The sequence below is a fragment of the Macaca nemestrina genome, chromosome 3, assembly GCF_043159975.1.
Source record: "Macaca nemestrina isolate mMacNem1 chromosome 3, mMacNem.hap1, whole genome shotgun sequence".
Lineage (NCBI taxonomy): Eukaryota > Metazoa > Chordata > Mammalia > Primates > Cercopithecidae > Macaca > Macaca nemestrina.
The window spans coordinates 37,493,615-37,637,793 of NC_092127.1; the positions used below are offsets into that span (position 1 = coordinate 37,493,615).

The window sequence follows — 144,179 nt, forward strand, 5'->3', positions numbered from 1 at the left end:
GAGTGTGTTTATGACTGTGTGTGTGTACAAGTGCACATGGAGACTCAGTTTTAGTTCTTGACCGTCTCTGGCCTACAGCCTGGGGTGAATGGAAAGCATCTGCCCTCCCCTGTTCCTGCACAGGCTTCTTACACAGAAGATCTGATAGAAATGAGACTAGGATTCCAAGCCCAAGACCAGGGTTCACAAAGGCGACTTGATGTCAGAAACAAGAGAGCACCCAGGTGTCACAACTGGGCCCTGAAGTCTATCTTGGCTCAGCAGCTCTGCTGTTTGATGTCTCGTCCCAGAGTGCTGAGTTCCAGCTCCCCAAATCCCACTTGGCTGAGGTCATCATTAGTCCTAGAGCCTGGGCCAGGACTCAGCTCAGGGTGGGAGCCTCAGCGAGAGTCAATTGGTTGCAGGATTGAAAGGACAAAGGGTTCTGGGACGGAGAGGAAGGCTGTTCTTAACAAGAACAGGTTTTAGAAATTATAATCCATTTTCCTGCTCAGTGCAAGAGTCTCTTCTGTAAATCTCCTGGCAGAAGACCATGTAGCATCTACTTGGAGACACCCAGTGACAAGTGGCACGTGCACTCATTCACCACTGGGGCTCTCGGAATGATAAGGAAAGTCTTCCATATTTAGCTGAAATGCACTTCTTGCGAGCATCATCCTGGCAGTAGCCCAGAGCAGACCCGTGCTGGTGCCCTATGGACAGCTGTGCAGATAGTGCAGTGAGCTGTCATTCTCCTTTTCGGCCAAGGGCAAGTTTTCCATCTGCTGCTGAGTAGCCCCCTGGCAGAGAGATGGAGGCAGAGTAGTGAGGCCACGATAGATCTGACTCACAGTCTCCTCTTGCTGGGAGCCCAGGGATGGTGTGTTACCAACTCTGGCCACAGTGGAGTTGAGGGGTTTGCTTTACAGAGAGCAGAGGCAGATGTGGGATAAAGCCCTGACTCAGGAGCCAGGCAGGCCCAGAGAGACAGAACACATTCACCCCTCTGGGTTCTCTGCAGCTCTAATGATTAGACTCCTGCACAAACCAGGAGTGACTTCCTTCTCTGAGTCAGGTCTAGTAGTTGGTTCTTTTTCTAATACCATAATTAAGGAATTTCAGGGCCTGAAGGTCTGTAAGGACCAGGCTTTCTGCCTCTTTATTTTCTAAAGGGGCAGATATCTAAATGATGAAATTATCTGGAGATTCTTGCTTCTGCCTTCTGCTTATGAGTTAATCTTTTTTTCAGAAGTCTCAGCAAATTTTAACCACTGTCTTTTCTGGGGGAAGGTAAATGCATAGGTTTTGGTCACAGTGGGACATCAGCTTCAAGGCATCTGAACTCCGTTTCGCCTTTAAGGCAAAAATAACTGTGAGATGTGGCATTCAGTTAAAACCCATTACCTCGATTAAAGGTTTTGTGGGCAGATCGCTTTCTGTGGTTTTGTACCAACGTTAAACAGAAAACAATTTAGAACTGCAATTTCTCATATCAATGTCATAAGCACTATATATGCCATTTATTGTAATAACATAAAATTTAGCCTTCAGTGATAGGTGCATGCTTCCAAACAATCGTTAAAAGTTTCAGTTGGTTATTTCCATCACATTCCATCATCTCCCAAGAAAGAATTAAAACATGCAGTGTCAAGGGAGTTTCAGGACCACACAGAGTAATTTTACTAAAGACCTCCTGGAACTCTACCAAAATCTGACTGGGGATGGGATCATGTTGGAAACCATCATGCCAGCATAAGAAAGGATAATTCTCAGCTAAGAGAAGAAAGAGGCAATGCTATTAAAGCTTGGGTAGGTTCATTTTAATGAGAAGAGCCATCAGGAAGACTTATAGTCCTTTAACAAAAATGCAAAATACCTAACTTGGCAGTTAAGGAAGATCTACTTGAAGAAATATCAGGGGATTAGAAGCAGAAAGATCATTTGGGAGGTGTACTAGTTGGGTTACAGATGAAGCAGTTATAACAAAGAAATCCCAACAGACAATGGCTTAGGTAACATAGATGCAGTGTTCTATATCTTGTTTGGTGTGATGGTTGTAAAACTGTAAGGTGTACACCTGTCAAACAGCAGTGAAGGGGACATCAAGCTCTGTGCAGTTTTTGAGTGTTCATTGTGCCTCAATTAAAAAAACACACACACCTTCTTCTCATTTCTTTCTTTCTCACATACTAGTTCAAAGATGGTGGGTAGGTAGCATTTCTGTCTTGTGACTGATCGGCTCTGCTGTCCTTATCATGTAACTCCATCACTGCTGCTTAATAAAGGGGCGAGGGAGGAGGAAGTCCAGGGCAAGGGGCTGGTCTTTAGGTTGAGGCTAACTTGGAATTTGACGCATCCTTCCATTCATGTGCCACAGGCCCAGAGTGAATCACAAAGCCACAGAGAAGATTGAGAAATACAGACTTGAGCTGAGAAGCCATGTGGCCAGCTGACACTCCAGAGGGCCTGGGTCTCCTAGGGGAGGGAGTCATGGAAGAATGAGGCTGGAGAGGGTAGGGAGGTCTCCACCCTCTGCGGTGATCCTGGCAGCCCACCATCCATGACAGCCATAGAAGAGAAAGGCCAACCCGCAGAGTTATTCACGGACAGAATGGACACAGTCGTGTTACTGTTTGTACCTAGGGACAGAGTTAAAGTGAATTACAAGGTTGGAGCATGGTGGCTTAGGAAACGGTGAGATCATGAAGGAAATGGGGAAACCAGGAGGGACAGCTGGTGTGCTGGGGTGGGGCAGAGGGAAGAGATGGCCAAGGAAGACTCAGAGTCTCTATCCTAGGAGATGTTTAATAATAGAGGAGGCAGCTGTCCCTGCTGTTTAGGGTGTGGCTCTGTCTGAAACCAGGGAGCTAAATGAAACAGTTTTTCTTAAACAGAAGGTTGGATGTTTCGAAGGTAAAATGAAGCAGGAGTTGGTGTCTGAGAGGCAATGGCTGGAATCTCTCTCATCATGCACATTTCAGACAAGATTCCCCCATCTCCATTCTCCCCCCGGCCAATGACATCTGCAGTGCCCACCGTGGGCTATCGCCACCTCCTCTTTACCACAACTCACACTTTCCCCATTTCTAGATCTGAGCTGCTCAACCTGTTACTGCCTTTTATCCTGTATTTGGAAACAAGGTTCCAGGCAGAACGAAAGATCAGGAACATGGGTTCGACTCTTAGGCACTGCAGTGAGTTGAGGGAGTTTGGGGGTGGGGAGAGCTGAGGGTTCCCAGTGTTTACCAAAGTGATCAGAGGAAAACACACATCAAATGCATGTTGCTTTCTCTGCGTAGGCAACAATCCCTCTGTGGTTTCAACTGGGAGCAGTAAGCTGCTTCCTTGTGAAGATAAGAAACTCTTTCAGGGTAGTGACCACACCTTCTACTTCCGTGCTTCCACAGCTGCTGCTAATGGTGCTGGAGAGGTAGGTATTTGTTAAATTAATAACCACCTGGACCTAATGCAGTCTCAAGAGGTTACATATGGATCCCTCCAGCAAAGGGTGACATTCTTTAACCAACTCCTTAAACCTCCCCCTATATACCCACTGCCAGATGCAGGCATTCTTTCTCTAAGAATTCATAAGGTTTAAGCCAAGTATAGGAAAATATGATGCATCAAGGTATGGGAACTTGGACGAGTCTTTTAATTTTTCTAGGCCTTGGTTTTCTCATCAGAAAATGAGAGTAGGGACTGGATCAGGTGATATCTAACAACATTTTGCAGCATTGGTATTCCAAATTTTCTCTTAGATCAAGCTGCTTGTTTTCCAGGTATTTTTGAGACATTTGAGTTTGCAACTTCCCTCCTCCACCTTTTTTCTTTCTTTTTTTCTTTTGGAAGTAGAGTGTCTTAGTCCATTCAGGCTACTATAACAAAATACCATAAAGGGGGTGACTTATAAATAGCAGAAGTTTATTTCTCAGTTCTAGAGACTGGAAAGTTCAAGATCAAGGTACCAGCAGATTTGGTGTTTGGCAAAAGCCTGATTTCTGGTTCACAGACGGTTCCCTCTTGCTGTGTCCTCTCATGGTAAAAGTGGCCAACAAGCTCCCTTGGGCCTCTTTATAAGGACACTACTCCCATTCCTAGGGGCTGCCCTTGTGACCTAATCACCTTCTCAAATCCTGCCTCCTAATACCATCACCTTGGGGGTTAGGATTCCAACACAGGAATTTGGGAGGGACACAAACATTCAGATACAACATAGAATATTCTCTACAGCATGTTTTCTGGTCTTAGGTGAAAGCTGTTCACATGATTCTGGTTGTGAGGGGATATGAGTACAGGCATGAAAGCAAATGATCAAATAGATAAGCTATTGTATTAGTATTCAATTGCGGCATAATAAATTGCCACAAAGATAGTGTCTTGCAACAACACAAATTTATTATCTCCCAGTTGTTGTGGGTTAGGAGTCCAGGACAGACTAGCTGGGTCCTCTGCTCAGGGTCTCACCAGACTGAAGTCCAGGTGTTGGCTGGAGCTGTGATCTCATCTGCTATGTCCTGAATGTTTGTGGCCCCCCGATTTCATACATTGAAACTTAATGTGGTCGTATTAGGAGGTGAGGCCTTTGGGAGGTAGTTAGGTTAGGAGGGCTCTGCCCTCATGAATGGGATTAGTGACCTGATACAAGGCCGAAAGGAACTTTTTGGACCCCTCCACCCTGTAAGGATGCATAGAAGGCGCTTTCTTTGAAGTGGAGAGTGAGGCCTCACCAGACGCTGAATCTGCTGGTGACTTGGTCTTGGACTTCACAGCTTCCACTGCTGTGAGCAATAAATTTCTGTTGTTTACAGATTACCCAGTCTAAGATGTTAAAATTTATGGGAGGCTGTTTCATACTGAACTCCTTCACTAGGACCCAGCAGACCAGACAAAAGCAGAATGGAGGCACTCATGTTAAGTGCAACATAGGGGAAATCCCCAAGCAGGCAAGTTAAAAAAAAAAGAAAAAGAAAAAAAAAAAGAAAGGGATTCACAGCAACCAATCAGAAGGGACTGAGTCACCCTGAGCCAGCATGGTAAGGAAGTTCTCTCTACTTCAGCCCACACAAGAAAGGTAATTTTGAAATGACCAATGTGCTCTTTGTTCTTTTTTTTTTTTTTTTTTTTTCCTTTCCTCGGCATTTTGCTGCCTGTAAAGCCCAGCCCCTCTGCTCAGCTCAGCCAGCAGAGCTCCTTTTATTTCATAGACAGGATGTTGCCCAATTCACGAATCACTAATAAAAGCCAATTAGATCTTTAAAACTCAATGTGCTGACATTTTGTTCTTTGACAAAGGCATTTTGTTACAGCAGCAGGAGTGGACTGAGATGTCATTGGAAGCTTGGCACCTCCTCTAAATTCATTCAGGTGGTTGACAGGATTCAGTTCCCTGTGATTAGAAGACTGTGGGCCGGGTGCAGTGGCTCACACCTGTAATCCAAGCACTTTGGGAGGCCGAGGCGGGTGGATCACGAGGTCGGGAGATCGAGACCCTCCTGGCTAGCATGGTGAAACCCCGTCTCTACTAAAAATACAAAAAGAAATTAGCTGGGCGAGGTGGTGGTTGCCTGTAGTCCCAGCTACTAGGGAGGCTGAGGCAGGAGAATGGCGTGAACCCCGGAGGCAGAGCTTGCAGTGAGACGAGATCGTGCCACTGCACTCCAGCCTGGCGACAGAGACCCCGTCTCAAAAAAAAAAAAAGAAAAAAAAAAGACTGTGGTCTCCGTTTTACTTGCTGGATCTCAGCTGGGATCACTCTCCTGGGGTTTGGCCTCAGGTCCTACCTAGCCTGTGGCCCTTTTGTAGCATGGCAGCTCACTTCTTCAAGGCCAGCAGGAGAACATCTGCAGCTGCTTCTGGTCTCTTTTAAGGGCTCACCTGCTTAGGTCAGGCTCACCTGGAATCATCTTGCTTTTAATAATCTCAAAGTCAACTGATTATAGACCTTGATTACATCTTCAGAATCCCTTTGCCATGTATCAGAGAGGGATATTCCACTGTATTCATAGGTCATAGCCACCCTCAAGGGAAGGGGATTCTACGTGGTGTGTATACCAGGTAGAGGGGATGTGGGGAAACAGGGCTTCCCAAAGGTAGCCAGAGCTGCCTTCCTGATCCACTAACAGGGGAGGCCTAGACGATTCCAAGATATCCTGACCAAGGTCCTTTGCTGACAGAGAAGGAAATTCACCAAAACTAGTTTGAGGAAAGAGAGAAATTAAATGGAGGGACAGAGGTGATTTCATAGTCTTTGCCCACCACAGCTATGAAAGCAGGGGTCATAGCCTCAATATCTACAAGGTAGACAGGCAGATGACTCAGTAAAGACCCCAGAGTTGGCCAGGCACAGTGGCTCATGCCTGTAGTCCCAGCACTTTGGGAGGCTGAGCTGGGCGGATCATGAGGTCAGGAATTTGAGACCAGCCTGGCCAACATGGTGAAACCCCATCTCTACTAAAAATACAAAAAATTAGCCAGGCGTGTTGGCGGGCGCCTGTAATCCCAGCTGCTCAGGAGGCTGAGGCGGAGAATCGTTTGAGCCCAGGAAGTAGAGGTTGCAGTGAACTGAGATTGTGCCACTGCACTTCAGGCTGGGCAATAGGGCAAGACTCTGTCTTAGAAAACAAAAAGGCTCCAGAGTTTAGTCAGTAGGGGAGTAATGGAGTCTGTGGTGAATTGGGGAGGACCAGACTTCCCTAGTGGGGAGAACCTCGACTTAGTGCCATAGTGCGGCCAAGCTTTGGCATTGCCAAAACAATCTACAAGTCCTGATTTTCATGTGAAAAAAAACTCCTGAGTTTTAAATTTGGACAACCATTTAAAAAATGATTTTAAATTTTCAAAAAAAAATTGAGAACAGAGGATTTGGGGGGCATTAAAACAGCTCTGTATGATACTCTGATAGTTAGATATATGTCACTAGACATGTGTCCAAACCCATGGAAGGTATAGCACGAAGAGTGAACCCAGTGTAAACTATTGACTTTGGGTGATAATGATGTGTCAATTTAGGTTCATCCATTGTAACAATTGTACCACTCCAGTGGGGGTGGTAGGGGCTGGGGGGTAGGGGAGGTGCTGATAATGGGGGAGGCTTTGCATGTGTGGGTGCAGGGGGATATGGGGACTCTCTGCACCTTTACTAGGTCTTGCTGTGAACCTAAAACTGTTCTAAAAATAGTGGGTTATAGTTAGGATTTAATTTTTTAAAAATCATTTAAAACCCCACAGTTGTGGGTCAGAGATGACCTATTGACCACCAGTGTATGATTTCTGTGTTAGAGAAAGCCATATCCAGTTGAGGGAAGTGACAAACTTGACCTAGCCAGGGAGAAATCCAACTCTAAGGACAAAATAGCTTCAGGAAGAATGTGATCTCATGTCAGCCAGGGCCCTGTATGTGGCAACGCATCCTGGGCACCAGAAGCTGGATTTGTAAGTCAGATCCCTGAGGTGAAGTGAGGCCGACTGAGGGAGGGAAGGCGGGAGGCGTGAGTCCCACTGGGATCACTGGGCTAAAACAGTGTTTACTATGAAAAAAGGTTCTCGGCCTTGTAATGTGGTTTCATGAACAGAGTGGCACATCACCTCACACTTGGGATGCAACACCTTCAATGGTTTGCTAGAAAATTGCTCCCCAAATTATCCTTCTGCAGAGTCCACGATAATAATGCATCACAAGGGCAGAGAAAAATGGATTGCAATTGGATACATTGAATAATGTAATATTTCAACAATACTACAAAGAATGTCCTATTATTAAAATACCACAGCAGTTTTAAAGAGCAGCATTAAAATCACCACAAGCAGGCATTAAGATCTGAGAATAACAAATACTGAGTTTTCCTCAGAGCTATGGTAGGGAAAAATCCCTCAATCTGCTTAAACTTTCAGAGAATATCCAGGCATTTACAGGAAAGGATAACTAGAGTGAAAAAGAAATTGCTCTGGCTCTCATTCAATATGGGAGTGGCAAAATTATGGAGGTGTTAACATCTCTTTAAGCAAACCACACAGGTATAGTGAAGCGGGGAGCTGTGCAATTATCCAGGGAATATGATTAACACTGAAAGCCCGGTCTAGAGAATTCAGGCTCTAAAATGTCTACCTTTTCTGGAATTGTCAGGCTCTCAGGGTAAACTGAAGGTGCTTTCAGTTCCCTTAATGATGGTCATTTCCTGTTGTAGCCCCAGCTGGTATCCAGGTGTGTTATGAATTACAGAAAGTTTAACTTGAGTGCTGTCTCTGAACCTCACATGGTCTCTTCCTCCCATGGTCCCCCTCACTCCAGATCCCTTCTCTCTGGCTTCCAATTTCTCCCTGGGCCTTAGGCTACCTTACTATAAGTCTACCTGTAGCTTATGCTTATTTAAGGTGTCAGCTAATCAATTTGCTGCCTTCCTGATCCACTAACAGGGGAGGCCTAGAAAATTCCAAGATGTCCTGGCCAAGGTCCTTTGCTGACAGAGAAGGAAATTCACCAAAACTCGTTTGAGGACAGAGAGAAATTAAATGGAGGGACAGAGGTGATTTCGCAGTCTCTGTGAGCAGAAGCATAGCTGGGCCTCATGGGACCTGGAACCAGAACAGAAATACTTGCAAATGAAGCTCCACTCTCATTCTCTTACCAGGGGCTGTTCCTGCATCTGCACCCAAGGACGTTGCTTCTAGTCTGTAAGAAATTTGTGGGGTACTGACTTCTGCTTCGCCATATGTCTGCTTTAGTTTCTTCTTTCTGCCAAGGTGGAAAGTGGCCACCCCAACTGTACCTTTGCAGGACCCCTCAGCAATAAGATCCAACGCTGACCATTGAGAGACTCTGGGTCGACTCCAAGCTGGAATGAGAAAGAGTTGAATTTGACCTATCCTCAAGCCCAACCAGAATCCCTCCATTCAGGTTTTCCTTCCCTGTCAATCTCTCTCTTATTCATTAATTTTCATTGCTTCAATGTGGAAACCCAAACTGGTGGAAAGGGGACAGAAAATGGCACAATCAGAAGCTGAAACCCCAAAGACCTAACATCCCATGGACGAGATTAGCCATCTGCTGGAGAGATGACTTGAAGTGTACAGCAGATAAGCTTAGAAAACCTCTCCAGACCCATCACAAAGATGCCGTCTGAATGCAGTTTAAGATAAATAGTAATCATGGAGACATTATCATATTAATAGCAGAAATAAATGCAGTACATGGGCTCTACATTTGTGGATTCAATCAGCTGGAAACTGAAAATATCCAGAAAAGAAAAATGGATGGTTCTGTCTGGACCGAACATGTACAGACATTTTTTCTTGTCATGATTCCCTAAATAGTACAGTATAGCAACTATTTACATAGCATTTACAGTATATTAGGTATTATAAGTAGCCTAGAGATGATTTAACATACATGAGAGGATGTGCGTAGATTATATGCAAATATTACCCTACTTTATATCAGGACTTGAGCATCCATGGATTTTGGTGTCTGCAGGGGGTCCTGGAACCAATCCCCCATTGATACTTGAATGATGACTGTAGTTGCTCTGCTTGGGATATTAAAAATAAAAATAACAAATGAATTGAAGAGTTACCATTTTTCTCTGGTCCTGTCCAGTGGAGCTGGGTACCTTGCTAAGCTCTAGGGATCTTCTGGCTCCTTTGGTAGGTGCCACTTTATTAGGGCAGAGGATTGTTATAGCTTGATGACACCAACCATTAAAAATCCCCACGCTCTGCTCTATGACCTTGCCTTGAGTTAGTAATTCGGTTTTTCAAAAATGCTTTTCATTTTAGAAAAAAATTTACTCAGCAGCTGCCAGCCAGTCTCATGAGTTTGATTAGCCTGAACCAATCATCCAGAACTTCAATGAATTCACAGAATTGAGCTCCTGAACCCTCAGATCTGAAGACCTTGGTGACCTTGTCAAGGTGCCAGCCAACCAGCTCCTTCCTGACTTGAATTATGCCAAAGAAAAGTCCTTGTAGCTGAAGAGAAGCACAATAAGAAGTCCTATAACAAGGAAGAGGGTCACCCATCCCGGGGCCTTTCTTTCTCTACAGCTATCAGCAAGTTCAATGGAGAGAATTCCGAGCCAGGGGAGGGGCAAGACAGCAGAGGCACATGGAGCAGGTGGGCCTCTCAGAGCTCTGTAAATCACCTGATAAAGGCAGCTGCTTCCTCTGCCTGTACCAGTGGCAGGTCTTGCCTGAAGGTGTATTTTGGGAAGACGGGGATGAACCGAACTATGCCTTCTCCAGAGCAGGCTGGATGTGTGGACGAGTGCTGACTACTGGGTTTCCTCTACTTCTATTGCTTCTGTCTCAGTCTCCTGGGGTGGCCATACCAAAATATCATAGACTGAGTGGCTTCAACAACAGAAATTCATTTCCTCACAGCTTTATGGACTGGGAAGCCCAACTTCAAGATGCCAGCAGATTGAGTTCCTGGTGAGGACCCTCTTCTTGGCTTGCAGACAGCTTTCTTCTCACTGTGTCTTCACATGGTGGAGGGAGAGTCGGCTAGCTCTGTGATGTCTCTTCTCATAAGGGCACTGATCCCCTCAGACCAGGATCCTTTCCTCGTGACCTAAGGACCTCCCGAACCCATTTCTAAACAGCATCACACTGGGGGCTAGGGCTTCAATATCTGACTTCAGGGGTATCCCGGGGTGGGGCACACAAACATTCAGTCCACACATTCCCTTCCTCCTCCTCCTTATTGCTGGCTTCTACCCAGGGTCAAGAGTCCATTGCTGGGGTCCCAGGAGCTGGGGAGGAACAGAGCTGGGGGGAGTCACAAAGTGGAGGCCCCGAGTCCTTTCAGAGAAGATGCACTGGGAAAGAAGGGCGGTTCATGTGGCTGCACTGCGGGGAGCTGGTCCCTGTTTTCTTATGAACATGCCTAAAATGAAGGTGCTACAGCTCAGGGACCAGCCAAAGGTGGTGCAAAGGGGTGTGTTGAGAAGGGGCTGCAGCTGATTTGCCGCCATGCACAATCTTAGGTCCCTGTTGGTAGATGATAATGGATCTGAGAGGGTGGGGTTCACGGTCTGCACAGCCTCACTGCATTTATCATCAACTGGGCATAAAACAGATCGTACAACTTTTTTTCTGAGAACTAAATGACATCTGAAGAATTGTCCCCTTAAGTGCTTCAGCCGACACCTTTGATGATAATTCATTTGAATGGATGTGACAATCACCTGGAAGCAGGATGCTATCATTTCTGTCACTGGCTCAGACAACCCCTCAATGGCAGTCATGGGCTATTTATGTACCCCGCCTTGGGTGCCACCTCCAAGATAACAGCCACAGATCTCACTGGATTTTTATACCCTTTTCACACAAGGGCGAGGAATGACTCTCAAATATTTTGACAAATCAGCATGCTTCTCTGACCTTGGCACTCAGGCCTTTCTCTCTGACTGGATTTAACATTCGGCCCTGGGTTCTACATAGTTGCTGCTACATTTGAGAGTCTCTTACTATCCCGGCCCGCGGGATAGTCAGAGCAGGCCCTGGAGGAGGGAGTGGGAATTTGGGGGACAAGAGACACGAGAAATGGAGACAAGACAGTGCTCTGATCAAGTCTCGTTTAATGGCCGTAATGCAGTGCCTTATATACACTTGGAGGGGAAGGGGTTGGGCCAGAGGCGGAGATGATCTCATCGCAGAGGGCGTGACCAAGTAGGTATTGGTTTCTCTGGTCAAACGTCATGTTGCACCTGCGCTGTCAGTTTTTAATTTTCCCGGGCACGGGATGGTGCCTGTGCTACAAAGTAACAATTTTCGCAGCCGCGGGGGGAAAAACAAGTGAAGAAGAAGCAGGAACAGCGCCATCTATTATGAGGTATTGATACAAAAGAGAAACAACAAATCTAGGGAGGAGGTAGAAGGTGGAAAGGAATAGAGCTCTGCACGCTATGGCCGGGGCGTGCAGCTCCGGACATCTTACTGCCCAGCCTAGTTCCTTAACATCCAAACTAACCCAGCCAATTGTGCCAATTCTCCCTGCCCTGAAGTGAGGTGAAGAGATGCCTTCGGCAGGGCACAGTGGCTCATGCCTGTCATCTCAGTGCTTTGAGAGGCAAGGTGAGATTATTGCTTGAGGTCAGGAGTTAGAGGCCAGCCTGGGCAACATAGCAAGACCCCATCTCTACCAAAAAACAAATTAGCTGAGTGTTGTGGTGCAAACCTGTACTCCAAGCTACTCAGGAGGTTGAGGCAGGAGGATGGCTTGAGCCCAGAAGTTTGAGCCTGCAGTGAGTCGTAATTGCATCACTGTACTCCAACCTGGGTGACAGAGAGCAAGACCCTGTCTCTAAAGGCTAAAAAAAGAAGGAGAAAGAAAGGAAAGAAAGGAAAGGAAAGGAAGGAAGAAAGAAAGAAAGAAGGAAAAAAGAGAAAGAAAGAAAAGAAAGAAAGAAGGAAAAGAAAGAAAAAGAAAGAAAAGAAAAGAAAAAAGAAAAGAAAGGCAGGTATTGGATCATGATCAAACAGATGTAGGAGGCAAGAGTAACATGAACATGATTTTGAATGTGGGACTTGAATCCTGATAGACCCGTGCTCAAATTCCAGCTCCATACTACTTGCTATGTGACTTAAGACAAGGCACTTTTCTGAGCCTGTTTTCTCAATTCTCCAATTGTGTGAAGATGAACAGTAATTTTGCAAAATTCCTGTCACACAGAAATAAACACTGGCTATTATTATTGTTGGACTCAATAGGTGAACAAAATGCAGTGGTGGGGACCCATACTGGACAGGCACAAGTTTGTTTTTAGGGAAACTGATCATCTGGAAGCCAGATCTCAGCTCTTAGACTAAGTTCAGATGGGATGTGAGTCTCAGAAAGAGGGGTGTGCAGAGCCAGAGCAGAAGACCCTATTTTGTGATGAAAAATGATAAACTGAGCAGGCAGCTAGTAAGAATCTAAGAAAAATTAGACACAGGCAGAAATCCATTTGAAAACTGAGACTCCAGGACTCTGGGTCTCAGCACAGCAGAAGCCCAGTGACTTACATGGAAGGCACTGCCAGGCCCTGCTGGTAGCAAAGGTGAACCTGAATCCTGCAGTGTGCATTTACCCTTTATGGTCAGGATTTATCCTGGGGAGCAAGAGTGTGGAGGAGCTTGAGATGAATTCTAACCAGATTCTCTCAGCATGAAAAGCCTGAAGGGGGTGTGGGTTGTATCTGGGTTGAATTTCCCTTGGCGAAATGCTGAGCAAACACCCTTGGCTCTGTCCCTGAGAAAAAATTCTGACTAAAACCCAAATTGCTTGTTTATTAGCAAATGTGAATAATGTACAAATCAAACCACCTGCTCCTGGTGAATTAATTTAGGTTATACTGCAGCTGGGATGGAGTGGCTGACGGTTAGTTAACACAATCATGCAAATTAACACACGCCTGACTTCTAGGCAGATCCCCACCGTCCACAGTAGGGGCCCTAAGGGAAATCAGGCAACAGACCTTAAAGAAAGCAATAATCTCTGCTTTATCTGTTCTGACAGTTTTCAGCTACTTTCTACAAGAGTCTTTTGGGGAGAATATTCAGTACCTTTTTTCTTAGCCCAATGATGCAGGAAGCAGAATATAAAATGTCAAAAGGGCTGGGCATGGCGGCTTACATTTATAATCCCAGCACTTTGGGAGGCTGAGGCAGGTGGATCACCTGAGGTCAGGAGTTCGAGACCAGCCTGGCCAACATGGAGAAACCCCCTTCTCTACTAAAAATACAAAAAATATTAGCCACGGGTGGTGGCAGGCACCGTAATCCCGGTTACTCAGGAGCCTGAGGCAGAGAGAATTGCTTGAGCCCAGGTGGCGGAGGTTGCAGTGAGCTGAGATCACACCACTGCCCTCCAGCCTGGGTGACAGAACTCTGTCTCTAAATAAACAAATAAATAAATAAGTAAAATAAAATGTGGAAAGAAGAGTTTAACAGTGGGTTTCTGGGACCTGGGTCCCTCACATGAGCTGGTGATGTTATTCTTGTGTGTCTCACTTTTCTCTTTGGGCTCCTGGGACTTCCTGTAAGTGACCAGAATCGTTCTTGCTCTGTTGGGTTATTTCAGATTGCTAAGGAAAGACTGACCCAGACTTCCTTTGGTGATAGGCCTTACTTCTAGGACACAAGGGAAAGGGGCAGCATTAGGGCATCTTTCTTCATTAGCCACAGACACTCTGGGTCTCAACACAGTCAGGACTGGTGAATGGAGAACCCGAGTCATTTGCCTGAGCCCATACACATGTTCGTATGTGCCAGGAGAGACATTGGATGGGGTCAGCTTGTCACTCTGCAATATAGAGCACCTCTAGTGGGGTGAGTTGGTGCCAAGCCACCTCAGAGGTGGTTGGTCCCCTTGGCGAGCAGCCTGCATTGGTTGGGCACTCATCCTGGGTACCATCAGTTGTGGCCCAGGTAGCATGAATGGTCCACTAAATAAAAGTATTAATCCAAAGCTGGAGACAGAGAATGCTGTGCTTTAGGAAAATGTTCCTTAAAAGGCGGTTGAGGGCATGGCAGTTCCTCACCACATCATGTATTCTGCTCTAGAATATTCCTGTGTAGGGTAGGTGAGCTTTGGGCAAGACACATAATTGCGAACTCCAGATGGCCTAGGCCGGCAGAAAGGACGGCAGGGGATGCAGAGAAGGAAGTTCATCTCAGCTGTTCCCACCTTTGCCTTTTTGTTGTTACCTCTGGGTTCTGGCAGCCCCTTCCTCATTGTAAGTCCCTGAGCCCTGGCCCCACCTCATTCATAAGAAGGTCAGTGACCAGATGAGGTGGAAGCACACTTGGGGACTATTTTCATAGTGGGCAAGCCCTGGACTCTGCAGGTTGCCATTGCAGTCTCACCCTGCGTGTCCTGGTGGGGACATCTGTCTACCTTTGCAGGGTTGTCTCAGGCAAGAGAAGCACCGCTATCAACAGCACCAATGAAGGGAAGGGCAAGAGGGCAGCTTTACAGAGAAGCACCTTTTTAACATTCTTTTGTGAGAAGTTGGCTATAGCTTGTGATACATCCTTGGTGGAAGGAGTAGGGCATTTGGAGACATTGGGAAAGACTGCTGGAAGCTCAGGTTTAAATTTTTGCTTGGCTCTCTCTTGGCTGGCTGTGAAAGTTTTGGAGAATCACTTTACTTTTTTCTCTTCTTTCCTTCTCTTCTCTTTTCTTCCCTTCCCTTCCCTTCCCTTCCCTTCCCTTCCCTTCCCTTCCCTTCCCTTCCCTTCCCTTCCCTTCCCTTCCCTTCCCTTCTCTTCTCTTCTTTCTTTCTTTCTTTTTTTTGAGACAATGTCTTATTCTGTCACCCAGGCTGGAATGCAGTGGCACTATCTTGGTTCACCGCAACCTCTGCCTCCCAGGTTCAAGTGATCCTCCCGCCTGAGCCTCCCGAGTAGTTGGAATTATAGGCACACACCACCACGCCTGGTTAATTTTTGTATTTTTAGTAGAGACAGAGTTTTACCATGTTGGCCAGGCTGGTCCCAAACTCTTGACCTCAAGTGATCCACCCGCCTCAGCCTCCCAAAGTGCTAGGATTACCCGAGTGAGCCATTGTGCCCGGCCCACTTTACCTTTCTGATACTTAGTTTCCCCATCTATAAAACAGGAATAATAACCTAATCTTTAAAAAATGTGGTAAACATAAAATGAAAATTCGTCAGAAAAGCATTTTGTAATCCTAAAATGCCATCCTCATATTTTGTTTCCAGTTGTTACTTTAATTATGCTGCTTTTGCTCAATATGGCAGAAAGGTTTTTTTTTTTTTTAATGCAATATTGCAATGCCTCCAGGAAAAATAGGAAAAAAGATAAAGGTTAGAATATCTATTACAAATAAAAGCTAAGATATCAAGATAACTAACCGAATAATATTAACCCTTTCTCTTAACTAGTTATTTGAATCTCCATTTGGTAGTTAATTCCCCCAGGAATCCCATCAAACAGAAAATAATCGAATTAGAGCTTCACTTTGTTTTAAAGTTTGCATCACATCCTCTGCAGGTTGTTGCATGTTACAGTGAACATATGGGAGGTTGCATGTAGCATTAGTTAATTTTTGTTAAACACCTTGAAGAGAAGCAACTATGTGAACAGCTGCTAAATCCATATATCATACATGTGTATGACTCTACTCAATGTGTATAAACAAACAAACTGATCTAATTTAGAGTTGACATATAAAAATTGGTAAGGGATGTCACAGCCTAACATCAGTGAAGGCAACATGATTTTTTAAACACTCTTTTAAAACGTTCTGCCCTTTCTCATGGGTAATTTGTCTGTTGCGTCCTGATGTTCCAGTTGCTCCATTGGCTCTGTAAGCGGCATCAAAGCCTGAATTTCCCTGCAGGCGAAGGCACAGAACAATAATCCTCTGTGCAAACAGCTGCTTTGTTATGCTTGAGGTTAAAAATTGTGATGATGGCAATGTAAACTCAAAAAATCTCCAGCTTGATTTGAAAAATCTTGACAGGCTGTGTTGAGGAGGTCTCTGGTTTGCTGTACGGAGAATCTGCGTGCTGGGTCTCTGTTTGTTGGGGCTGCCATAATGAAGTGCCACAGGCTGGGTGACTTGAACCACAGAATTTTTTTTTTTCTCATAGTTCTGGCAAATAGCTGTCCAAGGTCTGAGTGTCAGCAAGGTTGGTTTCTTCTAAGGCCTCTCCTTGGCTTATAGAAGGCTGTCATATTAGTCCGTTCTCATGCTGCTAATAAGGACCTACCCAAGACTGGGTAATTTATAAAGGAAAGAGGTTTAATGGACTTACAGTTCCACATGACTGGGAGGCCGTACAGTCATGGCAGAAGGCAAATGAGGAGCAAAGTCACATCGTACATGGCAGCAGGCAAGAGAGCTTGTGCAGGCGAGCTCCTATTTAGAAAGCCATCAGATCTCATGAGATGTATTCACTACCAAGAGAACAGTATGGGGGAAACGGTCCCCATGATTCAATTATCTCCATCTGGCTTGCCCCTGCCATGTGGGGATTATTACAACTCAAGGTGAGATCTGGGTGAGGACACAGCCAAACCATATTAGCTGTCATGTCCCTGTGTCTTCACATGGTCTTTTCCCTGTATATATCTGTGTCCTAATCTTCTCTTCTTCTTCTTTTTTTTTTTTCTTTTTTTTTTTGAGACGGAGTCTTGCTCTGTCTCCCAGGCTGGAGTGCAGTGGCGCGATCTCCGCTTACTGCAAGCTCCGCCTCCCAGGTTCACGCCATTCTCCTGCCTCAGTCTCCCAAGTAGCTGGGACTACAGGCGCCCGTCACCACGCCTGGCTAATTTTTTTTGTATTTTTAGTAGACGCGGGGTTTCACCATGTTAGCCAAGATGGTCTCGATCTCCTGACCTCGTGATCCACCTGCCTTGGCCTTCCAACGTGCTTGGATTACAAGCGTGAGCCACCGTGCCCAGCCTAATCTTCTCCTCTTATAAAGGTACTAGTCGTGTTAGATTAGGGGCCACCATAATGGCCCCAATTTACTTTAATTACCTCTTTAGAGATCCTATCTCCAAATACAGTCCCATTCTAAGGTATTGGAGGGTAGGTCTTCAACATGTGAAGTTGGGGTGAGAGATAGACAGTTCCACCCATCACAGTGGGGGAATTTGTTCTTGGTACAGGGCATCATTCAGCCTGATAAAAACTTTTTTTCCCCAGTTTCCCAAATACTTGCTTTGTCCTTTAGCATACATTTTTAAATTTCCAAAACCATTTCCAAATTGTCTTTGGGGCTGGTTCTGATAGGATGGAAGAGGGTTTCTCTGTCATCTAAAGACTGTAAAGAGGTTATGTTTGGCCTCAGTGCACACTGGCGAGAGAATATCTGAAAAATGAGGACACTTGGGAGTTGATGGGAAATGACTTCAGCCTGAACTGAACTCTCAGGCCCCTGTAATCACCACCAAGTCCCGTCCCTAGAGCTGAATGGCTACTTGCATGGCCACCCAGCAACATCCAACAGAACAGTGTGCAATAGTGGGAATGTTCTAGATCTGTGCTGTCCAATACAGTAGCCACTCACCACATGTGGCTACTAAGCACTGCAAATGTGATTAGTGCACCTGAAGAACTGAATTTTAAATTTTACGTGATTTTAAGTAATCTAAATCTAAATGGCTACATGTGGATAATTGCTGCCATATTGGACAGCACAGTCCTAGACCACAGATAAATAAGAGAAGCTCTGATATTTGTGAGATCCAGTAGGACTGGTCTACCATACCATTCCCCCACCTACCACATACACTCCACACGCTCTGCTATCAATTCGAACTGACTTTTGGAGAAGGAAGCTATCGCAAAGGTTGGCTTGGGGATTCACTCCCTGACACTAGCTTCAAGTTGGGGGCCCCATAAAAGTGAGCCTGGTTTATTGCTTTGCATACAAAAGTATCCAACAGACCAGATGAGCATAGATAGGAATGTTCCTTAGCCACAGTGGAACAGTTTCTTACTAAGAAATATAACTCTCTGGAAATATTAAACTGGCAGATCAGTTTAAAGCAATTTGCATCCTTTGCAACTACTACTCTGAGAACTCAAGCTAAGGGGCTCCGTCAGAATAGGGCTTTGGTCAAAATAGGAGGTATCCATAATGCCTGGTATTTTATAGCATGGGCTAGTCATACCCCATACTGTAAGCAGTTCAGATGTTTGGAAAATTAAGTTGCTTTTGCTCACTCTTATCATGCCTCTGACTCAAAGTACCAATTTGGAGCCCTACCATTTTTATTTGTTATTTCACTGAGGTAAGCAGGGTGGGAGCTGCCCAAGACAATGAAGGCAGTCATTACCCTTCATTGGGCTAAGTATATAATTTCCCCAGTGATGCGCTGGGTAATAACAAAAACTCATGTGAGGTACATGTAGTGTTATATTCCCTGGGGCTTAATAGGGCTCTCAGTAAAATTGATTTTCTGAAATCTTGCAATATACCTCATCAAACTAAATGAAACCTGCACTGGTTTTTATAAGAAGTGATTGGATTCCATGTGATAAATTAACCCTCACCGTCAGAGAGGTGCTGGGTAATAGGCTGGTTCATTTCAGCCCTTGCAGCTGCCATCCAGGATTTGAATTTCTCCCCAGATCCTTATCTAATCCCCTCTGGGACCCGGAGGAGCTTCCACCCAACTGAGAGCCTTGAAGGGCTTCGCTGGTCTGGCTGAAAATCATTTCTCCCGAAATGGAGATTTATCCCTGTTTCCACCGGAAGGGAGATTGCTGGTGATAGAGGGAGGGCCTTGGAGGTCAGAGAGCAAAGGTGAAGGCACACAGGAGTGCTGCGGCTCTGGGATAGTGGGTTTTGTGAATGGTCAGAATGGGGCTGTGTCTGAGAGGAAGACCACCTCTGCTCCTCTGCGATTCTCCCTTTAGCAGCATCAGTGGGTTATGTTAGGAGGTGTGAGGGCCCCACCTGACCTGCATTTTTACCTTCACGCATTGTGTGTTTGTTTATAACACTCAGGTGGCTGAAATTAGCTTTGCCTCTCCAAGAGAAAACGACTGGCCCCTGAAACAGAGGCTTCCTCCGTAAATAAACATGTGAATCAGGCCTCAGCAACCTAAAGGGGGCGTCTTCCTTTGGAAGGGAAAGTAAGTTTGACTGGGCTTTGATTCAGCTCATCCCTAGGAGACCAGTTCCTGAGGTAATAATAGCTTGAGGGAAATTACTCTGCGCAAATCCTAGGGGAGAAAGTTGGCTTCCTCTGTGAGGGTAACCAACATCCATTAAGCAGGGATACCTACACAAGCATTTCCAAAAGACCACAGAGTTTCACAACAATATCGAAATCCAGCTAACATTATGCACCAAGTGCCTGGGGGAATCAATGGCAAGATTGCTTACCTTGCAGAAAGATACCCTAGATGCGAGCATTGTATTGCTAGAAATCCAACTCTGTTTAGCATGGTTAATTTGGCAAGAGGAGGCAGAGCCCCTGAGAGGTGAAAATAGCAGGAGTTTAAACGAACAAGTGGTAGGGCCCCTTTCTAGACCCACCACAGCTCAGAGTAGATTAATTCTTGGCCCCACTCCCTTCTTCCTTTTCCTAAGGTCCTGCCCAAATTAATAAGTCTTGGGAAAAGCAAAGAACTGACAAGCTCCCCCCAAGCGGCCTGTGCAGTGTCTTGTTTTGCTGGAGGGTAATCTTTTCAGGGAGGAGAACCAAAGTCTGAGAGAGAGCTTTGGGGTTTGTTAACCATTTGGGGGAGGGAATAAGAAAAATAGGAGAGATGTTTTCTGTTTAGGAGTATAAGGAAGGCCAGTGTTTCCCAGCCCAAAGGAGTAAACTATTTCAGAGCCTGTAGGTGTCACAGAGGACAATTTTTCAATGGCAGAAAATAATGGGTCATATTTTACTTTCAGTAATTAACATTACCACATGATATGAGTTTGTTTTTGTTTTTTTTCCGAGTCAGGGTCTTGCTCTGTTGCCCAGGCTGGAGTGCAATGGCATAATCTCAGCTCACTGCAACTTCCGCCTCCCAGGTTCTGGCAATTCTCCTCCCTCAGCCTCCCAAGTAGCTGGGATTACAGGCGTGCACCACCACTCCTGGATAATTTTTGTATTTTTAGTAGAGACAGGGTTTTGCCATGTTGGCCAGGCTGGTCTCGAACTCCTGACCTCAGGTGATCCGCCCGCCTCGGCCTCCCAAAGTGCTGGGATTACAGGCGTGAGCCACCATACCCGGCCATGATATGGGTTTTGTTTGTAAAAAATGTTTTTAGTTTTGCTATTCAAGTTTATGTTTTCTCTATTAAAAAAATAAAAAAGATAGTGGCATGCAGTTGCTCCTGTATGACTCCTTTCCTAGGTAGCTGCATTCTGATTTATTGCTGTAACCTGGGTGCTGTGCAGATGTCCTTGTGTATATTAAAAGCTCTGTGACTGTTGGTTGAGAGAACACAGTGCCAGGATTGCAGAGCTCTTCACTGTGATGCTGTCCAAGAAGCAAATGGTAACCCTGGGCAGGTTCAGGTGGAAGTCTATACCCAGCCAGTGGGGGAAGCCCCTGGGTCAGGTTGCTGGGCTGCTATTAGTGCCTCTTCCTCTCTTTAGTGTCTCCAAATGAGCAATGCTACTGTGCAGTGACTACTTGCTGTTTGGCTTTGTCTCACCCTGTCAAGACCTAGAACATGACCCTTGGCACCTGGATGCCTTGTTAGGTTTGATGCAGGTTTTAGACTTACTTGAAATTCTCCATCTTTCATCTCACTTTTAAAATGGAGACAATGCATGTAAGAATCTGGGGTTAGCTAGGACCTGCTATCCCTTTATCTTTCTCTTTGACGTCAGTATTCTAAATATACTGAGGTATATGGTTGTGTGTGTGTGTGTGTGTGTGTGTATGCAAGAGAAAGAGAGACAGAGAGAGAGAGAGAGAGAGAGAGAGAGAGAGAGAGAGAGAAAATCAGGAGAAGAATAATCTCTCCATGCTGTAACCTCTTTCTGTTTGCAAAGGACACCTTCAAAAAGAGCCCTAGCCCTTTGATAGCATGCTAAAATGTTCATTTTTAATTAGTTTCTACTTTCTTCATATTGCAGCAATAATCCTGCTTCCTAACTTTCATTTCTATAAATAAAGGTATTTAACAGAATTGTGAGGTATTTATATCCTCTGTACCTTCTGTTCTATCTTGCAAAAGCACATTATTCCAGGAGATGTGTGTGCTCTGACCTTAATCCAGAAGGTGCAAAAAGAAGCAAGTTTTCTACTACTTATGGCTTCTTGAGAGTTGAATATCTAGTTTCAAGACACTGGTGGGCCCAGAAATGGACAGAATGGTTGTTTGTCTGGTTCTTATGCCTCAGACTGAGCTTCTTTCAAAGGTCATGATGATCTCACAGACACACTAAGGTGGTGCGGAGCCAACCCACACATGGGAGAACCAAGGAGAGCTTGTAAGTTGTATTGTGGCTGTAGGGCTCGGACAAGAGTACTCAGCCCTCTGTTTTCCCAAATCTGCAATTGCCATCTTCAGGTCTAAGGCCACTTGGGAGACTTACCCAAGGAAGTAGGGAAGAAACACTGAGTTTTACAGGTCCCATTCCTCAATATGTATTTATTGAGCGGTAAAAAGTGGACATTGGTGGAAAAAGCACTGTTTCTTATACTGTAATTAAGCCCTATTTTGGTTTCTAATTTGAACAACATGGTCCACACTCCTCTGCTCATAGATGTAATGTGGCTAAAATGTTAGGGAGTGGGCAAAGAAAGGGGGCTGGGAGCAGTGGCTAAGCTAGCGCGGGGGTCACTGTCCTTGGTCCTGAACACAAACGTCATCGCATGTTGTAACATAGTCACATCTCATAACCCAGAGACACTAATGTCTCCTGTTCAACCTCTTGGAGAAATCCTGAGTGAGGTAAAGGAAAAGGCAGTGGTAGCAGAGAATGCAGGAGGGTGTCAAAGAGATACAACTACTGACGGAAAAAGAGTATTTTTATTTATAAGGATAAAAAGAGATTTTATTTGGGCAAAAGTGCTCATAGTTTCTCTTTTTAAAAATTATCTTTAAGGCGACAAAATGCGGTTTCTGTCCTGCTAGTGAAGAAATGTGGCTGTACCTTATGCTTTACGAAGTGGTTTATGTTGTAGAATGTCTAGCTGGCTTTGTGTAAATTTGACAGTTACACATAGTTTTTCTTCTAGGGTGTGCATGTGAGGGTGCCACATGCCCCTGTGCCCCGCCACTCCCTGTCCTGTTCCCCCAGGATTCATCAGCCTGACACAGTCGCAGTAGAGTAACTCCCTTGCTGGGATGTGCTCTGCCATGATCACTGTTCATTGCCCACAATCGATTCTTAGTTTATATTAAGGATTCATGTAAAAGCCTAGCCATGCTGTCAGCCTCCTCTCAGATATGCATTCTCTGCTCTCCTGTACACTTTTCTCCTAAGCTCTCAGAAGCATCTTTCATCTTACCACAATTCAACCCACAATTTCTTGGCCTTGGAAAGGGTTCAGTACAGAGAAGAGAAACCAAGAATAGCTTTTGGAAGTCTCATGCCATGGCTGACAACGTGAGTAGATTTCTAAGGACTATGTCTTTTCAGATGGAAACCAAACTCAAGATGTTTTCAATTCCTTGGCAGTCTATCTTCCACCTTGACTTCCACATGTAAGGAAGTGTTTAAAAGTCTATTTACAACTCTTCTATAATGTAAGCGCAAATTATTTTGTTGCTGTGTTCATTCCTGGTTAATTGAGAAAATCATTCCGTTTAGCCAAGAGTAAAACCTCTGAGATTTTTCTTCTCATTTCTCTGCATGTCTGGGGAAACAGGCAGCAGTAAACAATCATGCCCTATTTTATTCCTAGTTAAATGAATTATCATAATACTAATTACTAGTAAAAACATCTGGTTTTGGCACAGCCTGACACAAGGATTTCTCAGTGCAAATCCTAAGATTGCCCTGAAATCTTAACCTTTGCTGGGCTTCCCAGCTCCTTAGGCTTACCCCTCTACTATTTGAACTCAAGACCTTCCAAAGCTGATAGTACTTTCAAATTTAGATGAGCTATCCTATAAGAGACTTTTTCTGGTTACTGATATACACAATACCTTTTTGTATGTCTCTATTGCTTGTTTAATTTTCCATGGAAACCATTTGCATGAAAACAAAGTTTGGTTCCTTACATCAGTTCCTGTTGCTTCTCCCAGTGTGACCACCTGAGATGATCATCCAGTCGCTGTGGAATTTAGCAGGATGCCACTGTGAGAGTAAGACACCATCTGGAGGATAATGCTCTGAATCTGGCGGGGGAGGGGCGGTGGTGGTGGTGGCTAAAGCTCTTGTCAGATTGCAAGCTTGTTTAAAAGCATGCAGTTCCTGAAGTCTGAGCCAACTTCAGTTCTTCCAGGGGAAGGTTTTAATGACAAAGAACAATTAAAGCTGTGTATCTCAAAGTGTGGTCTGGGGACCACTTCATCAGATCCACCTGGGATCATTATTAAAACACAGATTCCTGGGTTATGCCCTAGACCTACTGAATCAGAACTTCTGGCATTTGTATTTTTATCAAATGCCCCCAGTAATCATAAAGGGGATACTAAAGTTGGAGAACCACTAGATCTGAATATATGGATATTTTTTCAAGGCAAATAACCTTTACCCCAAGGTTGTTCGTCTGGTATCTGGAAATCTGCCTAAGAATTCTGGGCATTGAAGAGATCTGCTTAATGTACTGATGCTGATGTGTCTCAGCACACAAGCCTGCTCCTGGTGGTGAAAGCTGCAGAACTGGTTAGGCAGTAAAGCTGTTCTGGGGCCCAACTTGTCACACAAAACAAAGTCAATGTGACCAACAGTGTGATGCAGACAAAGTTTATGGACCACAGATCAGGAGATTTGGGCTCCAGACCTGGCTATGCCATTATAAAATGCTCAGCCTTGGCCATGATGATGTTTCCCATTTGGGCCTTGGTTTGCAAACCTGTAAAATGAATGGAAATAGGTCTGTGGTTTTTGTTCTGGTTTTTTTGTTTGTTTGTTTTTTGTTTTGTTTTCATTTTTTTTACAGCCCTCAGATCTCAGGAAATTCAAGGGACAATGAGGAGGCTGAATGGGCAGTTCATACCTACTTCAATCAGAGAAGCTCAGATCTCTTCTATATCAAACTTCCACAATAATTTTGAAAAGAGAGATCTGTTGCTAAAAAAGGAAAAAAGAAAAAAAGAGAGAAAGAAAAAGAAAGGAAGGAAGGAAGGAAAAGAAAGAAAGAGAAAAAAGGAAAGAAAGAAAGAAGGAAAGAAAGAAAGGAAGAAAATAACTATATGATTCATTAGAGGTCTTCTAGCATTATGATTCTGAGATAATTTTTTAGTGGGTTCTAGTTGGTTTACCTGGGAAAATACATTATTCCTCTCTTTAAAACACAGGATTATGAAAGATTACACCAACTATTTTGCATGCCATGTTACAAAATGTTAAATTAACATTTGCAATTTAAAAATAAGTCAGGGATATAAAAGTTCCATTTCTCCCCTAAGAATACACTTTAGAACATTCTATCGAAGAAGAGTTGGGGCTTTCCCAACTGCATGATATTTTATGGATATTTAAAGGTAATAGATAAATTCATAACACTGCTAGGCTTTTCCTCAAAGGAAAACAGCAGGGGTTGATGAAGTCTGAAGTGTTTGAGCATGTTGACATTAATGGCTAATACTGGGGTTTGGAATGTATGTGGATTTTAATTTTCCGTGCAGGCTCTGGTCCACATTAATAATGGATAATCAAGAGTTGATTGTTCTTTGAAAATACGTGCTTAATACTGGTTTTCCCACCCTATCAGTCAGGCTGGAGAACAGAGCTGTGGTGAACGGAGAAGGGAGAGGGTCGGACCAAATCCCCTCCATCCATGGTTGAGCTGAGAGATGCTGGCAAAGTTCGCCAATCTTTTCCTGCTTCATTTTTACCCAGCTGAAAAGCAGAGAAAAGATTCGTAGGTAAGTAGATTTTCCATGTTAGAAACTATTCTGAAAGTTCATGGGTGGCCGGGCGCGGTGGCTCATGCCTGTAATCCCAGCATTTTGGGAAGTTGAGGTGGGCAGATCACTTGAGGTCAGGAGTTTGAGACCAGCCTGGCCAACATGATAAAACCCTGACTCTACTAACAATACAAAAAATTAGCTGGGGATAGTGGTGCACACCTGTAGTACCAGCTACTCTGGAGGCTGAGGCAGGAAGGCAGGAGAATCGCTTGAACCTGGGAGGAGGAGTTGCAGTGAGCCGAGATCATGCCACTGCACTCTAGCATGGGAGACAGAGTGAGACTCTGTATAAAAAAAAAAAAAGTATTAGTTTGTTAGTATTGCCATAGCAAACGAAATACCACTTAGTCATAGGAAACACTGAGTAGCTTACACAACAGCTCACAGTTTTAGAGTCAAGAACAAGATTAAGGCATAGACATGGTTGCTTCCTTCTAAGACCTTTCTCCTGGGCTTGCAGATGGCTGTCTTCTGATGATCTGGTATCTTCACATAGTGCCTCTGTGTGTGTGCCCCTGTCTGATCTCTTCCTCTCCCTCTCCCCCGCTCCCTCCTCTCTTTACCTCCCCTTTCCCCTTTCTCCTCTTCCTTATCCTCTATTTCCTCTCCCTTTCCCTCTATCCTCATAAAGGACATCAGTCAGATTGCATTAGGGTACACCCAAACAGCCTCATTTTAACTTAATTACCTATTTGAAGACCCTATCTCCAAATGCAGTCACATTCTGAGGAACTGGCGGTGAGGGTTTTCACATATGAATTTGGTCACGGGGGATGGGAAACAATTTAGTTCTTAACAGTGAGTTCGTATGAACAGGGAATTTTGAGCTGTACTGAATAATTACTAAGTATTATTACTATTATTACTAAGTTGCCATTACTTAGGATGCATTTTACCCTAAATAATTACTTTTGAATCAGCTCATCTGGAATGCTGGTCTCCAAGTTACTGCACAGAACAAGCCAATTCTGGCCACTGCCTGGTATGAAGAGTGGCTCAGTGCCTTCCTTCTAAGGAACATCTGGATAATGGGGATGTGGCTGACCAGGCCTTTTAAGTTGCTGTTTTTATAAATTGTCCACATATTGATGTCATTTACTTTTGTCCATTCAGCATAAGGTATTTAATGATGAGATTATTTAAATTTTATTTTGAGATGAGGGTTCAAGCCACAAAAGTTTTTTGAAAGATACCAAACAAATAAATAATAATGGTTTTGCCAGAATAAGGATTTTAACAGTGGGACAGTAAGTCATACTCTGATTCGTACGGGAAGGATAAAAATAGCCTGACAACAATGGGGAGTTATGAAAAGTGCCTATTGAGCGGTGACTGAAAGCCCAGAAGGGCTGTAAAGGGAAATGAATGCTTATCTAGCGGGTGCCTTCCACGCTCATTTGCAAGTGCATCTCTTTCTGGGACGGGCATCTACTGGTGCTCAATAAATACTGGGTGATTGATTAACAGAAAAAAAGATAAGCTGAATATGCAGCTGCAATCTCAGACTTCTGCTTTTAATATTTAAAGAAGTCTGAATTTAAGCCTTCCTGTGTCATAATAGCTTAACTTTGGAGCACGGAAGAGAAGCTGTCCCCTGCTTCTCAGAGATGCCTGTGGTTTCAGTGTAAATGACAATCAAGGCTGATCTGTGTGTCCAGTTCCAGGAGGACTTAGGCATTAGGCATGTGTCCAGAACAATTAAATGCTCGCTAGCACCCTTTTGACTCTAATTTTGAAATTATTTTCTTGGGCATGTATATTGGAGAATAAACCCTGTCTATATCATCTAATGGCCGCTTTTCTAGGGCCCAGGTTGTCATGGAGGGGATGGAGATTCTGAAACCTTTTCACTGTCATGACACACATAGAAAATGATGTTTTTATGGCATACTGAGATGACCAGATATGTTAATCAGAGTCCAGTTCAGGACATCAGAAACCACTGTAGTTATAGTAGCAGACAGAGCTGAATATGGGGAATTGGTTGAAAAAGCATTAGGACTGAGAAAGTACAGAAGACAGAAGTAATCCAAATGGAGGAATTGCAGCTGCCTCCTTAAGGCTGGGGAAAAGAGGAGAGAAGTTTGGATTATCAGACCTTGGAGCTTGGAAAAGGGTCCCAGGGAGCTAGGACCAGTCCTCTGAGCAGGGGTTGCTGCTTGGGGACCACTGGTACCTTAGGAGCTTGGAGGATGGAGCCCAGGGACCCGGGAACCTGCTTCTGGGGAGGGGCACTGCCTGGATGCTGCTGGTACCTCCGAGGGACATAATAAGGCTGGTTCTGGGAGGATAGGGAAAAGTTGGAAACTGGAATCCACTGCTGCTGTGGGGCTAAAGAGCCAATGCCAGGTTACCACTGCCAGGAACAGCCAGCATGTGGGAAGGAGCAAGTCTTCTCTGCCACCTCCTGCCTCCTAGTCTCCCTTCAATGCCTCACTTGAGGACCATCTGGGGAGTCATCTGTAAAAGGAGAAATGTATTTGCAGCCCCCCAGCCCCAGCATCACAGATCCAAGTACAGAGGGTAAGTTTGGAGCTGGGAGGCAGTAGCTTCATGGTTAGCACCCAGGGTTACCAGCCCAAGATGTGGCCACCCCAGGTCCTACACTCCTGCCCCTTGGATTGGTAGGGGAGCATCATATCTCAGCCTACCAGTAGCCTATTAGGTAAGTTCTGGTTTAGAGACCTAACTGTCAGGAAAAACACATGGGATCGTGTTGTGGGGAGAGGATGCTGCATGGGGACGTAGCGAATGTGATGAGATGGGGGGAACCTCAGTGGGCCTGATGCAGGGATGGAAAGAGCCAATGGTTAAGCGTGGGCTCTGGAGACTGACTGCAGAGCTGAATGCCGGTTCTATCCCTGACCTGGGCCAAGCTGCTTAACCTTCTTGAGCTTCATGGAGCTGCTGTGAGGATTAAATGAGATAATCCAGGTAAAGTGCTTAGCCCGGCACTTGTCACAGGGTGAGCATTCAACAAGCGTTAGTCCCTATTACCGGAAAATTTGTGGAACTTGTTCACCCACTTCTCTGTGATGGTGATTACTGTGCATGCACACGATGACTTATTTTCTCATCCTGACAGGTCTGTGCTACCCGAGTCCTGCGTGGAACACAATGTGATCTGTACTGGCTAGTTAGATAATTCATCTTCCATTGCAAATCTAATAGGGAGAATGGGTCTATATTGTGTCATTTTACCCCAGGCGGCCACTTCTTACCCTAATTAACAGAGTCAGTGCCCATTTAATCTAGAATCTTAATTTTCTCTATCCTTTGAGTTAGTACCATAGCCCCTTAGTTATGAATGCTGACATTAGAGCAGGCCATAGTCTCAGTTCCTTATTACTATTCTTGGCGACTGTGAGCATTTAACCAAATGCATGATTATTTACAAGGCTGGCTTTCTGGTATGCTTCGGGGAAGTACCAGTCTGTAAGATCGTGTGGTGTCTTTAAGACACCCCCATGCCAGAGAGACCACTTATGGGACTGGTACAATAAAACCCACTTCAGTCTGAGCTTATCTCATGCTCTTGTCCCATGCCTGTTCCTGTCCCCCAATGGCCAGCAGCTGTCCTTGGGCTTCAGGTTTTAGCCTTGGCCTGAACAGTCAACAGCTCTCTGATGTTACTTTTGGTTGGCACCCAGATATGCTCTTATCCCTAACCTGGGCCTTTCCTGGATTCTAAATCTATCCAGTGGCCTTGCCTGGGTCAAAGAAGGGGGTTGGGAGAGGAGGGGATACCCAGATGGGGATGATACTGCTTGTTTTTTGGAAGGTACCTAAAATCTCAGTGTTAAAGATACATTGCTTTAGACTTTAGGCTGTGGTGCAGAATTTGGGATGTTAATAGTTTTTACTTGGAGATGGGAAAGGGTTTTGTGATGGAAGCATTTGGGAAACAATGGTTTAAACGAAGTTAAAAAGGCCTTTTTAACCCAAGTCTTCTCCCAGCTGTTAAAGTGTTGATGTTAATTGGTGAACCTCCAAGAAAGATAGTATGCGGCAGTTTTCCAAAATTTGTGTAACGGTCAACTCATGTTTTGAAGGAGTAGTGCTTGGGACTGGAAAGTATTGCCTTTAGGCTAGGCATTGACTTTCTGTTATGATCTCTTTCTCTTTCTTAGTGTCTTCCTTCTAAATAAAAGTACTTCTGGAAGGAAATATCTACAAAGTCACTATCACTTTAGTGAGAATTAGCCTGACTAGTTTCCAGGCATTTTAGGTTCTTCCTTTACAGAGACTCTCACATTAGCTCTTCCTTTCCATCTCATCCCTACTGTCTGCCCAGGCTTGGCCTGGCAGGTTGTGTGAAAGAGGTGGATCAGAAGGGACAGATGTGGGACACCTGACTCCTCATTTTCCTTGGGCTTCCACCTGATCTCCTGTTGCTTATCCCTTTGCTTCTCAGGTCAGTTTAGTGGCTTGGATTTAAACCATCTAAAGCACTTGCTTGGCTTAGGTTAAGATGACAAACTGTTAGTGCTGCAGAGACTTTTCAGTAGAAAGGATGGGAGGTTAAATGCCAGCGGCTCCTGACTCCCAAGCCAGGGCTCCTCTGCCCTGCACTGAGCTGCCCCATAGTACTTCCATGTCCTTGATCCCACAGAACCACCTGTACTTTAGAAGGATACAGAGGCCTCCTGGGTTTGGCAGATGAAGGCCCTGGGGTAGGCTCTGGTGGAGGTTGACAGTTTCCATCTTTGGAGATGGGCTCCTGAGTGGCCTTCAACACTCTCAAGCCCAAGGGACCTCTCTTTCTTGGGTGCAACACAGACAAAGCCCAAATCCCTTTCCGTGTTCCCCATCACACAACCCAGACACATGGAATTTTCAAAGGGAAATTGACTTCAAAATGAAGGGAAATCAAAGGGAAATACACCATGAAAACAAAAAAAACAAAACAAAAACACACGTGTATACACGAATGACAACAAAAGAAGCAAGAAAAAAAAAAGAAAGAAAAAGAAGAAGAAAAGAGAAAAAGGAGAAACCTAAGAACAGTTGACTTCAAAGCTCTGGGCTGCAGCCACCCTGGCCAAGCTCCAGTGAGATTCTTTGAGTCTGTGCGAGATGAACTGTTTCTTGGTGACAGTGAAACCTCCCCTTCCGCAAGGACCTCGTGCTCCAGCCCTCCTCCTCTGCATTATTGATTTTTAAAAAACACACACCAAAAACCCAGCCTCATTATGGGGTCCATTTGGCAGTAACTTCTTTGGACTGAGTTCAAGACAAGCCAATGCTGCACTCAAATATTTCTCTGGAATAAATCTATTTCCATCCAGTGTGCATCCGGACTTAGCTCTCTGTGGTCCCCAGACCCCAGAGTCCTCCAGGCTTCATCTACCTGCAGCTGTTCCCCCTGTTCCCAGCTCCCTGCAAACAACAAATAAACAAAATAGCTGCACCTTTAATTTATGGAGCACTCAAGGTGGTGCCAGGCACCACGTTCAAATCTTCACAGCAGCTTTCAGAGAACGATTCCATCGTTATAACCTGAATTTTAAGAAGTGAGGAAGCTGAGGCTCAGAAAAGCTAAGATGAATGCCCTAAGACAGCTAATAAGCCAAGAGGGCTGGGGCAGCAGCCCTGTCACTCTGACTCTGCAGTCAGAGCTCACAACTACCCCCTTGCGCCTTGGGGTAGAGATAGCTGGGCTTGCTTCTTGCTGAACTGCCTAGAATTCTGCCTGCGGTCACTTGGGAGGTCACGCAACAGAGAACGAGGCCTGAGCTGAGAATGGAGCCCAGCCATAGATCTCTTGTAGCTGTCTATGCACTGTGGCATTTCACCCCTGGCTTCACTCAATTGAAATCTTTCTCATTAACATATGACACACTGCAGTTCAAAGTTCATATTTGTAAGATCAAGCCTATAAAACTGGCACGTTGTGAAGGAACTAATTAAAGCCAAGCATGTCAACATCACTTAATAAAACCCCTCTTCAAACCCAGGGGTTGGTAGAGTTAAGCCCCTATGGGAGACATACACCCAACACCCCAGTCACCGTCAGAACAAGAGGAGGCCTGTGTCTCAGGCCTCTTGGCAGAGAGCCCTCCTGGGCACCCCAGAAAGAACAACAGATCATAAATCTCGAAGGCACCTCTCAGAGATGAATAGTACCCCAGCATCCACATCAGGCATCCTGAACTGGTCAGGGCCTAAAACACAGTCCGCTCAGCAACATGTGGCTCCCAGGAGCCATTTGTGCAAGCCTGTGAAGTGTGCCTGTGGGCAGGAGGTAGCGGAATCGATGCAAAGGGTTAGGACAAAAATAATGACAGTTCTACTGGGAAAGGTGCGTCTAAAGGGCTGGGACAAACTCAAAGAGCTTAATTTTTGGCCTTCTTTGGTGGGCTGCCCTGTGACCAAGGGCTTTTGGGTAGCCACAAGGGCAAAAACTCTAAAACTCAGTTACTATTTAAAGCCCCTATGTACCACATTGCAGGCAAGAGGGAGGGGTTGGGAAGAGCAGGAGAAACCCTAATCCATGCCCCATCAGGCTTAGGCAAGACTCTTGCCCCAGCCATTCAAACAACAGAAGGTGGACTTCTCTGATGGAGAAGGGCAGAGTTTCCTTCTCAGGAACTGAGGCTGAAGGAGAGGGCACTGCCTGGCATCCTCTTGGCAGCCATTCACCCAGGCTACTGCAGCAGATTCTGCTTTTGGACTCTAAGGGAACTGCAGGATGCTTCTGCAGAAGTTTCCATGGACTGTGTGCCCTTTACTTTCACCCAGGGCTTTATTCCAAGTGCACTCTCTTTCCCTGAGGGACAGGGCAATGCTTTGGGTTTTGGTGATGAAGCACTACTCAGCAACAGGACAGAAGGACAGACACCAGGTTTGCATGGAGGAGGGTGAGACAGACAAAGCTGGAATGCTGTCATGTCTGGCTGGTGTGTGGGCAGCTTCTGTCTACACAGACACAATTCTTATATCTACACCACCCTGAAAAATGGATCAAACATGGATCAAACGAATATTTTATTTGCATCTGTGATTTTCAGAGGCAGAGAGGAGGTCAGTGAGGATTTTGGAGGCAAAAAGTAAGGCTGAAAAAAGTTGGATTCCTGGAGATGGTTAAAAGACAGCACAGGGGGCCGGGCATGGTGGCTCACACCTGTAATCCCAACACTTTGGGAGGTAAAGTGGGCAGATCCCTTGGGGTCAGGAGTTTGAGACCAGCCTGGTCAACATTGTGAAACCCCTGTCTCTACTAAAAAGAGAAAAATCAGACAGGCATGGTGGTGGGTGCCTGTGGTTCCAGCTACTTGGGAGGCTGAGGCAGGAGAATCACTTGAACTCGGGAGGCAGAGCTTGCAGTGAGCCGAGATCATGCCACTGCACTCCAGCCTGGGTGACAGAGCGAGACCCTGTCAAAAAAACACAAAAACAACAAACAAACAAACAAACAAGCAAACAAAACAGCACAGGGAAACAGGGAACAGCCTGAAGGGGGATGCTGTTTGGGGGAGGGAGAGGGAGTGGAGACGGCCAGTGAGTTGGTGACTGTGACCACAGATGTTGCCTGAACTGAACTGAAGAATCACTGGGGTGGGGAGGGATGCCCCTACTTGCAAAAATTTGTTAGAACGCAGTAAGACTAGTTCCTTCAGAATACACAATACTTAAACGATCCATTCCTTTATTAAGCATTTTTGTTTCACAGTGATCCACCAGGAATAGAGATGAAAACAATCTGGTTTTTGTCTCTGAGGAGTTTGCAGTTGAGAGCCTTGCTGTGGGAGGCATCTTTCTGAGGTGTTGGAGTTGTTCTGTAATTCTGCATTGCCCAATAGTGTAGCCACTGACCACATGTGGTTACTGAGTACTGGATTACTGGATCTGTGGCTAGTGTGACTAAGGAACTAAATCTTAAATTACATAAATTATAATAAAATGAAATTAATTACAATTTAAACAGCCACACGTGATGAGTGGCTATTGTATTGCACGACATAGGTTGAGAGGATTTACCAATCGGGATGCTTTTGGCTGTGAGTTGTAGAAGACACAACTCAAAATGGACAAGAAGTCCAGGGATGGCGTGGTCTCTGGGTTGGTTCAATGACATCATCAATGATCCAGGTCCTTTCCATCTTTGGGTTCTGCCTTCCTCAGTGTGTGGCTTTTGTCCACAAGGTGATTGCAGCACCTCTGTGTGCTCATGTTCCCACAAAGCAACATCTGTATATGTACGCTCTTCCCTTTTGTGTCTTGCTAGGAGTAAACATTTCTTAGAAGTCCCCTTGCCCCTTCCCCAACAGCATGAGACCACATCACATGCTGTGAAGCACCGGACATGTGACTGAATCGCCATGCCTGGAGACAGCAAGTGAGCTCACATGCCTGGGAGAGGAATGACCCAGCCCCTCTGACACACCTGACTGCCAATACTCAGCCAAGTTGTGTTGTGCTGCCAAGGAAGAAGGCTTGTGAGAGATGCTGGGTATACAATGGCTGGGACTGGCCCAGTGGAGATTTCAACATGTATACAATCCTAACACACACAAAATAGAAGGGCTCTAAATGAGAGATGAAAAAAGAGCTGTGGTAGCACAGAGGAGAAAGTGATGAAGTCTTCCTGGGAGAGTTAGAGAAAGTGTCACAGAAAAGGTAACTTTGAACTGGGCCTTCAAGAAGAGGATTAGAAGCAGTCACTTGACACAAGTCTGGAAGCTAAACTTTGCCCTAGGTGAGCACATTTTCCCACTTCTCTAGTGGATGTGAAGTTCTTCAGGTTGACTTTCTTTTGAGAGATGATTGTACCATCTGCTTGGCACAGTCCTTCCTCTCTCTCTCTCTTTCTCTTTAGAAAACGTATGGAGAGATCTGTTGAGTCAGCAATGAAACACATCCCCATTGTTTTGCTATATACAGCCACCATCTATCCATCTATTCATCCACCTACCCACACACTCAACCCTTCTCTGACTCGACTTCCTTTTCTTAGAAGGGCAGAGGGAGGAATATCTGCAAGTGAGAGGCAGAGTACAGAATAAGCATGAGAGCAGAGACACATGGACACACACCATTCAAGACTATGAAAGTACTGTCATGGTGTCATACTGCCGTAGGCCTACAGGACTCCTGCCCATGCTGCCTTCTAGGGGACATCCTTTCCTACTGACGCCTTCAGGAGGTCCCTGGAAAATGACATCTCATTTGCTGCTAGTGGGTATGATTAGGCCTAGGGCTCAATTAAGCTGATGACTGAGTGAATCCTTCAAAAGTCAGGCAGGTGGTAGTAAATGAAAACCTTTAGCAATAACAACAAAGATGGCTATCTGCCCCAAGACACTCTCATCATTTTCTTCCTGAGCATCCCCCGTTCCTGTCTTGAAGGTGGCTCAGTTTCATCACCAGCCAGGGACTGAGCTGTCTCTGCTGGCCAGGTCTGGGGCTCAGCCTCCAGCTCTGTGAGCATCTACATCCTCTTCAGGGAAACCAGCCAGGGAAACAGTCATGTCCTTGCCTCAGCTGTGGCATCTCATGAGTTCCATCATAGCCCTGGCCAGCAGCAAGGAATTTTTCCATTGATTTAGTGAGACATTTGAGAGCAAAAGGGATCCAGAAAAGTCATCTACATAATTTAAGACATTTTCCCACATAAGTACATGCATGTGCACACATTTACTCATGCAGGCACACACAGAGCTTGAGTGCTATGGGCTGTTGAAGGGTTAATTCTTTCAGCTATTGCTTTTTCTCCCCCCATTCACTAAATTTTGCTGTGAAAATGTGGATGACTGAACAAGAAGAGTTAAGTGGTCTGATGTTGGGAAATAGAGTGTGAGGGAAGTTATTATGCCAACAAAATGTTGAGAGTCTTCTAATTTTTAGCCAATTGTTTAAAAGACGACAGACGGTAATGTTTATGAGATGTATAATTCAAGGCAAATCTGTCCAGATAGAGAGGAGAAAGCATCTTTAACTTGGCTAACAAATGTTGAGCTGCATTCAGATAAATAAAATCAACAAAACCCAAGGCACATAATTCCAACATTGCAGAGATGGAAAATAATTTTTCTTAAGAAGAAGAAAAAGAACTGCAAGAACTATATGTACTTGAATAAGAAATTTTGATTCTTCCATCCTTCCATGCTATAGTTACATTTTTGGTCTCAGGTGAAGACAGGGTAGACCTCAAATCTTGAATAGTTGAGATTTTTCGACAAGGTCATGTTGCATGCCAGTTTTTCAGTTTCCCCCAATTTTTGTTTTGAGCCAAATAACATGATCTTTGTTTCATTAATATTTAAGAGTAAGTTAGATTGTGCCAGATGATCTTAAAGCTCATTTAAATCAGCTTGAAGATAATATTAAGCTTTCTCCCAGCATAATCTACTACCATAAGTGATAGTGTCATCAGCATATAGATGATGGGCTGGATATGATAATGAATAGCCAAGATTATCGATATAGAATGACAACTGCATTTGATTTCAGATAAATCTTTCAAGGATCCATTATTGTGTTTCCAGAGTTAAACATGCATTGTTTTTGTCCAAATCTTCTAAAAAAAAACACAAAATGTTTTTATGAAATGAATCCTTTGTTGTGTTAGAAAGAGAGGGGGAAAGTCCACAAATTATACACATATTGTTTTGCAAATACAATAATTAGAGTTTGCACAGATCATTACTTTATTGGATTGAACAACTGTCTCTTGGCAATTGCTGCTTCTCCTTCTTTTTCTCTCCTTTTCCTCTTCCTTTTCCTTTAGATAGTAATGAACAATCTAAACTATCCTTCATTTGAGAGTGGCTTGAACACATTTAAATTGCCATAGGCCTTTGGAATTCCTCCCCATGATATCTTCTAGGTTACACCTTTTCATACTCTGAAAACATTTGATCTTAATAAATCACATCTTTCCTTTTCACTAACCTAAAACTTACTGATATCTCTCATTTGAATAAAGTAAAGCCTCTGGATAACTGTGCGTTAGATAAGATTTGTAAGAGTTAAATTAAGGACATCCTTTTCTCTCCTAAAAGAAGAGACTATTTTTAAAGTCAAAAGGAAAAAAATGAAAAAAATTGACAAAAAGAAGAGTCAATGCCAATAAACACATATTGATCTGTGTGTGGTTGATGGTACAAGCCTCTGGCTGCAAATACAGCCATTTTTATTTTCTTAGCAGATGCTGGGCAGCTATACAGGATAGTGGTCATTCTTCCTCTTCTCCTCTCTCTCCCTTTCTCCTTTTATCTCTAGTGCTCCATCCTGCCTCTTCCAAACACAGTGGAATCTCTATACCACATTCAGGAGTTTTCGGAGGTGGTCTTGAAGTCTTAAAGCTGGCAAAGAGGGTGAAAAGTGCTGTTGGGCAGGAAAAAGATGTTTTTCCGCTTTTCCAGTTCAGCAGAGTCAGTCACTGCTCTGGGTCCAGGCAACTGGACCCTTGGGGAAACACACCATGAAACACACCAGTAAGGACCACACGGGCAACTATGTGTTTGATTTCTCTGTACATCTCCTTGCACAGCTGCTGGGATATAAGAGATACCCAATGTTTGTTAATTGAATGAGTAAATGGGAATATCATGAACTTAGAGGAATTCTGGTGTAGGAGATAAGGACTTACTGCTCATCTATACACCATGGGATATGTTCAGGCAAGCAAACATCCTTCCTCTTCTGGGACCCCCAGCTTTGCACACACTTGAGGAATCTCTCTCTCTCTCTCTCTCTCTCCCTCTCTCTTTTTGATGGAGTCTCACTCTTGTTGCCCAGGCTGGAGTGCAATGGCGCAATCTCGGCTCAGTGCGGCACCTCTGCCTTTCGGGTTCAAGCGATTCTCCTGCCTCAGCCCCCCAAGTAGCTGGGATTACAGGCACCCACTACCATGCTGGGCTAATGTTTGTATTTTTAGTAGAGATGGGATTTTGCCATGTTAGCCAGACTCCTGTTAGGTGATCTGCCTAACTCCTGACCTCAGGTGATCTGCCCACCTCAGCCTCCCAAAATGCTGGGATTACAGGTGTGAGCCACCGCTTCGAGCCGAGGAATCGCTTCTTTGACTTTTCAGTCCTTTGAGACAAAGGAGAGCCTGGGGCAGAGTTACCTAAAACTGTTGTGAGGCAAGAGGAACTAAGGGGACTCCAGGTATGGTGAGGAGATCTAGAGTAGAAGTCAAACCAAATTGCTCTGCAAAAATCACCCAACCTCACGTCTCCATGCCTTGGCCCAGTAGCTTTTGCCTAGAATATTCTTGTCTATATAGGGAATTCCTACTCTTTTTCCTTAAAGATTCTGCCCCAAATTTCACCCTCCTTTGGAAGTTTTCTGATCCTTCTTGGCAACATTACATCTTCCTTCTCTGCTGATATAGTATTTTGTGTATGACTTTTTTTTTTTTAACATTGGATATTTATTTTCAGGTGGCTGTTTTCCGCACTAGACTGTGTCTTCTGGAGGGTATATTTTATTTATCTTGATTTGTTCTATGCTTAGCATAGTGCCTGAAACATGGTAGACATTTTAAAGAGATTTGCTGAGTAGGAATGACATTACAAAGCACTGAGAATGCACAACGGAGAAAGCACCGGCAGGGCCGCCCTGGACAATTGTGTAAGTTGTGAACTGCACATCTGGATGCAGTGGTTCTCACCTCTGGATCCCCAACATCTGGGTGGAGAGATGAGGAGCTTTGGGCTCAAAAAGATGTTACCTTAGGGCCCTTCTGTCCCTTTCCTCCTGGTCCCCAGGGCTCTGAAATGGTTTAAGTTCTTGAGGAGACCATGCCTTCCAGGACCAAATGAAGACCGTTTTCCCCCAAATCCCCCCGTCTGTACCTAGTGTCTCGGGTTTTCCCAATAGATCGCAGTCTTGATCTTTCATTTCTTCAGTAAACAAATAGCTTGGAGGATTTTTATGTGTTTTAGTTAAAGAATAATATTGAGAACAGATTTTTCCTGTTAGGATTATTTGAAGAGACTAGAAAGTAGAAAATCACTATGCCCAGTCAGGTGGAAGGTGGGAGTTGGGTGGAGGGGAAAAGGTTGCAGAGAGAATATGTTAAAGACCAAGAAGACATCCCTCAATGCCAGGGGCCTGCCCTGTTAGCTCTTTCTGGGTAGGAAATAAGCAAATGTGCACACATGAACTTGAAAAACAGCTAGGTTTTAACCACCGTGGAAGGGAGGCTGGGGTTGGGAGAGGTGGTCTTAGAGGGCAAGGCTGTTCAGGGAGCTGGCTCCTGTCTTTACTGGCTGAATGTCTGTGTCCCCCTAACATTCATATGTTGAAACCTTACTGCCCAAGGTGATGGTGTTGGGAGATGGGGCCTGTGGGAGGTAATTAGAATTGGATGAGGTCATTAGGGGAGCCCTCATGAATGGGATTAGTGCCCCTTAAGAGCCAGGAGATTTACTCCCTCTCTCTGCCCTCCACCACATGAGGAGACAACCAGAAGCTGGCAGCTACCAGAACCTGACCCTGCTGGCACCCCAATCCTGGACAGCCACACTCTAGAATTGTGAAAAATAAGTTCCTGTTGTTTATAAGTCATCCAGTCTGTGGTACTTTGTTATAGCAGCCAAAACCAAGACACCTGCTTTCTCTTGTCTGGCCTCAGCGTGCATTGCCAGTCTCTCTCAGGGTTGTTCTGCAGCTGGGGGTGGGCGTGGGCATGAGGAGTGCTTTGGAGCCTGGGGGAAGAGGAAGTGAGAAGAGGCCATCAGTGTGGTCTGGACCCACAGTCAGCCCTTCCCCACTCTGAAACACCACCTCTTTTGAGTGTATTTTCTATGAAGCTAAAGAAATATTTGTCTTATCGCCAGACCTGAATGACGTTAAACAGGGTCCAGCTTTGAGTCTTGGAAACTGGAGTTATAGAAGGAGGAAAGGATCTTGTCTACCACATTTGAAACTTGGATTTTAGATGCATTGTATGTAATTAACACAAGCTAGGACAGAGGATTTGAAAGTGTATTCTGAGGAACCTAAGATCCCTGTGAATATTTTTGAGATCGTTTGAGTATTTTGCAAATACTTGACTTGAAATTTTATTTAATTTTATTTTGAGACAGAGCCTCACTCTGTTGCCCAGGCTGGAGGGCAGTGGAGCAATCTCCACTCGCTACAACCTCCGACTCCTGGGTTCAGCCCTCCTCAGCCTCCCAAAGTGCTGGGATTACAGGTGTGAGCCACTGCACCCAGCTGAAATTTAAAAATACCATATATTTTAATGTAAACAAACAATATATTACATATCAACTTTTAACAATCAGCACATTAACTTGTGCCTGCCAACCTAATTTTGTGTGTGTGAGCCCAGATATCAGAATAAAGCTGTCCTGATATCACTGTTAAGTGAAGAGTGTCTTGAGTTTGCAAAGCAAATTTTAAAAAAACCCAAAAAACTGGCACCCTATTTGCAGCTACTCATCTGTGGAAATTAGACTTCCCTCACTATTACACATTCAAAACAAAATGCTAAAATAAATTGAATGCTAAGACTGATATGACTTCAATTTATATCCGTAACTCCCCATTTTAAGTTTTGTGTCTCAGCAATTCTTCATTATCTTCTTATAATAAAAGTTACAAATTAAAGCCTATAAAATAAATGTTTAAAAATAATTTGTCAATTTTAATCTGTTTTATACATTAGTGTATAAGAATTATTGCTGTTGCAAAGTACAGACACCCAACTAAAAATGGCTTCAGCAAAAAGAGGATTTATTATCTCATGTAAAAAGAAATTCTGGGGTTGGTTAATTTGATGGCACAGAAACATCCTTGAGGACCTAGTTTCCTCCTGTTTTCTATTTTGCCTTCCTCAGGATGTGATCTTTGTGCTAACCCTTCTTAAGATGGCAGGAGGGCTTCCATAGTTCCAAGCACCCTGCACTGACATGGAAATATCCAATAGAGGAAACGGGCAAAATGTCTCTTCTTAGGAAAAAGTAATTTCTTCAAGAAGCTCCTGTGCAGGCCTCCTCTGCCATGTCCCAACCCTGTCTAAACCAGTTGTGGCAAGAAGGCCTTCCATAATTGGGCTTTCCTGAACCATGAATGGGAGATGTAGACCCTGAACAGGATCAGGGCTCAGCCAGCAAGAACAGAGAGGAGGAATGCTGCTGGTACTCTACTAACAGTGTCTGTGAGAATTTGGGTTCCTTACATGAATCATTTGATTAAACAATTTGGCGAGTTTAAAAATTGGTTGAAAAATCTTCTGGGAGTACTATGAACTTTTCCTGGGTTGGGCTGTGGGGCTGTGTTTACTGCTGATCAGATTTTTTGGGAGGGGAGAATTCGCACCTGTGTTAGCCTTGGCACCATCCACCAGCTCTTCAGTGCATTTCCTTTCTTGGTAGCACTGGCTGCCATCTGTGTGGAAACTGACAGTTTACAAGGTATTGTTATGTATATTCACCTATTTAATTCTCAAACTAGGAAGTAATCTCCAGGCTAGATGACCATTAAATCACCTGGGAGCATCCTGAAAAGAAGAGATCCATGATCCTCACGCTGGATCCACTGATCCAGAACCTCCTGAGGTAGAGCCTGGGAATTTATTTTTCAAAAAAGTACTCTAGGTATTTCTGCAATTATAGGAAACTGCAAGAGGTTTGGCATGGCTAGGGAATTGACGTCACTGAGGATGAGGCTACAGATGTGAGCAGGGGTCAGGTTTTGCAGGGACTCCAAGTTTAGGACTTGGACTTTATCCTGCAAGGCCAAATCAGATGAGCACCTTTGCAATGGCTCTCTGGTGGAACACAGTTGATTGACAGGTGATGGGAATTAAACCAAAGCAGTGGGAGTAGAAGAAAGGAAAGAGCAGAAGAGAGGCTAAGGAAATGCAATCAGCAGGTCTTGGTTTCTAATTAAATTAAGAGGAAAGAAGACTGAAGTGACTCCCAGGTGTCTAGCTTGGGTGATTCTCTCTCAAAAGCTAGCTCTTCTGTCACTGGTTTCCTGGCTGAGGAAGACAGTGCTCTAGACAGAAAGATTCTCAACTCTTTCACCTCAGTCTTTTCTTAACTTCCCTCCCTATTCTTTCACTCCTTACTCATTTGTCCTAATCCTGAACTTACCAACATCGACTGCTGTAGTGATTTCCTAATTCTCCCTTCCTCTCTTACAACTCAACCTGACCATTCACCTTTCATCACAAAAGAACAGTCATAAATAACCAGGCTTCCATTGAAGATCTGCCTACTGACATTTTTTGTCTGCAGAAAAAAAGGAATAAAGTAAGTCCATGTCAGCTGGAGAGAAAATATTCCTATACAACACAAGCTAGGAGAGGAAGAGTGTGGGGCTGATTTTGATTTAAAGAAAATGCTCATGGTTAAATGAAGAAAGCAGTGAAAATTGTGTACTATGATGCCTACACTAAACCAGAAGATATTTGAATTCTCAAATTATATTATTGCTTACTAGTATTCATTCTATTGCGTTGTCTTCTAAGAAAAACGAATTCTAATGTTTTGCAGAAAGACTAATGGAAACTGCAAGACGCTGGAAGATGTTAATACCTATCCTTATCCATCATTAGGGTCATGGCCAATGCTCCCATAACAAAAGACAGGTTAATAAAGGAAAAGCATAACCAATTTATTTTAATGAAGATTTTCTCTGACACAGGAGGCTTCAGAAATGAAGATCCAAAGACCAAGGGAGAGGTGTCCATTTTTATGCTTCGATGTAATGAAAAATGGATAGCCATTTAGAATCCTTTTTGTGACTGGACAAAAAGGGTAGTAATATGGATTGGCTGTGTTCCCACCCAAATCTCAACTTGAATTGTATCTTCCAGAATTCCCATGTGGTGTAGGAGGGACCCAGGGGGACGTAATTGAATCATGGGGGCTGGTATTTCCTGTGCTATTCTCATGATAGTGAATAAATATCATAAGATCTGATGGGTTTATCAGGGGTTTCTGCTTTTGCTTCCTCCTCATTTTTCTCTTGCTGCCATCATGTAAGAAGTGGCTTTTACCTCCCACCATGATTCTGAAGCTTCCCCAGTTATGTGGAACTGTAAGTTCAATTAAACCTCTTTTTGTTCTCAGTTTCAGGTATGTCTTTATCAGCAGTGCGAAAACAAACTAATACAATGCATTGGTACCAGGAGTAGGGTGTTGCTGAAAAGACACCTGAAAATGTGGAAGTGACTTTGGAGCACAGGTTGGAACAGTTTGAAGGGCTCAGAAGAAGATAGGAAAATTTGGGAAAGTTTGTAACCTCCTAGGGACTTGTTGAATGGCTTTGACAAAAATGCTAGTAGTGATATGAGTAATAAAGTACAGGCAGAGGTGGCCTCAGATGGAGATGAGAAAGTTGTTGGGAACTGCAGCAAAGGTGACTCTTGATATATTTTAGCAAAGAGACTGGTGGCATTTTGCCCCTGCCCTAGAGATTTGTGGAACTTTGAACTTGAGAGAGATGATTTAGGGTATCTGGCAGAAGAAATTTCTAAGTAGCAAAGCATTCAAAAGATGACTTGGGTGCTGTTAACAGCATTCAGTTTTAAAAGGGAAAGAGAGCATAGAAGTGCAGAAAATTTGCAGCCTGATGATGCAGTAGAAAAGAAAAACCCAGTTTTTTAAGGAAAAATTCAAGCTGGCTGCAGAAATTTGCATAAGCAGCAAGGAGCCTACTGTTAATCCCCAAGACCATGGGGAAAATGTCTCCAGGGAATGTCAGAGACCTTTATGGCAGCCCCTCCCATCACAGGCCTGGAGGCCCAAGAGGAAAACGTGGTTTCATGGGCCAGGCCCAGACTCCTCATGCTGTGTGCAGCCTAGGGACTTAGTGCCCCATGTCCCAGCTGCTCCAGCTGTGGCTGAAAGGAGACAATGTAGAGCTTGGGCTGTGATTTCAGAGGGTGGAGGCCCCAAGTCTTGGCAGCTTCCACATGGTGTCAAGCCTGTGGGTGCACAGAAGTCAAGACTTGAGGTTTGGGAACCTCCGTCTAGATTTCAGAAGATGTATGGAAATACCTGGATGCCCAGGCAGAAGTTTGCTGCAGGAGCAGGGCCCTCATGGAGAACCTCTGCTAGGGCAGTGCAGAAGGGAAATGTGGGGTTGGAACCCCACACACAGTCCCTACTGTGGCACTGCCTAGTGGAACTGTGAGAAGAGGGCCACCTTCCTCCAGACTCCAGAATGGTATATCGACTGACAGCTTGCACTGGGCGCCTGGACAAGCTACAGACACTCAATGCCAGCCTGTGAAAGAAGCCAGGAGGGAGGCTGTACCCTGCAAAGCCACAGGGGTGGAGCTGTCCAAGACCATAGGAACCCATCTCTTGCATCAGCATGACCCAGATGTGAGAACTGGAGTCAAAGGAGGTCATTTTGGAGCTTTAAAATTTGACTACCCCACTGGATTTTGGACATCCATGAGCCCTATAATCCCTTTGTTCTGGCCAATTTCTCCCCTTTGGAATGACTCTATTTACCCAATACTTGTATCCCCATTGTGTCTAGGAAGTAACTAGCTTGCTTTTGATTTTACAGACTCATAGGCAGAAAGGACTTGCCTTGTCTCAGATGAGAATTTGGACTGTGGACTTTTGGGTTAATGCTGAAATGAGTTGAGTTTGGGGAACTGTTAGGAAGGCATGATTGGTGTTTAAATATGAGGACATGAGATTTGGAGGAGTCAGGGGGGGAATGATATGGTTTGGCTGTGTACCCATCCAAATCTCAACTTGAATTGTATCTTCCAGAATTCCCACATGTTGTGGGAGGGACCCAGTGGGCAGTAATTGAATCATGGGGGCCAGCCTTTCCTGTGCTATTCTCATGATAGTGAATAAGTCTCATGAGATCTGATGGGTTTATCAAGTATTTCTGCTTTCACTTCCTCCTCATTTTTCTCTTGCCACTGCCATGTAAGAAGTGTCTTTCACCTGCTGCCATGATTCTGAAACCTCCCCAGTCATGAGGAACCGTAAGTCAAATTAAACCTCTTTTTGTTCCCAGTTTGGGTATGTCTTTATCAGCAGCATGAAAAGAAATTAATACAGGTAGGGTCTGATGGTAAGAGAGTTTGGGGGGAAACCTAGCAAGGCCTATCCAGATTCTTCTTGGCCTCTCTATGTAGCACTTTTCCTTCCCTGTTATAGGGCAGGACCCCTTAGGTCATTAGGAGTCTTATGATCAACTCTCAGTCAAAGTAGGTCAGAGAACTTCTTTAATGACAGCCCCTACACAGAAAGGCAGGAGAAGGTTAGGGTGACTTTGCTTCTGAGGTTGCTTTGGAAGCCTTCCAACTTCCTTCAGTTCAAAGTACTCAGCATGCCAAAGTGCCATACTTTGGGGTGTGATTTTTTCAGAACCCCAACAAAACTATTACTGAATAGTGGGAACATAAAATTAAAATCCTTGAATTTCATGAATAGTGAATTTTAAGAAATAAGCCACACAGGAAAATCTCTCAGAGATTTAATTTTTTTTTTTTTTTCAGAAAATGTTTGATTAGCACCATCTCCATCTGACCACATCTGCCATTTCCAAGATTTCTAGGCTGACACGTGCTCCATTCCTTTTCTCTACATAAAGTCCCTATGTGTCCCCACTCCTTGCTCCACTCACTGGAAACTCAACTTGTGGTTCAGCTGCTGACAAATTCTGGATGAACACAAGAAGCTCACTTCTTTGCCACTAAAATAAAACACATGAAACACACGAAAGGGAATCATTTCATGTGTAAAAGAATAAAGGACTTTTTTTTTTTTTGAAACAGGATCTTGCTGTCACCCAGGCTGGAGTACAGCGGTGCATTCATAGCTCATTGCAGCCTTGAAGTCCTGGGCTCACGTAGTCCTCCCACTTTAGCCTTCCAAGTAGCTTGGAACTATAGGTCTGAGCGACTGCACTAGGCTGAGGAACTCATATATATATTTTATATATATATATATATATATATATATATATATGTATATATATATCTGTCTCTTAAGTTCTAGGGTACATGTGCACAATGTACAGGTTTGATACATAGGTATACATGTGCCATGTTGGTTTGCTGCACCCATCAACTTGTCATTTACATTAGGTATTTCTCCTAATGCTATCCCTCCCTGAGCCCCTCATCCCCTGACAGGCCCCAGTGAGTGATGTTCCCTGCCCTGTGTCCAAGTGATCTCATTGTTCAATTCCCACCTATGGGTGAGAACACGCAGTGTTTGGTTTTTTGTCCTTGTTATAGTTTGCCAAGAATTATGGTTTCCAGCTTCATTCATGTCCCTGCAAAGGACATGAACTCATCCTTTTTTATGGCTGCATAGTATTCCATGGTGTATATGTGCCACATTTTCTTAATCCAGTCTATCATTGATGGACATTTGGGTTGGTTCCAAGTCTTTGCTGTTGTGAATGGTGCTGCAATAAACATACGTGTGCATGTGTCTTTATAGTAGCATGATTTATAATCCTTTGGGTATATACCCAGTAATGAGATTGCTGGGTCAAATGGTATTTCTAGTTCTAGATCCTTGAGGGATCACCACACTGTCTTCCACAATGTTTGAACTAATTTACACTCACACCAACAGTATAAAAGCATTCCTATTTCTCCACATCTTCTCCAGCATCTGTTGTTTCCTGACTTTTTAATGATCGCCATTCTAACTGGTGTGAGATGGTATCTCACTGTGGTTTTGATTTGCATTTCTCTGGTGGCCAGTGATGATGAGCATTTTTTCATGTGTCTGTTGACTACATAGATGTCTTATTTTGAGAAGTGTCTGTTAATATTTTTGCCTGCTTTTTGATAGGTTGTTTGGTTTTTTTTGTAAATTTGTTTGAGTTCTTTATAGATTCTGGATATTAGCTCTTTGTCAGGTGGGTAGACTGCAAAAATGTTCTCCCATTCTGTAGGTTGCCTGTTCACTCTGATGGTAGTTTCTTTTGCTGTGCAGAAGTTCTTTAGTTTAATTAGACCCCATTTGTCTATTTTGGCTTTTGTTGCCATTGCTTTTGGTGTTTTAATCATGAAGTCCTTGCCCATGCCTATGTCCTGAATGGTATTGCCTAGGTTTTCTTCTAGAGTTTTTATGGTTTTAGGTCTAACACTTAAGTCTTTAATTCATCTTGAATTAGTTTTTGTATAAGGTGTAAGGAAGGGATGCAGTTTCAACTTTCTACATATGGCTAGCCAGTTTTCCCAGCACCATTTATTAAACAGGGAATCTTTTCCCCATTTCTTGTTTTTGTCAGGTTTGCCAAAGAGCAGATGGGTGTAGATGTGTGGTGTTATTTCTGAGGCCTCTGTTCTGTTCCATTGGTCTATATCTCTGATTTGGTACCAGCACCATGCTGTTTTGGTTACTATAGCCTTGTAGTATAGTTTTAAGTCAGGTAGCATGATGCCTCCAGCTTTGTTCTTTTTGCTTAAGATTTTCTTGGCAATGTGAGCTCTTTTTTGGTTCCATATGAACTTTAAAGTAGTTTTTTCCAATTCTATGAAGAAAGTCATTGGTAGTTTCATGGGGATGGCATTGAATCTATAAATTACCTTGGGCAGTATGGCCATTTTCATGATATTTATTCTTCCTATCCATGAGCATGGAATGTTCTTCCATTTGTTTGTGTCCTTTTTCATTTCATCGAGCAGTGGTTTGTAGTTTTCCTTGAAAAGGTCCTTAACATCACTTGTAAGTTGGATTTCTAGTTATTTTTTTCTCTTTGTAGCAATTGTGAATGGGAGTTCACTCATGATTTGGCTCTCTGTCTCTTATTGGTGTATAAGAATGCTTGTGATTTTTGCACATTGATTTTATATCCTGAGACTTTGCTAAAGTTGCTTATCAGCTTAAGGAGATTTTGGGCTGAGACGATGGGGTTTTGTAAATATACAATCATGTCATCTGCAAACAGGGACAATTTGACTTCCTCTTTTCCTAAGTGAATACCCTTTATTTCTTTCTCTTGCCTGATTGCCCTGGTCAGAACTTCCAACACTACGTTGAATAGGAGTGGTGACAGAAGGCATCCTTTTCTTGTGCCAGTTTTCAAAGGGAATGCTTCCAGTTCTTGCCCATTCAGTATGATATTGGCTGTGGGTTTGTCATAAACAGCTCTTATTATTTTGAGATACGTTCCATCAATACCTAGTTTATTGAGAGTTTTTATCATGAAGGGCTGTTGAATTTTGTCAAAGGCCCTTTCTGCATCTATTGAGATAATCATGTGGTTTTTGTCATTGGTTCTGTTTATGTGATGGATTACATTTATTGATTTGCATATGTTGAACCAGCCTTACCTCCCAGGGATGAAGCTGACTTGATCGTGGTGGATAAGCTTTTTGATGTGTTGCTGGATTCGGTTTGCCAGTATTTTATTGAGGATTTTTGCATCAATGTTCATCAGGGATATTGGTCTAGAATTCTCTTTTTTTTGTTGTGTCTCTGCCAGGCTTTGTATCAGGATGATGTTGGCCTCATAAAATGAGTTAGGGAGGATTCCCTCTTTTTCTATTGATTGGAATAGTTTCAGAAGGAATGGTACCAGCTTGAGGAACTCTTAATGACCAAATACCTACCATTTCATTCACCAAAAAGTAGATGGGAACAATATTTAGAAAGCAACAGACATTTGGAATTTTTTTTTTAAATGTGGTATATCTGTCCCATAACTTTTTACTCAACAACAACAATGTATGACAAAAATATACAATTGTATTGATGTGTGAAAATACATGGGTGAATTTCAAAAGAATTTTGTTGAGTAAAAGGAGCCAGACCTCCCAAATGAGACTATATAGTATATAATTCCCTTTTAATAAAATGTCATAAACTAAAAACTAACTTATAATGGCAAAAACAAAACAAAACAAAACATCGGTGGTTGCCTAGGGCTTATGGGAAGGAAGGACAAATTACAAGGCAGTATGAGGAAACTTTCAGCAAGGATGGAGACATTCAAAATCCTGATTGCAGTGAAAGTTTCACCAGTGTCTACCTATGTCAAGTCTCATCAAATTTACACTTTAAATATGGGCAATTTATCGTGCCTCCATTCTATGCAAATAAAGCTGTAACAAAAATAAACAGAGGAAGAACAGAGATTGATTCCTTCTCAGCTGAAACCTTCAACATGGGAATACGAATCAACTTTCTCTAGGGTAATATTTCTTGATCATTTTACAGCTATTTTTGCAGGTTTCCATTTCCCCACTAGCTCTGCAAGTCATGTCAGTAGGTCCTTTCTCTTTACCAGACACTTGGACATAATGAGACTTCCAGAGGCACAGGCTGACCAAGATATAAAATGTGACTTTTCTGGTTTTCTGGGTCCCACTCGAGTTCTTGGTTATTTCCATTCAGCCCGCGAGCCAGCCTGGGTGTCGGGGCCTGTCTCTGTGCCTGTGCTGCGCTATCTCTAGCTGCCCTTTCTCCTGTGTGTGCTGGGAGTGTCGTCAATGGCTGGCAATTAGCACGTGGAGATTAGCAAGAGTTCAGGTGGCCGGAGGAAAACTGGCTCCCTTGGGGAGAATGCAGGACAGGAAGACCAAATCCCCCGAGGAAGAGAAGCACAAAAGGGAAATCAGAGCAGGGAGGGGCCATTCCCATGGACAACTTGCAGGGACAGGGGTCGCCCCTGCCTGTGTTGGCCCCAGAGCTGGAGAACTGCTGGAGGTGAGGTCCCAAAGGCCCTCTTTCCTCCTTCACGTCTTTGCCTGACTGCATTTTTCGTGAACAGATGGCACTGTGGCATTTGTGGTCATGATGCAGCCGATCTCCCAGAACCATCCAGCTCCATGCTCCCCAGGGTTGATCTGCTTAGAGGTTAGGGCTAAGGCTTACAAACTGATACAGAGTGCAGTTGCATTTCCTTGCCCTTTCCAAATCTCCCTTTCCTATCCTGGTAGATATTGCTAACCTCCAAGCTCTTACAGCTAGAATCACTCAATTTTACATAAATGAAGCAGTTAAAAAAGAAGAAGAAGAAGAAACAAGTAGAAAAGAGATCGAGCTTTCTCAATGGAAATTCAACTATGACTATTTGACTATGATTCCAATAGTATTATATGTATTGAAAATATTTGCTGTACTTGATTGAGGAGCTATTTAATAGTCAGGCACTTCACTAGGCACTTTGTATATCTTATCTATTTGAATACACACCATACCCCTGGAAGCTGTTGTGATCCATATTCTACAGATGAGAAAATTGAAGCTCTAGGAAACAGAGTGACTTCCCTAAGACCACATAGAGCTGCTGAGATTTGAACTCAGGTATGTCTAGCTGTAAACCCAGTTCTCTTTCTTCCATAGCAGACCACCTTCCCATTCCTTGGGCTGCACTGAGTTAGACACTGTTGGCTTGCCTCATAGTTCTTTGTTCAGAGTCCTACTCTGGGTTTTGTATGCTCTGAGCCAAGTCTCTTCATCCCCAATCTTGTAACAGTTTGTCAAAAACTATGTTGGCTGTTAAAGAATTTAGGTATAGCACTTCCATTTTCAGAACAGAAACTAAAAGACCAAAAAGCAGTCTGAGTGTCAATGAATGAATCTGGAGGACAACAACGCACAGTGCGGTTGCATTTTCTTGCCTTTTCCAAATCTCCCTTTCCTACCCTAGTAGATATCACTGACCTCTGAGTTCTTTCTCAAATCAGTCCCAACCAATCTCATAGTCAAGGAGACAATTTTGAGGTGGGAGGGGCATGGGTGAGCCCCAGAGCAGGGAGTCTCAAGAGTTACTAGGTGGATGCCCATGCCAGGTCCTCTCTGTTCATGGAGCCAGACGTGTCCATCCCTGAAAGGGCTGTGGCATTAATTTGTTTTCCTTCCTGGGTCTGCCAGGGCCTCAATGTCCTCTCATAAAAAGCAATGGGGAGGGAGTGCAGAAAGAGAAACAAGAGGAAATGAAAGCTCTTTTGGGAAAGGCAACTGTGACAAATTGAAAGGGTGGAGGAAATATGAGCACAAACAAGAGAAGGGAGAACAGCCTGCAAGAGAGGGAGCAAAAGAGGCCTGTGTCTGCAGCCTCTGGACCACAGAGCACCGATTTGTTTTCTATAAAAAGAGACGTGTTATTTTCCCCCCTTTCTTGGCAAATAGTGACAAAGAAGAATGGTTGTGGAGTTTGCTGAAACAGAATAGTCTGCGGGGGTATTCTGAGTGAATGAAATGTGCTCTCAGATATCTTATCATGTTTCCCACCAACTTGTTTTTATTTCAAATTGCCTACAACAGGTGCCAGAGTCTGGGCAAACTATAATATTGTACCTTGCAACAGCTGTGCGTGGAGTACACATAGAAACTGTAAAGAAAGGTTACACAACGTTACTGGTCTCATATGGCTCAGAGTAGCTCTAGAATTTAAAACATTCCCCCATCCTTGAGTTAAATTGGGCCCCCATGATATGTGTTCTGTAACTTAATATGAAAGGCTGCTGATGGATGGGTTGATACCATGGCCACCAAAGTTGGTGGTGGGCACCTGCAAGGAACACATGTGTCCTGAGTGGAGAGTACTGCAAATACAGCCCTTCCTGAAATGGTCACTTCTCATAGTACGGTGTTTACTCATGTGTGCCACTTCTCATAGTACAATGTTTACTCATATGTGCAAGCAGGCTCTCCCCTGCATATTGGAAAGATGAAAGAGTTTAACGCAGATGTCAGCCATACCTAAGACACTTCTCAAAAAGCAGCCCAAACAGAATAAACTGTAGTCTGTGAAAAAATTTTCAGCACCCTCATTCTACTCGTTTTTTCTTGCTCAAGAAAGCAGATATGAATGCAAGTGAGTGACAGTGGTGGCATTGAATTGGTTCTAATTTGACAGAAAAATAAAAGCCCTACATTTTTATTTTTGATTTGTAACAGACTTACAGATGTACCACCTAGAGTTAGTGATGATATGTCCATGTGAGAACCAGGACTGCATCTGAGAACCACTGGCTACTTTTTAAATTTGATAAAGCATGTCACAGTAATGTAGAATATTACTTGTTTTCTCCAGGTATTTTCCTGCATGTGATTTGAAATGGAACACAATGTTCTTAGCGGGTAGAAGGCTAACCATGTGTATCGGTTAGGATTCTGAGGTGCAAGCAACAGAAACAGATTCTGGCTGCTTTAAGCACAAAAAGGATATATTAAAAGGATACCATTTGGCTCACAGAGTTTCTGAGGCTATGGAGGACCTGCACATTCAGAACAATATCCAAAGTCAGCTGCAGAGCTTGCCTGGTAAGGGTCTGGATTCTGCTGGGCTGCCTCTGAGCCCTAATGCTGTGACCAGCCTTATCTATACCAGCAGCACCAGCTCTGCCAGCTGTGACCAGCCCTATCTATACCAGCAGCACTAGCTCTGCTGGCTCAAAGGCTCCATGTTTCTGCAAACCCTGTTACTACCAGAGGGTGTGCCTCATGGCCTCTGTCCCTATGAGGCAGCCCCAGACGACTGGCCAAGTGGAGGGCATGAATTGGAATCCTAGAAAGTGCTTGGTAGCAGATGTATTACAAGGGAAATCAGTGGATAATCTTAATTCTGACATTTTGCTAGACTGTGGACTAGGCCACCATGTTTCTTATTCACATCTCTATCCCCAGGCCCTAGCATAATACCCGGCACTTAGAAAGGGCTCAATAAGCATTTGTTGAAATGAATTAAAATTGAATTTTAAATTTAGAAGCACCCTTTCCAAGGGCTGGCTGCCAGTTACTATTGCAAATTAGTTCTAGTAAATCAAAGTAAATTAGAAATGCAATCAAAAATAGAGTCTCTAAGTCCAGTGGTTATATGCACTTACCTACCACAGCATTTGCCCTTAGACCTGTGGCTTAGTGGTTTGTTTGTTTTTAAGCTCAATGACAGCTTTACCTTTTCTAGTAATAATAATGTGTGCATGTGACTCTGTGTGTCTGTGCATTTCCATCTTTGTAAGCATGCTGACGGGAGGTTATTTTTTAATCAAGAAATGAAACTAACATTAGCCTTCATCTGGAGGCCAGAGAATTCCAGAGTATTCGCTCTTGTTTTGTGAGTGTTCTTTGATGGGGGAGAGGGAAAGGAGGGATGATCCTTTCCCCTGTGCAATCTCTCTCTCTCTCTCTCTCTCTCGACCCATTTGCAGTGGGTGGGCTACTATATTAATCAAATATGCACATATCATTCTCACTTAGAAGTGTGAGCTAAACAAATGGTGCATATGGACATAAAGATGAAGAAAATAGACTCTGAGGATTCCAAACCTGGGAGGAAAAGAGGAGGGTGAGGGTTAAAAAATTACCTACTGAGTACAATCTCTAATATTTGGGTGATGGGTACCCTAGAAGCCAACCCCCACCATTATGCACGTAATACCTATGTAACAAACAAGCACATGCATTTCCTGAATCTAAAAGTAAACTTTAAGAAAAGAAATATGCACATCATATTCTTATTGAATTACTGCAGATGTTTTGTCCTCTTCATTTCTTCCTGGTCATTTGCAGAATTCCAGAGTTCAACACTGGAGAGTAGAGAGCGTTGTAGAAGATAATTCCTTCAGCAGATTCAGCAAGATGGTTACTCTTAAAACAAAACAAATTAGTGTTGGAGTTTTGCTGTACGATTGAAGTACTGATTACTTCCTGTAGCATACATGCCAAAAAAGTTTTAACTGAATCTACATAATCCATACATTATGTCTTTGATTCAGAAAAATCCTTTTAAAGGTCCAAAATTTCAAGGTCATCACATTTGGAGAAGAACACTTTTCCTGAGCTGGGATATCCTTCTTCTGTCCTCCAACATCGGAGCTCCAGGTTCTCAAGCCTTCAGACTCTGGGACTTACACCAGAAGCCCCCACTCCCATTTTGGTTCTCGGGTCTTCAGACTCAGTCTGATTCAAACCACTGGTTTCCCTGGTTCTCCAGCTTCCAAAGGGCATATTGTGGGACTTCTTAGCTTCCATAATTGTGTGAACCAATTCCCATAATAAATTCCCTCATATATAAGCTATACATATCTTACTGGTTATGTTTCTCTGGAGAACTCTGACTAATATAGATTTTGTTGCTTAAAAATCATCATGAACTAAGTTCCATCTGTTTTAACTTCAATTGGATTAAACCCTGAATGTGCCCATTTTCTGCCATAGTTATTTTCTCAGGGTAGGAGGGTTGTTTTATGGTGTGTGTGTGTTTGTGTGTGTGTGTGTGTATGTGTGTGTGTTTAGTTTCCCTAAGTGCATTCTTTCCGTCATTGCTGCAGAAATTACTTTTAAAAATGTTTTGCATTCTTTCATTTTGAAAAATGTAGCATCTTGATTCTCACTATGGTTAAAATAAGTATATGTGAACTAGAAAAAAACTAGTAAGATATTAAAAATATCTATGAGTAGAATAATGATTACTTATTGCATTATTTTCTTGTACTTTTCTGTAGTTTCCAGTTTTTCAATAATGAGCATGTATTGCTTTCATGATCAGAAGAAAAACACATATTACAGGCATTTTTTGCAATATTATCATTCTTGCATTCTTAAAAACTCCCATTCTGAAAAGTTATGCACCAAAAATAACAGAGCTTATGGGGAAGATAGGATTGGGACAAATCACTGAAACCTATGTAGGGTTGAAAACAGGATGTTAATAAACATCACTAGTAATCCTAACAGAAATACTGACATAGGAATGTTCAGGAATATGAAGGCTACGGCTAATACTTGCTCTTTTGAAATACGTTTTAGAGGGCATTTGCTTTTGACTGAGAACATTTTCATCAGTATTAAAATTTGGATCTAGGTTGTAGCCTTCTTCATTAACTTCTTATTTGACACAGGACATAATATCTTTGCAGCTTCTTTATCTGCACTCTCAGTCTGCCCAGATAGCTTAAGAGAGTGGAAACAGAGAGTTCTGGAAGCCACTACCTGAACCAGAAACTACTTGAACTAAAGAAAGGCAAGGCTGCAGATTTTCAGGGTTTTTTCTCCCTGAAGTTTTAGCATATATTTTTAAGACTTTAGTTTTGAAAAAGTTTACTTCAAATTGCTTCAAAATATTGACATGCCTGGGAAAGTTGCATCAGAACCAGCACAACTTCTGCATAATACTGACTCATTCCCTGCTTGCTGATCACTTGTAAGCTCATCTGTATTTAAAAAAAAATGCATTGCCACAGTACAGACTTTATTAAAAACTCTATGCCCAGCAAAGATGGTGCCTAGAATGTAGATAGCTGGAAAGAGCAACAAGGAGAAACATATGAGCAGGGCAGCCAAGTAGTCTGAAATCTAAGGAAAGACAGGCTCCTCCTAGAAAAGATGGGCATGAACATTGGTTCCCCTGCAGCAGAGCAGAGGGGGAAGGAACATCATGTGCCATACTCATGGATGTAAAGAGTTAAGCTAACATTTTAATGAATAAAAAAAAACGAGTCTGGCTACTGAGACAGTGTAGAACCCACAGACAAAGGGACATTGTATCTACTCCAAGGCTTTTCTCCAGGGACCTTCTCTAGGTGCTCACAGGTAAGACTGGGGCAATGGTGGGAGATCTGAGAGAGCAGATCTGGAGGAAGAAGCAGCTGCAACTGCAGGAAAGGCAAAAGCCTTCTCTTCCATTGAACAAAAGCCTTGAGCTCCTGAAAGTGGGCAATACATTTTGACACCTGCAGGATACAGGGAAAGGGTAAAGAGAAAAACACTATTACCTCCGGGCAAGGGGCAGGAGGCACTCCTGGACCAAGGATCCTACACCAATGCTGTGAGAGGTCTTCTACTGCTAGAGGGAGGGCAGGAAGATTCACCAAAGACACAGGACACAGTTTGCCTGCCATAGGGAGGAGGGGTAGAATCCCTGAGAAAGCCCCAAGAATGATACCCAGGACAGAGAGCCTGCCTGAGAGTTAGGGTGAGATGGGAAATGAAGACCAGCCCCCTCCCACCTTCTGCCACCAGCAAATCCAAGTAACAAGCAACAGCTGTCTACGGTTATATGACAGGCAAGAGCATTAAAAGAGATTCTCTTTGAGGTACAGGCACATAGTGAAGGCTGAAACATGATGATGGACAAGAATCTTTGAGAATAAACCTCTAGAATTCTATTCCCCCTACCCTAAGTATAATTCAATGTTAGACCAAGATTTCTCAATCTTGTCTTATTAACATTGTTAGCCATATAATTATTTGCTGTAGGGGGCTGTCCTGTGCATTGTAGTATGTTTAGCAGCATCCTTGGCTTCTACTCCCTATATTCCAGTATCATCTCTTTCTCCCAGTTGTGACAATTTAAAAAAAAATGTCTCCAGACATTGCCAAATCTTCATTGGGTGGGGGTGGAAATCACCCCTGGTTGAAAACCACTGCATTAGAGGAATTGGAAGCTACTACTGAACAAAAGGTGGCCACAAACTCAAACCCAAGTCTACCTCAACTTCTAACTAGATTGACTCAACACTAAAGCCCAGACAGAAGAAAAGACACATTCATTTCCAGACAGAAATAATATTTATCTCAGTCTCTTTTATTTTACACGATTTTATTTAGCCCTCAATAAAATATCATGAGACAGAGGAAAATGCAGGAAAAATAAACTCAAGACAAAGTCATCAACAGAATCAGACTCAGAGATGACGTGGATGTTGGTACTGGCAGACAGGAAATTACTATAATTAATATTTAAAAGTTCTAGTGGGCTAGTGAAGAACATGCATAAACGGATGAAAAATGTGAGCAGAGAGATGAAAACTGTAAGAAAGAGTAAAATGAAAACGCCAAAAATAAAAAGAGATGAAGAATGCCTTTGAGGGCTCACAAGTGGAACTGACACAGTGGAGGATCAGTGAACTTCAAAACAGGTCAACAGAAATTACCCAAACTGAAACACTAAAGGAAATAAAAAGTAAGAAAAAACAGAATAGAATTGTAAGACAATATCAAATTGTTCAATATACCTGTAATTGAAATCCCAAAGGATAAGAAACGGACAAAGCAGAAGAAATATTTGAAGAGACAATGGCACAGAATTTTCCAAAAATAAAGAAAAACATTACTGGACAGATCCAAGAAGCTCAGATGTCCCGAAGCATGAGAAATAAAAAAGAAGGAAGAGAAGGCGGAAGGGGAAGGGGAGGAAGAAGAGAAACAATATGCTTGACACATCTTATGCGTGCACACTCCTGTAAACAAAATTTAAAGAAAAATAGACACAAGGAAAAAGATGAGAATTGCAATCAATTTCTATTGTGAAGCTACATAATCCAGAAGACAACACAGCGAAAAATTTAAAGTACTGAGAGGAAATATACAAACAAACAAACTGTAAACCCAGAATTCTATATCTAGCCAGAATATTTTTCAAAATGAAAGTAAAATACTGTTTTAGGTAAACAAACACTAAGAGAATTCACTACCTGCAGCTCTGCACCTTTAGAAATGTTAAAAGAAATTCTTCTAGACAGATACGACATCCAACAGACACTTAGATTTACAAACAAAAAATAAAGATCTAAGGAAATGGTTAAATTAAAGGTAAAAATATTTGTTGTTATGTTTAATCATTCTCTAGAATGAAAGATAACTGACTCTCTAAAACAAAAATAGTAGGGGGGAGTAATGGGAAGGAGGAATGAGAAGTTTACTATTGTAAAGTTCTTACATTATACATGAAGACCTATATTACTTGAAGGTAGATTGTAATTAATTATGACATATATTACAAAACATAGGACATCCGTTAAAAAATTTTAAGGGCATAAATAATAAGTCAATACTAGAGATAAAATTGAATAAAAGGTATTCATTCCAAAAGCAGGCAAAGGAGAGCAACAACAACAAAACAAATAACACATTGAACAAATAAAAAACAAATAGCAATATGGCAGGTAAGTCCAACCATGTCAATGATTACATTGTATGTAAATGACTAAACACATCAAATTTAAAGATAGAAATTGTCAGTATGGTTAAAAAAGCAAGATAGATGCTGTCTATAAGAAACCTACTTTAACTTTGGGAGGCCGACGCAGGCAGATTACAAGGTCAGGAGATCAAGACCATCCTGGCTAACACTGTGAAACCCCATCTCTACTAAAAAAAAAAAATTAACTGGGTGTGGTGGTGGACGCCTGTAGTCCCAGCTACTTGGGAGGCTGAGGCAGGAGAATGGCGTGAACCTGGGAGGTGGAGCTTGCAGGGAGCAAGATCATGCCACTGCACTCCAGCCTGGGCGACAGAGTGAGACTCTCTCTCAAAAAACAAAACAAAAACAACAACAACAACCAAAAAAACCTACTTTAAATACAAAGATATAGAGAGGTTGAAAGTTAAAAGATGAAAAAGATATATCAGGTATACCAACTAAATGCTAATCAAAAAAGTAAGTATAACTATGTTAATATCAAAGTAGACTTTAGAAATAAGAAATATTTCTAGGGTTACCAAATTATGTAATATAATAATAATAAGGGGATCAATTCATCAAGAAGACATAACAATCCTAAAGAAATATGGACTGAACAATAGAACTTCAAAATACATAGAGCAAAAACTGATACAACTGAAAAGAGAAATAGATAAATTCAAAATTGTGACTAGAGCTCGACAATTCTCTCTTAGCAATAGGTAGAACAGGTAGACAGAAAATCAGTAAGGAGATAGGTGACTGAACAACACTATCAACCAACTTGAGCTAACTGACATTCATAGAGCACTCCACTCAACAATAGCACAACACACGTTACCTTTTCACATGCACATGGAACATTCACAAGATACAACATATTCTGAGCCATAAAATAAATCTTAGTAAATTTGAATGAACTGAAGTATTGCAAAGTATGTTCTCCTGCCAGAGTCCTGGTTTAATAGAATTAAACTAGAAGTCAACAACAGAAAGATATCTGGAAAACTCACAATATTTAGGAACTAAATAATACACTTGTACAGAACCTGTCATCAAAGTGGGAGTCATAAGGGAATTAGAAAAAAATTTTGAGAGGTCTCGTCTTCACTGCTCTGTGTCCTCTGCTCCTAGAAGCCCAGCCTCTGTGGCCCTGTGACCTGAAGGTATTGGGAGATCCACAGCTCAGACACCAGGCCCCCCTGGAAGCTTTGAAATGAAATTTTCTGGTTACGGAATTGCTACAATCATGGCGGATGGGAGGCAGGTCTAGATTGCAGCTCCAATTCAGATGGACAGAGCAGTGTGTGGAGGCTTGCATCATGAATTTTTGCTCCAGAAAGACTGCAGGAATAAATCAGGAAACCTGAGAGGACCCACAGACCCCCTGAAGGAAGTGGATTGCTCCTGCAGAACTCAGGAGTCACCACTAATACTGTACTGGTACCCATGACTGAGAGACCCATTGACAGTTCACATCACAGGACCCTGTGCAGACAACTGCCAGCACCAACTTGGAGTCTGGTAGACTTGCTGGGTGGCTAGATCCAGAAGAGAGATAACAATCACTACAGCTCAGCTCTCAGGAAGCCACATCCATAGAAAAAGCTGGAGAGTACTACATCAAGGAAACACCCTGTGGGACAAAAGAATCTGAACAACAGCCTTCAGCCCTAGACCTTCCCTCTGACAGAGCCTACCCGAATGAGAAGGAACCAGAAAACCAACTCTGGTAGTATGACAAAACAAGGTTCTTTAACATTTCCAAAATATCACACTAGCTCACAAGTAATGGAACCAAACTAAGAAGAAATCTCTGATTGACCTGAAAAAGAATTTAGGAGATTAGTTATTAAGCTAATTAGGGAGGCACCAGAGAAAGGTGAAGCCCAATGTAAGGAAATCCAAAAAATGATGCAAGAAGTGAAGGAAAAAATATTCAAGGAAATAGATAGCATGAAGAAAAACCAATCAAAACTTCAGGAAACAATGGATGCACTTATAGAAATGCAAAATGTTCTGGAAAGTCTCAGGAATAGAATTGAACAAGCAGAAGAAAGAAATTCAGAGCTCAAAGACAAGGTCTTCGAACTAACCCAGTCCAACAAAGACAAAGAAAAAAGAAAAGAATAAGAAAATATGAACGAAACCTCCAAGAAGTCTGGGCTTATGTTAAACAACCAAACCTAAGAATAATTGGTGTTCCTGAGGAAGAAGATACATCTAAAAGTTTGGAAAACATATTTGGGGGAATAATTAAGGAAAACTTCCTGAGCCTTGCTATAGACCTAGACATCCAAATACAAGAAGCACAAAGAACACCTGAGAAATTCATTGCAAAAAGATCATCACCTAGCCACATTGTTATCAGGTTATCTAAAGTTAAGAGGAAGGAAAGAATCTTAAGAGCTGTCAGACAGAAGCACCAGGTAACCTATAAAGGAAAACCTATCAGATTAACAGCCAATTTCTCAGCAGAAACCCTACAAGCTAGAAGGGATTGAGGCCCTATCTTCAGCCTCCTCAAACAAAACAATGATCAGCCAAGAATTCTGTATCCAGTGAAAGTAAGCTTCATATATGACAAAAAGATACAGTCTTTTCCAGACAAACACTGAGAGAATTTGTCACTACTAAGCCACCACTACAAGAACTGCTAACAGGAGCTCTAAATATTGAAACAAATCCTGGAAACACATCAAAAGAGAACCTCTTTAAAGCATAAATCTCACAGGATCTATAAAACAAAAAAAATACAATTTAGAAAACAAAAACCAAAACCGCGGTATACAGGCAACAAATAGCACAATGAATGGAATGGTACCGCACATCTCAATACTAATATTGAGTGTAAATGGCCTAAATGCTCCACCTAAAAGATACAGAACTGCAGAATGGACAAGAATTCACCAACTAACTATCTGCTGCCTTCAAGAGACTCACCTAACACATAAGGACTCTCACAAACTTAAGGTAAAGGGGTGGGAAAAGACAATTCATGTAAATGGACACCAAAAGTGAGCAGGAATAGCTATTCTTACATCAGACAAAACAAACTTCAAAGCAACAGCAGTTAAAAAGACAAAGAGGGACATTATATAATGATAAAAAGCCTTGTCCAACAGGAAAATATCACAATCCTAAATATATATGCACCTAAAACTGGAGCTCCCAAATTTATAAAACAATTACTAATAGACCTAAGAAATGAGACAGACAGTGACACAATAATAGTGGGGGACTTCAATACTCCACTGATAGCACTAGACAGGTCTTGAAGACAGAAAGTCAACAAAGAAACAATGGATCTAAACTATACCCTGCAACAAATGGACTTAACAGATATATACAGAACATTGCATCCAACAACTGCAGCATATACATTCCCTTCAACAGTGCATGGAACTTTCTCCAACATTGACCACATGATAGGCCACAAAACGAGCCTCAATAAATTTAAGAAAATTGAAATTATATCAAGCACTCTCTCAGGCCACATTGGAATAAAACTGGAAATCAACTCCAAAAGGAACCTTCAAAGCCATGCAAATACATGGAAATTAAATAACCTGCTCTGGAATGATCATTGGGTCAGAAAGGAAATCAAGATGGAAATTTAAAAATTCTTGGACTGAATGAGAATAGTAACACAACCTATCAAAACCTCTGGGACACAGCAAAGGTGGTGCTAAGAGGAAAGTTCATAGCCCTTAAACACATACATCAAAAAGTCTGAAAGAGCACAGATAATGTAGGTCACACCTCAAGGAACTAGAGAAACAAGAACAAACTAAACCCAAACCCAGTAGAAGAAAGGAAATTACCAAGATCAGAGCAGAATTCAATGAAATTAAAACAAACAAACAATACAAAAGATAAATGAAACAAAAACCTGGTTCTTTGAAAAGATAAATAAAACTGATAGACCATTAGCAAGATTAACCAAGAAAAGAAGAAAGAAAATTCAAATAACCTCAATAAGAAATGAAATGGGAGCTATTACAACTGACACCACAGAAATGCAAAAGATCTTTCAAGGCTACTGTGAACATCTTTATGTGCATAAATTAGAAAACCTAGAAGAGATGGATAAATTTCTGGAAGGATACAATCCTCCTGGCTTAAATCAGGAAGAATTAGATACCCTGAACAGACCAATAACAAGCAGTGAGATTGACATGATAATTAAAAAAATACGAACAAGAAAGGTCCAGGACCAGACGGATTCACAGAAGAATTCTACCAGACAGCAGAATTCTATCAGACATTCAACATAGAATTGGAACCAATCCTTTTGACAGTATTCCACAAGATAGAGAAAGAGGGAACCCTCCCTCATTCATTGTATGAAGCCAGTATCACCCTAATACCAAAACCAGAAAAGGACATAACCAAAAAAGAAAAATACAGACCAATATCCTTGATGAACATAGATACTAAAATCCTTAACAAAATACTAGCTAACCAAATCCAGCAACATATCACAAAGATAATTCACCATGGTCAAGTGGGTTTCATACCAGGGATGCAGGGATGGTTTAACATACGCAATTCAACAAATGTCATACACCACATAAACAGAATTAAAAACAAAAATCTCATGGTCATGTCAATAGATGCAGAAAAAGCATTCGACAAAATCCAGCATCCTTTATGATTAAAACTCTCAGCAAAATCGGCATACAAGGGACATACCTCAATATAATAAAAGCCATCTATGACAAACCTACAGCCAACATAATACTGAATGGGGAAAAGTTGAAAGCATTCTTTCTGAGAACTGGAACAAGACAAGGGTGCCCACTCCTCTTCAACAGAGTACTGGAAGTCCTAGCCAGAGCAAACAGACAAGAGAAAGAAATAAGGGCGTCCAAATCAGTAAAGAGGAAGTCAGACTGTCACTGTTTGCTGATGATATGATCGTTTACTTAGAAAACCCTAAAGACTCCTCCAGAAAGCTCCTAGAACTGATAAAAGAATTCAGAAAAGTTTCCACATACAAAATTAATGTCTAAAAATCAGTAACTCTTCTATACACCAATGGCAACAAAGCTGAGAATCAAACCAAGAACTCAACTCCTTTTACCATAGGTGCAAAACAACAACAACAACAACAAAAACAAAAAAACAAAACTTGGGAATATACCTAACCAAGGAGGAGAAAGACTACAAACCACTGTTTATGTGGTGTACAAACCACTGCTAAAAGAAATCATAGATGACATAAACAAATGGAAACACATCCCATGCTCAAGGATGGGGTAGAATCAATATTGTGAAAATGACCATACTGCCAAAAGCAATCTACAAATTCAATGCAATTCCCATCAAAATATCACCATCATTCTTCACAGAATCAGAAGAAAACAATTCTAAAATTCATATGGAACCCAAAAAGAGCCCACATAGCTAAAGCAACATTAAGCAAAGAGAACAAATCTGGAGGAATCACATTACCTGATTTCAAACTATATTATATGGCCACAGTCACCAAAACAGTGTGGTACTGGTATAAATATAGGCACATAGACCAATGGAACAGAACAGAGAATGCAGAAATAAACCCAAATACTTACAGCCAACTGATCTTCAACAAAGCAAACAAAGACATAAAGTGGGGAGAGGACACCCTTTTCAATAAATGGTGCTGGGATAACTGGCTAGCCACATATGAGAAAATGAAACTGGATCCTCATCACTCACCTTTTACAAAAATGAGCTCAAGATGGATTAAGGACTTAAATCTAAGACCTGAAACTGTAAAAATTCTAGAAGATAACATTGAAAAAACCCTTCTAGACATTGGGTTAGGCAAAGATTTCATGACCAAGAACCCAAAAGCAAACGCAATAAAAACAAAGATAAATTGCTGGGACTTAGTTAAACTAAAGAGCTTTTGTACGGCAAAAGGAACAGTCAGCAGAGTAAACACACAACCCACAGAGTGGGAAAAAAATCTTTACAATATCAATCTATACATCTGACATACATCTGACAAAGGACTAACATCCAGAATCTACAATGAATTCAAAGAAATAAAAGTCATTTTATGAAAAAGATACTTGCACATGCATGTTTATAGCAGCATCATTTGGAATTGCAAAAACGTGGAACCAACCCAAATGCCCATCAATCAACGAGTGGATAAAAAACTGAGGTATATGTATCTCAGCCATAAAAAGGGATGAATTAATGGCATTCGCAGCAACCTGGATGAGATTGGAGACTATTATTCTAAGTGAAGTAACTCAAGAATGGAAAAACCAAATATCGTATGTTCTCACTCAAAAGTGGGAGCTACACTATGAGGATACAAAGACATAAGAATGACACAATAGACTTTGGAGACTCAGGAGGAAAGGGTGGGGGATAGAAGACTACAGATAGGGTGCAGTGCATACTGCTCGGGTGATGGGTGCACCAAAATCTCACAAATCACCACTAAGGAACTTACTCATGTAACCAAATACCACCTATTCCCCAATAATTTATGAAAATAAAACAAATTTTTTAAGGAAAAAAGTTTTAATGGAATGAAAGCACAGTATATGAAAAGCTGTGAGGTGTAACTAAAACAGTGCTTAGAAGGAAATGTATAGCAATATACACCTAATTAGAAATAAGAAATATCTCAAATCAATAATCTAAGCTTTTATCTTAAGAAAGTATAATAAATAACAAATTAAACCTAACATAAGCAGACAGCAGAAAATAAAAATAGGAGCAGAAAGCAATAATGCTGAAAACAGAAAAACAATACAGATAGGCAACAAAACAAAAAGCAGTTTGCTTAAAATAAACAAATTTGATAAGCCTTTATCCAGATCAAGAAAAAAACAAAGAAGAGTGAAGACTCAAATACCAGCATAAGGAATGAAAAAGGGAACATTGCTATAAATCATACAGACTTTAAAAGGCTAAGAGAGAGTATTATGAACAACTTTATGTCCATAAATTCAACCAGTTGGGTTATAAGACTAGTTTCTTAAAAGGTATATTCAAGAAGCCATGGATAATCTCAATCATTTGTATCTTATTTAAAAAATTTAAATTTTAGGTAAAAACCTTTCTATAAGGAAAATTCAAGGCCACGATGGCATCACTGAGAAGATTTAGGAAAAAATAACACCAATTCTACACAAACTTTTTCAGAATATGGAAAAAGAGCAACCACCTCCCAACTCATTTTATACCAGCATTATGCTGATACCAAAACCAGAGATATTGCATGACAAGAAAATTACAAACCAGCATTCCTCATGAACATAAATGCAAAATTCATCAACTGAATATTTAAAAAATTGAACCCAGCAATATATAAAAAGGACAATACATTAGGATCTTACCCTGGGAATGCAAAACTAGTTTAACATTTTAAAAATCAGGCAGTATAATTTACCATATATGCAAACTAAAGAAGAAAAATGAGGGCATCTCATCTGATAAAATTTAGAGTCCATTCATAATAAAACAAAAACAAACAAAACTCTCAGCAAGCTAGAAATAGAAAGGACCACTCTCAAACTGATAAAGGGAATCCACAAAAACCCTATATCTAACATCATATTTAACAGTGGGTGACTGAATAATTTCCCCTAAAATGGAAAGCAAGGTAAGGATGTCTGTTCTCACCACTTGTATTCAAAATTGTTTTGGAAGTCCTAGACAGTGAAATAAGACAAGAAAAATAAATAAAAGGTATACAGGTTAGAAAGAAAAAAAACTGTCTCCATTTTGCAGACATCATAACAACCTATATAGGAAATTCTAAAGAATCTATTTTTAAAAGCTACTAGAATTAGTAAATGAGGTTAGCAAGGATACAGGATACAAAAATCAGTTTATCAAAGCAATTGTATTTCTATATACTCGCAACAAACGTTTTTCAATTAAAAATAAGTATCATTTCAAAGAAAGAATCATTTACAATAGCATCTAAAAATATTAAATACTTAGGTTGAAATATTTTTAAAATGTGCAAGATCTGTATTCTGAACACTACAAAACTTGGATGGAAGAAATCAAAGATCTGAATAAATGGAGATATATATTATGTTTACAGAAGCTTATATTTTTAAGATGTCAATTATCCCCAAACCAGTCTATTGATTCAATCAACTCAAAAATTTTCAGCAAGATTTTTTGTAGACATCAATAGGTGATTCTAAAATATATATAAAAACTAGCATAGCCAAACTAGTTAAAAACAAATAAATTTGGGGGACCCATGTTACCTTACTTCAAGGCTTATTATAAAGCACAATAATCAAGATAATCTTATATTGGTGAAAAGATAAACATCTAAACCAACTGGTCAGAGTAGAGAGTCCACAAATCTAACCACATATATACTATTCATTGATTTTGGACATAAGTTCAAAGGCAATTCAATGAAGAAAGGATAGACTTTCAAAGAATGGTGCTGAAAGAACTGGATATTGATATACCAAAAACAAACAAACAAGAAGAACATGAACTCATACTTCTATAAAACATGTAAGAGAAAAATTTTGTTACCCTGAGTTAAGCAATGAGTTCTTAGATATAAAACCAAAACCACAATCTAATAGATAACTTGGGCTTCACCAAAATTAAAAATGTCTGCTCTTTAGAAGACAGCGTTAAGAAAATTAAAACAAACAAAAAAACACAGACTGGGAGAAAAGATTTGCAAAGTCCGTATCTGACAATAATAAATGGTTGATACGCAGAATACAGTTAATCCTTGAACAATATGGGTTTGAATTGTGCGAATCCACTTAAACGCAGATTTTTTTCAATCAAATGCTGAAAATACAGTATTCACAGTATTCATGGGATACAAAAACTATGAAAATGGAAGGCAAACTTTTCCTTCAGACAAGTTCCCCAGGGCAAACTGCAGGACCTGAGTAAACTCTGATTTGGTAATAAACAGGGGCCCTGGAACCACTCCCCTGCAAATACTGAGACTGTATATAGAACTCTTGAAACTCAGAATAAGAAAACAACTACACAAAAAATGGCCAAAAATTTTAACAAATATATCATCAAAGAAGCTATCTGAATGGCAAATAAGCAAGTGAAAAGGTGTTCAATATCTTTTATCATTATGGAAATGCAAAGTAAAGCTACAATAAAATACAACTATACACCTAGTAGAATGGTTAAAAGAAAAGAAAATCTCACAATACCAAATGGATGTGGAACAACTGGAGCTATAATACACCGCTGCTGGGAATAAGATGTACAGCTATTTTGGAAAACAGTTTGGCATTTTCTTACATTAAACATACGCTTACTAGACAACCAAACAATCTCACTCTTGGGTATCTGCCAAAGAGAAATGAAAACCTATGGTCACACAAAAATCTGTCTCTTAGTTTCTTTTCTGTTGCTATACTGGAATAACTGGGACTGGGTAATTTACTAAAAAACAAAATTTATTTCTTACAATTCTAGAGGCTAAGTTGAGGGGCCAACTTGTGGTCCAAGGTTGAGGGGCCACATCTGGTGAGGGCCTTCTTGCTGGTGGGGACTCTCTGTAGAGTCCCAAGGTGACGCAGGGCATCACATGGCCAGTTCAGGTCTCTCTCCCTCTTCTTATAAAGCCACCAGTCTCACTCCCATGATAACCCTTTAATCCATTAACAAATGAATGGACTAATCCATTCCAGAGGGCAGAGCCTTCATGACCCAATGACCTCTCACAGACTCCACCTCCCAATCCTGCCACATTGGGGATTAAATTTCAACATGAGTTTTGGAGGGGATGAAAATTCAGATCATAGCAACCTGCATTTGAATGTTTACAGCAACTTTATTCATAATCACAAAAATGCAAATATCCCAAATGTCCTTTGACTAGTTAATGATAAATAAAGTGTGGTACATTCATATGTTGTAATACCACCCAGCAATAAAAAAGGAACATGCTATGGCTGTGCACAACATGCATATATCCACAATGAATCATGCTAAGTGAAAGAAGCCATATTTGAAAGGCTACATACTGTATTATTCTATTTATATGACATTCTAGAAAAGGCAAAACTATAGAGACAGAAATCAGATCAGTGGCTGCCAGGGAATGGGGCTGAGGGGTCAGACCTGATGATGAAGAGGCATGAGGGAACTTTTTGGAAAGATGGAAATGTTTTACATCTTGATTGTAGGGAGAGTTACATGAACATCTATATTTGTTAAAACTGAGAGTACTGTACACTAGAAAGGGTGAATTTCACTGTATATAAATCAAATCCCAATAAAATGTCAGTCTGAACAAAAATCTAAAAATCTAAAATGTTTATAGTAAGCAGCGGGTCAAAATAGTAAAAAGTGAAAATAAATTAGTCCCCCATTTCCCCACGTGACCTGATATTCACAGCTCATAAGACCGTGCGCTGTCTGCCGGGTGGGAAAATGTTTGGGATCCCAAGAACTCAGGTCAGACCCATCTCTGCAAAGCAGGTGGTGGACAGCTTCTCAGGGGTGGGGCCAGTTTCTGCTGTGTGACCCTTTTCCTCTCACTCCTGCCTGCAGGCTGCCTTCAGACTGATGCCCTGTGGGCGCTGAGCTCCCGCTGCACCTGCTCCCAAAGATTCTCCTGATGTCATGTGGCTGAGCCTTTGTAAGAGGGGATTCATAGCAGCCTCCCGACGCTCATGGTAAGGTAGGTGCTTGTGGTAGGTGCCGCAGCCTTCGCCAGCCCCCAACTTTAGAGTGAAGCTCCAGTTGACCCTCAAAGTTCCTTGAAGCAAACCTCTGTGTAAGTGAAAGGGTCCCAGAGCCACCACAGTGGGGGCAGGTGTCTTGGTGGCAGCTTAAACTGTTTTGCAGCCTGTGCTTTTAGGAACCCAGGCCAGGAGTTAAGACTCCTGCTGTTAACAGTCACTTTATCCTCTCCGCCCACACCACAGAGCCTGGCAGGAAGGCAGTCCAGAACAGTGGGTCAACAGATGTACACGGGCTGCTGAGTGGAGACCCACCAGGGAGGACTAAGGCGGTGGAAAAGGCCACTCTGCCTAGACTTTGAATTCCTCAGTTCCTTGGGGCTAAACATAACACTGCTTCCTCAGTGGAGCCCCTCTTCCCTTGCATTTATAAACCTTAACTCATGCATTGATGCCATTTAACCACCAGGTAGCTAGCTAGAACTGAAAATGTAACCTTTAATTTGAAGGCCTATACTTGAAGAAATTGCTTGTCTGCAGTGCTGAGGTTCTGGGAAGGTAGCAATGAGAAGGAGGGATTGAAAGAAGGGAGAGTCACAGCTGAAAAACAGAATCTGGTGCCTCTGTGCTCTGTAATGTCTCATCTTTCCTTTCCAGAAGCCCCCAAGCTCTGACTTAGCTAAAATTATTTTGGTTCATTCGGCCACGCCTCAAGATGTTCGGCCAGGACACTTTGATTGGACTGAAGGGAAATGGGTTATTTAAGTGGCCCGAACTTCAGAACAAGATGTGTGTTTATACCTATTCTGTTGCTCCATTTCGGCTCCATCAGATGATAGAGAGAAAAGACTTCCTGGGCTCTCTATAGTGGAAACCTGTTGGCAAGGCAAAGACCACCTGGCCCCCGGCCAAGCCCAGCAGAGATGCTGCTTGAGAGAGACAAGTCAGTGAGCATTTGTGCAGGCTCTGGTACCTGGAACAAAAATACGCCGAGCCGCAAATTATGGCTTTCAGATGTCACCACTGCCATCTGACATTGTGTTTCAGCTGTTCACGTCTTCATTACTGTGCTGCAGCCTCCCATTAAGGCTGTTACTGTGTGTGAGACACATTTATGTTATGTGGTTTTCTGTACACCCCAAGCAACAACGCTCACCAAGGGTTATCAGGCTGATTGCCAAAACCCTATGGTGGAGATGCTCTGAGTCTATAGGTTGCTTTGTGGGCGTCCCTGTGTGCATGTGTGTGTGTGTATGTGTGTGTGTACATCCCTCCTCCATGCCCCATCTTGTAACAGCTGAAAGGAATCAGCCTCCACACTACAGGAACTTGTTCTTTGTGTGGTTTTCTCATCTCCCTTTGCTCCCTTACGGCCCCCCCGCCTGGCCCATCTGCCAGATCCTTCCTCCCCCTCTCTCTTGCTCCTCTTTGAGGTGGTAACCAGACCAACACAGCAATGCCCTTGTGACTCCCTTTTCAGTTTCTCAGCCTCACTCAGATTAATGGAACAGAAACATGTGCTTGCATCTGATGCCAGTAATCATATCCTGAGTGACCACAGAGAGAGAGATTAAGCAAAGGTACTGGCCCGGTCCCGGGGGATACGGTTACAGGAAGAAAGTGTTTCTTGACAGCAGCCGCTCTGGCTCCCTCTCGCTTGCCCTCCTTCATTCCTAGCTAGGCTCATTAAGTCCCTTGAATATTTTCCATAAGATTAGTTAAAATCTACCCAGCAATTGTCCAAGTCACTTAAGAACTGGGTTTTGATCTACATTCTGATCTTTACCCATAGATGTGAACAGAGCATATTTCCATATTCTTTACTTTGATTTAGTCCCTGTGATTATATATTTTGGATGTGTGTTTTCAAATAGTGAAAGGTAAACAAGTGTATGGTTATCTAGTCTGATGACTTAAGTCAACAAGTATCAACTGTAAGCAAATGACTCCTTTAGTAGGACAACATCCTTGGCCCAGGGGCAGGGCAATGAGGCACATACTCAAATACTGTGACATGAGATTAAGTGTGATGAGTGTGCAGGGATAAACTGAGTGAAGCCAGGGAGAACAGGGAAGGAAAAGCACTCCTGGCTGGGGAAACCCTGGGAGGCATCCTGGAAGAAGTGGTATTTGAGATGACCCTAAAGGGAAAGGTAAGATTTTGGTAGATGTAAATAAAAAGAAAAGGCATTACCTGAGAAAGGTCCAGCTTGAGCAAAAGCCTGGAGTTGGGAAGACAGAGTGTTTCGAGATGAGTGGGAATTTGAGGTAAACTGCAGAAATGTGTACCTATAGGGAAAGTGATGGAAAGTGGACTGAGAGAGCCTTGAACTATGATGAGTGTAAAGCCAGGCTTAGGACTTATTATCAGCAGTGGGAGCCATTGCAGGTCTTAGAGCAGGGAGACACAACATAGTGCTTTCCTGATGGAACTTGAAGAGTGTCCTCAAAGAAGCACAGACAATAGATTGTGGGGAAAGGGGTGCGGGAGGAGGAGAGAGTAGAGATGGATCCCTTAGGAGGTTACAGCAATGGTCTGAAAAAGAGTAGAATATAAGCACTTGATGGGAATACAAACATCATGATATAGGAGAGATATGGAAAAGACAGAACTTGCAATTGGTTGGATCTAGGAGGTAAGGCCACTGGGTAAGCCAGAGATGACGCTGAGATTTGGAGACTGAACACTGGAGTGGCGGGCTCTTAGGAGAGGAGGATAGAAGGGAGGACAGAACTGGAGCAGAAAATGACCCATTCCGTTTGGGATATTTAGACATTCAGAAGAGGCACCCGAGACCTGATGCCCGACAGGGGTTGGAGCTCAGAGCTGGTGCTGACAAGAGAGGCTGGAAGTGAGGACCATCTGCACGGAGGTGTCAGGTGAGGCCCAGGGTAGGTGAGATAACGAAGGAGGCAGCACAGAGGGATGCTAAGCTCAGATCCTTGGGGAGGCACACACATTAAAAAGTGAAAACAACGGGAGTTTCCTGCCACGGAAACCCAGAGGGGAGAGATTTCCTGTGGAATGCTGAACCAGCTGAGGATGAGGACTGGGGCAAGGCTGCCGGATTTGTGGCTGAGGAGGAGGTCCTTGGAGTCCTTCCTGGGGCTCCATCAGGAGCGAGGTGGGGCGGAAGCCGGATTAGAAGCCCCGAAGAGCGAGTGGGTGATGAGGAAGTGTAGGCAGCAAGTGTGTTTCCTGAAGAGCTTTTAAAAATAGGACGGAGGCCCCTCATTTGTGCATAGTTTGAGGGCCTCCTGCCAGGGAAATCCAGGAGACTACGGAGGCTGTGAGGGGCCAAAAGCCACCATCTCTCGTGGTGTTTGTAAGATTCCTTCCAAGCCAGCAACCCTGATACGTTGGTTTCCTCATGGTAGCAGGTGAGAAAGTGGTTGTATTTGTTGTCAGCAGGTACTTGTTAATGTCACAAACCAGACCTCTCCTTCAACGAGGTCCAGAGCAGATTGCCCCGAGGAATGAGCACTGACTTGGAGTTTTCTAGACTGTTCTGCATCTGGTTTTAGGGGCCACCATAAAGAGGTGACTGTGGAGGAATCACTGCTTTTCCAGGATATTGGCAGGACTTGCACGAAGGATAAACAAAGAGGCATGTCAGCTTCCAGGGTCTCTTTTCTGTTTCTCAGAAAAAAAAAGAGTCTAACCTTTTGAAGACAGATTTGAGGTTAATTGCTCTTTCCTCAGGAGAGCCTGCCAAAGAGAAAATGAACCCGGTAAGTGATGTGTCAGTGCCCTAGAAAGTCAGTTGATTATCCTGGTTTAGGGACAGCAGGGACTCAACTGCCTCCCATGGAAACGCTCTCCTCTCCCTCACTTCTCACAGGTGACCCTGACGACCCACCACCCCAGCTGTTCTCCATCACCTGACAGTTGAGCCTTCAAGATGCTGGCGAGTTCTGCCTGTGCATGGCTTTGACCAGCTCCAGCCAGAAAGAGGAACTTTCAGAGTCCAGGTTTGGGGCCTGTGGATGAGTTACCTGTTACCAAGAAAGGTTACTGAGTCTCCATCACTCATGTGGGAATGAGGCCACTTCCTACTGACAGATCCTGTAGCTATTTATTGAGAGTTTTGGCCTTTCAGCATCCAATCCCTTTCAATCAGGAGGAGTTCTCCACTGCATATTATCTCAGAGGGTCCCAATGTACCACCTCCTGCTGTAGATGCCAAAGCTGGCGTGGGGGAAGCAGGAGGTGAGAATGCAACTCAGGATCAGTCAACCACATGGGACCCTGAATCTTGCAGGAGAGGCAGAAAGAGGCAGATGTGGTTTATAAATTATTGGCAGTTATTGAAAGTCTAGAGGTGCAGCATCGAGTGTCCAGCATGGTGACATCTCACTCCAGTGTTCTAATTACTTTCTCCTGTAGCAAACTGGGCTCTGGTTCCAGCTCCCTGGCCTCCCTTGCTTTCTGTGTATTTCCTGGGCCTGGCCTGGCCTTCCAGTCTTTCTGCCTTGCAGTGAATTTTCCTTTCACTAAGTTAGTCAGACTGGGTTTCTGTTGCTTGCTGCCAAGAACCTTGACAATGTAGAACAGCGAAGAGATGTGCTGTCAAGGCCTGAGCAACAGGTTCAACTGGACCCAAGACACGAACACTGTATGAAAGTTACCCTCCTGCAAGCGACTCGGAATGTCAATCCTCCAGTGAGAGAGACAGAGAATAAATAAATGTCTATACATAAATACACACACTCACACGCGCACACATATGTCAGGTGGTGACAAGAGAAGAGTGAAGTACAATGAAGGAGTAGAGAGTGAGTGGGCAGTATTTTAGATGGGGTGGTGAGGGTAGACTGTTTGGAGGAGGGGGTGGTGAGCAGCGGCCTGAATGGAGTGAAGGAGCAGCCAAGTCGGGTACTCAGAAGAGCCTTCCAGGCAAAGGGAGCCCCAAGAGAAAAGATGCCGAGGCAAAAAAAAAAAAAAAAAAAAAAAAAGTGTCACTTCTGTGTCTCTCCTGCTGGCACTGCTTCCTGGGAGCAGAGACTCTGCCTGTTTTCTTCACATACACCAAGCCTAGGACACTTTCTGTCATGTAAATATCTGTTCATGAGTGAACATCTGCCTGGCACGCAGGGTACAGTTCTTCACACATCATTTGCAGGCCTTCCCGATTTGCCTACAGTGGGGCATAGGATGGGAAGGAACTCGTCAGGAGTAGGTTTCAGACATGGGACCTGGGTGAGACAGGATAGGTTACCTTAGTTGTCCCCTGAAACTCAATATGATCCTCATGTAGTTGTCAGGAGGGGTTATATTATTTCATGTTTGTAAAGGTCTTAGCACCAAGGGCACAGGCCTTTATGTTCTAGAGGTTGGCTATTATTATTACTATTCTTACCAATCAATAATAAACTGTAAATCTATATATATCTGTGCCCATTTGAACTTGGCCTGTTATTTCTTTGTATTGAATTTATAAAACAGTGATCAAATATTCATGTTATTTATCTGCTAAGGAACAAATACAGGCAGTCTCATTCACAATACTGTTATGCCTTAGCTTATCTGCTGGGACCCTAGAACTTCCAACCCCTTTTCTTGATTCACAAGCAAAGTCAAGGGTGGTCTCTGGCCCCTTGGGCACTTGTTTATTCCCCTGAAGGAGAGGAAATAGAATCCATTAGAATCCAGTATGGAGCTTCCTCAATGGGGAATCCCTGTCCCCTACCCCACTGTCCCCTCCCCTTATCCCTGCCTGTGGAAATTGGGGACTAGGGTCTCAGACGGGGGCTGTGTTTATGGGAAAGGGGCTCCACAGGCCTCCAACCCCAGCTCTGGATTGACCCTCCTCCTCATCCCCCCATCATTCTCTTCTCCTCCTACTTCCCCACTCTCCTCCCCTTCTCCTCCTCCTCCTCCTCCTCCTCTTCCTCTTCTGACTTCGAAGCCTCCTTCTCTCATCCTGGTGACCCAACTTGTCCTGGCTTCTCATTTGTCCCCAAGTCCTGCCCTGACCTTCTCTGGCTGGAATAATTCCCCAAAGTAGCCCCATGAAGAACTTTATACGACTATCCTCTGTTGTTTACGTTACATTTGGCCTTAGGTAAGTGAGGTCAAATGAAACAAAACTCCCACCCAGCAGCCATCACCTCACTTCCCTTTGTCAGACACTCCCGCTGACCTTGGAGTGAACTGACTGTGAAGCTTCTTTCAGTCTTAGGTCAGTTTTCATGGCTGGGAGGTGTGACCTTTCACACCACAGTCTCCGGAACAGGCTGCTGCTTCCCCCAGCATCTTCTCATTTACTGCAGGCAGCCATCACCAGTTCTCTGGGTGAACATGATTGGTGACTCTATATGTGTTGCTTGCAGGCATTTAAATTGGTATAATAACATTCCGGAGAACTATTTGGTGATATATATAAGAAAAGCCTTAAAAAATGTAGATTCCCCTGACCCAGTAATGCCACCCCTAAGAATTTATCCTGAGAAAATAATCAGAGATGCAGCCAAAAATGTATGTATAAGAATATTTATTGTAGTGCTAGTTATAATGGTAAAAAAAAAAAAATGAGAAATACTCCACAAGGACTGGGTTAAATAATTTATGGTACTTTTCTATAAAGGAATACTAGGCAGTCCCTTTTGTAAGGTGTACTTAAAGCATATTGGATGATGTGCATGATGGACATTCTCCTTTTGCCTTCCAGATTCATCCTGCACCACTCAGGCTCCCTGCCCTCTGAACTCCTTCTGGGTGTGTCCAGTGGGAAGTGCACCCTGAGGAGCGGGACGGCAGGATGGTTGTATAAGATTCTTCATGGGGCTACTTTGGGGAATTATTATTCCAGCCAGAGAAGGTCAGGGCAGGACTGGGGCAAAAAGGAGAAGCCAGGACAAGTTGGGGCACCAGGATGAGAGAAGGAAGCCTCAAAGTCAGAAGAGGAAGAGGAGGAGCAGGAGGAGCAGGAGAAGAGAGTGAGGAAATAGGAGGAGAGGAGAATAATGGGGTGGAGGAGGAGAAGGGTAAATCCAGAGCTGAGGCTGAGGGTCTGTGAATCCCCCTTCCCATAAACACAGCCCCCATCTGAGACCCCAGGGTTTCATTCCTGGGCTTCTCTACTCAAGGCAATCAATTTGGCCAGGTGGCATCCTCCTCCACTTATCCTCCCTACCTACTTACTTCCTGTTCCAGTAACTTCTCCCTCCCCTTGACTCTTCAGGATTAGGGTGGGAACAGCTTCATAGTGTGCGTACTCCAGTTTTATTTCAGCATCCCTTTTGGTCGTCTAATCTAGCCTCAGTAGTTTAAAGGGAAACTTGTATCCTGCTAGGACCCTAACTGATGCAACGCAAAAAAAAAAACAAAAAAAACAAAAAACTGTATATGTATATATAGTTCAAATATATATATATATATATATAGAGAGAGAGAGAGAGAGAGAGAGAGTGGTCAAATTGGGTTAGAAAACAGTACAATCCCAACTCTATAATAAATCAATATATTTAGAAAGAAAAAATATATGTATATATGTGCATATATCTACACATAGGAGAAAAAAGACTGGAAGGAAATAGACTGGATGATTACCTGTCATTGCCTCTGGGCTGTGAGATTGTAGGTGATTTTTCTTGTCTACTTTATACAATTCTATAATTTTCACATCCTTGAAAACAATTATGTGTCACCTTTAAAGTGAAAAAAAATTAAATAAATGTATACTTTAAAATAAAACTGAAGTAAAATAGAAGAGTTAGCTACACAGTAACAACATCATGGCACATCAGTCACCCACAAGTAGCACTGCAAATAATCAATTTTAAGTAAATTATTTGGCAAATTTCATGTTATCACATAATTTAGAAGGAAATATAAACATTTTAGAAGGAATTGTAACTAGGCCTTGACTATTATCAGCCACATCTTATCTAATGTTTCTTAAACCTTGGTAGTGCTTAATATAACCGCTTGCTGGGACTGGAATCCTTCACAAGCTGCACTTCTCCCAGCTCTGGCTTTGATTCTGAGTCCAGTTGTGCTCAGGATGAGGTGGGGACAGGGGACAGGGGAGCCTAGGATCAAGCTGACAGATTAGACCAATGTTTTGGCACCCTCCAAAGCATATCCTTAGATATGGTTCCACATTCATTTAGTGGGGATAGAGGAAAATCTGACTTTCCATTAGTAGAAGTCGTGTGCCTCTCTGCTCAAAGTGAGGGATGTATACAAACGTCAAACACAGCATAACATTTTTACTTACTTGAAGTGGTCTTTCCTTTACTGTTTTTCTAACACTCCTAAATGGAGAGAGTTGGCTACTTACCCACTCGGGACAGAGGTAATGCATATATCGATATGGTTACAAACACTTGTTCAAAAAGTTCAAAAGTTGGTTTTATGTTTGTTTTGCTTCTCTTGGGGTGCGGTGGGGTGGAGTTGGACTTTCATGTGGGCAAAACTTTTCTGTAATGTTTGATGTTGTTCAGATGTCTTTTGTAGTTTCTAAGTCAGATGATTTCTTTTGAGATGTACGAAGGGGGTTACATTTTTAAGAGAGAAAATTAATTACTTGAACATAATAAATGCTCATTACGGAGGACTTCCTTTCAGAGTTTCAGCTCTCGGAGGCTGCACGTTAAGGAAACGTTCAGGTGGCTGTCTCAGGTAGGGATGCAGCCTCCAGTGGCACTAGGCAACTTGCTTGAGCTGGTCACGAAGATGATAATGAGTAGCTAACCGTTATAAAGTTCCTGCTACATGCCAGTCTGGGGTCTAAGTGTTTCCTTTATGTCCGTTTAGTGTTCAGAACTGGCACTACTATAATTTTTATTTTATAGCCGAGGGAACAGAGCACTAGGAGGTGAAAGAAGTTGCCTAAGGTCACATATCCTGTGAGTAGTGGAACCTGGATTTGAACCCAGGCAGTTTGGCACCAAATCAGGCTCTAAGGCCACCAAAACTTTCTGTATACATCAGGAGTGTGTTTTATGTTTTGCTTGAGGATGGAGTGTACTTTGGCTGTGGTTTCCACTTCACCAATTATATCAAGAGTCTTGTGTGGAAAGCGGGGTTAACTGGCACCATCTTTCTGATTTATTCTTATGATCTTTCAGCTTCCCTCATAGATGGGTAGCTGGGACAGCTGCCCAGTTCTTCTGCCCCTAAATCCAGCTCTGCTGGGCATCCAAGTGTCCCCAGTCATGGCCTGTCAGAGAGGAAACATCAGACAGGATCTCTCAGTAACGGAGCCAAGAAAAGCTGCATCCTGCTGTTCCATGGGCTTTGAGTTCCTGCACACACTCTGCCTCCTGATTCGCGGAAAGAGAAAACCACATTTGAATCTTTAGGCATCCTCTGTAAATACCAGTTTCCTCCCAATCAGGAAGAGATTACTGCAGTAACCAAAGCCCCTTGTACTCCCTCCCGACTCCAGAGGTGAAGGTGTTCACTAATTACCTTCATCTGCAAAGACCATGTCTCTCTAAGCAGTGTGCCCTCAGCAGGACTTTTTAAAAACCTGCTGCAGGTTAAAAAGCAGACCTGCTCTTAATTTATTAAAAGACTTGGCATTTTTTTTCCCCACTGAGCATTTTAAAATGCAATTAGACCAAACGGAATAATAATCAGGCAAAAGTACTCAGGAGTTTTCATGCTGGGGGCCACCCCTTCTCATGCTCTTTTCCATTTCTGGGTTTTATGTTGGGACAATATGCCCATGGAGCATGGGGATGGCTCGAGGGATGCATTCATGGCATCCCTCCCTCACCCCATCCTCATGTTCCTGCAGCCCCCCGGGCTCTCTGGAATCAACCTCTGGATCTCCACCCCACCCTTTCTGGATGCCAGGGGCTCCTCATCCTCAGAGTTCTGCAGTGTGCAAGGGTCAGTCTCCTGGTTTGGGACATAGAATCACATTTTCCTCCAGACCATGCTGGGACATCTGCGTTTTTAAACAAGTTCCCTAGGGAATTGTGATGCCCAGAAGCATCTGAGAGCCACTCTGAACTCCAGGAAGGAGGTTCGTATCTACCATTTGCTTCCTTGTATACTGAGCCCTGACACAGTCTGGAACACAGAAGCACTCGATGAATATTTATTGCATGAATGAATGGAATTTCATGAGACCTATTAGGGCTTTTTTTATGGAAGACAAAAAGGAAGTACAGTCCCACCTCACTCATCAAGGATAGGTATGAGGAAATGGAAAGTAAGGATGTGTCAGGAACCTCCTAGTTTTAATTAACACATTCAAGTATATACATGGTGCGCAGGAATTCTGTGGTGTACGTGACATACACCATGGGAGTACCCATGTGTTCCATGAATAGAAAACTCATACCCATTATTACCTTATAACCACTGGCATGAGCAGAATAGAAAAACAAATGGCAAACTTAGCTGGAAAAGGGCAAGATGCTGCCTGTAATGCTGGTATCTATGCCATAAACTGAAGAGGTGAAGTTATGTGGTTCAGTGATATTTATTTAAACATCTTTGGGTTGTATCACCTGATACATTCCATCTCATCTGCCCTCCCATCTCATCTCCACCCCTCATGTCATCTTCCCCACCCATCTCCAGTCTGGATCAGGTGCCTCTTCATGTGCCCAAAGAGCAGTTGCTGTGCACAGCTGAACATGCTGTCTTATTAAAATATGCCAGTGTGCCCTTTTGTGCTAGGAGGGCCTGGGGTACAGGGTCTGTGCTTCATTTGCCTTTATGTCTCCAGGGCCTCACTTGGGGCCCTCTCACACCTAACGGGCTCTCTATAAATCTTTGTCAGATCCATCCATCCATCAATCAACGTGGATTTCAGTAATTAACTGTTTTCATTGGACTGGGATTCGTTGACAGAACAGCAAGTTCAGAGAGAATTGTGAGCCTCAGAAGGGAAGCTATTCCCAGCTTCTAACTGTCCTATTCCCTTACCCAGCCCAGCCCTCCTCCTATGATTTAATGGGCAACTAATCAAATGAAGCCTTGTTCTCTAAAAAGAAACCAGCCAGTTTGAAAAGGCTTGCAGTGAATTCCTTATCCAATCAGGGCACTTCACGCTGAGAGGAAGAAACCAGATTTGGGTATTGGCCAGACTACAGTTCCATTCAAATTCTCCTTCTCCTTTCGCTCCTTCCTTACTTCTTACCTTCCTGCTTTCCTTCCTGACCTCCCTTCTTCCATCTCCCTGCCCTTCCTTTTGTCCAGATTACTGCCCTCTACACAGGCACTGTGTCTGAAGCACGGTAACATTCTCTATCATGTGTAACAGGCACCATATCAATCGCTCCAAGTTCAGCCTCTGAAAAATTAAAAGGGAAACTGTCACCCAGGCAGTTTGTTTGCATTTCATACCTCCTGGCATTTCCCAGGCCCACCACTGTTTTCCCGGGAGGCCCACCAATTTACTCTCCCTGGTCTATGAGAAAAGTCTTGGACATTCGGGCATGCAAGTCAGACTCTCCTCCAGCTACATAAACATTGAGATGTCCATGTAGTCCTTATTTAGCCACAAACAAGGCCAGCTTCCTACTGGACTCCTCCAGGCCCTGCTCATGCATACCTGTAGCTCCACGTCCCTGCTAGGGTGTGTGTCTTCAACATCTCTAAGCCAGGGTCTTGGCACTCAGTCGGCTGACAATTTTAACATACCTGGGAGAAGAGAGACCATAGGTTTGACCTTCTGGCTTTATATTTCCAAGGAGGAGAAATTGGCTGGACTCTCTTTTGTGGTGAGTACTCATATATTTGTCACTTGACAAACACTCACTGACCACCGCCATGTTTGTGCAGTGCAGAGGCAGGGTGCGGACTCTGTCGGCAGGTTGCCCAGCTTCATGCCCAGGAACAAAGTCTGTACATATTTGGTCATCCCATGCAATGGGAAGACGCAGCTCTCACTAGGAAGGCCACAAACTTGAATATCTAATCACACGAACATTTGAGGCCAGAGCATGGTTCAGACACTCTCTTACGGTGACCTTGTAGTCCCATGGAGTCGGCTTTGGATGGGTGCCCGGGATCCTCCTTTCCTTCTGGCTTTTTTCTCTCTTATTTTTTCCTGGTTCTCTGCTCAACCCCAGGCTGGATCCCCATATGGTCAAAGCCATGAAGGCTGCTATCTGGTGGATCCTCACAGTGGGATAACTTTATCATTCCCCACAGTAGGAGGCAGAGGCCCTTCCTCCAAAGGGTGCATCATGAGACACACCTTACCTCTTGCTGGGAGTTTACCTTGCACTGTAGCGTAACTTTGGTGCCTCGATGTGCCTCAGGGCCTCCCTTCTCCACTAGGGATGAGGCAGAGAATGGACATGGAGGATGGATGGGGAGATCAGGGGAGGGCTGCCAGGCAAAATATAGGAATGTTTTATCCCATGCAGTATTTGAGACATACACTGAAACATTATTCGTCATTCATCTGAAATTCAAATGAAACTGGGTCTCCTGTGTATTTTTATTTGCTTAATCTGGCAACTCTGCTAGGAAGCACATCGCTACTTTAGGAAGATCACTCCTTACTTCCTGCCACCACCAAAAATGCTGATTCAGCTGGCTGGGGCTAAGTCAGCACTGTTCAAAAGAGGAAACACTCCTTTGAAAAATGACTTTTATTTGGGACTTCCATTTGCTTGAGTCATTGTTATCCAGGCAAACCCATGGCAGAAGGAATGACTCAGCCTCCCATTTCTCCACCCATTCCTATGGCCTCAGAAAAATTCTCATTTTATGATGAGATGGGACCACTTTTCCCTTCCCTGGTGGATTAGAGCTTTCTGTGTCTATTTTCCTAGGACCACCATAACAAAATACGTCAAAGTAGGTTGTTTAAACAACAGAAATTTATGGTTTCCCAGTTCTGGAGGCGAGAAGTCTGAGGTCAAGGTATGGGTAGAGTTGGTGCCTTCCGAGTCCTGTGAGGGGGCATATTTTCCAGGCCTTCCCTCAGCATCAAGAGGTTTGCTGGCAATTTTTGGCATCCCTTGACTTACAGAAGCACCTTCACACAGCGCTCTCCCTGCATGTGGCTCTCCCTGTATGTGTTTCTGTGTTCAAGTTCTCCTTCTTTCTTTTTTTTTTTTTTGAGGCAGAGTTTCACTGAGTCACCCAGGCCAGAGTGCAGTGGTGTGATCTTGGCTCACTGCAACCTCCGCCTCCTGGGTTCAAGCCATACCCCCACTTCAGCCTCCTGAGTAGCTGGGATTACAGGTGCCCACCACCATGCCCAGATAATTTGTATTTTTAGTAGAGATGGGGTTTTACCATATTGCCCAGGCTGGTCTCCAACTCCTGGCCTCAGGTGATCAGCCCGCCTTGGCCTCCCAAAGTGCTGGGATTCTAGGCATGAGCCACCGCACCCAGCCCAAGTTCTCCTTCTTATAAGGACACCAGTCACATTCGATTAGGGCCCACCTTAAGGACTTTATTTTAACATGATTACCTCTGTTAAGGTCCTATCTTTAAATAAGGTCATATTCTGAGGTACTGGGGGTTAGAACTTCAACATAGCTTTCTTTCCGAGGGTGGCGGGTTGAGGGATAAAATTCAACCCCTAATACAGGTGCCTCAATGTCGTGCACATTTATATTTGCTGGGAAGATAAGGAGACATTGGAGTCAGTGGTTTGGTTTCTTTTGCTGGCTTAGGGTTAATAATGATTTAAGGCTTTGGAGTAATGGAAGATAAACTGCTTGTCACTGCCTACTCTGTGTTGCAGAAGATTGCATTTCCGTGTGAGGCCGACCCCAGCCTGGCTCTGCAGAGGGCTTTTCCATTACCTTAAGAGCTGGTGGTGATAGCCTCCATTAATATTCAGCCCTTTGGCCTCCACCCTCTTGCATTCCCTCAGCCCTAAGCACTTCCCTCTGACCCTCCAAGAGGTAACATCGGGGTTATTGTCCCCAAGAGACCTCTGCAATTACTTGCAGGGGGAACCCGGTGAGGCTCTGCTGAGAGTGTATGCCAGGAGGGGCGTGGGTGGAGAAAGGGAGCTCGGCATGCAGATCTTCGCCCTCCCCCGTCCAACCCAATATTAGAATCAAGGGGAACCGTGATGTCTGTCTTTGCCTCTGCTTGCTTCCCTCCTCCGTGTGGATGCTGGGAGAACAAGATTAAATTCCTTGTCGGCTCGGGCTCTAAATTCTCATTTGTTTATTCAGAAATGATTCTGTTTTCTCCGAGGAGCCATCTATCCTGCTCTTCTGGGCGCTGTTCATTACTAAAGAAATGAAAGGGAGAAAGGTGCTTTTTTTGGCCATGGGTTTTTTGTTTGTTTTTGGGGTGTGTGTGTGTGTGTGTGTGTGTGTGTGTGTGTGTGTGTGTCTTTCAGATGTCTGTATCACCAGAGAGAATGCTTTCTGAAGCCTGTCCAGGAAATTTGGTTCTAAGAACAGCCTGCTAATTTGAGCATCTTCAGGGGTGACTCGTGCGATGAGGCTGGCATGCTGTCCACAGACAGTGGCACCATGGCGGTGGGAAGTGCGGTCTGCACTCATCTGCCAGGGCTGCCATGACAAAGGACCACAGGCTGGGCCGCTTACACAACAGAAATGTATTTTCTCACAGTTCTGGAGGCTAGAAGTCCAAGATCAAGTTGTCCGCAGATTGATTGGTTCTAAGTCTCTCTCCTGGGCTTGCAGATGGCCAAGCTTCTCTGTCTGTCCTCACATGGTCTTCCCACTGCACACCAACGTGTGTCCCAATTTCCTCCTATAAGGACACCAGTTGTATTGGATGAGGATCCCCCGAGTAAACTATTTAACCTGTATTAGCTCAATAAAGACCGTGTCTCCAAATACTGTCCCATCCTGAGGTCTGAGAGGGTTAGGAATGAACCTAGGGAGAGGCACAATTTAGCTCACAGCTGTGCTCCTGTAGGGGACTCAATAGGAACTCAAATCTCAGGCTGGACCTTGATCTGGGTAAGTGACCTTGGGGAAGGGCAAGGGTATCAGTTGGGGTTTTCTGTTGTCGGCAAAAGAAAACAATCCAGGCTCACTGGAGCAATGAGAGAATTGAATGAGATGATCTGGAGAGACAGGGATGCCATGGAAGGCTGGACGACAGACAGTAACCCTGGCACCTTGGAGAGGGGAAGTGGAAGCCACAGGAGCTGCCCTTTGGTGGAAACACTCCCGTCAGTGCTTGGTGGCTGAAGCGAGTGAACTCAAGAGTCTCAGAGGACAGCTGTCCTGCCGGGTTCCCCACTGTGCTGGAGTAGGAGGAGGAGGAAGAGTCCAGACCCTTGGCCTCAGTGATGGGAGTCAGGGTACAGGGTTCACATCCTCCCAGGACCACCCAGAGTCCAGGGGTGTGAGCCCTCGAGAGAAAATCAGCAGCTGTCAAAAGAGGAAATGAATGTTTGTAAGTTGAAACAATGACAGATATCTATCGCATAACATTTCCTTGCTTCAAAAAGAGGGGCTGCATTGGACGACCTCTGTGCTCCATCTTCATTAAACATTTACTAAAGCTCTCCCGTCACTGCTTTCTTGAGTTCTGTGCCTTTCTTTGTCTAGGGGTGTTGAGATGTTTCGCTCAGGGATGTTTTATTGCCTGCGGTGTCTCCCTTGGCCTTTGGTGTTCCCGGGAGTTCTCCTCAGTGAGGTGAGGGACTCTGTTTGCTCAGGAAGGTCACCAGGCTTAGAGTGCTATAAAAAACCAGGGAACAGCTTCCTGGTATAGATCAGTTTATTAATGTCTTCTTTGTGATCTGTACCGGTTGTAAATATTATATTCATTATAAATAATAATTCAACCTGCCATTCCTTCTCTGGTTCTCAGTCACCTTGTCTATAAAACAAGAGGGTTGAATTAAATGATTATTAAGGTTTCTTTCCGCACTGGCCCTGTTGGATTCCATGAAAATTAAACTCCTCTGGGTAGACAGTCTATGGGGCTTGACTGTGAGGCATCACCCAAGAACTTGGAAACGGGAAATAAGATTTCCCTCTGAGAGAAAAATTATAAAACCAGCCAGCACCAGATCAAAGAAGATCTATTTAAAGTCTCCTTATATGGACAGGATGAATTTCAGACCAGAGCAGCCTGGACTGACAGCAGGAACATCCTGAGGGACAGAAGGGCCTGTCAGAATGGATGCAGCATCACAGACACAGAGAGAAATGAGACCGAGGAGGATCGTCAGGATGATTCAAGCTCTGACTGAGACAACGCTGGGGTGATGGGTATCCACACATTAGTAGGCTCTGGGCCTCTCCTGGCTGCATTTCTGTTATGGAGAAGGCGAGGGGCATCCAGCTACCATGACTGGGCGCCCTAAAGCGGGGATGAGAGTCAACATCTTTAACAATCCATATAGCACAGGCACCACCCAAACAGCAAGGTCTTCAGCTACAGCTGGAGCAGTGACCTGGGGCCCCCATTCTGCCTGCCTTTACCTTCTAGCATCTGGGAGCTCTGTGAGGTCCCTGATATGAGAAGGGCAGTCAGTAGGAGCAGACAGGAGGCTCCAGGAAGAGGCTCCTTACCAATTAGCTCAGAAGAATTTTAATATGTTGATAACTTAACATGTTTGAGCTATTCAGTTCATCCCCTTTGTCTCATTCTAACTCACTGGGAAATCCCTGGATTGGAATGCAGTTTCCCATCTGCTTTGACCTACAGGGAAAAAACAGGCATGACCGGCTTACATAATTGTGAGATTACTATATTTTTCAAGGTAAACAGAGTTTCTGCTTTATCACTCTCTTAGGAGCCTGGTTACACTGATCAATGTGAATTCACCCCTATGAGAGAAATCCACTCTTGGCTTGCTGACAAAGTCAATTGCCTCAATTACAATAAAAAAAAAAAAAGATTCCCAAACTTGCCCCATGGAAGCAAGCCAGCCAAGCTTGGAAGCAGCCAGCCAAGCCCTTTTTCAAACTTAGAATCAGTGATCCAAGGGTCCTTTCAGTATTTTTCCACAGGATCTCTGGCTGAATTTCCACAGCATGTGAAAATTCAACTATAGACAAGACAGCATGATGCAGCGATTTTCTTTTTTTTTTCTTCTCTCTCTCTCCGTTTTTTTTTTTTTTTTTTTTGCACATTTTATTTTAGTAGCACAACTCTTATTTTCAAATGATCTTATGAAGGACCCCAAGCTGCAGATATGATGTCTTCACATCAGGCATCTCTACTTGGGTGTCTGACAGGCACCTCAAATATAAGATGTCCAAAGAGCATTCTGGATGCCCTGCCCCCGCTGCACCTGCTCCTCCCCAATGTGCCCTCATCTCTCAGGCCTAACACCTAAAATAATTCTATTCTCAGGTCATCTCTTAGCCTCAAACTCCTGCTTCCAGCTACAAAACATATGTAGAATCCCATCCCTTCCAAGCTAGGTCCCACATAGCTGAAACCTTGTTTTCAGCCACCATCCCCTCTTACCTGGATGACTGCAACAAACTTGTAATAGGTCTTCCCACTTTCATTACTGCTTCCTATACTTCCCTGAATTGGAATGCAGTTTCCCATACGTTTCTACCCATAGGGAAAGAACAGGCATGGCTGGCTTACGTAATTGTCAGATGGAGCAACATTTGCTCCATTTAAAATTGTTTTTAGAAGTCTAGACTTTAGAATCTCCACTTGTTAATGATAATATAACAATGACCAATTACTACCATTTTAGACGTATTATTTCTTTATTTAGTGAAATAATACGTTTAAAATGTAGATCAGATGGTGATTTTCCCCTGTTCAAAGTGCTCCAACATCTCCCATCACACTTAGAGTAAACTGCAAACTCCTTACCATGGTCTACCAGGCTCTCCGCCATCTGGTTTCCTGGTACCCCATTGGCTGAACCGCCAGCTGCTCTCTCCTTCACTCTTGTGGCTCCAGACACACTGGACTTATTGTTGGTTCTCAAATGTGCCAAGCTTGTTCTCCGCTTTGCATTTGCTGTTTCCTCTGCTTAGAACCTCTGGTGCCCTTGACTTTGAATGGCTTACTTCCTCACACCAATCAAGTCTTTGCAAGTCTCTGCCTTTGCCCAGAGAGGTCTTCCCTTGCCACCTCTTTAAAACAGCCTGCCTCACTCCTACTCTCGAGCTCCTCAGTCAGCCACCGCCCAGCACACACCACATTTCATAGTGGATGTTGTTATGTGCCGCTCAGATCCCCTGGCAGGACCGAGAAATGCTCATCGCCTTAGCTGCTGGGGGTGCAGACACCACCAGCTCACACCTGAGACACTTTCCAAGCGTTGGAAAGTGTCAGAGGTGTGTCATTTCCTCTGTCAGAGGAAGCTGCTCCACCAACACGTACGCCCACTTCCTGGAGGCAGCTTGCGGCCAAAGACTGGTCACGTGGTAGTGCAAATGCCCAGTCCTTCGATCTCAATTAGGACAACACTGCTTGTTGTCCCAAGCTGCAAAGCTCCTCAGGAGGAATAGAGAAAGCAGCTTTTCCGTCTGTCCGTCCTGTGTCCCTCACCCTTCATACGTGTTTCCCCTGAGATCACGCCCCCAAAAACCTCCTGCAAATCTCTGTCAGAGTCTGCTTCCTGCAGAACCTGTCCTGTGGGCCTCTACCCCAAATTATGGGGTTTTCACTTACTTGCTTACACTTACTTGTTTATTTCCTGTCTCCCCAGCTAAGACTTAAATTCTGTGACATCAAGGAAAGGTCTATCTTATTCCCCTCTCTATCCTGGCCCAGATGCCTAGACAGTGCCTGGAATACATGGAAGTTCAATAAATATTGAATGAAGAAATGAATGCACCCCCCCATCTATATAATAGATAACAGGGAAACTGTCTTCCTGAAATTGTGTGTGTGTCAGGGGCCCTCCTCCTCTGTCACTCCTCTACGCACCACTGGAGAAGTACCCAGGGCACCTCAGCAGCACCTTCAGACAGAGTCGATTTTAGAATCAGGAAAGCAAGATTCATAGCCAGTTTCCATCACTAGCAAGCCCTTCCCAGTACCTCCTGGAGTCAGCATTGGGCCTTGCAGGGTCTTTAGCTTGTTCCACTGCGACAATGAGCCCCGCACTCCGCTCCACTCCTGGAAAAGAAGCTGGGAGAATGGAAAAGCTAATCGAATTGGCTCATTTCCCTGAAGCCAGTGATAAATCTCAGGGGTCTGAAGAAGGCTCTGGGGGATCTAGTGCCCCCAGTGAGATCTGGGGTGGGGAAATTGACCTCAGACTCTGAATCTCAAATCAAGAGTGGTTCATTTTTACTACAGAGCCTGGAAGGGAGACTGCTTGGGACCTGCCCTGGGATGACTTCTGCTGGCCCTGGGGAGCCAACTTTTATTCCAGTAGAACGTCCAGGAAGCCATGCACCCTGGTGACAACTCACTTTCTCCTACGCCGTTAGAGTAAGTCTCCTTGATTTCCAGGATTGGAATTCCCTGGAATGTTCAATGTGCCATCATTACCAGGACATAAAGAATGTTTCTGGGCCAAGAAGGTGCCAGAGATGGTTTAATGCACATCTTCATTACCTAATTGTTTTCTCCTGGTCTATTCCCCAATTGCTTCCACGTCTGATGAATATTTCTCTGCTTTCATATGTGTTTTTGACAGAGACAGGGGAGCAAGGCTATCTGTAGGCTTTAGATCTCCTGACTTCTCTTTTGAGCATGATGAGTTGGAGTTAGATAATGCAGGGAGAGCTTGCTCCGGAACCCGGGAGGGAAGTGTGGCTGGGAATGCCCACAGATGGGTGATGCCCCTCTGTCCTCAAACTGTGTTAGACGAGCTCTGCTCTCATCTGCCCCTACACGAGAGGCAATCCATTAGATACCTTGCATCTGGGGTAGACTGAGCCAGCACCAGCTGTGAGAGTGGCTGCAGCTTGGATTTCACTTCCTCCAGAAGGCAGCCAGGACAAATGCTGCTGCTCATTCTCCAGGAGGAGGTTCCAGGATGATCCAGCCATTGTTCCTCCTCCGTAGCACAAAGGGAAGGTTACCCAGAACGGACCCAGCAAATGCCTTAACAGCCTTCAAGACAGTCTGGACACATCCACAGTGGTTGTTGGACAGCCCATTACACACTCTCTGAGGAGACTGGTCTCGGGTCCCTAAGCAGGTTGATGTTGGCAGTGGCCGGGGAGGCAGGAACATGCATGAAGGACACAGAAGTGAGAGGGGACTGAGCTGGATGGAGTGCATCTAAGGCCTGGGGCCAGTCAGAGAAGACGCATCTGCTCCTCAGCACCACTGAGGCCACACAGCCAGCCTTGTGAGGAGATGCCTCTGAGGACCTTCGAGCCACACATCACTGGCTTGAGTATAAGAAGTGCTGGAGCACCTGTGATAGAAATTGGCGAGCAAACATCCTCCTAGAAAGACAGGTAATGCCTCATCTCTACCAAGGCTAAATTGTTTTTATAACATTCTCATCATTATTCTAAAGAATAAAACCATTACTAGTATACAACGTCCTCATCAGGGTATGAGACAGGCCCCAGGCTCTATTCTTGGCCCTGGCACTTATTTGGTTGAGTGACTTAGTAATCTAGGCAAGAGCTGCCTCAACTTTTTTTTTTTTTTAGTTCATTTTTTTTTTTTAGGCCAGGCACAGTGGCTCACACCTGTAATCCCAACATTTTGGAGGCCACAGTGGGAGAGTTGCTTAAGGCCAGTAGTTGAAGACTAGCCTAGGCAGCAAAGTGAAACCCTATCTTTAAAAAAAAAATTGCCAGCATGGTGGTGCACCTGTATACCCAGGTAATTGGGAGGCTGAGGTGTGAGGATCACTTAAGCCCAGGAGGTGGAGGCTGCAATGTGCTAGGATGACACCTCTGCACTCCAGCCTGGGCAACAGAGTGAGACCCTGTCTCAAAAACAAAATTTTGTTTAAATGTCTAGGCTTTAGAATCTCCATTTGTTAATAATAATATAACAATGACCAATTACTGCCTTTACTCTTGAATGGCCACTGTGGGTCCGGCACTGTCCCAGGAGCTGGAGGAATAGTGGTAAGCAAGCTGACAGCCATGTACTTTTCCTGGAGCTCATATCCACGGATCATCAGACAGGCAATACTTCCCCCATTTTAAAGCTGAGGCCATTAAGGTTTAGAGCCCTGAAGTGATGGCATGTGAAGCACTTCCCCATGGGTGCCTGCTATTGGGTCATTGCTTCTTGGTGCTAACCTATCTTTTGGTGTTCCGCTTTGTTATGCTGGGACTGGGACTCTAAACCAATTTTTTTCTAGCCTTTGCCAGCTGCTCCTTGGTAGATTATATCAGTAAGGGGTGCTAGGGGAGGCAAGAGAGGAGGAAAAGGGACCTGCTTCCCCCTGGGTGCTTTCAGAGCCTTCCTTCCTTCCTTCCTTCCTTCCCTTCTTCCTTCCTTCCTTCCCTTCTTCCTTCCTTCTTTCCTTCCTTCCTTCCTTCCTTCCTTCCTTCCTTCCTTCCTTGCTCCCTCCCTCCCTCCCTCCCTCCCTCCCTTCCTCCCTCCCTCCCTCCCTCCTTCTTTCTTTCTTTCTTTCTCTGTCTTTCTTTCCTTCCTTCTTTCTTTCTTTCTCTTTCCGTCTTTCTTTCCTTCCTTCTTTCGTCCGTTCGTTCTTTCCTCTCTCTTTCTCTCTTTCTCTGTCTCTTTCTCTCTTTCCTTCCTTCCTTCCTTCCTTCCTTCCTTCCTTTCTTTTCCTTCTTTCTTTCTTTCTTTCTTTCTTTCTTTCTTTCTTTCTTTCTTTCTTTCTTTCTTTCTTTCTTTCTTTCTTTCTTTCTTTCCTTCCTTCCTTCCTTCCTTCCTTCCTTCCTTCCTTCCTTCCTTCCTTCTTTCTTTCTTTCTTTCTTGTTAGGCAGAGTCTTGCTCTGTCTCCAAGCTGGAGTACAGTGACACAATCTCGGCTCATTGCAACCTCTGCCTCCCAGGTTCAAGTGATTATCCTGCCTCAACCTCCCAAGTAACTGGGACTACAGGCACATGCCACCACACCCAGCTGATTTTTGTATTTTTAGTAGAGACGGGATTTCACCATGTTGGCCAGGATGGTCTTGATCTCCTGACCTCGTGATCAGCCCGCCTCGGCCTCCCAAAGTGCTGTCCAAGGCTTTCTTCTCTGCCATGGTCTTTGTGGGCATCACTCTGGCCTCTGCATCTGCCCAGCAGCTGCTGTCGCAGCTTTTCCTGCACTCACAGACCAGTCTTGCTGTGCCCCTTCTGAGATTCCAGCACCAGCCCAGCAGAGCCCCCTCCTCAGAGAGCGAAGCCTTGGCTCCTTGGGGCCTCTCCTCCAAGTTTCTAGCTTCTAGCTTCCAGGTTGTAGGAACACCATGGTGTTCCTAATTCCAACTGCTTCTCTTGGTTCCCCCAGGCCTAGTGTGGAAGCTGTTTCCTCAAGCTGCCACTCCATGGTATCTTAGTGTTCTTTTTCTCGCTTTCTTTTAATTTTCTAGTTAACAATGCTTTATACCTAGCTAATAAGCCTTTATATAAAATCATTCTGACCAGAATACCTGGTGGGGCTCCGGTCCCCTGACTGGTCCCTGCTGAATGCACATGGTCATGAAACTGACCCAATTTTCCAACATGCTGGATGCCCACAGAAGCGAAGCTTGAGGAACTTAACATTTGTACAATGAGGCGCACCTGCTGCCTGTGGACCAGCTTCTCTGCCTAGCCCCTCCTGTTTTCCTTCCCAGCTATGTAAACCCCTAACTTTAGTCAGTGGGGGAGGGACAGATTTGAGGTTTGGCTCCTGTTTCTCTGGCTGAAGTCACCCAAATAAAAAGCCTTCTTTCCTGGAAATGCTCATTGAATCAGGGATCAGCTTTCTTTGTGGTGAGCAATGGGACCTAGACTGAACTCCTGGCATTCGGTCACAGTCTCACCTGGCTGAGCCAGTACAGAGATGGGGCTTTGACGCTGCCCACTCCTTCCACAGCCCTTGCTGTACCCACTGTGCTCCCGGGTGATGTCTGGCTGGCATCAGATCACTGGAGAGGGCATTACCTCTGATCACCGAGCCCCCTAAGAAGGTGCGGCTCACCTTCCTTCATGAGAAACAAGGAAGACAGTGTCCACATGCCCACTGCCCAGGGAGAGGGGCACTTGTTGCTGCAAAATGATGTCGGTCTGCATTGGTACCCTGGCCTGCCCACGCCTCTTCTGGGGGCAGCTGGTGGCAGGCCCTCCAGTGCCTACCCTACAGCCACCTCCCTTTGTCTTTCTCGCAGATGGGACCTGCAGTTGGGTCAGGCAGAGGTCTCTTGGTTTTGGGCAAAGTAGACCCTTCCCCCAACACAGGGGATGAATCATGATTGCTCTTAGCCAGCCATGGTTATATCCTTTCATTTTGCCAATGGTTGGGCATGTGACTCAGGTATGGCCGGAGAGAAGAGAGACAGCGAGAGAAATCTACTGGCTATAGAGTGGAGGCAGCCTGGATGGGACTCCTGGCTGTCTCACTTCTCATCTCTGTAACCTTGGGCTTGTTACTTAAACTCTCTTGAAATCATAATAGCGACATCATAGGCTTGTTGAAAGGATCAAATAGGAAATGATACATCAGTGCAAGCACCCTTCTGTGACTGCCAGGTGCTTAATACATACATTTCCCGTTTCAATATCCAGACTTGTTTATGAAGTGCACAGTTTTGTATTTATTCTGGTCAGTCTCAGCATCAGTCACTTTTGGGTAGTAGTTACAAGTTTTCATTTTAACATGGATTCTTGGCAGGGTGCAGTGGCTCACGCCTATAACGGTAGCACTTTGGAAGGCTGAGGCAAGAAGACTGCTTTGGTGAAGAGGGAGTTGCTATGCCCTCCCTTCCTTCTAGCCTGGAGCTCCAGCAGCCATCTTAGGACCGTGAGGTAACAATACCAAGGACAGAAAGTCAACAGCTAAGGGCGGCAAAGCAAAGAATGAGAAAAAGCCGGGATTCCTCATGGCACTCCACAGTCCTGGACTCCTCTGCTGCTTGCAACTGAAAGCATTCCCATGCACTACAAAATAAGCATTCTTAGCAGACACTGCCCCACTGGGTCAGCCGTCACGCCTGCTGCTGTAGGCTGCACCCTAGAAAAGGCAGCCCTATCCTGACAGCTGTGGCCGCTGGTTTGCGCTGCAGTGGTGGCTCCTAGCCCTCCCCACACGCACTGTGTGTTCTGAGGCTGAGCTCCAGCACAGCCCTCGGAGCAGGAAGATGTATAAATAAAAGGCCTTATGTTTTACAGGCTAGTCAATATTTATTCAGCCCCAACAGAGCAGTGGACTGGAGGGAACAGAGAGACTATAAAATGTATTCTGTATTGAAGCCTGAAATCATGCAGGGGAAAGGGGTTTCTCCGTGCTCCCCCTGCAGAACAGTCCTCAGCACAGCAGAACTTCAGAAGCCTCTTCTTTGAAGGAAAGGGGCTGGGGCAATCTGGCAAATGAAGACAGAAATGAAGGCAGGGCTGAGGACACAGGAACGGCTGAGCTCTCAATGCAGTTCTAACAGGTGGTCATGTATAGTTACCTCAAATGCAAATGATCCATACCAGAACATGAGTCCCTGTCCCTTGTCTTCAGAAGCCACTCTTCTCTCTTTCCTTAGAGCATCTCCTGGTAAGCCCACACTTTTGAGAGCAGCAATGGTGGGGTCTTTTTAAAGCCCTCTGGAGGGGCCTTTGTGTGTGTTTGATGGAAGGTACATCCCCACAGGATTTTTGGGTCCTCCCTGCCCCTCAGTTTTCCCTGCCATGTAGCATATGTTTTGTTGACTTTGCCACCCTCTGCTCTCATCTGGGTTGCTACATTTTCCCTCCTCTCCCCTCTCCCTCTTACTCAGTGTCTTAGTCTGTTCAGGTTGCTATAACCAAATACCTTAAACTGAGTGCTCATAAACAACAGAAATGTATTGTTCATAATTCTGGAGGCTGAGAAGTCCAAGCTCCAGAAGCCAGCTGATTCCGTCTGGGGAAGGCCCTCTTCCTCATAGATGGCACCTTCTCGCTGTGTTCTCACATGGTGGACGGGACGAGCTACCTCTCTGCAGTCTCTTTGGTAAGGGCACTAATCCATTCCTGAGGGCACCACCCCCATGACCTCATCACCTCCTAGAGGCCCCGCCTCATAATACTGTTATGTTGGGGATTAGGATGCAAGATAAATTTGAGGGGACACAAACATGCAGATGATAGGACGCAGCCTTTACACAATATCTGATTTTTTTTTTTTTTGGACAGATTAGAGGATTCTCTTCTCTACACAAAGCTTTCAAAGCTCCCCCTGAATAACTGAATCAGGCTCCACGTCTGTTGCCTGATATTCAGAGCTGTTCCCTCTCTGCCCTCAAGCATCCAGCCTGACCTTCATCTCTCCCTTGCATACACCCTGTGCACTCCACAGAAACGATCATGCCTCTCCCAACCTGCTCCTCGGCCTCTTCTCTGTGCCTTTTCTTAGGGTGCTGCTGGCAAGAACCTAGCCAAGTCTATCAAGGTTCAGCTTAGCTACCTTCCTCCTTTTTCTTCAATGTCTGCTTTTCTCACTGGGAGAGCACTTCCTTCCTTTAGATCATTATAACAATTAATACCCATTGCACTAGAATTACTAAAACTCTCAGCTTCATGTATTTCTCCCCACTTTCTCTTACATAATGGATCAGTGGATTTCAACCCGAGTGGTTCTCACCTCTACCACGGGGCGTACTGGGCAGTGTCTGGAGGCATTCTTGGTTGTCACGCTATGGTGATGCTACTGACGGGTAGAGCCAGGGATGCTGCTGTAAACTGCCTGCAATGCCTGGACAGCTCCCCACGCCAAAGAAGCATCCAGCCCAAAATGTTAACAGAGCCAAGGTTGAGAAATCCTGTATTAGATTATAAGCTTCCTGGAGGCGGAAACCACACTCCTATTCTTTTTATTCTCCATAGTATACAGCTTGAAATAGAATGTTATTCCATTATCTAAAATGAATGACTATGAATGTTTAATTGCATTTATATATCTTGTTTTGAACCTGTAGATAGAGGCCTACTGCCCAAAGAGTGGTGCCTCACCCACATTACCCACATCATCTTCCCATTGTCCAGCACGTGTAGTGTCTCCGAGGGCTGATGGCTGGGTAACCCTTCATCATTGATATTCTCTAAGGCATTCTCTGCTCTCCTAGACTCCATAAAGCAAAGTCCCAGCTCATATTCTCTCAGCTCCTTATAGAAATTCCTTCACTAAGCTGTGCTTTAGTATATTATGTCTTCTGTCTTTATGGAGGGTCCATAAAAGCAGAGTTCTGTTGAACGGTGTTTCTGACTCTTGTGGAACTTTCTTTAGCAGTATTTCATGCACTCACTGCACTGCAAGGTGACCTTAATGCGGCCCTCTTCCTTTACAAATGAGAGTAAGGGAGTAAGGTTCTCTGTGTCACTCAGGGTCCTTTATCCAAGGACCTACGTGATCAATTCCTACCTAAGTTTCCTACCAGGAAAACGTTTTGTCTCTGTAGATGAATATGTATGCTTTACACTGTTGGAAAACAAAACTCTGTGCAGTCCAATATGCTTCTCTTTTTGGCTTAGCTGTCAGAAAAGTTAGAACCAAATTAAATGCCCAAGTGTTGGAATCTGCTCCACTCAGGTGTCTAAAACCATCTATTTCTTTTGCATTCTTCAGCAAGAGTGTTATCCTTAAATGCCTTCTCTTGCACTGTATTTTAATCTTTAAGCTGCCTCAAGTCTTTTGGAAGTAAGTAGGATATAAATCTTAACTTAAAGAAAAAAAAAAAACTTCCGAATGTTATTCCAAGCCATCTTCTGTTGTTGAGTATGAAATGCTTGGGCTATGGAGTAGAGGCAGCCTGGATGGGACTTCTGACTCTCTCACTTCTCATCTCTATAACCTTGGGCTTGTTACTTAACCTCTCTTGAAATCATAATAGCAACATCATAGGCTTGTTGAAAGGATCAAATAAGAAGTGATACATCAGTGAAAGTACCTTTCTGTGACTGCCAGGTGCTTAATACATACATTTCCCATTTCAATGTCCAGCCTTGTTTATGAAGTACACAGTTTTGTATCTATTCTGGCTAGTCTCAGCATCAATCATTATTGGGTAGCAGTAACAAGTTTTCACTTTAACGTAGATTCTTGGCCAGGTGCAGTGGCTCATGCCTGTAATCTCAGCACTTTGGGAGGCCAAGGCAGGAGGACTGCTTGAGCCCAGGAGTTCAAGACCAGCCTGGGCAACAAAGTGAGACCCCATCTCTACAAAAATTTTTTAAAAATTCGCTGGGTGTAGTGGTGCATGCCTGTAGTCCTAGCTACTGGGGGACTGAGATGGGAAGATTGCTTGAGCCCAGGGAGGGCTGTACTGAGCCAAGATCATGCCACTGCACTCCAGCCTTGGTGACAAAGCCAGAACCTATCTCAAAAAAAATTTTTTTAAATGTGAAAACAAAAAAAAAAAAGAGATTCTTATATTTCTCATTAACCTTCCCATTTAAAGGTCATGTAACTGATATAAAGTTATCACTCTGTTCCTGTGATTTTAATTATGAAGGTAAGTTATGTAAACAACAGCACAACACTCCACTTTGTGGAAATGGAACCGAGGTTCTTTGATTGGCTGTTTTGGTTGCTATTTTCAGAGCTTGGCACTGTTTCTGCTCCTGCCACTTAGGCTTATAGCTGGCCTTGAGATTTCATATTGTAAATTTAGGGACTATGGCCTAAAAACGGCTACTTGCTTTTCTTTTTGCCTTAAGATGGGATGAATTTAAAAATGAATGAGGAATATAGAACATTCTACATATATTTATCATTAAGTGGTTTCCCACTTGTTTAGAAACCCCAGGACCTTGAAATAAGTAAAAGTAACAGAACAATCCCTTTATAAAGCAATCTTAAATTTTTAGAGTGGCTTAATTCTCATAATTCCTTGTAAGGAAGTCAGTGAAGAAACTGAGGCTTAGAGAGACATCAGGGCATGTGCCGGTCCTATAGCTGCGGGTTATTGTACCTGCTTCTCCAGGGCTAGTTCCAGGCCTCATCAGACCTTACCCCTCATGTGGAACTCTAGTGCCATGCTCCCTAAATTACTAAAAGGCTCCAATCCCAGAGACATTTACATTCTTCACTGAGTTCAAAGGGCAGGAGTTGGAATTAAAGTTAGTAAACCTTCCAGAGCTGTGCTGTCCAATACAGTAAACACTAGCCCCATGTGGCTCTATAATTTAACTTTTAGTTAATTAGGATAAAATAAAATTAAAAAACCGTCTGTCAGTTGTACTAGGCACATTTCAAATGCTCAACAGCCCCATGCGGCTGGGTGGTAAACATACGGGACAGCCCAGGCGTAGACTGTTTCCGTCATTGCAGAAAGAGCCCCAGTGCTATTCCAGAGCCATTTCCTAACTGCGTGCGGGCAGAGGCAAAACAGACATCGTTGCATGTCAAGCATGTCTTACATCCCTAAAGAGATGAAAAGAGGAGGGGCTTTGCTACAGGGGCTCTTGACAGTGACTCACCCCAGGCCTATCTTTTTTGTTGCCTGCACATTTTATACTCAAAGCCTCTTACACAGTTACAGAAAGCTAGTTAGCTCAGGCAGTGACCAGGCCTGGGAGCAACTGGCAACCATCAATGTGCTTATGAATTTAGCGGAGTGACTTAGTAACATTTGGAAAGCGAGGAGCAATCTTAAATACCTTATGGAACAGTGGCTCATGCTTGTAATTGCAGCACTTTGGGAGGCTGAAGCAGGTGGATCACGAGGTCAGGAGTTCGAAACCAGCCTGGCCAACATGGTGAAACCCCATCTCTACTAAAAATACAAGAATTAGCTGGGCAAGGTGGCACATGCCTGTAATCTCAGCTACTTGGGAGGCTGAGGCAGGAGAATTGCTTGAACCCAGGAAGCGGAGGTTGCAGTGAGCCCAGATCACGCCGCTGCACTCTAACCTGGATGATGGAGCAAGACACCATCTCAGAAAACAAAACAAAACAAACAAAGAAAAAACCTTATGGAAATATTGCCCTTAAAGCATTTACTTTCTCAAATAGAGTTCCCCTTCTTGCATGGCCATGGCAAGAGGTTCAGTATCTACCCCTAAACGGGAAGGGCAAGGGATCATTAGGTTTCTGAAAGGCCAAACTTGGTTTCCATTCACCCCTTTGTATATTGATTTAGAGAAATTAAAGTGTCCCTGATATGGTATTTAGGTGCTTTTGTGGTTCCTAGCTTCCATGTAGAAACCAGGGAGGTTTCTACATTATGTATCTTGGTACATAAAAATAAACAAACAAACTGCCCTCACTCTTGTGTCTCCTGTGTCTCTGAATCCAGATAGTCTCCTAGCTGACCTTGACTTTTCTTAATTCTCTGCTTCTCTGGAGGATTTGGCTCGGGGACAGATCCCTTGCTGTAGCACCCGCATGGTGCCTTTGAAGCTCAGAACAATCTTTTTTCCTGGTCCCAAAATAGTGCCTCTGAGATTACCCCTGATACCCAGGCTGTCATTATCCTAGGTTTCTGGCTCTGCCTTCCCTTTATTCAGTTAATGTCTGGCACACTGAATGTTGTGGCTTTCTTTTGCCCCTGACTTCCCACTTCTCCCCATGTACTTTGTTAATAATAATAAGCACCATCACCACCCATTGGGCACTCATTCTGTGCCAGAAACAGCAGTGAGTGCTTCACTAGAATGAATCTCTCCACCTCCACCACCACCACCTTGCTACAAGCTGCCTTCATCTTTCACCTGGACTATTGCAGAAGCTTCCTGATGGGCTTCCTTTCTTTTGTCTTTGTTGCCTTCACTCTTCTCTCCACAGAGCACCAGAAAGATAGTGTTAAAATGCGAGTTAGAGCATGTTCTTCCCCACTGCCCCAGCATCTTCTCTTTTGATTCAGAGTAAAATTCAAAGTCTTTGCAATGGCCTATAGTACCCTAAGCAATCTGCCTCTGCACCTGCTGACATGGCTCTGACCCCACCGCCTACCACTTGCTTGCTTCTCTCTCTGATCCAGCCACACTGGCCTCGGGGCCTTTGCACATATGTTCTCCCTGCCAGATATCCCCATGGCTTGCTCCCTCACCTCCTTTATGTCTTTTTTTACTCTGAGATCTCTTTCTCAATGAGGAATTCCCTGGTTATCCTATTTAAAATTAAACACACACACACACACACAATCACCTATGCACACTATTTATCTTCATAGCACTTATCACCATTAACATGTCATGTACTTTACTTATTTATTTGCGTATATATATGTGTTTATAAATATATATATACACACACACACACACACACACACACACACACATACATATATATATATATATATATATGTATGTATTTGAGATGGAATCTTGCTGTCACCCAGGCTGGAGTGCAGTGGCACAATCTCAGCTCACTGCAACCTCCACCTACCAAGTTCAAATTTATATATATATATATATATATTATATATATATATATAAAATATATATATATAAATAAAATAAAATGTACCATCTTAACCATGTTTAAGTGTATAGTTTAGTAGTGTGAAGTATTTACGTTGTTGTGCAATCAATTTCCAGAACTTTCTTCATCTTGCAAAACTAAACTCTATGCCCATTAAGTAAATCCTCATTTTTCCACCCCTGGCAACATCAATTCTAGTTTCCTTTTCTATGCATTTGACCACCCTAGATACCTTGCATATGCAGACTCCTACAACATTTGTCTTTTCATGACTGGCTCGTCTCCCTCAGCATAATGGCCTTGAGCGTCATGCATGCTGTAGCCCGGGAAGTCTTTGAAACCAGCTTTTGTGTATGCTTCATTTTATTGGGCAGGGTGTAAAGTTCGGAGACTATTTTTAGAGTTGCTTATTTTCTAATAACTATTTTGTCTGCATTTATGATATGTAAAAAATAAGGCTTTGTTTATAGCCATCCTTTTCAAACAGAAAGGCTGGCCACAGAACAATGCTTTTCTATTTAATTAAACCTTTCCATTAGAATAAAATCATTTATTAAAACAATTAATCATCAATAAATAGAGAACAGCACTTATATAAGACACACAGTGCAATGCGTGTTTTAGAGCAGTGGTCATCAAACTACCTCCAGGAGTCCTGGGTCCTCAGAGGTGTGTCAGGGGCCACCTGAGGAGGGGCCTCATGGTGGAGGTTTAACTCCAACCTTGCCCTCTCCTCTCAGCTTGAATCAGAGCAAGTCCAGTAAACATATCTCATATTGTGGGTCCTGCATAATATTTTATTTGAATAAAAAATGCCATGGTGCCACATTGTTTTGTCATTAGTGCTGTCCACCAACAATTCTGGTTCTTCCCCTTTCCAGGCGCGTGGTAGCATTGTACTTCCGGGCCTCTAATGGTTGGGTGGAGCCATTGTGACTGATCTGGGGGCAATGAGTACTTCTCTCTGGTTTGGAGCATTTAATTGCCAGTGCAGGACCCTCCAGATCACCCTCACTCCTCTCTTTTTTGTTTTGCAGTGTTTACTGCCCTTGCTTCAAGCAGTGGCCACTCTGTTAGCCTGGGTCCCAGGATAAGGATGACAAACAAGGATGGCACAGAGCAGAGTGTTCAGACACCCTTAGACAGATATTCAGCATGAGTTAGAATAATCCTTTTCTGTTTTAACCTACTGAGATTAGGGGTTGATACATCACTGCCGTATAATCTAGCCTATTGTGACTAATATATGCTGCTTTTTAAAAGTGTGTGAAACACCATTTTGGAGATGTATGAGTGTTTATGTAGATTTGGGTGCCTCTTCCCTAATCTTTGACTCGTCTTAAACCTTGCTTAACTCAGTCTTGTTTTCCGTGGTCTTAGGTTAGACTCAGATTTATTTATCTTCTCCTCCTCTTACATGCCTACCCCCCATGTTTGACTGGGACTCTTAGAAATTCTGGGAGTTTCATCGGATAGTTAATTTGTGTAGCTTTTCCACTGCTATAGATTTAAACTTTTCCCAGGAAAGGAATCTTTTGATTGCCACAGGTTTTCTCATTTAGCAAATGCTGCTGAGTAATCCTTCTTCCCAATCCTCTACCCCCACCTTGACTATATATGTAAGGAAACCAATTACATTTCCATTTTTCCCCAGCCTCATGGTTGAGCCAGGGCTGGGAGAGATAGAGAGACAGAGACAGACAGAGACAGAAAGGGGAGAAAGCACAAAGGGGAGGAGGAGGAGAAGAAAGAGAGGAGAAACATTATTTGGTTGCTGGGTTATGTCACTGGTCTTTTCTTCTAATGATGGGCTCCTTTTAAGTCAGTGTTTACCAAAGTTTAGCCCTGTTACATCAAAAAAAGAAAGAAAACAACAACAACAGCAACAACAACAACAAACATGGTGAGCTTGTTAAAATGCAGGTTACTATTCAGCACCCACTGTGAATATCCAGTGAATATTCAGGGGGATTCCATATATGCTAGAGTTTGACAAACACTGTTATAAATCATTCTGGGTTCCCCCTTTGATCATGGAGCATCAAAAACATTCTTTCCCTTTGTAATATTGAGTGAGACCTTGTTTTTTTCTTCAGCCTAGTCTCAGTATGCAAATTACTTTCTGCTAAAAAATTTCACAGTTACTTAATTCTCAGCCTGCCTCAGAATTTACCTTTTCTTACATGTAAGCAGAGTATATAAATATTTAGAAATATAAAATAAAGTGAAATGTTTGTATTGTGTGCGCTTATCCTTTATATCCATTAAACTGTTACATTCTTTCTTTGAAGACAAAAACAAAACAAAACAAAACAAAAAAACACCTCCATAACTGATTGTGATAAAGCCAAGTGAGGGAAGGGAACCTGGTCCTGAGCCCCAGGATTGTCAGTGAGGCAAGTCAGTGGCAATTGACATGGATTATTAATTATGTGCCTAAAACTTGACATGTATTGCCTCATGTAAGCCTTGGAACTGACTGCTCTTTGAGGGAGGAATTATTGTCTTTACACAGAAAAGATCTATGCTCAGAGAGGTAAAGTAACTTGCCCAAAGCCACACAGCCAGTAAGTATCAGTGCCTGATTTATACCCCAAGGCATCTGGCCTTCAAAATCCATATTCTCTGCACCAAGCTGTACTGCCCCTGTGAGGGACTATCTGAGGCCAATGAGGAGGAGGACTAGAATGGTGGAGGGAAAATTCAGGCAGAATGGGGACAATGTCCCAGAGAGCAACTCCACCAAACCTAATCATACTTAATTTGCAAGACGGACAGCAGGTTATAGCATGAAAAACTTGGAAAGACTGCACTGCACGCCAACATCTCCTCTGAAGATTTGCCTGGTCAGGGAAAAAAAAAGCCACGTTCAATATAGATGTTATTTCATTTGGTCAAAGTAGGTCAGAGGAATTGGGCAGAGTGATAGGTGGTTCTTTATCAGGAGTTGTGTTTGACTGAGGAAATTAAACTCTGATGGAAAGAACACAATGAAGCCACAGTGTTGATGTCACCTGTTGAGATCACCTTGACTCTCTACTGAGGCAAGGACATTTACAGTTTCTATATGAAATGTCATCAGGACAGGTTGGCCAACGGAGACTATCTTAGAAATAACTGCCTACATGCAAAAAATTCTATATGTAGCTGCATTTCTAATTCTATTCCTGCAGGAGTGGGATGGGAAGAAAATAAGCTAGGAGGGTACATTCTCTTATTCACCACCATTATAAACAGAAGGTGCACATTCAGGTTTATTCTCCTATTACCCACTGGAAAGCTCCCTGGACTTTTCATAGCAAGTGCTGGCTCCATGTGCCCCCACAACCAGCCTGACGTGTAATTTTTATTAATGCAATTGGCCTTGAACAACACAGGTTTGAACTCTGCGAGCCCACTGAAATGCTATTTTTTTCAATAAAAGTTACGCTAATCTGCCTGCCTCTCCTGCCTTCCCTTCCACCTCCTCCACTTCTTCCGCCTCTGCCACCCCTGAGACAGCAAGAACAACCCCTCCTCTTCCCTCTCCTCCTTGGCCTACTCAACAAGGATAAAGATCTTTATGATGATCCACTTCCACATAGTGAATAGTAAATATATTTTCTCTTTCTTATGATTTTCTCAAGTTTCCTTTCTTTAGCTTACTTTATGGAAAGAATACAATATATGATACATATAACACCTAAAATACGTGTTAATTGCCTGTTTATGTTATGGATAGGGCTTCCAGCCAGTGGTAGGCTATTAGTAAAGTTTTGAGGGAGTCAAAAGTCATACGTGGATTTTCAACTGCATTGGAGGTTGGCTCCCCAGTCTCCATGTTGTTCAAGGGTCAACTCTTCCTTTCTTTGGATTTTAACTTAGTTGAGAGTAAAGTTCCTTTCTATGTCTATATCCTTTTCAGCAATGGCATGCTGTGGGGACATAATAAATACTTATTAAACATGATGTTTCTCTGTTGCGAGTTTTCTATACTTATTATGAATTGTCATTGGAGGAGAAATGCTCTGCAATAATGTGTGTCAACTTTTTAATAAAAACTGTTATATTGAGTGTCTGCAAAGAGCTATTCCAGTGTAAGTTATTAGGATACCACAGCATTAATTTTTAGGAATTGATATATACTTATGTCAAGTGGCTTAAGAGCACCTGAGCTCCTGGAGCAGGTTGAATTGTAACTTAGGCGTTTTGCTACTTGGCATGCAGGGACGCTTCTCCATTAGCTTCAAAAGCTTCTCATGGTGTGGTTGCTTTGCTGATTGAGTCATGTAGATCACTCAAATTCCTTGTGATGGTTTACACTTTAATCGTTCTCTCACGGTAATATAATGGTAATTGGTGTCGTTTAATCTACTGTGCTGTTTAATGTCCTGAGACTTCTGGGGAATTCACACAACCCATCAAACATTAACCTACACTGCCTATTTACTCCATGAAAGAAAAATCTCCCTTTTCCTCAGGCACTCCAGCTTTTCAAGAAGCTAGGCGAGGTGGAATTCATCCTACTGGGTATGTCCCAGACTGGAGAGAGGTTTCATGTGTACCACTTCTTCTAAGCTTCATGGCTTTTCCACTTATCCCAAGGAACCCTTTAAGTCACTGAGTTTAAGTCCCTCATGGGCCTTCCTCCTCCCCTCCCCTCCCCTCTCCTCTCCTCCCCTCCCCTCCACTCCCCTCCCCTCCACTCCCCTCCCCTCATGGGCCTTTCCCTTCCCCTCCCCTCCCCTCCCCTCCCTTCTCTTCTCCTCTCCTCTCCTTTCCTCTCCTCTCCTTTCTTTCGAGACAGAGTTTCTCTCTGTTGCACAGGCTGGAGTGCAGTGGCACGATCTCGGCTCACTGCAACCTCTGCCTCCCGGATTCAAGCGATTCTCCTGCCTCAGACTCCCAGGTTTTTCTTTACTGCTATGATTTCTCATTTTCCCTCACCTCAGACTCTACTACTGTTCGAGCACTGAGATGAACCAAGAACAGAGATAAGAGGGTGTTCTTCCCTAAATTAGGGTACATTCTCTTGTTCATCGTCATAAACAGAAGTTACACATTCAGGTTTATTCTCCTGTTACCCACTGGAAAGCTCCCTGGACTTTTCATAGCAAGTGCTGGCTCCATGTGCCCCCACCACCAGCCTTACACATAATTTTTGTTAATGCAATTGGCCTTGAACAACACAGGTTTGGACTCTGTAAGCCCACTGAAATGCTAATTGTTTTCAATAAAAGTTACACCCAATGTGCCTGTCTCTCTTTCCTTCCCTTCCACAGCGTCCCCCTCCTGGGACCCCACTCTGTTTACACAAATGATTTTTTAACCCAATGCTTAGAATTTGCCCACAAAACCAACTTAAGGAACACCTATGGATAAAGGACTGAGAGGCTCCTCAGCTCTGATCTGCTCCTAAGCTGGTTACCCTTGAACTTGGTCAGCCTGCCTAAGCCCCCATTGCTCCTGCAGTACAAAAATGTCAGTGCAGCATGAAAACCAATATTGTATGGTATCACCCTCCTGTGGAAATAAATGACCCTAGCAGAATGGGAGAATAAACTCGCCAAGAACATAAATAACCATTATGGGCATCTCTGCATGACTGCGAGGTATTGGATCCAGAATCTGACAAAACATTAGAAAGATTTGTAAGTGGTTGTGGCTGTAAGGGTGGGAATCAGCAAACCACATATCCCCAGCATTTTCAAATTTATTTTATTTTTGTCAAAATGGCACACTTACCCTTGATCTTTGCTTTCCTGAATGAAAAAGAAACAAGATTCCAGTGGGTATCTATACTATCCAGGTGCAGATAGGATGCTAGAAGGGCTGCAGTGGATCAAGGTCCTGTAGGATCATTGCCTTCGAAGGTGTTCCCTTCAGATGGAGGTATGGGAGAAAAGGGGAAGGAAGGGCAAATACTTTAGCAGGCCAGGCTCTCAATGACTGTGCAGAACTTCAGGGGACAGGAAAAGCAAATTGGAAACCCAGCAGCCTTAGAGGTGGGAGTGGGGGCAGGGCAAAGGCCAGCTGTATTCGTCTGTTTTCACGCTGCTAATAAAGGCATATCTGAGACTGGGTACTTTATAAGGGAAAGAGGTTGAGGGACTCACAGTTCCACGTAGCTGGGGAGGCCTCATAATCATGGTGAAAGGTGAAAGGCACGTCTCACATGGTGGCAAACAAGAGAAGAGAGTAAGAGTCAAGTGAAAGGAGTTTTCCCTTATAAAACCATCAAATATCATGAGACTTATTCACTACCACAAGAACAGTATGGGGAAAACCAACCCCATGATTCAATTATCTCCCACTGGGTCCTTCCCACAACACTTGGGAATTACGGTAACTACAATTCAAGATGAGATTTGGATGGGGACACAGCCAAACCATATCACCAGCTTTCTCTTAGTTGAAGGCCAAGTATTTCTTACATAGGTTAATCACATTCTTTGCTCTTGTTTCGTTCTATTCCTGTGTTCCTTTTTTTCCCTGACCATAAACATCACCAAGGTTGGCCAATCTACCATGCACCTGCCTCATTTCTTCTTCCTACAGCTATAGCAGAGCCTCCTAGTTGACCATGGCTTTATTTCCCCCTGAGCCCACACACGGTCTCAGCACATTTTTTTTCACATGCACTCCAGTGACCTGGACCCTCGGCAGAAAATAGATTTCAGGATGGAACTCATCATCCACTCTGAGCAGGCCCTAGAGAGATAGTGTCTCCTAGCCACGGTTTCTCTCTAGCTCACCACGCATAGTAGATGCTCAAAAACTATTTGGTGAGTGAATGAAGAGACATGACGAGTAATAGAACCATAGTAAATTCATCTGGAAACTTACAAATAAAGAGAGAAGACAAGATTCTAAGATAGTTTGAACTATTTATGTGCCCTATCTGTTCCATTCTTTGTTGTGTTCATTAACAAAAACAATAGCTAACTAGCTATAGTTGGAAAACCCATGTATACGTTAATATTGTTAGAAACAACAATATAAGGTTTTTAGAAATGATATGCAAGATTAATGTTAGCTAAAATAACACTTTTGATAATGTTTTACTGTTCATCATAGAAAATCAGGAAAATAGATAAAAGTAAGTAAAAGAAATCAGAAATCACAAGTAATCCCATCCCAATAAATACCATAACAATTGTTAATATTTAACATTTATAGTCTTTTTTGGATATACAGAATTATATCTTTAAAATGATTTTTTCTTCCTTTCCTCTTTCCTTCTTTCATTTCTTTTTCTCTCTTTATTTAGACAAAATTAAGATCATACCATGTATAGCTTTGCAACCCACCTTTTTTCACTTAAAAATACATGCTGAGCATCTTTCCAGATAAATGTCTACAATTTAGTGCTCAGAAATGAATTTCTAGTTTTCCATCAGAATGCAATTTTCTCTTTGGGGTCAAATGCTGGATAGTAACAAACCAACATCTTCCAGAAAATGCCTCGTATAAGGCATTTTAAAAAGAACGATCAAATTTTCTGCTTCCCCACCTTTTCCCAGCCCCCAAATCACTAAGGAGTGAAAAGTTTCTGCTACCATTGAGATGACATTTAAGTATCAATAATTCTATTGGAAGGAAGTTCGTGGTTGTGTGAAAAAGAGAGGCTCTCAGCTGTTCTGTGAAGGAAATGAACATTTGTTTTTCTGTAGGCCTTTTCTAAATTGGAGCAATCCTGCAAGCAGGAAGGCAGAGAACAGTGCTCTCTCCTCATGGGGAGCAGCAGCAACTTGGGACCCTCTACCTGCTGTGGATGGCGGCTGGCTCTGGGTTTTTTAAACACTACTCCTAAGCACCCCAGGAGGGCTGAAATGGTGCTACCCAGAAACCACATCAAAATGGACCTGGGGCCTGCAGCAGCACAGTCAGCATGGTCTTACCCAGCATCAACCTCCACTGCAGGTGGCAAGAGCAGTCAGATCTAAAAATCGTATCCACTGCTTCAATAAGCCAGGAAAGAAGAAACCTGCAACTGGAGGATTGCTATGAAGAAGATGCTGGAAAGAAACCAGAACTAATGAATAGGACGATTCCATTCTACACCATTAAGTACAGCACTGAAGCCTGTGGACAGAGAATACCAGTAGAAGGGACCATGCCTGTGCTCCCTTTAGCTTGGCAATTTCTTCCTTGAAGCCTCACTGGAGTGCAGACAGAGGACCAGGAGTGCCTTTAGCTCTTTGCTTGAGCTGCCTGTTTGATTATACAAAGAAACTGCATCTCCACATCTAAGATTACCTCTCTGATGCCCTTGCCTACAGGGAGGGCCATACCTAATTAACCCAGCCCCCAAAAGTAACTGCCCACCCTACTCAGATGATTTCCAAGGAAGGAGGTTGTTCAAAGACCCCTGGAAATCTTTCCAATGGCTTATAACCTGAGTAGGTCATAGCTCTAACCTCTTTGGCTGCTGAGAAATAGTCTCTGGCCTTCTCTTCAGTAAAAGAGAGCATCACCCTTACAAAACTCTTCCTTTGTGCCCTCAACTCAAGCTTCCTTGACTTGGCGAGGATTGCTTGATTAGTGGTAACAGAAACCTACTCAAGTTAGCTGAAGAAAAGAATGAAAAATATTAAAATACAGAGTTATCTCACAGAATCCGACGGCTGAAATGCAGCTGAGTCTTGAATGGCAAATTCCAATGGGGCCTGGAATTTGCAATATGTAAATTGGAAATATGCTTGATGTGAGCAACCAAAACAAATAAATAAACAATAAGAAAGGAACAAAACAATGACTAAACCCCAACAACTAGTTATATTGGCTTAAACAATCAGAAGTCTTATTTTTCTCATGAAACAATTTCAAAAGTTGCAGTCATCCATGTCATTAGGAATTCAGGGGTGGAACTTTTGTCCACCCTTGAATAGTTGCAAGGTGGCTGCTGCTCATTGAAGGAGGATGTCTGCTTCCTAGTCTGGAAAAAGGCAGAGGGACATAAAATGAAAAGGAATGTTAGACACATCTAACCTTTTGGAAAACTCTCTTGAGAGTTTCCACCCAGTGACATCTCATTGGCCGGAATTTAGCCACTTGGTGATCCATGAAGGAAAGAAAGATGAGAAAGCATTTTTCTCTTTTTTTTTTTTTTTTGAGACGGCGTCTGGCTCTGTTGCCCAGGCTGGAGTGCAGTGGCCGGATCTCAGCTCACTGCAGGCTCCGCCTCCCGGGTTTACGCCATTCTCCTGCCTCAGCCTCCAGAGTAGCTGGGACTACAGGCCCCCGCCACCTTGCCCAGCTAGTTTTTTGTATTTTTTAGTAGAGACGGGGTTTCACCGTGTTAGCCAGGATGGTCTCGATCTCCTGACCTTGTGATCCGCCCGTCTCGGCCTCCCAAAGTGCTGGGATTACAGGCTTGAGCCACCATGCCCGACCCATTTTTTTCTTTTATTATACTTAAGTTCTGTGATACATGTGCAGAACGTGTAGGTTTGTTACATAGGTATACATGTGCCATGGTGGTTTGCTGCCCCCATCAACTCATCATCTACATTAGGTGTTTCTCCTAATGCTATCCCTCCCCTAGCCCTCCACCCTGCAACAGGCCCCAGTGTGTGATGTTCCCCTCCCTGTGTCCATGTGTTCTTATTGGTCAGCTCCCACTTATGAGTGAGAACATGTGGTGTTTGGTTTTCTGTTCTTGTGATAGTTTGCTGAGAATGATGATTTCCAGCTTCATCCATGTCCCTGCAAAGGACAAGAACTCATCCTTTTTTATGGCTGCATAGCATTCCTTGGTGTATATGTGCCACATTTTCTTAATCCAGTCTATCATTGATGGACATTTGGGTTGGTTCCAAGTCTTTGCTATTGTGAATAGTGCCACAATAAACATACGTGTGCATGTGTCTTTATAGCAGCATGATTTATAATCCTTTTGGTATATACCCAGTAATGAGATTGCTGGGTCATATGGAATTTCCACTTCTAGATCCTTGAGGAATCGCCACACTGTCTTCCACAATGGTTGAACTAATTTACACTCCCACCAACAGTGTAAAAGCATTCCTATTTCTCTCCAGCATCTGTTGTTTCCTGCCTCTTTAATGATCGCCATTCTAACTGGCATGAGATGGTATCTCACTGCAATTTTGATCTGAGAAAGCCTTTTTTTTTAGTAGGCCAATTGTGACTTCGTGTACAATCTGTTTCTGCTGGTAAAGAAGAAAAAGGAAGGGATATTGGGTAGCAGTTATCTTCTGCAGTGCAACAAATGACCGTAAAACCTAGAGGTTCAATGCAACAACCACTTTATTTTCTTGTGATTTTTATGGGTCAGGAACTAGGGCAGAGCTTAGGATGGATGGTTCATCTCTGCTCTACATGTCTGGGACTTCACATGCAATGGCTCAAACACCTTAGATAAGCTGGTGTGGCTGGGTCTCTCCTCTCTCATCGTGTCAGCTAAGGTAGCTAGACTGGCCTGGGGCATCCAAAACGGATTCATTTGCACGTCTGGGGCTTGGTCTTTGCTGTGGGCTGGGACCTTTCAGTTCTCCTTCACATAAATTCTCTCTCAGTACGTGGTCTTTATGGTTCAAAACCATGTGATTGGCTTCCAAGAGGGTGAAAATGAAAACTGCAAGGTCTCTTAAGGCCTGTCCTGGAGATCACACAGCATTACTCTCAACACATTCTCTTGGTCAAAGTAAATCATAAGACCAGCTGAATTCAAGGGCAGGTGAACAGATGTCATCTCCTGAGGGGCAGAGTAGCATGCCCACACTGGGTTGGGAGGACCGTTGGTGGGCATCCTTGCACAGAATCTCCTTAGCCAGCCACAGACACCAAGGTTGCTTGCTCTTTCTTCCTGTCCACAGGGCACTTTGTCCCTGTTTTTCACTACAGGTCTATTCATTCTTTCCCTGCCTTCTCTTTTTCTCTGAGCACCGAGTTTAAACCAAGCTGCCCTAGAAAGGGCAAACAAACAAAATATCTTAGACTAGGTAGCTTATAAACAGAAGTTTATTACTCACAGTTCTGGAGGCTGGGAAGTCTGAGATCAAGACACTGGCAAATTCGGTGTCTGGTGAGGACCTGTTTCCTGGTTCATAGAAGGCCATTTTCTCGTAGAGTCCTCATGTGGCAGAAGGGACCAGGGATCTCTCTGGGGCCTCTTTTATAAGGGCATTAATCTCATTCATAAGGATTCCACCCTCATGATCTAATCACCTCCCAAATGCAATATCTCCTAATACCATCATCTTGGGAGTTAGGATTTCAATATATGAATTTGGGAGGCTGGTCACAAACGATAAAATCATGGCACCTTACCTTTATGGGTTCTGAATCTATAGCCAACAAATGAGTTGCTGAATCCCTATTCCTCTAAGAAGTGGCATAGGGGCAGTTAAAAATCACTAGGCGATCCTCTCCTCTAGACCAGAAATCTCAATGCCCTTAGGTATTTCATGAACAGTTTTCTACAGCTCACTTGGGAACTAACCTTCAAGAAAAAGGCATTACCCAATAGTAGGTATTTGACAGTGCATGTGGATGTGGATAATGTTGAATAGTAGCATAAAACCATTTGGAGAGCTTTTAAGAAGCAGTCCATGAAAATGTAGTTTATATTTTGATTTTTAAAGCTCTAAATCAAAAGAAAAAACAATTTCTATCAGAGTCCATTGTTGTCTGATGAGTGAGGGGGCGATTTTTTATCTTGATGCCTTTCTCTATACACACACACACACACACACACACACACACACACACACACACACACACACACACCATGCTCTGTTACCAGGTAAAAGCACTGTTTCCATAAACAGCAAAGAGACAAGCATCAAAGAGGTCATTCACCTTGTCCAAGTGAAGAGGGTTGCGTGCAGCGAATCAGGGACTTTCTAATTCTATACAAATGTCCTTCTGGTCCAAGGATGGGTGACAGAGATCTAGGCACCTCCCTACTTTTGGAAACAATTGGAGTAGGGTTTCTTAATCTGAGGTTCAAGGAAAGTGTGAACTTCCTGAAATTATATACAACTTTTAGCATGTGTGTTCATTTTTCTACCCTGGTATCTGTAGCTTTTATCAGATTTCCAAAGGGGTCTATGAAACCCATTTTCCCTCTCTCTCCAATCACCTAAAGCCAAAACCTGTTGAGAATGAACAAATACCCCTCAGGGTTTGTGATGACTGAATGATACATGAGATTTATTGGGGTCACTTTTTAAAAATAAGGGCCTGCTTCTGCTGGGGTGCTTTTCTTTCTGGTACATGAGGGGCAGATATAAAAACAGTCACCATCAAATAAGGGCAGTGCAAAGGGACCCAGAGCTCAGTGGAAGCACGAGGCCAGGGCTGATGGCTGAAGATTCTTTTGCTGTTGAAACACACAGAGGTTGGAGAGGTACAGCCTTTTAAGTTTGGTAATCACAGCAAAGCTTCTCTGCTTCCCTGCTTCCCGGAGCAGGGACAGAGTGGTCCCTTATCTGACACGCTTTACCTGAGATGCACGTGGATTCAGCCAGCCAGTCTCCAGGCAGAACCTGGCATCTCGCTGGGTCATCGGGCTCTCCTTGTGTCCCAGAACGGGGTCTGTTAGAAGTGGGAAATTGCTGGACTGTTCCAAAGGCATTCCTCCACCCTATGGTTCCACTTCCTTCTCTTCCAAGTATGACTGGGACACATACCCTAAAACAAGCAAAGGTTATCTCCCCTGCTGTTAGTCACAGGCTTCTTCTGGGGTTCACTAAGCCATAGCCCGTAAAGACCCATGAAGCAAACCACCAGCAGAGATGCACCAGGGGAGTGAAAGTAACAAAGGGGGAAACTCTTATCAAGAGGATTCGCTTTCTTCCTCTGTCCACCTGCTCCTCTGTCTCTCTTGCTGAGGCTGATTTCCCAGAACTCATTTCTGCTAGGTAAATAGCAACCAGAACATCAATTTCCGTTCAATGCCGGCAGCCTTGACAGTTGCCGTCCTTCATTCAAACATGTGAATGCTTTGCACATTTCTAAATTGCACATTTCTCATTTGGCACACCTTGAAAGGCTGTGCTGTCACTCGCTCATAATCTCGCAGGAGAGTGTTTGCACGAGCCATGGATGGCACCGGGCAGCTCCGTGGAGGTGTCAAAGCAGCAAAAGGGGACACTTGAGCAGATCAGCTTACTTCAGGGAGAGACGTCAGCTTCAGCAATTAGGTTTCTAAAAACCCGATGACGAGGAACACATACAGATGCTTACTAACCACCATTGAAGACAGTTGTGTGTGTGTGTTTTAAGATGCATAATAAGAGTTTATGTTGTTTCCTGCAGGAGAGGACTGATAACAATGGTGTATTTGTCACACAGCATCTGTAGGGTGACCTTTACCTCTGGACGACTCTAGACTAGTTTTCAGTCATCATCTGTTGCTGTTTCCTAGCTGTTAGGGAGGCTTAAGATGTCTTAGTAAGCTACCTGCCCCTCTGAGGCCCCATTCTACTCTATGGGTACAAATACTTCAATGGCACTTTCACATATATTCTTATAGATCATTCTTCCAGCAACCTATGAAGTAGGTATTAAGAGCTCCATTCTTCAGATGCAGAAACTGAGGCTCAGAGAAACTGGGATACTTGCCCAAATTCACACAGCTAGGAAGGGGCAGGGCCTGGTTGGCTTTGAGGTCTTCCAAAGCGAGTCCTGGGTATAGTCCATCTGACCCAAGGCAGCCCCATTCTTAGCCACCTCAATAAGACTTAAGGTGCTGAATAATGTTACGGTTAGAGAATTTCATTCCCTGCTGTCTTTTTCTTTGGCCTTGGCTGGATGCACTGTATTCTTTAGTCTCTTGGCCCAAGAGGAAGTAGACAGTGATGACAGTATTCTGAGACTTAATTAACTAATGTCTTTAACATTCAGCTGCCTTGGGCAAAAAGTTCTATGCTATAATATTCTCAGAAAATTCTATGGACAGATGATCTAGCTTTTCAATTGCAAAAGTCCTTTATTACAAGGGTTGGGGAGGCGGGGTGAGGAGGTCTTCTCTTATGCAGCCAGGCAGAGAAGAGAGCTGGGCATCAGAGAGCAGAAAGCCAGCTGCTGGCTGCCACCACCACGCAATCTCAGGAGCGAGGAATGAGAAGTGACTCAGATCAGCCCTCGCTCCCACTCCTGAGGAGAAGTGGCTCTCAAGGTGCCACGTGATGGACAGGTGACCTTGGTTAGGATGACTTGCTTCCTTATTGTGCAACAACATCTCGGTGTGGTGTAGGGGAGCACTGCCCCCTGAGATTTGCTGTCTCAGCCTTCATGATAAACACGGCTAAATGAATTAGCAAGAAAAAAATTAATTAAATTTTATAGAGATTGTTTTGCTTATCTTGTCTTTGCTAACAAAACTGAAACAATTCTGGAGTTGTCATGGGCTTTTCTCTTCCCCCTTCTTTTTCACAAATCTCCCACAATACTCAGTGCTGGGAGATGCCCAGGCAGGAGCTTGTACTGCAGATCACATTCCAAGCCTTGCCATTTCAAGGCCTCCGTGGAGACTGCTTTTTATTTGCCACCGAAGCCTGGGGATTACTTTGATATGGGGGCCACATGGCTCACCATTGTTTCTAAGCAGAATCATGATCCAGTCTCACTGATTAGAAAGGGATGGACGGGGGAGGCGAGATGTTGGAGGTTACCAGTATCAGGTTCAGTAAATCATGCCCATGTCAAAGGACTATCCTTGAGCACCTAAAATGCCACCTGCACTCTCAGCCTAGGGAAAGCATTCCTTTCAGAGGGGAGGAGAGCAGGAGGAGGCAGCTTCAGTGTGGAGTTTGGGGCTGTTGGTGTAAGGCTGAAGTTTCATAGGAAGAAGATGAGCTGATGAGGTTGAAAACAGCTGTTTCCATTTCCTTTAGGAGAGCCCCACACTCTTGTCTCAATGCTCAGTAACCCTGTGACATGCTCACGGGCTGTCATCAACATACTTAATGATCCTGCGCCAACCGCACAGGCCACAAATCACTCTGTGGAGATGCTTCCCCTGTCTGAGAGGCTGCCCAAGGTGTCTGGATTCCTCGACTTGAGACAGGGGAGGGAGACGGGGGCTCGGGTAAGGACTCTCCTCATAGAGTCACTGAATGAGGCAGCTGACCCCATTGCAAAAGTTGAAGCTGAGAGATAGAAAGAGAGAGACAGAGAGAGAGGGAAAGGGAGATAGAGGCATCTGGAATAGCAGAAATGCTTGAAGTGTGTTCTCTCCCCTATGGCCCTGGTGCCTTTGTTTTCTGCAGGGTCACAGGAGTGACTGGAGTGGAGGCTTGATGGGCAGCTCACTGTTGGAGAAGAGGAGGTTAGGAAATAGGGCTGAGGCAGGAGCAAGGAGAATTGGGGCCTGTGGTTTCCTCCTTAGGAGCCTCCAGCCCAGTGCCCACTTGCGATTGCTTTAATGATTCCAGCAAGTTGGCTAAGACCCCTCCAATCTGCCTTTCCAAGAATCACATTCAGTTCCCAGAGGTTTCCAGGGGCAAGGATGGTAATCTAATTGATGTGTCTTACCATGAGTGCCCTTCCTCTTCTCTCTATCAAATAGGGATTAACAGTGTTTGTGGGAGGATTTTTTCCCTCTCGCCTCCAGTCACGCACGCCACAGCCACCTTGTTCTTTGCAGTGAGTGAGGACTTTCTGCTGACAGGGAGTTCTGTGGACTCCATTGCAGGTTTTTGACTGCAGCACATTCCATCTGTGGCAGTCACAGCAGCTGGAGGTCCTGGGAGTTCTAGCGTGGGATTCTGGGCCTGAGCTCACCGGGGGCATCCAGGCTTGGAAGTGTGAAGCCAGAGCTGTGTGTGGGGAGTGGGGTTCCCAGGAGTGGCCCCTGGCTCCCAAGTGGTGCTGTGTCACTGACTCAGCACACACGAGGGGACACCGGGCTCCATTTTCTCATCCATTAGAAGTGACTGCTAAATTCTGGCCGGTCGCCCTCCTGAAGTGGTTTGAGATTGATTTTGTAAAGCTGGCTGGCAGGATTAGGCCGTGACACTCAGCAGAGCTGCTAGGGAACACTTGCTAGAAATGCTAAAGACGATGAGACTGATGGGTCAGCCCTGGCCCATGGAACACACCAAGTCAGCAGAGCAGGGGGCTAACATGTCCTGAAGTTTGTCACATCTGAGAGGTGGGAGTGGCTCAGTGGAGTGTCATGGGCCTGGGTGGCCAGGCCCAGTACCCACGCACAGACACCGTTCACTCTGTCCTCTTAATGTCCATCCTAGGCCAGGACGATTGTTCTCTCTACTTTGTAGTCAAGGTCACACTGGGGCACACTGAGGTTAAGGACCTTTCCTATTACTACACTGTTAGGAATTGGCAGGATCAGGATTTGAACCCAGGGAGTCCAGTTTCAGAACCTGAGGGTTGTAGGAAAAAACCCACTGGAAGAGTGGGGAAGCAGGAAAGATATTGGAGGAGAAGCCTCGGTTCTGGGGCTGACTGCAGTGGAACCACTGAGAGACCAGGCATGTCCTTTCACAGCCCTACACTGTAGGCCCTTTACCTGTACAATGAGGTTTTTGCGAAGATCATCCCTTCTATCTCTAAAATCGAGAAAACTGTAGTTCAGCATGCTTGGGGGGCACGATGTTCCTGTAGAACAGCTGGACAATCACCAGAAGCTCAGGAGCAGAAGAAACCAGATATTGTAATAACAACCACCACAAGCACAATTGCCACCACAATTGCTCACATTTACTGACACTTGTTAGGTGCCAGGCACTAAGTCTTTTGCAGGTATTATTTCATAACAGATCTAGGAGGTAGCTACTAATGCCATTCCTACTTTATGGATCCAGTAACTAAGGCCCAGAAAGGTTAATAAAGTCACCGAATATCACACAGCTTATAAGTGGTGGGAGCCTGAAGCATTTCTCCCTGCCTTCTCTTCCCACCAAGTCTGTTTCCTCCCCACTGCACCTGATGTGACAGCACATCCGAGAGCTCCAGAGAAGACAGTGTTTGGGGTTAACAGAAGAACGGTCTTCCCGAATGCAATTTCCACCAGCAGCTGCTGGTAGGCATCTGGGCTCGGGAGACTTCCTTTAAGCTCACCTGGGGGCTGAAGATGAGTTCCCCGGATGACCCTGAGGAGACTGTCAGCTTTCAGCTGTGTTCTACCTTTAAGCACCTTGGGGCACTAGATGTTGGAAACTCATATCAGAGGGCTTTGCCCTTTGTTTTCTTACCTTTTGATTATATATTGAACTAAAATATCAGCAGAGGAGTAGAGGACAAATAGGCTTTGCATTAATGTTTAATTGCAGTAAACATTTTCCAGGAAAAATTTAATTGCAGACTAGAAAACAAAGAGCCAGGAGGAAGAGGAAAGAGTTGATTCCTAAGTGCTGAAAAGGGACGGGGAAGAGTGTGGGTGTAAGAGAGTAAAAATGTATCCTTCTGGTCATGAGATTGCACCTGGAGCCAGGTGGACATCTGGGAAGAGGATGAGGCATGCATCTGTGCTAGGCAGGGCAGGCTACCTGCTGTGACAAATGACCCCAAAGCCCAGGCAGTTTTACTGTCCTTCCCCACCAGAGTTTACTTTTCTCTAACCTCACCGACATCACAGCCCAATGAGGTTGTAGACTGGGGGAGGTGAGGGATGGGCTCTGCTCCATCCAGCCACTTAGGGACCCACGCTCCTTCCACTCAAGTCGCTGACATTCCCTTTGAGACCGGGAGAGTTCTTTACTGTATTCTCTGTATCCAGAAGATGAGAGAAGAGAGATCACATGAAGAAGGCAACCTTGCTCTCACCACCCAGAAAATAGGCCACACTTTCTCTCACATTCCACTTGTGGGAACTAATTTTATGGATGCACCCGCACACAAGAAGACTGCAAGTTGGCTTAGGAAGGCTTCCTGGAGGATGTGGATTGGGGTTGGCGAATGGCATTCTTCTTGCCACATTCTAGGTTCCCCAGAAGTTGACCCCCAAGACCTTGAATAGAACCTATTACCTGAAGGTCTCTGAGAAAGTCCCAGTGAGGATCATGTCCGTTTCCCCTGGCATGTATCTAAGGGTGGAGAGAAAAGCCATTTTGTGGTTTTGTAGTGGCAAACAGTGCTGTAATCAAAATCCTTTTGGTCCTTCTGTTCATCATACTCCTGTGGACACAATCCAATATCAGTCTGTGTATTCCAAATACAGTGATGTACTCAGTCTATATGTATAATCTCTAGCCAATGGCTGCATGTTAACTCTCTGAGTCTGGCTACTGTGTTATCTAAGCCTATGATGGTCATATGTGCTTATCTGAAGCCACGTAGGTAGTTCAACCAGTGGTTTTCAAACATGGCTGTATTTTAGGATTGGCTCGAAAGCCTGTGAAGGGGCATATGTTTTCCCTGCCACCACCCCAGAGACTCAGATTTGAAAAGTCCGAGGTGGGTCTCACAGCACCTGCATTATTTATTTATTTATTTATTTATTTATTTATTTATTTATTTTTGAGATGGAGTCTGGTTCTGTTGCCCAGGCTGGAGTGCAGTGGCGTGATCTCGGCTCACTGCAACCTCCACCTCCCAGGTTCAGGCAATTCTCCTGCCTCGGCCTCTGAGTAGCTGGGACTACAGGCATACGCCACCATGCCTGGCTAAATTTTTTTGTATTTTTAGTAGAGATGGGGTTTCACCATGTTGGCCAGGATGGTGTCGATCTCTTGACCTCGTGATCTGCCCGCCTCAGCCTAGCACCTGCATTTTTAAGAAGCATCTTAGATAAGTCTGATGAACATCAAATATTGAGAACCGTTGAATAGCACCATAGTTCAGTTTCTCAGTAAGCAGATCATTTGGAATACACTTGAATTCAGAGAACTTGATACAGCTGATGTCACCTCAAAAAATAAGCAGACATGACACTTGACATAGTACACTCCAATGGGAAACATAGTTTTGGCCATGTGTCAGATGACATGGGACCAAGTCTTAACTGTCACTAACTACCCATGTGAACTCCAGTAAGCAAAGCGCTTATGAAACACACTTCCTGTTTCCTCTTCAGAAAGTGGGAGCCATGGCAACCCCACGCTCTCTCTACAGAGTCATTTGGCTGATCAAATACATTTAAGTGTGGTAGCACTTTGAAAAATATAAACGTCTATTATAGCAGCAGGTAATATCAATATTAGATAAACTGAGGGGGTTATTTACACTTCAGAGGAATCATTTGCCTTCCAAAGAGATTTCCTAACATTCCTTAACATTTAAATGCTTGCTTACAGAAAACTAATTGGGGACTAAGGCCAGAGGAATGCACTACTAATGCATTGTTAAAGCACTAAGGTAATAAATCAGATATGAAGGTTTCTGAAACTAGCATCTAAGCCAATAGATTGATTTACGAAAGTTCAGTTCATATCCATCCATTGCTGAAAGCAAGGTACAACTATAAGTAGATCTTCTTCATAATTGTTATTAATGAAAACAGAAGTTTCCCTATCATTTTTGCATGTATAGTTATTTTATATTTCCTTTTCTCCAATTTCTTTCTAACATCTGCTTCTTAAGAATAGTTTATATTCCGAGAATGGCAGGTGGATTTATTCGCCACACTTCCCTTTGTTCTTGCTAATACTGATCCTGTTTCCTAAATCTATGTCCCTAAGAAGTGGGACTGTTTTATGGTGAAATGGCCAGAGAAACAGGCTTTTAAAGCCTCAAATCCTTTCACTTTGCCTCATTTTATTAAGGCCAAGGATGTAGAATAGAGGCTAGAATTTTTGTCCTCAGGCATGGGTTTTAGGTCTGTTATAGCAGGTAAAGATAATGTAAGAAACAGGCATTTTTAGAAGAAATTGTAAGTCAGGTATAAATAAATGCAACTGATTATGAGCAGGGATGGCTATTAAGTTCCATACCATCAATTGGAAGTGGCTACCTGGAATATGATGCTGAGAAGGATTCTGAAATCTTATTTGGGCACTCAGAAAGGAATGCCACAATTGATTAGTGATGTCTGCCATGGGAAAGGAGAGAGAAGGAGCAACATTGTGCTATCCTTGACCAAGATGATGGCCAAGGAGTAGGAAGGTGTGGAAGAAAAGAAGAATGAATCGATTTCTAGAAATACACAATTAATTGGCAGAATTTCTAAGTTAGTGTTATCCAGACTTTCATTCTTCAAAGCCTACTTCCTATATTCTCCATGAAAACAACAACACATCATACATTTTTATAATTTGTTTGCTTGCCTATTTCCCCACAGCTCAGACTTCCCTCTCACTATCACCTTCAATCTTGTGAATTCCTTAAAAATTCCCTCTGGTCCCTGGATGTTCCTTATTTTCTTTCTGCCCACCTCAAATTTCATAGTATATGAGGGTAAGATTTTTATTAACCAGTGTTATTTTTATTTCATTATTTGATATTCATTGACTGTGCTTTATCTGTTTTCACAAGCTAGATTTTGTCATCCTTGGGTAGTGAGGCCCTAGAAAGAATGAACCTTGCCAAGTGCTGTTCTGTGAACAACATCATAGAGTGGCTGCTGTGGTGCTCCACCCCAATCTCCTTTTCCAGTCCCAGGGCACTCGTTTCCCCAGACACTAGAAGTGTTGGTGGCTGACAGTTCTTAGTGCCATGATGAAGGATGGCAGCTTCTCCACACAGCCATTAGCCAAGATGGTGACTGGGATAGAGAGACTGGCATGGGTTCAGCACATCCTGTTGGATTGAAGCTCAGCTTCACAGGTTCTAGTTTGTCCTGCATTCCCCACTTCACTTCCATCTTCCCTTCTGATGGCCTGTCCTGCAGACTTCAGTCTTGAGCACCAGACACAGAAACAAAAGACTCAGATAAACTATATAACCAGCTCCAATGATTGCATGGGTCATGTCCCTTCAACAAGTAAATTTCCCATTCTATCTATCTATCTATCTATCTATCTATCTATCTATCTATCTATCCATCCATCCCTTCATATATCTATCTACCTGCCTACCTATGTATCTATCGATCCATCCCTCCATTTTTCCATTTACCTTCCCATCTGAATGGTTCTCTTGTGACCAAACTCTGGTTGATGCAGTCACCTTGCAGTAATTTCCTCCCACCTGAAGGAAGCTGTTGACCCTAAGGTGACAAGCCCTCCCCACATCCAATAACTAGTTGACATGGGGTTATAGAGACCTGGACCTCTTGCTTCAGGGTAGGACAGCTCTATAGGGACTTTTAGGTCTTGAGCTCACTGTGGGGCTAGCTGAGGTCTCATTATGACTGCATCACTATCCAACTTCTCCCTGTGCCCAGACTTGATTCCTCCACTTTCTCCTCTTCCTCTCTGCCCTGCTGCAGGGATTGAGTCCCAGGGCACTCCCAGTAAATTTCCTGCAGGCGAACTCTTCCTTTGAGTCTTATTCCTAGGGAACTCAACTAAAGACACAATTTAGTATCATTCATTTCAGTCTGGCAAACTTTTATTTCACATGTTTTTGGAGCTGGCACTGTGTGGAAACTCGAAGTACAAAGATGTGTGATACCCAGTTACTCCTCCCAGAGAACACATAATAGTGTAGACAGAAACATGGTCAGGTGATTTCAAGACCTGGGCATGTCCAGAAAGCTGCAGTGGTAGCCTATAGCCTATACAATTCAAGAAGGACTTCCTAGTATGCCTGACGTGAGTCTTGGATGAGTAAATGTTTGTCTGGTGAGGTGGGAAGTGCACTCCAGACAGAGGAGACAGCATGAACAAGGATGTGGGTCCTGAAAGGGCACAGAGAGCACACCTTGGTGTCACAAGAGAGTCAAGTGTGAGAGCTGGAACTTGCACATTATTTTATGGTCAATGGAGAACCACGGAAAGAGTTTCCGCAGAGGACTGGCATGGTCAGATTTGTTTTTCAGAAACATCAGTCCGGTGACTTGAAGGGGAACGTGGTTGTATTAGTCTGAGTTCTCCAAAAAGAAAAAACCAGTAGGATATACAAGAGGGGATTCATTAGGGAATTGATGCAAAGAGGAAGGGAAGCCCTATAATAGGCTGTCTGCAAAGACCAGAGCAGCCAATAGCGTGGCTCAGTCCAAGTCGTGGCTCAGTCCAAGTCCAAGTCTGGGAGCATCAGAACCACAAAAGAAGATGGTAAAGCCCCCAGCTGAGGCTGAAGGCCTGAGACCCCCTGGGAGGCTGCTGGTGCAAGTCCCAGAGTCTGAAAGCCAAAGAACCTGCAGTCTGATGTTCAACAGTAGGAGAAGAAAAGGAATCCCACACCAGAAGGAAGAGAGAGAGAGAGAGAGAGAGAGAGAGAGAGAGAGAGAGAGAGAGGTCTGTTTTCTTCTGCCTGTTCCAATTGAGCCCCCTGCCGATGGGAGGGTGCCTGCCCACATTGAGGGCGCGTCTTCCTCTCTGAATCCACTGACTCACTCTTCAGTCTCCCCTGGAAACGCTGTCACAGTCACACCCAGGAGGCACACTTCACCAGCCATCTAGCTATCCCTCAATTCAGGCACATGGACATCTACAATTAACCATCACAGCGGTGGATGTGGTGGGTTCGCGCTCCGTGTCTATTCCAAACTTCTCCTAGGGAGCCTTCCTCTACCGCAGTTCTGCAGCAGCTAGAAAGCTCCAAACTACACCTTTAGGGTGTAATTTGGGTTTTGGACATGATTTAGGTTTTATCAATCAGAAATATTTTCCTGGGATTTGGAAGGTGGAAGCGAGGCGGCAGCCCGGGGGTTCTGCTGGTCCCCTCGCTCATAGAGGTGCTGGGTTTTTCTGCTGTGGTTTCATGAGCACAGTTGCTCTGAATCATGGCTGTTTCCTAATTGCCATGGCTTTCTGAGCACGCTGGCATCTGATTATGGCAATGGAGGCATGGTTCTGGAGCTGGCAGCTCAAGCAGAAGCTGCTTTGTTTGGCACGCAGCTTCCGGATTATAAAAGAGGCAGTAGATCCCATGCACTCAGGTTCTGCAATGTGGCTCTCAAAGCCATTTTGAAAAGCTCCACCTGTTTCTTCAGCTTTTCCAGCACTTCTGTAAGCCATTTAATGCCTTATAACAAATCATCAACTACTTAAACTGGATAGAGTGAATTTTGTTATCTGCAACTGAATCCTGATCAATACCAATGCCAAGACTAAAGGCAGAGAGACCTGTTGCAAAGCTGTTACAAATGTCCAGGCAGATGATAAACAGGGTTATGGGGATAGGGAGGAAGAGAGGCATTAGAAAAATGTGGAGGAGGTAAAATTAGTAGCACTCGGTGATTAATTAGGTGTCAAGAATGGGAAGTTAGAAGAGTAATTGCTAGAACGACTCAGTTTTCTGTGCAGATAACTCAGATCAAATTTTAGGGGAGAAGCAACTTGGGGGGTAGGATGCAAAAATGAAGAGTTCAGGTACCTAGGGGATGTCCAAGTAATTTTTCTCCTGTTTCATAATTAAATTAGCCATAACTGCACATGTAATTGTGTAATTATTTATTACTATTGATTTCTTCCCTGAATCTATGAATTCTACAAAAGTAGGAACCACATATGCTTATTCATTCCTGGCACAGTCTCTGGCAAAGAATAGGTTAGGTGTTCAACAGACATTTGTTGAATGTGGAATAAGTGAGTTGGATAATAAAAATCGTAATGATCATAGTCAGCATTATCAAGATGAGCAGTCTCAGGCACTGCTTCTACGAATAGCTATTAGACACTTGGCAAAACTGTGCTTTTTTGATAATGATGATGGCGATGTTGATGATTAAGATGATAATATGTTAGACCAGAAACATCTTTATGGTTGGAAAACCAAGCCAGAGGTATGGAATTTTATCAGCATTCTTCTAAAACCCAGAAAAAATAGGCCGGAATCTCCTACTTCCATCAAATTGTACTTCTGTTACATATTCATTAAGTGACAGCCGTGTGGTAGGCCTATTAGGAAGTTCTCCCAGGTGTTTTGCACAGGAAAAGGCTGCTGTTGATCTGTCATATACTCAGTGAAATTGCCAGCTCTTGTAAATCAAAGCCAAAGTTGACTCCAGCGACTCAGAGAAAAGCACGCCCTCAGCCAGACTGATTCCTGCAGCTGCTCACAGGGCGAGGCAGCAACTGGATTATTATCTGCAACACGATCATGAAGCCAGGCTGTGCTTGGGGCGGGGTTCCCCTCCTGGTTTTGTGCAGTCACTACTGTACTGTGTCCGCTGTGCATATGCTACCTCCTACGTGTGTGCACAAGAGGCAATCATCTTACCCGCCAGGCCCAACGCCCCTTGTAAAACTACTTATTATGCCTCCTTACCTGCCTGAAGTGAAATTCAGAGATAATAAAACCTAGATGCATACATAAGTGCAAATAAATCAGTATCTCTTAACTGTAATAGCTAAGAGAGATACGATTGAAACTTACAATAAGATGATGTGTGCCTCAACATGTGAATGACTGCACTACTAGACATGAGGAAGTGCTTGGACCCATATGAAATCCCCATGACTGTGACAGCGGCAAATGTAGACTCCTAAGGGGACGTTATAATTTGAAACAATCCTCTGATAAAGTTCCAGCGCCATAAAGAAAATTCTTCCCTTGATTTACACAGTGGTGATGTTCTTTGGAAATTCAGTGTATGTTAAAGTAAACAAACCAAAATAAAACCCCGAAACAAACAAAAAGACCAAAATGTTTGTTAAGGTTCTAGATGATTAGAAACAGGTCTTTCACTTACATATTGTCCAGAGGGATAAACAGAGTTATGTGGGACTCAGGCAATTCTTGATCATGAGGACTGCCCTGGGCAGTAGCTTACTAAATGCCAGTAGTCACTTAATCATTGTGATGACCAGAAAACTGCTCTCCCAAATTTTCAAATGCCTCTTTGGGCACAGTGCCAACCACACTGAGAACCCCATTATTCCAGCCAGAGTTTCCCTATCAGATCATTCCATTGAGCAACCCGCCCACTTAAGAAAATACAGAGCCAGGGGACTGGAGTTAAGGTTTGGGAGGGCAACAGGAAGCTACTATGGTTTTGAAACTGTAATCCACCCACAAGGGTCAGCATAATGGAATTTTGCTCAGCACTCATTTTGCAAGGATTCAGTGCTAAAGAAAAAACTCATAAACAAATAGCAAGGGAAGTTCAGCAGCCTTCATCTCTTTTGGTTACCTGGAGTTTATGCCTGGGATAGTAGTTCAGCCTAATGGCTTGAAGTCATTATCTGGTTAGAAGTGTTCAGTAAAAAGGACCAGGCACAGTGGTTCACGCCTGTAATCCCAGCACTTTGGAAGGCAGAGGAGGGCGGATCACTTGAGGTCAGGAGTTCGAGACTGGCCTGGCCAGCATGGCGAAACCCTGTCTCTACTAAAAACACAAAAATTAGCTGGGCGTGGTGGCTCATGCCTGTAATCCCAGGTACTCAGGGGGCTGAGGCAGGAGAATCACTTGAACCTGGGAGGCAGAGGTGGCAGTGAGCTGAGATTGCACCACTGCACTCCGGCCTGGGTGACAGAGTAAGACTCCGTCCCCAAAAAAGAAGTATTTGGTAAAAAGGATCTTTTAAAAAACAATACTGAAGATCAGGGAGTAACTACCTCAGTTTGAATCCCGTTATCACTCACTAACTGTGTGATCTTGGGCAAGTTACTTAACATCTCAGTGCCTCACAATAGTAATAGTGTTTCTGTTACATACTGTTGAATACATCATAGTGTTCTTATGAGGACTGAGTGAGTTCATTTTCTTATTAGAATAGTATCTGGCACACAGAGTAAATACATCATATGGTCATGTTAAAATAGCCTAATACATACATTTAAAAAACAATGAAAAAGTCTCATTCCTATAAAAAGTATTTACACAAATGAAGTATGATAAGCAATAAAAAGGAAGACAGATAAATAATACCACAATTAAAAAGATGGTGCAGGCCGGGCGCGGTGGCTCAAGCCTGTAATTCCAGCACTTTGGGAGGCCGAGACGGGCGGATCACGAGGTCAGGAGATGGAGACCATCCTGGCTAACACGGTGAAACCCCGTCTCTACTAAAAAAAAAAAAAAAAAACAAAAAACTAGCTGGGCGAGGTGGCGGGCGCCTGTAGTCCCAGCTACTTGGGAGGCTGAGGCAGGAGAATGGCGTAAACCCGGGAAGCAGAGCTTGCAGTGAGCTGAGATCCGGCCATTGCACTCCAGCCTGGGCGACAGAGCCAGACTCCGTCTCAAAAAAAAAAAAAAAGATGGTGCAAAGCCATTCAAGACTGATTGTCAAATGGATATGGTAGCAATTTGAGACATTTGGAGGAAAGATGGGTCTCAATGCGCTGATCTGGGGACGCCACACAGGGAAAGAAAGTCTTAGAGTGAGTCCCAAGGGACAGCAGTAATCTATACTGGTGAAACGAAGTGGGTACCAGCCTGAACCACCCAGGCCTTGGGAAATAGAACCATCATAAGAGGCCTGGAGACTAGTTGGGGACTGGACTATGACAGACCAGCCCTCAGCCCAGGGGGCTGCAAAAAGTCTCACTCCTATCCCTGTTTCTCTACATCCTGTTAGGGAACTATTTTTATCCTTACACTTCTTCTTTATGGCAATATCAGTGCATATTTCTAATTCCCCACTTTTCTTACACAAAAGATAGCTTTCTATATATCCTATTATTTGTTTGCTTCTCACTTTAGAAAACATCCTGGGACATTTTCCATATTGGCATTCAGAGAACTTCAGTTTTTCTTTGACTGCTGCATAGTATTTTGTTGTATGTTGCACCATAATTTATTTAAATAGCCCCCCATCAATGAATATTTGGGTTGCTTCCAATCTTTTGCCATTACATTGCTGTAATAAATAACCTTGTGCATATGTCAGGTGTGCTGAGTGGATTCCCAGAAGCAGGACTGTTGGGTGAATGGGTGACTGTTTCTGCAATTTTGGTAGCTATTGCCAGGTTCCTATCATGAAGTAGTAGCATGATTTTGCATTCTCACCAACCATGTATGAGGGTGTCTGTCCCCACAGTCTTACCAACAGAGGATGGTGTTAAACTTTTGATTTTCTGCTAATCTGGAAGATAGGAAACTGTATTTTACTGTGGCTTTTCATTTGCATGTATCTTGTTGCCAGTGAGGTTGTGAACCTCCTCATGTATTTAAAGACCATTTGCATTTGTCTTCAATGTCATGTTCCTGGCTCATTTTTTCTATTGAATTTTTGGGATTTTTTTCTATTTTTAGAAAATTTTTATTAAGGAGATTAATGAATTGAAAATATGTTAACCCTTTTCTTTTGCCTTTTTATGGTTTTGACATTATTTTAAAGAACTACAGTTAATCTTTAAACAACACAAGTTTGAACACATGTATGCACTTTTACAAGGATTTTTTTTCCATAGCAGTTACAATGGGTGTACCTGTCCCTCCTGCCTCCCCTTCCACCTCCTCTACCTCTTCTGTCTCTACCATTCTTGGGACAGCTAGACCACCTCCTCCTCTTCCTCCTCTTCCTCCTCTTCCTCAGCTTGCTCAGTGTGAACACAATAAGGATGAAAACCTTTATGATGATCCACTTACACTTGATGAAAAGTAAATATATTTTTCTTATGACTTTCCTATAGCATTTTCTTTTCTCTAACTTACTTTATTGTAAGCACACAGCATATAATACATATAAAAATTATGTTATGTTGTTATATATAATACATAAAACATACAAATCAACCAAATGTTTATGTTCCTGGGAAAGCTTCTGGTCAAAAGTAGGCTATTAGTACTTAAGTTTAGGGGAGGCCAAAAGTTATATGCAGATTTTTGACTACTTGGGGTGTTGGTGTTCCCAATCCCTGCATTGTTCAAGGGTCAACTGTAATAACTTACTAAAATCATGTATCCAATATGGTAACATTGACTTAATAAATATATTCATTTAATAAATACATTGAATATATTTAAAATATATTCAAAAAATATATTCAAGAGAATCCCAAAATTTCAATATATTTAAAATCTATTCAATGTATAAAAATATAAGTACATTTAATATACTAAAATTTATTTAATAAATATATTGAATTCTATGCCAGCTATTGATGATAAAAATAAATAATTTAAGGGGGATTCTCTTCAAAAGTAACTAGTGCAGAAGATGAGCTCAAAATCTGATCTGGTGCAAGGAATGATGACAATAATTGACATTTGCCCTTTACAGTTTACAAGTTACTTTCACAATTATTATCTTCTAAGTAACTCGTAGATAACTTTTAAGGTTGTATTAATTGTTTGTTTCGCTGTGGTGAAAGAAAACTGAACATAACATTGCCTTAAGCAAAACAAAATGTTTCTGTCTTATATAAGTTTAGATGAGAGGTATAGGGCTGGTGTTAGGCTCCATGGTGCCAGATATGTAGGCTCTTCATGTAACCTCAACCTCATGACCTAAAATAGTGACATCTACAGTCCAGACAGCAGGACAGGAGAGCCGCAATGAATAAGACAGCAAATGTACATGCTTACTATCACATAAAGACAGTTCCAGCTGCTACAAGACCTTTCCATTTATACCAAGTTGGCCAGAGCTCAGTCACATGGCTACATCTATTTGCAAGGAAGGTTAGAATTATTCCGGGTTGCCGGGTGCCAGCTAAAGATGGTTGACAGGGGAGCATTTATTACAAATGGAGAGGGGATACTGGGGTTCAATCAGAACTTTCTTCCAGAAAAGTACATAGAAAAGGCATCATTATACTCATAAAAGGGGAGGCAAGGACAAGTATTTTCCTGTTAAAGATGTTTAATTGAGCACACCTCCTCCTGACACCTCACAAAAAGAATAGTAAATGGGGAAAAGGCATGAACCCCTAACAGTAAAGAGATGAAGAAGGGGCTCTATCAGTGGATGAGTGGTTTTAGCAAATTTATGACAATCAAAAAGTGCAAGTGGGAAATTTTATGGGGTTGCAATAGAGGGTGAAGTCAATCTGCCTCACAGAATTTGGGAAAGGTTCTGGGTCTGTGTTGTCAGGCAAGGCAGAGGGGAGGACTGAGTACTGGAACTAAAAAGAGAGATTGATTAAAGGTCCGTATATAAAACAATTGCCCCCCCTCCCCCCTTACAGAATGCATGAGAGCCAGGAAATTACCACTATTTCTAAAAAGCTTCATTTTTCTCTGAAGAAATTATACAAATGGTCTGAAAAAAGCTGGGACGGCTGGTGTGACTATTGATACTGCAGAAACAGTCCTTTTTATCCTTTCTTTTAGAAATCTCCAGAGCAAGAGTCAGTTTCCTGCCTACCCATACTAAAGCAGAGTCTACCAGTCCACAAGTTCTATCCATGTATCCAGAACTAGTAATTCTTAACTCCTTATTCTTATCAATAGACATTTCTGAGAATAGTCTATTGAATATCAATAGACAATCAAAGTTTAAAAACCTTGAAAACGTCACCCTAAAGAAATAGAAATAATTTAAGAATAGAAGAGAACTTAAAAATAAAATTCAAAAATATCTTCAGAGTAAAGTGACCATGTAATTAATTTATTATCTAACCTGGAACAATTCTGAGAATGATATGGGGATCTACTAATAATTATTCCAGGACAATAGACATAAACCATGACTGTCCCCTACAAATCAAGATATACAATCACCCTATGTCAGAAAGATTTAAAGGTATTTTATTCATAAATGAACACAGGATGCTAACAAAAAGAAACAGAAGAGGTGACATTGCAGCTGATATCACAGAAATACAAAGGATCATAAAAGATTACCATGAACAACTATACACCAACAAATTGGATTACCTAGGAGAAACGGATAAATTCCAACAAACATATAACCTACCAAGACTGAGTCAAAAAGAAACAGAAAATTTGAACAGACCAATAAAACTAAGGAGATTAAATCAGAAATAAAAAGTCTCTCATCAAAGAAAAGTCCAGGTTGGGCATGGGGTACACACCTGTAATCCAACCTACTCAGGAGACTAAGGGAGGATAGTCACTTGAGTCCAGAAATTCAAAAGCAGCTCAGACATCATAGCAAGACCCATCTCAAATTTTAAAAAAAGAAAAGAAAAGAAGACAAAAGACCAAAACCTGACTGGCTTTATTGACTGGCTTTCCAAACATTTAAAGAACTAAAAACAACCCTTCTCAAACTCTTCCAGAAAACTCAAAGACGAGATAATACTTCCAACTTCATTTTATGAGGCCATCCTTACCCAAATACAAAAACCAGAGTTGGACATTACAAGAAAAGAAAATTACAGGCCAATATTCCTGACGAGCACAGGTGCAAAAATCCTCAACAAAATACTAGCAAACAAAATTCAACAGCACATCAAAAAGATCATTCATCATAAATTCAGTGGGATTTATTTCAAGGATGCAAGGATGGTTCAATATACACAAATCTATAAATGTGATCTACCACATTAGCAGAGTGAAGGAAAAAAACTGTATGATCATCTCAATAGATGTAGCAAAAACATTTGACAAAATTAAACTCCATTCATGATAAAAACTCTCAGTAAATTAGGTATATAATGAAAGTACCTCAACACAATAAAAAGCCATATATGACAAACCCATAGCTAAAATGATACTCAATAGTGAGAAGTTGAAAGCTTTTATTCTAAGATTAGGAACCAGACATGGAGGCCCACTCTTGTCACTTCTGTTCAACATAATGTTAAAAGTCCCAGCCAGAGCAACTTAGGCAAGAAAAAGAAATAAAAGGCATACAAATTGGAAAGGAAAAAATTAAATTGTCCCTATTTGCAGAAGGCATGATCTTATATATACAAAACCCTAAAGACTCTGCAAAAAACCCTGTTAAAATTAATAAATGAATTCAAATTTGCAGGATAAAAATCAACATAAAAATCAGTAGTATTTTATACACTAACAACAAATTATCCAGAAGAGAAATCAAGAAAAGAATCCCATTTACAATGGCTACAAAAACATATTTAGAAATAAACCTGACCAAGGAAGTAAAAGGCCTGTACACTAAAGACTAGAAAATTGATGAAAGAGAAATTAGGGTTCCAAGATGGCCAAATAGGAACAGCTCCAGTCTACAGTTCCCAGTGTGAGCAATGCAGAAGACGGGTGATTTCTGCATTTACAACTGAGGTACCAGGTTCATCTCACGGGGGCTTGTCGGCCAGTGGGTGCAGGACAGCGGGTGCAGCGCACCAAGCGTGAGCTGAAGAAGAGTGAGGCATCACCTTACCTGGGAAGCACAAGGGGTTAGGAAATTCCATTTCCTAGCCAAGAGAAGCTGTGACAGGTGGCGCCTGGAAAATTGGTTCACTCCCACCCTAATACTGCGCTTTTCCAATGGTCTTAACAAATGGCACACTAGGAGATTATATCCCGCACCTGTCTCGGAAGGTCCCAAGCCCATGGAGCCTCACTCATTGCTAGCACAGCAGTCTGAGATCGAACTGCAAGGTGGCAGTGAGGCTGGGGGAGGGGCACCCGCCATTGCTGAGGCTTGAGTAGGTAAACAAAGCGGCCAGGAAGCTCCAACTGGGTGGAGCCCACCACAGCTCAAGGAGGCCTGCCTGCCTCTGTAGACTCCATCTCTGGGAGCAGGGCATAGCCGAATAAAAGGCAGCAGAAACCTTTGTAGACTTAAATGTCCCTGTCTGACAGCTTTGAAGAGAGCAGTGGTTCTCCCAGCATGGAGTTTGAGATCTGAGAATGATCAGACTGTCTCCGGAAGTGGGTCCCTGACCCTTGAGTAGCCTAACTAGGAGGCACCCTCCAGTAGGGGCAGACTGACACCTCACACGGCCAGGTACCCCTCTGAGACAAAACTTCCAGAGGAATGATCAGGCAGAAACATTTGCTGTTCAGCAATATTCACTGTTCTGCAGCCTCCACTGCTGATACCCAGGCAAACAGGGTCTGGAGTGGACCTCCAGCAAACTCCAACAGACCTGCAGCTGAGGGTCCTGACTGTTAGAAGGAAAACTAACAAACACAAAGGACATCCACACCAAAACCCCATCCGTACGTCGCCATCATCAGAGACCAAAGGTAGATAAAACCACAAAGATGGGGAAAAAACAGAGCAGAAAAGCTGAAAATTCTAAAATCTGAGCACCTCTCCCCCTGCAAAGGAACACAGCACCTCGCCAGCAACGGGACAAAACTGGACAGAGAATGACTTTGATGAGTTGAGAGAAGAAGGCTTCAGATGATCAAATGTCTCTGAGCTAAAGGAGGAAGTTTGAACCCATCGCAAAGAAGCTAAAAACCTTGAGAAAAGATTAGACAAATGGCTAAGTAGAATAACCAGTGTAGAGAAGTCCTTAAATGACCTGATGGAGCTGAAAACTATGGCATGAGAACTACGTGATGCATGCACAAGCTTCAGTAGCCGATTTGATCAACTGGAAGAAAGGGTATCAGTGATTGAAGATCAAATGAATGAAATGAAGTGAGAAGAGAAGTTTGGAGAAAAAAGAGTAAAAAGAAACGAACAAAGCCTCCAAGAAATATGGGACTATGTGAAAAGACCAAATCTACATCTGATGGGTGTACCTGAAAGTGATGGGGAGAATGGAACCAAGTTGGAAAACACTCTGCAGGATATTATCCAGGAGAACTTCCCCAACCTAGCAAGGCAGGCCAACATTCAAACTCAGGAAATACAGAGAATGCCACAAGATACTCCTCGAGAAGAGCAACTCCAAGACACATAATTGTCAGATTCCCCAAAGTTGAAATGAAGGAAAAATGTTAAGGGCAGCCAGAGAGAAAGGTCGGGTTGCCCACAAAGGGAAGCCCATCAGACTAACAGCGGATCTCTTGGCAGAAACTCTACAAGCCAGAAGAGAGTGGGGGCCAATATTCAACATTCTTAAAGAAAAGAATTTTCAACACAGAATTTCATATCCAGCCAAACTAAGCTTCATAAATGAAGGAGAAATAAAGTCCCTTACAGACAAGTAAATGCTGATAGATTTTTGTCATCACCAGGCCTGCCCTACAAGAGCTCCTGAAGGAAGCACTAAACATGGAAAGGAATGACTGGTACCAGCCACTGCAAAAACATGCCAAAGTGCAAAGACCATCGATGCTAGGAAGAGACTGCATCAACTAATGAGCAAAATAACCAGCTAACATCATAATGACAGGATCAAATTCACACATAACAATATTAACGTTAAATGTAAATGGGCTAAATGGTCCAATTAAAAGACACAGACTGGCAAATTGGATAGAGTCAAGATCCATCAGTGTACTGTATTCAGGAAACCCATCTCACATGCAAAGACACACATAGGCTCAAAATAAAGGGAAGGAGGAAGATCTACCAAGCAAATGGAAAACAAAAAAAGGCAGGGGTTTCAATCCTAGTCTCTGATAAATAGACTTTAAACCAACAGAGATCAAAAGAGACAAAGAAGGCCATTACATAATGGTAAAGGGATCAATTCAACAAGAAGAGCTAACTATCCTAAATATATATGCAATATATATTTGCATATATATATAAATATATATTTGCATATATATATAAATATATATGCTCCAATACAGGAGCACCCAGATTCATAAAGCAAGTCCTTAGAGATCTACAAAGAGACTTAGACTCCCATACAATAATAATGGGAGACTTTAACACCCCACTGTCAACATTAGACAGATCAACGAGACAGAAAGTTAACAAGGATATCCAGGAATTGAACTCAGCTCTGCACCAAGCAGACCTAATAGACATCTACAGAAATCTCCACCCAAAATCAACAGAATATACACTCTTCTTAGCACCACATCACACTTATTCCAAAATTGACCACATAATTGGAAGTAAAGACTCCTCAGCAAATGTAAAAGAACAGAAATTATAACAAACTGTCTATCAGACCACAGTGCAATCAAACTAGAACTCAGGACTAAGAAACTCACTCAAAACTGCTCAACTACATGGAAACTGAACAACCTGCTCCTGAGTGACTACTGGGTACATAACAAAATGAAGGCAGAAATAAAGATGTTATTTGAAATCAATGAGAACAAAGACACAACATACCAGAATCTCTAGAACACATTTAAAGCAGTGTGTAGAGGGAAATTTATAGCACTAAATGCCCACAAGAGAAAGCAGGAAAGATCTAAAATTGACACCCTAACATCACAATTAAAAGAACTAGAGAAGCAAGAGCAAACACATTCAAAAGCTAGCAGAAGGCAAGACATAACTAAGATCAGAGCAGAACTGAAGAAGATAGAGACACAAAAAAACCCTTCAAAAAATCAATGAATCTAGGAGCTGGTTTTTTGAAAAGATCAACAAAATTGATAGACTGCTAGCAAGAGTAATGAAGAAGAAAAGAGAGAAGAATCAAATAGACGCAATAAAAAATGATAAAGGGGATATCACCACCAATTCCACAGAAATACGAACTACCATCAGAGAATACTATAAACACCTCTACATAAAACAAAAAATACTAGAAAATCTAGAAGAAATGGATAAATTTCTGAACACATACACCCTCCCAAGACTAAACCAGGAAGAAGTTGGTCTCAGTAACAGGCTCTGAAATTGAGGCAAATAATTAATAGCTTACCAACCAAAAAAAGTCCAGGACAAGATGGATTCACAGCCGAATTCTACCAGAGGTACAAGGAGGAGCTGGTACCATTCCTTCTGAAACTATTCCAATCAATAGAAAAAGAGGGAATCCTCCCTAACTCGTTTTATGAGGCCAACATCATCCTGATACCAAAGTCTGGCAGAGACATAACAAAAAAGAGAATTTTAGACCAATATCCCTGATGAACATCGATGCAAAAATCCTCAATAAAATACTGGCAAACCGAATCCAGCAACACATCAAAAAGCTTATCCACCATGATCAAGTGGGCTTCATCCCTGGGATGCAAGGCTGGTTCAACATATGCAAATCAATAAATGTAATCCGGCATATAAACAGAATCAAAGACAAAAACCACATGATTATCTCGATAGATGCAGAAAAGGCCTTTGACAAAATTCAACAGCCCTTCATGATAAAAACTCTCAATAAATTAGGTATTGATGGGACGTATCTCAAAATAGTAAGAGCTATTTATGACAAACCCACAGCCAATATCATACTGAATGGGCAAAAACTGGAAGCATTCCCTTTGAAAACTGGCACAAGACAGGTATGCCCTCTCTCACCACTCCTATTCAACATAGTGTTGGAAGTTCTGGCCAGGGCAATCAGGCAGGAGAAAGAAATAAAGGGTATTCAATTAGGAAAAGAGGAAGTCAAATTGTCCCTGTTTGCAGATGACATGATTGTATATCTAGAAAACCCCATCATCTCAGCCCAAAATCTCCTTAAGCTGATAAGCAACTTTAGCAAAGTCTCAGGATACAAAATCAATGTGTAAAAATCACAAGCATTCTTATACACCAATAACAGACAAACAGAGAGCCAAATCACGAATGAACTCCCGTTCACAATTGCTTCAAAGAGAATAAAATACCTAGGAATCCAACTTACAAGGGATGTGAAGGACCTCTTCAAGGAAAACTACAAAGCACTGCTCAGCGAAATAAAAGAGGACACAAACAAATGGAAGAACATTCCATGCTCATGGATAGGAAGAATCAATATTGTGAAAATGGCCATACTGCCCAAGGTAATTTATAGATTCAATGCCATCCCCATGAAGCTACCAATTACTTTCTTCACAGAACTGGAAAAAACTACTTTAAAGTTCATATCGAACCAAAAAAGAGCTGCATTGCCAAGTCAAACCTAAGCCAAAAAAACAAAGCTGGAGGCATCATGCTACCTGACTTCAAACTATACTACAAGGCTATAGTAACCAAAACAGCATGGTATTGGTACCAAAACAGAGATATAGACCAATGGAACAAAACAGAACCCTCAGAAACAATACCACACATCTACAACCATCTTATCTTTGACAAACCTGACAAAAACAAGAAATGGGGAAAGGATTCCCTATTTAACAAATGGTACTGGGAAAACTGGCTAGCCATATGCAGAAAGCTGAAACTGGATCCCTTTCTTACACCTTATAAAAATTAATTCAAGATGGATTAAAGACTGAAATGTTAGACCTAAAACCATAAAAACCCTAGAAGAAAACCTAGGCAATACCATTCAGGACATAGGCATGGGCAAGGACTTTGTGTCTAAAACACCAAAAGCAATGGTAACAAAAGCCAAAATTGACAAATGTGATCTAATTAAACTAAAGAGCTTCTGCACAGCAAAAGAAACTACCATCAGAGTGAATAGGCAACCTACAGAATGGGAAAAAAATTTTGCAATCTACTCATCTGACAAAGGGCTAATATCCAAAATCTACAAAGAGCTCAAATAAATTTACAAGAAAAAAACAAACAACCCCATCAAAAAGTGGGTGAAGGATATGAACAGACACTTCACAAAAGAAGACATTTATGCAGCCAACAGACACATGAAAAAATGCTCATAGTCACTGGCCATCAGAGAAATGCAAATCAAAACCACAATAAGATACCATTTCACACCAGTTAGAATGGTGATCATTAAAAAGTCAGGAAACAACAGATGCTGGAGAGGATGTGGAGAAATAGGAACACTTTTACACTGTTGGTGGAACTGTAAACTAGTTCAACCATTGTGGAAGACAGTGTGGCGATTCCTCAAGGATCTAGAAGTGGAAATACCATATGGCCCAGAAATCCCATTACTGGGTATATACCAAAAGGATTATAAATCATGCTGCTATAAAGACACATGCACACGTATGTTTATTGCGGCACTATTCACAATAGCAAAGACTTGGAACCAACCCAAATGTCCATCAATGATAGACTGGATTAAGAAAATTTGGCACATATACACCAAGGAATACTATACAGCCATAAAAAAGGATGAGTTCATGTCCTTTCCAGGGGCATGGATGAAGCTGGAAACCATCATTCTCAGCAAACTATCACAAGGACAAAAAAACCAAACACCGCATGTTCTCACTCATAGGTGGGAACTGAACAATGAAAACACTTGGACACAGGGAGGGGAATATCACACACCAGGACATGTTGTGGGGTGGGGGGATGGGAGAGGGATAGCATTAGGAGATACACCTAATGTAAATTACGAGTTAATGGGTGCAGCACACCAACATGGCACATGTATACATATGTAACAAACCTGCACGTTGTGCGCATGTACCCTAGAAGTTAAAGTATAATAAAAAAAATTTTTAAATTAAAGAAATTTTAAAAAAGAAAATTGATGAAAGAAATTAAAGAAGACACAAATAAATGGCAAGATATCCTGTGTTCATGAATTGGAATAATTAATATTGTTAAAATGTCCATACTACCCAAAGTGATCTACAAATTCAATGCAATCCCTATCAAACTTCCAATGACTTTTTTTTTTTACAGAAATGTGTAAAAATTCTAAAGTCCTTTGACTCCCAAATACCCAAAGCAATCTCGAGCAAAAAGAATAAAGCTGGAAATAACACACTACCTGACTTCAAAATATATTACAAAGCTATAGTAACCAACACTGTTTGGTACTGGCAAAAAACAGACACATAGAGCAATCAAACAGAATAGAGAGCCTAGAAATAAATCCACATATTTGCAGTCAATTGATTTTCAACAAAAGTACCAAGAATACACAATAGGGTAAGGATAGTCTCTTCAAAAAATAGTGTTGGGACAATTGGACATTCTCATGCAGAGGAATAAAATTAGACCTTTATTCACACCATATACAAAAGCCAACTCAAAATGTATTAAAGGCTTAAATGTATGACCTGAAACTATAAACTCTTAGGAAAAAAATATAAGATAAAAGCTTCATGATATAAATATTATCCCAAAAGCAAAGGCAACAAAACTGAAAACAGACAAATAAGATTACATCAAACTAAAAAGCTTCTGCACAGCCAAGGAAACAATCAACAGAATAAAGAGACAATCTATCGACTGGGAGAAAATATTTACAAATCATACGTCTGATAATGAGTTAATATCCAAAATATACAAAGAACTCAAATAATAACAAGAAAACAAATAACTTGATTTTTAAAAAATGGACTGGCACAGACATTTCTCAAAAGAATACATCCAAATGGCCAATAGGTATATGAAAAATTGCTCATCACTCATCATCAGATAAATGCAAATTAAAACCACAATGAGATATCACTTCATACCTGTTAAAATGGCCATTATCAAAAACACAAAAGATGGCCAGGTGCAGTGGCTCATGCCTGTAAGCCCACCACTTTGGGAGGCCAAGGCAGATGGATCACCGGAGGTTAGGAGTTCAAGACCAGCCTGGCCAACATGGTGAAACCCTGTCTCTATGAAAAATACAAAAACTAGCCGGGTGTGGTGGCGGGTGCCTGTAATCCCAGCTGCTCAGGAGGCTGAGGCAGACAATCACCTGAATCTGGGAGATGGAGTTTGCAGTGAGCCAAGGTAGCACCACTGCACTCCAGCCTGGGTGATAGGGTGAGACTCTGTCACAAAAAAAAAAAAACCAAAAAAAAAAAAAAAAAGAAAAAAATGGTAAGTGCTGGCAAGGGTGGGGAGAAAAAAGGAACCCTTGCACACTGTTGGTGGGAATGTAAATTAGTACTACCACTACAGAAAACAGTATGGAGGTTCTTCAAAACATTAAAAATAGAACTATCATATGATCCAACAATCTCACTACTGGGTATACGTCCAAAGGAAATTAAATCAGTACGTCAAAGAGATATATACACTCCCATATACATTGCAGCATTATTCACAATAGCCAAAGGAGTTCAAGACCAGCCTGGCCAAGCCAAAACATGGAATCAACCTGAAATACTATTCAGCCTTAAAGAAGGAGGAAATCCTGTCATTTGCAACAACATGGGTAAACCTGGAAGACATTATGTTAAGTGAAATAAGTCAGACACAGGAAAACAAATAGTGCATGATCTCACATGTAGCACCTAAAAGTGACATCAAAAACATGTATATTATATTGTCTTATCCCAAGGCAAGTGAAGACTTTCAACAGAGGAAAAATGACTAGCTAGAGTTTTCATATCTGAAAATGGTGATAATAATCATTTAGGTTTGTTGTGAGAAATAAACTAGTTTATGTAAGTAAAATACATAAAATCATCCCTGGCACACAGAAATCAATGTTAGCAATTATGTTTATTATGACTAACAGCAAGACATATCAGACAAAAAGATATTTCTATAATGTGTGCCCTGTTTTCCCCAAATTTCATTCAGATTTCAAAAAGCCTCACACACTACATTTTCATCTGTTTTGTTTCTTGGAGACTTGATGTGTGATTATTTGATTTTGTCTTTTCTACATTTTCTGACTATAGTGTTTATATTCCTGTTTCATTTCAGTTTTATGTTGCTGATGTTTTAGTTTACGTCTGCCTGTTAGTGCAGGCAGATTTTTAGGCATCATGTTCTGCTCTTAGAGGTAAAAATAAAAAGTATGCTATCCACCAGAAAAAAAAATCAAAATAATTAGTACTTTTTCTTATTGCCATTAACAGGTTTATAATTTTCCTTAGCATTTATGCCTAAGGAAGGACCATTTGTGATATTTAAACACTTATCGGGTACAGCATCACCAACGAACCAGAGCAGACAGAACTGCACAGAATGGGCACTGTCCTTAAATCCCAGTAAGCCTCTCTCTGTCTTGTTTCCCAGCTGAAGATCAGTCCTGACAAAAAGAATCTGAGAGGAGAAAAACAGACTTTTATTTCTTCTTAGGAGTTTTAGAGAGGCTTTCTTTTCCCCTATCCCTGAGTAACTCCATTGTCAATTATTTCTTCCAAAATAGTCATAGGAGTTGGAAATCATTAGTAATGAAGTAGTGATTGCCATTTCTAAATTTTCAGATATTCTACCTTCTGGTATTATTTGGTTCCCTGCCACATTTCCATGGAAGTGAGAGATAATCAAGCCAGTGGCATGCATATTGGCTCAGAGAGGGACAGAAAGAATAAAATAAAATCAAATAAAATAATCAGAAACCAGAACAGAATTCTCAGAAATTAAAAAAAAAAAAAAAGATTGCAAAGTTTATATAAATAATGGAATAAAAAGTTGAGGAAAATCTTCCAGAACATAGAGGAAAAAGAGAAAAAGATCAAAATTATGAAGAAAACAGGCACAAAAGACCAATCTTGGCATTGACTTTGAAGAATTGGCATCTGATGACTTTTGGGAGTACAAAACAGAGAACAATGAAAACCAAAGGGAATGTAATCAAGGAAATAATAGAAGAAAAGTCTCAGAACTTTCAAAATACAAGGGCTGCCAAATTCCCAGCAAGAAAAGAAAAAGAAATAGTTATTCTGCTAAGACACCTTCACTGTGGAATTTCAGAACACCAGGAATCAGAAGATTCTAAGAGGTTCTAAAGGGAAAAAAGTAAGTTCCTTGCAAAGGAAAGATAATCAGAGTGGTATCACATTTCTAATTCACAATGCACAGATGCCAAAATGCAGTACAATAAAGTCTTTAAAAGTTTTGAAAGCAAATTATTAATAGAATTCTGTATCAAACTAAACAAACATTTAAGTGTGAGTGCACAATACAGTTTCAGATAGTCAAGAATGAAGTTAACTCCTACATACCCTCAAGAATGAAGTTAACTCCTATATACCCTTTCTGAGGAAGTTACTTGAGTGGATCAACCCTAGAAAACTAAGGCAAAATCCCAGAAAATGGAAGGTTTAAAAAAAAATAAAAGAAATAATATAATATAATTCATCCAGGAAATTCCTGATTCCCTATTGTCAGTTGACCTAGCAAGCAATTAGTCTGAATTAAAACACAATGTCAATGGAATCCAAGAAGAATGAAATGAATTTCCAGGACTACAAAGAATGAATCAAAGCTGAATGTGATAATGAAGTATATGTCTCTTCTATCAATAAAAACAACAACAAAACAATCAGAAATTTCAGGGAAAAAAAAAAGTGTGCAAATAAGTCAGTCCAAATAGAAACTAAACTAAAATGTGGCATTTTTCTGAGCAATGGATGAGTAGGAGAAAGAAGACTATTTGTTCCTGATGCTAGAAACATTTTGCACTGAGGTCATAACATTGGAACTATGGAGAAGAAATGTAATCACGGCACATTGCTTAGCTCTGTAATTAACAATATTTACAAAGTCATAATGTTACCACTGTTTTCTGGTTTTCAATTTTTAGAATCAACCTATAAACAAAGCGGGGAAAACTTAATTGTGGTTACAGAGTATCTAGAATTTGGGAGGTAGAAGAGTAGAGAGGTAGAGGAAAGAGGCATAATGCTTCTGTCTTCATCTTACAAAATTAGGAACCAAAGGTATCATTGACTGTTGATGAAACAACAGTTAGAGGTTTGTCTACAGTTACAACTGTAACTCAGAAACTAAAATAGCCAGAACTTTCAAAACTTGCAAGAGAGCGGCGGACATGAATTAAAACTTTATCTACCCTAAAAGGAAGTGGGTAGATAATGTCTACCAAGGTTGTTGATCAAGACATAGCCAATGTAAACATACCATTTGGAGATGGAGTAAGAAACCACAAGTGCTAAAAACAGAAACTGTTTAAAGGCTGTCTTCTGTGGGAAGCAAAATAAGGATGGGGAGACAAGGAGCAAGGAGACTGTTTCTTTACATTATGAAACCTCTGGATGATTTGACATTTTAATCAGGTGCATGAATCATTCTGATAAAACTTAAATTTAAGTCTTGGAAACCCATTTCATAGCCATGTAAATACAAAAGTTGGTCACAAAATAAATGACATATTCATAATAAAGTGAGAGAAAGTAGGGGCTCAGATAGGTGAGGTGAATCATCCCAGCTCACACTGGCCTGTGGCTGGTAAGGGGCAGAGTTGGGATTTGAACCCAGTTCTTCCAAGACTGAGTGCAGTGCCTGATTCACAGAGCCCTGGTGAAGGTCAAGGAAATCCAAGTGAGAAAGTGTGTTGTGAGCTGTGAAGCACAGCGCAAAGGTTGAGCACTATTTCAACTATTCCATCTGCCTGTACTCACCAGTTACCTACAAGTACTTATTCACTTCACTCCTGTTTGAGATTTTGATGGAATCCAACTGTTGTCAGATGACCTAGCAAGCAGTTAGTCTGAATTAAAACAGAATATCAATGGAATCCAAGAAGAATGGAATGAATTCCCAGGAGTATGAAAAATGAGTAAAAGCTGAACGTAATAATGAAGGTATATGTCTGTTCCATCAACAAAAACAACAATGAAGCAATCAGAAACTCCAGGAAAAACAAAAAAATTATACAAATAAGTCATACTCTAAATAGAAACTAAACTAAAATGTGGCATTTTTCTGAGCAAACATAAATAGCCCATGTGACAGGTAGATGTGCCCTTTACATGTTTGAAATGTCCTAGGGGGTAGTCTCTAAAAAATGCATTGTAAATGCAACAGCATTTAAAATGAGTATGAGGCATCTTTGAAGAAAAGGAAAGAAGTCAAACCTTCTGCATAGTGAACAGTCTTTTTGTAATAGGCGCACTCAGCTCCAGTGTATCCAGATGCACACGTGCTTGCACTGTGTTTTCTGAAGCATCTTGTTCACCCTACCACGGGCTAGTGAAATGGAGCAGTGCTGTCTCAAGCCCTCCCTCCTGTCTTCTCCTTGACTTGTCTGACTTACCTTCCTTTGCTTCTCCACCTTAAGACTTCAGCTGCTTGTATTTTGGGGGCTGATTTCTGTCCACTTGCCTGGGTTAGTGATCTGGTCCCATTACCTTTCCAGAACTATTCACTCCTGAACAGTGATTGTGTGCCCACTGAGCTAACCACTGCAGCTCTGTGACAAAGACACCGTCTCTCTGCCCTCCAGGGGTTTAGGGTGGAAGGGAGGTATTCCCAACAATGCAAGGACCTTCCTTTTCTACACATCTTTTCCAGGTAAGGGACTGAACTGCCCCAGCTTCAGTCCTGGGCCTCACACAGACTGAACCTCCTCTTTCCCTCCTCCTCCTGAAAGGAACTAGCAGAGGCAAGCGGACTTTGAGTTTCTCATTTGCCCTTAGGTGGTTTTGCCTATTAAAGGCGATAGTTCTCATGGTGGACCCAGCTTCTTATCTGAATTCATGGATCCCTGGTTATGCAAGGAAGATTAGAATATTGCAAACTTCTACTTCCAAGGAGGGGCTTGACAGAAAGCCTCAAATACTATAATCTGGAAACATAAATCAAATATGTACAGCCATTTACGTAACTAGGAGGCCATTAGGGAAGAAACACATATGTTCCTCTGGGATGTAACATGCAATGACCTAGGTGAGCACTGAGAGAGAAAATACAGACTGGCAACGTTTAAGTTCAGGGGTGCAGGGTACAGAGCCAAAGAGGCCCTTGCTGCCTCCTCTTCCCAACTATTGACAGAACTTGATATAGTTTTGAATGTTGGGCTTGATTTAGATCAAATCAGCCTGGAGGTAAGCAAACTTGGCACACTAGTGGGGAGATGGACCGAACTGGTCAGACCACTTATCTGTGGTAGAAAGTGGTTGGGTATGTTGGCGATTGTGGTGGAAAGGGCTGTCCCAGCCTTCACTCAGTGCTAATGTGAATCCTGAGCAGGGAATCATTTTTCTTTAAGATCTCCCTTGAGAAGCCCTGCAAGTTGCCATGAGAACCAGTGGAAAATGAGGAATATTCTGGTTAAGGGTCCCCAGTCATCCAGGAGGCTATCAAGTTTCCAGGATACTGGGTGTCCATGTGTGCACAGCATCTACAATTCTAGACTGAATAATGAACTCATGCATATACAAACTATAATTTTCCACATGTATAGATAGATGCTGTTATGATTACTAAAATACAAATAATGTTAAAGCATTACTCAATTGACAGTAACACTTTATCATTATGTGGTTTCTAAAAGAACATTAAAAAATACAGCCATATGTATGCCTGCAGTCCCAGCTACTTGGGAGGCTGAGGCGGGAGAATCACTTCAGCCCAGGATTTCAAGGCTGCAGTGAGTTACGTTCGTGCCACTGCACTCCAGCCTGGGTGACAGAGTGAGACTCTATCACTTAAAAAAGAAAAAGAAAGAAAGAAAGAAAGAAAAGTAAAACAAACAAACATAAAACAGCCCTAAGTCTTTTATCTGCTCCCCCAGCTCCTAATCAGGCTTCCATAGATCCCTGTTTCCCTTCAGAGTACTTAACACAGTTTATGATTGTATTTCTATGTGCATGACTGTGTGTTTCATGTCTGTCTCTCCCACTAGACTATAAGCTTCATGAGGGCAAGAACTGCTTCTGTTTTTCTCATAAATTATATATCCAACCTTTAGACACATGACTGATACATAGTAAGTGCTCAGTAAATATTTGTTAAGCAAATGAATGAGGTGGTGAGCTTGAGGGAGGGTGTCCAATAAGTTTTTTGATGGTTAAAAAGTTTGAGGCAATAATCTGGTTATTTTATAAATATAACTGAAATCCAGAAGAGCCAAGAGACTAACCAAAGAGACATGTTGGTTCATTACAAATATGGGAGCAATCCCAGCTCAGTGTTCTTTCCAACATTATTGTCAATGTCTAATAGCATTTTTTTTTTGAGCCTATACATATGTAACATAGTGCTAGGGATGATAGAAAGCAGAACAGTGAAGGCTCAACCTCTTTGATGATTACAGTCTAAAAGAGTGGCTGGATGCAGTGGTTCATGCTTGTAATCCCAACACTTTGGGAGGCCGAGGTGGGTGGGTCACGACGTCAGGAGATCAAGACCAGCGTGGCTAACATGGTGAAACGCTGTCTCTACTAAAAACACAAAAAAAGTAGCCGGGCGTGGTGGTGCACACCTGTAGTCCCAGCTACTCTGGAGGCTGAGGCAGGAGAATCACTTGAACCCGGGAGGCGGAGGTTGCAGTGAGCCAAGATCACGCCACTGCACTCCAGCCTGGATGATAGAGTGAGATTCTATCTCAAAAAAAAAAAAAAAAAAAAAAAAAAAAGAATGAGTGTCTGGTGGCTATGTTATGCAGCATCTTGTATATTGATTGACACTTTCTTTGAATGATTTACTATAAACTATATACTTAGTTCTCTGGGGTGTATAATGGTGTCAATTGCAAACAACAAGTTACTAAAAGGAGGAGAATCTATTTTCTGCAGCCCCCTCCCCACTCCATATGCCTCTAGTCCCTTCCTGAACCTTAAGTTAGACAGTGCTATGTATGAAATGCCAGTCAATGGGGAGAACAGTTCTAGGTACTGTGGGGGAAATACACAGGACTTAACAGGCACAGTATCCATTTTAGAGGCAAAACCAAGAAAGTCTACATTTATTTTCCTCTGTAGCTAGAATTCTTTCTCTCCAGTGATCTGTTTTGGGCATTTGGCAGCTGCAGAGTTGACCTGCAAATAAATTCAACTACATTCACAGTTCCTAAAAATGACTGTGACCAGTTTACTCATATAGGTGAGAAGAAAATATTTTCAGAGAGAACAAAGGCACATAACAAAAAGCTGCATAAAATAAGGAGAAAAGGGTTGAGACTGTATAAATCCAACCCCAATTCTTGGCTATTACAAAGCTACAGTCAGTGGGTTAGGAAGGAAAATCTCAACACGCATCCTCCATGGGACCCTGCCAGCAGCCTGTGGGGCACGCCCCTGCCCTTCTCCAATGATTGTCCATTGCCATTGCTTGACAAGGAATATTTAAAAGCTCTAATGCTACCCCTGATCAACTGGGACTTTCGGTGCTGGAAAATAGGGTGACCATATTTCAACCAGAAAAAAAAAATGTTTTAAATAAAATTTCCTCTCCCTTTGATTGTTAACAGCAACAGGATCCCTAAAAAGACTTCAGGTCACTTAGTTTAGCATACTTGGAGAAAGCCTTGGGAAAGGGAGTGGTATCAATAATTGGGCTGCTTGTGAGGGTGAAGGTCTTGCTTACCCGGCTATGGGCTTCAATAATTC

At 43.0% G+C, this 144,179-nt stretch overlaps 2 long non-coding RNA genes across 5 annotated transcripts; one reads left to right on the forward strand and one right to left on the reverse strand.

The window, feature by feature from the left end:
* The first annotated feature begins 22,850 nt into the window (after positions 1 to 22,850).
* Positions 22,851 to 73,340, forward strand: LOC105463485 (uncharacterized). 2 transcript variants are annotated; one of them, XR_976364.3, is made up of 5 exons: positions 22,851 to 23,002; positions 23,644 to 23,703; positions 25,278 to 25,431; positions 67,816 to 67,945; positions 71,789 to 73,340. It is a non-coding gene; the product is annotated as an uncharacterized lncRNA (long non-coding RNA). The 2 variants fall into 2 exon arrangements; XR_011620904.1 differs by lacking the exons at positions 22,851 to 23,002; positions 23,644 to 23,703 and adding an exon at positions 25,077 to 25,164.
* A 2,084-nt stretch (positions 73,341 to 75,424) lies between these two features.
* On the reverse strand, positions 75,425 to 86,366 carry LOC105463483 (uncharacterized). 3 transcript variants are annotated; one of them, XR_011620907.1, is made up of 4 exons: positions 85,663 to 86,366; positions 79,466 to 83,240; positions 79,052 to 79,204; positions 75,425 to 77,113 (listed from the first exon to the last, which is right to left on the reverse strand). It is a non-coding gene; the product is annotated as an uncharacterized lncRNA (long non-coding RNA). The 3 variants fall into 3 exon arrangements; XR_011620906.1 differs by having other exon boundaries at positions 77,087 to 77,216; XR_011620905.1 differs by lacking the exon at positions 75,425 to 77,113 and having other exon boundaries at positions 77,262 to 79,204.
* Between the last annotated feature and the right edge of the window lie 57,813 nt (positions 86,367 to 144,179).